General features: G+C 41.0%; 2 protein-coding genes across 2 annotated transcripts; both read right to left on the bottom strand.

The window, feature by feature from the left end:
- Nucleotides 1-7,478: 7,478 nt before the first annotated feature.
- LOC124281658 (tubulin alpha chain, testis-specific-like) lies at nt 7,479-21,704 on the bottom strand. The gene is made up of 3 exons (XM_046717596.1): nt 21,573-21,704; nt 10,281-10,503; nt 7,479-9,041 (listed from the first exon to the last, which is right to left on the bottom strand). The coding sequence occupies exons 1-3, from the start codon at nt 21,573-21,575 to the stop codon at nt 7,912-7,914; spliced, it is 1,356 nt and encodes a 451-aa protein (XP_046573552.1). The 5' UTR covers nt 21,576-21,704; the 3' UTR covers nt 7,479-7,911.
- Nucleotides 21,705-29,474: 7,770 nt separating this feature from the next.
- Nucleotides 29,475-76,435, bottom strand: LOC124281657 (integrin beta-PS-like). The gene is made up of 23 exons (XM_046717595.1): nt 76,289-76,435; nt 54,159-54,234; nt 53,437-53,528; nt 51,042-51,152; nt 50,148-50,229; nt 49,279-49,419; nt 48,915-49,011; nt 48,639-48,732; nt 47,577-47,669; nt 46,646-46,729; nt 46,220-46,300; nt 45,192-45,377; nt 44,899-44,975; nt 44,391-44,442; nt 43,290-43,439; nt 41,857-42,002; nt 40,300-40,457; nt 38,812-38,921; nt 38,074-38,166; nt 34,161-34,290; nt 33,513-33,632; nt 31,161-31,327; nt 29,475-30,501 (listed from the first exon to the last, which is right to left on the bottom strand). Exons 2-23 carry the CDS (start codon nt 54,220-54,222, stop codon nt 30,406-30,408), a joined length of 2,424 nt encoding a protein of 807 aa, XP_046573551.1. The 5' UTR covers nt 54,223-54,234; nt 76,289-76,435; the 3' UTR covers nt 29,475-30,405.
- Nucleotides 76,436-101,502: the final 25,067 nt, after the last annotated feature.

The following is a 101,502-nucleotide window of genomic DNA, read 5'->3' as shown; positions in this document are numbered from 1 at the left end:
TGTGGCACACAGGTGCCTCAGACAACATTTGGAACAGCCTTTCTCCCAACAGATGCACCAACATTATGCGGACAAATTTTAAGTCCAGTATTCAATGTGTAGGTCAGAATTTTGAGTTCCAGGATGACCTCACATGTCCCCACAGAGCTTTTGTACCAGTTAAATGTCAGAGGCAGCAAGGTGTCACAGCACTGTCTTGGCCAGCCAAATCTCCACACATGTCCACAACTGAAAACCTCTAAGATGTTCTGGGAAGAAGGGTTTGCAATCTACCTCATGTGTTCCAAGAATTTGTTACTTATCCAATGTCAGTGAAAGTGTTCAACATAGCAGCAAGTCACGTGTTAGGACATATTCAAGGACTGTAACCAGATCCTTTATCCTTGATAATTCAAGGTAACTTGAATTGCACAACTAATAACCGTGGCTGAAGATGTGTAAAAATATTCCTGACCTAGATTTGGTAGTGAGGCATTCATATTTTATTCCATCCTGCCCATCAGATGCTGTCCATCTGTATCTATGTATATATACTCCTCACAAAAAATTAAGCAACAAGTATTTCAGTGTAATATCTTTATCAATCTCGATAGCGATTTTTGCCGACATGTTACTGAAAGGTAAATATTCAAAGAATACATAACCTTAAGGGGATGTCAAATTGTTTTATCTCATAACATTGACAAAATCACCCGAACACAACCACCCTCAGAAACAACATACAAAATGTGTGGCATGAATGTGCTCCACTCCTCACACATCCACCCTGATCGGTGTAAACCTACCTGTAATCATTCCTCTGGCACAACAAGCGGGTACTAACTTCAGTTTTATGGATGATAGTGCCCGTCCATGGATGATAATGCCCGAGAAAGAGTTTTTAACGATGTTGTTTAGATCAACAACATCACACATATGGACTGGCCTGCAAGGTCACTTGATCTTAATCCCATTGAACATGCTTGGGACATTATTGGAAGTCGTGTTTACGGTCTCCATGTTCACCCCCCAAACTTGAGCATGCGTTACAGAGAGAATGGCAGAACATTCCACAAAAGCAACTTTAAAGGCTCATTTGGTCAATGCAAAGACCTGTAGAAGCTTGCATTTGTGCTCATGGTGGTCATACGCGTTACTGAACACTGCTTCACTGTCCAAAGCTGACTTGAACCTTGTTGCCTTTGATGATTTGTAAGTCTATTATTGCTCAATACAATTTCATTTCATTTTGTTAATCGTGTGTACATATGTTTCACCTTTCTACTGCATCATTCAGTGATTTGCAATTTCAATAAATGAAAATGTAATGAGACTACAAATTTGTGTTGCTTAACGTTTTGTGAGGAGTATATGATCTGATGACACAGATCCGTCACTTTGTGTTACAGAACCTTTTTGAACATAGCAGAAGTAGCTGGAATCAAGTCTTTGTCAGGGTGGTCTTCAGAGCGAGCTGAATAAAAGTCAGTCTCAGGTGGTCAGACCAGATCAAAGTATTACATTGGTCGCTTAAAGTTAAACCGGGATCAGGTTGTCAGGCTCGCTGACTTGGTTGACACATGTCCTCGGTTCCCAATTGCGCAGATCGATGCTCATGTTGTTGATCACTGGATTGTCTGGTCCAGACTCGATTATTTACAGACCGCCACCACATAGCTGGAACATTGCCGAGTGCGGTGTAAAACTAAACTCACTCACTCACTTAAAGTTAAACACTTGTCCTCATTCTATGTGAATCGAATAAATGTCAGGCCTGGGTTGGTCCTCCTTACTGAAAATTTCTATCCAAAGGATGCCATGTTTAACTGATTAAACGTGCCATAAAGGATTAGTGAAGTAAGATCTATCAAGCTTCCTCACAGACCCACACTCAGGCATCCAGACTGCCTCAGCTAAACCTCACAGTGTTCAGAGAATCTGTGAGGAAAATAATCCCTTGCAACAAAGTTTGTCAGTTCTTGGATTCGTGATGCCGTCTTTGGGACCTCAATTCTAAAACTACCCGCAGCAACCCGGAACTGACAAACGTGGTGATTCTAGTTTCTCTTGTAATATAATCTGCCATTTGATTACCAAAGCTTACCTTGGCTTCAAGTTTGACTCTTCAACAATATGAACAATGTTATGTTTGCTTGTACTTTGCAGTTGCTACACTGAAAACACATGGCAGATAATCGCAAGTGATTTGCTCTTGATAGATCTACTTTCTAACCGAATGACCGAGTGTATGATAGACAGTTACGGGCTAGGGTGGCACCTGTAATCAGTCAATGAGCCTGCATACCCTATTGAACTCAGTCGCCAACAACGACATGCCAGAAACAATCAGGCACCATTTCACCACGGGGTGATTTTACCACTGGCTGTCATTACAAAGGTGCTTGTGTAGTCTTTTGCATTTTGATTGTTTACCGAAGGTCAGTTCAAATCAGAATCGTCACGGGCTGCATGTGAATAAAGGTTTCAGTTTGGTTACTGGCAAGGTGTTTTAAACAATTTTCCGATGTGTTATGAATAAATTCTATAATGTCATTGATCTCTTTTATTGTGCAAAAATGTATTTCAGAAGTAATGAAAGTCCTAACCAAACCCGTTTTACCATTGTTCATACTGTCTCAAACAAATATACGAAACTGCTTTCTGGAATCTTTGAATAGTATATGGTCCAATGACTTTTAAGAGTTCGTGTTTCTTTTTCTTATGGTTGAGTTAACTTTTATGGAGTCTGTTTCGCTTTATTTAGCAGAGCTGGGGCAACAGGCGTTTTCTCTTCCGCTTCCGCTCCGCTCATTGCCATGTTGGCAATAAAATTGCCCACAGAGCCGCAGAGGGTCATCTCACAAATTGTTTGGAAATTAGTCAAATCTCCATTCATGCCACTGTTGGGGTTGTACCCTCCGTTGATGCCGTTGTTGGGGTTGTAGCCGCCATTGATGCCGTTGTTGGGTTGTAGCCGCCATTGATGCCGTTGTTGGGGTTGTAGCCGCCGTTGATGCCGTTGTTGGGGTTGTAGCCGCCGTTGATGCCGTTGTTGGGGTTGTAGCCGCCGTTGATGCCGTTGTTGGGGTTGTAGCCGCCGTTGATGCCGTTGTTGGGGTTGTAGCCGCCGTTGATGCCGTTGTTGGGGTTGTAGCCGCCATTGATGCCGTTGTTGGGGTTGTAGCCACCGTTGTTGGGGTTGTAGCCACCGCTGATGCCGTTGTTGGGGTTGTAGCCGCCATTCATGGAGCCTCTGTTGTAAACCAGTCTCTGCACACACTCATTGACAGCATACTGGGAACATACCTGACGTCTTATTGGATGTTCTGAAAAAGTAGGTGGAAGAACCTTGTTCACGAAGAGACGTAACTAACATTTACCTACATGTAATATATATAAGAGCAGTCTAAGCTTACGAAGGTTCAATCCCTACAAAGTATTAAGAATCCCTAAGTGAAAAGCCCCTTGCCATGGTTTCTCGAACCTATGTAGTGTCGCTATGATAGAACGGCTTTACCTTTTCTCAATCGGATCTCCTCGATTAGATTCGATTTCAAGATATAGAAATCAGATATGCTCGTCTGAATGTTTCTCATCTAACTGGAAAGGTTTTGGCGGATGAGAAAGTTCACTTGAGACGGCCTCCTTTGGAGGCCTTCATGCAGTGATGTATCGTATTTGAGTAACGTATCTGCTTATGATGAAGCGGTGTTGTATATACAGGTAGATGGTCGCAGGAAAGAGTAATAAAATAAATAAAGATCCTCTGTTCTGAATGCTGAACGTCGATTGTAAACACAACTACGTATCTATTCTATTACCTTCATGAATTGATGCAGAAATAGCTGATAAATGTACCGAAATAACTGACTTGTGTTTCTCTACATGACCAGTAGCGGCTTTCTATGTAAAAGCCTATATGACCAAACGCACGCACATCTATAACTGTGGTATATCAACAACCAAAACGCTTTAGATTTGCCTGAAGTCACTGGGATACAAGATCTCCAGTTTGTGTTTGAGAGGCAGGTAAAAGTTCAGTCGAGTACTGCAGACATCACGGCTTGTTTCCTCGTGCAGTCCGATTTGACTTCAGTTTAAATCTCGTGTCATTTGAAAAAAAACAACCCCAAACATGGCCACTGTGTTTGTTCAAAATCTAGTGAGTGAGTCTAGTTTTACGCCGCACTCAGCAATATTCCAGCGTAAATAATCGAGTCTGGGCCAGACAATCCGGTGACCTACAGCATGAGCATCTACCTACTCAATTGAGATACAATGACATGTGTCAACCAAGTCAGCGAACCAGACCACCCGATCCCATTAGTCGCCTCTTACGACAAGCATAGGTTACTGAAGGATCTTCACGGGTATCGCGAGTAAACAAGACAACGTGAAGTTTATGGATACCAACTCCTTGTTTATTGCATCGGCTTTACGCTTCGAAGAAGATTCTTACAAGTTTGTGGAACTGGTCCGTCGTTTCGATGTAGATTCTAACACAGTTCTGAACTGTTTTATGATGGAGTCAGCTGGAGAACAGTTTAAGAACGGTGTCTGCAAGGGATCGTGGCTCATACAAAAACCAAGAAGTTATTATCCTTAAACATTTTCATAATACTTTAGCCTATGGTTGCGGATTGAGTCAGGGTATTTTCTTTACACTAGGATGGAGATTCAATACTCTGTATAGGGAAGGATGCTGTGGCACCGGGTGGTACTTACTGTAGGAGTCTGTAGGCAGGGCAGCAGCAACAGCAGCAGCAGCAGCGGCTAGGAGGATGACTGTGAGTGGAGAGTTCATAGTGGCAGTTCACACCCTCACTGAGTCCCTATGCTTTATATAGAGCACTCCATGCAGGTTGTGCAAGGTGTCGCGTCGATTTTATCTGACTTATATTGAAGTTGTAATGGCAGTGTGAGTGTATCGTGTCATCATCTTGTCGTCATCTTGTCATCATCTTGTCGTCTAGCCAGTCACCTCGGTGATATCAGATCCCATGTCACTCACTGTCATGTTTATCCTTCACATGTAAAACCTGTGTTTGATCATTGTGACAATAGGCGCCGTATATGGCCTTTTCGTTTAACGATTCTAAAAATTTCTTTAAACGTACCACAGACTCGGTTATATTGTGTTAGCAATGTCATTAAATCTAATGATTTAGTAAAACTGCTTCTGTAAGTAAACATCTGTTGATTGGGAGTGATGGGCGTACTTGCCAATACAGGCTGTCAGGTAGTTTAGTTCACAGCCGAGTGGCAGTGGGATAGCCCTGAGGGTTAAAGCGTTCAAAAGTGTTTTCACTGCATGTTTCCTTGCTGTGTTAGGCTGAATGGCATTCGAGACTAAATCAATTACAAACTGTATGCCGCCCCTGTCTAAACGATGCCGTTTAATGAGTTCTTCATCACGTAAGTCTTCAAAGCGGTTACTTCTTGGGCGGTAAATTCTTCTATTGGCATGTCTGGTGGCCATTTTTAAGTCAAAACTTAAGTTTTTATTTGGAACTTAAGTCATTTTTTAGACTTAAGTTCTTTTAAGAATACCGCCCCTGCAGGTTCAGTTCCCCACATAGGTACAATGTGTGAAGCCCATTTCTGGTGTACATCGCCGTGATATTGCTGGAATATTGCTAAAAGCGGCGTACAACTGTACTCACTAACTCACTTATCCGCCGAGGTGAAATAGCGTTCAGTGTTCTTTTACTTCACAGCAGCGTAAATTGTGTATACTGTGAAATCTTCATGCTTTTATGTAAATGCTATATGGCGGGATCCTGTTATATGGATGTGGCTGCCTGATAACTTCACTGGTCCCACTATGGCACCACAAGACCTGTATGAGATGTTACCTTACTCAGAAACGAAATGTCACACTGTTGTATTGTGAAGGTGTTCGCCGTGAGCATAGATAACCTGTCTGTTTCATGTTTCAGTTGAGCTCCTAGTATTGTGAAGGTGTTCACCTTGAGCTCCTAGTATTGTGAAGGTGTTCGCCGTGAGCATTGATAACCTGTCTGTTTCATGTTTCACTTGAGCTCCTAGTATTGTGAAGGTGTTCGCCGTTAGCATTGATAACCTGTCTGTTTCATGTTTCACTTGAGCTCTTAGTATTGTGAAGGTGTTCGCCGTTAGCATTGATAACCTGTCTGTTTCATGTTTCACTTGAGCTGCTAGTATTGTGAAGGTGTTCGCCGTTAGCATTGATAACCTGTCTGTTTCATGTTTCACTTGAGCTCCTAGTATTGTGAAGGTGTTCGCCGTTAGCATTGATAACCTGTCTGTTTCATGTTTCCCTTGAGCTCCTAGTATTGTGAAGGTGTTCGCCGTTAGCATTGATAACCTGTCTGTTTCATGTTTCACTTGAGCTCCTAGTATTGTGAAGGTGTTCGCCGTTAGCATTGATGTTTCATGTTTCACTTGAGCTCCTAGTATTGTGAAGGTGTTCGCCGTTAGCATTGATAACCTGTCTGTTTCATGATAACCGTTAGCATTGTCTGTTTCATGTTTCAGGTGTTCGCCGTTAGCATTGATTGAGCTCCTAGTATTGTGAAGGTGTTCGCCGTTAGCATTGATAACCTGTCTACCCTTGAGCTCCTAGTATTGTGAAGGTGTTCGCCGTTAGCATTGATAACCTGTCTGTTTCATGTTTCCCTTGAGCTCCTAGTATTGTGAAGGTGTTCGCCGTTAGCATTGATAACCTGTCTGTTTCATGTTTCACTTGAGCTCCTAGTAAGGTGTTCGCCCGTTAGCATTGATAAGTCTGCAGTCGTCTATCCAACGTCGTCTCAGAAGAGGCCCCGCAGGGTTGCGTCACTTCGACGTTGGAACCCGTGAACACTGGAAATCTAAGCCCTGTTCGCCACGATTATTTTTCTGGGCTTGTCAGCAACATATCACTACTTGTTGGGGTAAACCTATTACACCAGAATCAGTTCCGGGTTTCCTCCCACACCAAGCATCAAACACATGAGATATTTTTGGAATACTGTGAAAACGGCGTAAAACCCAACTCACTCACTTGGTCATACTTGTTTGTAGAGCGTAGTAATGATGATAAGTTGTTTGTATTGCTACAACACCATCGGAATAATGAACCAGCATGGACCACTAGGCACCGACCAAAATGGTGAGTAAATGGGCGCTGAAGCCACCTTGAATAATGCGTTAAACAACATTATTCTATCCGACGCCTTGGACTGAACCACCTCTGACCTCCTCCCCCACCCCCAATAACAAAAACGTTTAAGAAATTCCCCCCAACCCCCCTAATAAAAAAACAAAAAACAACAACAAACAAATACAAACAAAACAAAACAAAAAACAAACCAAAAAAAAATAAATAATAAAAAAATAAACTCACCAAAGACATACAAACAAACAAACCCAAACAAGAAAATACAAAAACAAACAACTCAAGCCCAACAATAAGAAACCCAACACAAACACACAAAATCCAACAAAAAGCAAGAGACTAAAGAACAAACCCCAACAAAAACAGATACAGGTTTTATTGTTGGCTTTACATTTTATTTTCTATTGTTAATTTGTAGCACTGAGCATTAAATGTACTGGTGGTCGAACACAGTAATCAACACATTATGGTGGACGATTATAGCGTTCCATGTAACATATAGTAACAACAAATACACTAGAGATTCTATGAGTTATTGCATAGATATCTTCAGTACTTAAAATGCTCTGTAATAGTTTGTGTTAAAGGAAAACAGCAACGAGATATAGCAATAAATATATGACACCTTTCTTTTGATGCGTGTTGTATACTAGATGTCAGGATGCACTAGCAGGCTATCCGGCATTAAAATTAGTAAAATTGGGGAGGTTGTTTTGCAGTTTCAGTGAATGGAACGCTAACAAGGACCCAACAAAGTTCAGTTTGGCACAGCAGAGATGCTAAAAGAAGGTCTGCTAATATTCCTCCTCTCCCTCCTCCTCCTCAGCTTCAACAGAGTCGACTCCAACCTCCTCGTAGTCCTTCTCCAGAGCAGCCAAGTCCTCACGGGCCTCGGAGAACTCTCCCTCCTCCATACCCTCACCCACGTACCAGTGGACGAAGGCACGCTTGGCGTACATCAGGTCGAACTTGTGGTCAAGACGAGCCCAGGCCTCTGCGATGGCGGTGGTGTTGCTCAACATACAGACAGCTCTCTGAACCTTGGCCAAATCCCCCCCTGGAACAGCTGTTGGGGGTTGGTAGTTAATGCCGACCTTGAACCCAGTGGGACACCAGTCGACGAACTGGATGGACCTCTTGGTCTTGATGGTGGCGATGGCGGCGTTGACGTCCTTGGGGACTACGTCTCCACGGAAGAGCAAACAGCAAGCCATGTACTTGCCGTGACGGGGGTCACACTTGACCATCTGGTTTGCAGGTTCGAAACAGGAATTTGTTATCTCAGCGACAGAGAGTTGCTCATGGTAGGCCTTTTCAGCGGACACGACCGGTGCGTATGTCACCAATGGGAAGTGGATGCGAGGGTAAGGGACAAGGTTAGTCTGAAATTCTGTGAGATCCACGTTCAAGGCGCCATCAAACCTGAGTGATGCTGTTATGGAACTGACGACTTGGCCGATGAGACGGTTGAGGTTTGTGTACGTGGGACGTTCAATGTCGAGGTTACGTCTGCAGATGTCGTAAATGGCTTCGTTGTCGACCATGAAGGCGCAGTCGGAGTGCTCCAGGGTGGTGTGGGTGGTCAAGATGGCGTTGTAGGGCTCTACGACGGCTGTTGACACCTGAGGGGCCGGGTAGATCGAGAACTCAAGCTTCGACTTCTTTCCGTAGTCGACGCTGAGACGTTCCATCAAGAGAGACGTGAAGCCGGAGCCGGTGCCGCCACCGAAGCTGTGGAAGATGAGGAAGCCCTGGAGTCCAGTGCACTGGTCAGACAACTTCCTGATACGGTCAAGGACGAGGTCGACGATCTCCTTGCCGATGGTGTAGTGGCCACGGGCGTAGTTGTTGGCGGCGTCCTCCTTGCCAGTGATGAGCTGCTCGGGGTGGAACAGCTGTCTGTAGATTCCTTGTCGGATCTCATCTGAAGAGACAACCAGAGGAGTTTTATTACAGAACTCTTTTCATGCTCATTGTCAGCTATCGTATTGATAAGTCATTTCTGTCAAATTACTAGAAATTGTAAATCTTTAAATTAAGTACAGTGTACCTTGTCAAAGACAACATCCTTATCTTTCTGTAAACTGTTCCTCGAGAAACCGTTGTACAATTTGAAATCTATCACAATAAATGCTCCTTGTCTAACATCTTGGTACTATGAAATACACAATGCCATTTTGTCCGACTTCCATTTTTGTGAGGGGCGGTGGGGTAGCCTAATGGTTAAAGCGTTGGCTCGTCACGCCGAAGACCCGGGTTCGAATCCCCACATGGGCACAATGTGTGAAGCCCATTTCTGGTGTCCCCCGCCGTGATGTTGCTGGAATATTGCTAAAAGCGGCGTAAAACCAAACTCAGTCAGTCAGTCAGTCCATTTTTGTGGAAGTCGCGGGTTAGGCTGACTTTGTGTGCTGGCGATTAGGTGCCTGACTCTGAGCGTGTGAGTTCGAATCCCGGATGGGGCTCAACTCAAAAAAGTACTAGAATTTGTACTTTACTAAGGAAGTGTAATCCCAAATATAACATATGTTACATCTTGGTACTATTTCTCGATTTCAACAGCAATCAGTGTATAATTTGTCATTTGTGTATCTAAGTACGTCTACTGGATTACTTGCAGGATGGGACATTGCGGCAACTGACATAGCATTAGACTTTGGGGACTATCAACCTTGGATGTCAGAAGAACATAACTCGACCAACATTGTACTAAAAGTATGTCCTCAAGAAGATATTTCACTATTCAGATGTCCTGATCATAATACTGACTGTGTTATGTGTTTGTTTGGCTAGCATTGTGGTTAAAGTGTTCGCTCGTAGCGCCGAAAGTCCTGGTTCGATTCCCCACATGGGTTCAATGTATGAAGCCATTTCTGGTGTCCCCAGCCGTGATATTGGTGGAATATTGCTAAAAGCGGCGTAAAACTCACTCACTCACTCTTTGGATAAGTAGTAGGGTGTTAGGGATCTATACTGTCCCGATGAGGGGTATAATAACTACACACACAGTTCTATGGAATCCTAGACGGGACATCCGTAAATAACGACATATCGTAAACCAACGCGACAATGCCCATTCCCGGATTCAACACATTTCATGCGCAGCAGTTACATAGAACTTGACTGTCGTCTTTGCGTTTTCATTTCGTTTCTGCTGCCTCACCTACGACTGTGGGTTCAAGGTCGACGAAGACAGCCCTGGGGACGTGTTTCCCTGCTCCAGTCTCGCTGAAGAAGGTGTTGAAGGAGTCGTCCGCACACCCTACGGCTTTGTCCGACGGCATGACCCCGTCTGGATGAATGCCATGTTCCAAACAGTACAGCTCCCAGCATGCATTGCCGATCTGGACACCAGCCTGGCCCACGTGGATAGAGATACACTCGCGCTGAAATCGAGACGCAGAGAAACATCACATCAATCATCATCATCACGATCATCATCATCATCATCATCATCATCATCATCATCATCATCATCATCATCATCATCATCATCATCATCATCAATGGACTAAATCAGTTATCTTGGATGCCAGTTATCTTGGATAGGTTCCTGAAGGACATTAATGCCCGTGATGCCCTCAAGGTGAGAGAATGTGTTCATTACCATTTCATCCTACCGGGTACCCATTCACTACTGAGTGAACAGCAGCATACACCGAAGAAAGTCCTCAGCAAAGGTTAGTTGGTTTGTTGTTTAACGCCGGCGGTCTGTACATAATCGAATCTGGACCAGACAATCAACATCATGAACATCGATCTACACAATTGGGATACGATGACTTGTGTCAAACTAGGTCAGCGAGCCTGACCACCCGATCCCGTTAGACGCCTAACGCGACCGGGTGGTCAGGCTCGCTGATTTGATTGCTGCATGTCATCGTATCCCAATTGTGGAGATCGGTGCTCATGATGTTAACCACTGCTGGACTCGATTATATAATTACCTCCGCCACAGACCTGGAATATCGAAGCGGTAAACGAACAAATTAAGCATGCTTTACATTAAATGCTTATTTGTTTTATCCAGATTCGTGTCGTTTTTGTCATAGTAAGGGAAGCAACTCTTGCTTGATCCTGGGTCTTGATTCAGTAGTCCGGACGATTCGCAATCCGGACGAATTTGCTGAGAAACGCAACCGTCCGGATTAACGAGGCTTCACTGTAATTATGTTTTTGGGCGGTGGGATAGCCTAGTGGTTAAAGCGTTCGCTCGTCATGCCGAAGACCCGGGTTCGATTTCCAACATGGGTACAATGTGTGAAGCCCATTTCTAGTGTCCCCCGCCGTGATATTGCTGGAATATTGCTAAAAGCGGCGTAAAACCGAACTCACTCACTCACTATTTATGTTTTCCAATATGTCTGCCATGGCGAAATACTGATCCCAACAACTTCCGGAGTGTTCAGCGATGGGAACAAGCATGAGAAGTTTCAGCTACTACGGGCCTGCCCTATGCGAGACGATGTTTACTAACGATTAAAGATTATTTGGTCAGTAGCCCTTCTGGCGGATACTATCCGAATACATGTAAACAGCAACTTTTCAAATATCAAAGACATATATAGTATCGTGGTATATTACGTATAGTATATTGGCACGAGCTACTCAAATCTGAGGCGAAGATAACATTACTGCAGCTACACAAGGAATGGTCGATACGAACCTTTCATGACTTCGCCTGCTTGTGTAACTGGCGCTCTGACACATCGGCAAGCCTCGCGTTCTGCCTCAATCAATTTCGTATGTATATAAATATCTTAACTTTGCCATAACTGTAGTTATCACTTACTCCTGTCTTAGTGTAGTTACAGTTTGCATCCTTAATTACTAGGGGTGGGTATTGCAGAGAATTTTCATATTGCAATATATTGCGATGCAACAAGGAAACAAGGAAAAAACCTTAACAGTCCAGTTAAATGTAATTTTCACCACGATCATTCCCACCACCCTTACCACAATTTCCACAATCATCAAGATTTCCGAGTGTTACGAAGTTTTCCAAATGCATGTCAAAATACCGGATTTCGATCAGCGTATCGCAATACGTATCGTTTTCATATGTGAACCGGTAAATACCGGTAAACCGGTTATATTGCGCAGCCCTATTAATTACTGTTGTCATACCTTCCCTCTGTCTAGACAGTTGTCACATCTTCCCTATGTCTATACTGTTGTCATACCTTCCCTCTGTCTATACTGTTGTCATACCTCACCTCTGTCTATACTGTTGTCATACCTTCCCTCTGTCTATATTGTTGTCATATCTTCCCTCTGTCTATACTGTTGTCATACCTTCCCTCTGACTATACTGTTGTCATACCTTCCCTCTGTCTATATACTGTTATCATATCTTCCCTCTGTCTATACTGTTGTCATACCTTCCCTCTGTCTATACTGTTGTCATACCTCCCCTCTGTCTATACTGTTGTCATATCTTCCCTCTGTCTATACTGTTGTCATACCTTCCCTCTGACTATACTGTTGTCATACCTTCCCTCTGTCTATATACTGTTATCATATCTTCCCTCTGTCTATACTGTTGTTATACCTTCCCTCTGTTCATACCTTCCCCTCTGTCTATACTGTTGTCATACCTTTCCTCTGTCTATACTGTTGTCATATCTTCCCTCTGTCTATACTGTTGTCATATCTTCCTCTGTCTATATACTGTTATCATATCTTCTGTCTCTGTCTATACTGTTGTCATATCATATCTTCCTCTGTCTATACTGTTGTCATATCTTCCTCTGTCTATACTGTTGTCATACCTTCCTCTGTCTATACTGTTGTCATATCTCCCTCTGTCTATACTCTGTCATACCTTCCCTCTGTCTATACTGTTGTCATACCTTCCCTGTATATACTGTTGTCATATCTTCCCTCTGTCTATACTACTGTTGTCATCCTTCCTCTGTCTATACTGTTGTCATACCTTCCCTCTGTCTATACTGTTGTCATATCTTCCCTCTGTCTATACTGTTGTCATATCTTCCTCTGTCTATCTGTTGTCATCTGTCATACCTTCCCTGTCCTCTGTCTTATACTGTTGTCATCATACCTTCCTCTGTCTATACTGTCTGTCATCATCTTCCCTCTGTCTATACTGTTGTCATACCTTCCCCTCTGTCTATTGTCATACCTTCCTCTGTCTATATACTGTTGTCATATCTTCCCTCTGTCTATACTGTTGTCCTTCCCTTCCCTCTGTCATATACTGTTGTCATACCTTCCCTCTGTCTATACTTCGTCTATACATATCATATCTTCCCTCTGTCTATACTGTTGTCATACCTTCCTCTGTCTATACTGTTGTCATACCTTCTGTCCTGTTGTCATATCTTCTGTCTATACTGTTGTCATATCTTTCTGTCTATACTGTTGTCTATCCCTCTGTCTATATTGTCATCATATCTTCCCTCCTGTCTATACTGTTGTCATATCTTCCTCTGTCTATATACTGTTGTCATACCTTTCCTCTGTCTATACTGTTGTCATACCTTCCTCTGTCTATACTGTTGTCATATCTTCCCTCTGTCTATACCTTGTGTCTATACTGTTGTCATACCTTCCCTCTGTCTATACTGTTGTCATACCTTCCTCTGTCTATACTGTTGTCATATCTTCCTCTGTCTATACTGTTGTCATCCTCTTCCCTCTGTCTATACTTCCTCTGTCATACCTCTTCCTCTGTCTATACTGTTGTCATATCTTCCTCTGTCTATACTGTTGTCATACCTTCCTCTCTGTCTATACTGTTGTCATATCTTCCTCTGTCTATACTGTTGTCATATCTCCCCTTGTCCTGTTGTCATATCTTCCCTCTGTCTACTACTGTTGTCATATCTTCCCTCTGTCTATACTGCTGTTGTCATATCTTCCCCTCTGTCTATATACTGTTGTCATATCTCCCTCTCTGTCTATACTGTTGTCATACCTTCCTCTGTCTATACTGTTGTCATACCTTCCCTCTGTCTACCTTCCTCTGTTGTCATACCTTCCCTCTGTCTATACTGTTGTCATATCTTCCTCTGTCTATACTGCTGTTATCATACCTTCCTGTTGTGTCTATACTGTTGTCATACCTCTCCCTCTGTCTATACTCGTTATATATCTGTCTGTCATATCTTCCCTCTGTCTATACTGTTGTTGTCATACCTTTCCTCTGTCTATACTGTTGTCATACCTTATCTTCCCTCTGTCTATACTGTTGTCATACCTTCCCTCTGTCTCTATACTGTTGTCATATCTTTCCTCTGTCTATACTGTTGTCATATCTTCCCTCTGTCTATACTGTTGTCATATCTTCCCCCTCTGTCTATACTGTTGTCATTTATTCCCTCTGTCTATACTGTTGTCATATCTTCCTCTGTTGTCTATACTTCTGTTGTCATATCTTCCCTCTGTCTATACTGTTGTCATACCTTCCCTCTGTCTATACTGTTGTCATATCTTCCCTCTGTCTATACTGTTGTCATATCTTCCCTCTGTCTATACTGTTGTCATACCTTCCTCTGTTACTGTTGTCATATCTTCCCCTCTGTCTATATACTGTTGTCATATCTTCCTCTCTGTCTATACTGTTGTCATATCTTCCCTCTGTCTATACTGTTGTCATATCTTCCCTCTGTCTATACTGTTGTCATATCTTCCCTCTGTCTATACTGTTGTCATATCTTCCCTCTGTCTATACTGTTGTCATATCTCCCCTCTGTCTATACTGTTGTCATACCTTCCCTCCGTCTATACTGTTGTCATACCTTCCCTCTGTCTATACTGTTGTCATACCTTCCCTCTGTCTATACTGTTGTCATACCTTCCCTCTGTCTATACTGTTGTCATATCTTCCCTCTGTTCATACTGTTGTCATACCTTCCCTCTGTCTATACTGCTGTCATACCTTCCCTCTGTCTATACTGCTCTGTTGTATACCTTCCCTCTGTCTATACTGCTGTCATACCTTCTCCTCTCGTCTGTCTATACTGTTGTCATATCTTCCCTCTGTCTATACTGTTGTCATATCTTCCCTCTGTCTATACTGTTGTCATATCTTCCCCTGTCTATACTGTTGTCATATCTTCCCTCTGTCTATACTGTTGTCATACCTTCCCTCTGTCTATACTGTTGTCATATCTTCCCTCTGTCCATACTGTTGTCATACCTTCCCTCTGTCTATACTGTTGTCATACCTTCCCTCTGTCTATACTGTTGTCATACCTTCCCTCTGTCTATACTGTTGTCATACCTTCCCTCTGTCTATACTGTCTGTCTATCTTCCTCTGTCTATACTGTTGTCATATCTTCCTCTGTCTATACTGTTGTCATACCTTTCCCTCTGTCTATATACCTGTCCCTCTCCTCTGTCTATACTGTTGTCATATCTTCCCTCTGTCTATACTGTTGTCATACCTTCCCTCTGTCTATACTGTCTGTCATACCTTCCCTCTGTCTATACTGTTGTCATATCTTCCCTCTGTCTATACTGTTGTCATATCTTCCCTCTGTCTATACTGTTGTCATATCTTCCCCCTCTGTCTATACTGTTGTCATACCTTCCCTCTGTCTATACTGTCTGTCATATCTTTCCTCCCTCTGTCTATACTGTTTTCATACCTTCCCTCCGTCTATACTGTTGTCAAACCTTCCCTCTGTCTATACTGTTGTCATACCTTCCCTTTGTCTATACTGCTGTCATACCTTCCCTCTGTCTATACTGTTGTCATATCTTCCCTCTGTTCATACTGTTGTCAAACCTTCCCTCTGTCCATACAGTTCTCATATCTTCCCTCCGTCCATACTGTTGTCATACCTTTCCTCTGTCTATACTGTTGTCATACCTTCCCTCTGTCTTATACTGTTGTCATATTGTACCTCTGTCTATTATGTAGTTATATTGTACCTTTGTCTATTATGTAGTTATATTCTACTTCTGTCTATTATGTAGGTATATTCTACCTCTGTCTATTGTAGTTATATTGTACCTCTGTTTAAATTGTAGTTATATCCTACCTTGGTCTATAATATAGTGATATTCTACGTTGGTCTATAATGTAGTTATATTCTACCTCTGTTTGTTATGTAGTTATGTTCTACCTCTGTTTATAATGTAGGTATATTCTACCTCTGTCTATAATGTAGTTATATTGTACCTCTGCCATTAGTGTTCATATCTTCTCTCTGTCTTTATTGTAGTTATATTGTACCTCTGTCTTTATTGTAGTTATATTGTACCTCTGGGTATAATGTAGTTATATTCTACCTCTTTTTATTATGTAGTTATATTGTACCTCTGTCTATAATGTAGTGATATAGTACCTCTGTCTATAATGTAGTTATATTGGATCTCTATCTATTATGTAGTTATATTGTACCTCTGTCTATTATGTAGTTATATTGACCTCTGTCTATTATGTAGTTATATTGTACCTGTGTCTATTATGTACAATGTAGTTATATTGTACCTCTGTGTATAATGTAGTTTACTTTGTTACCTTCCTATTTATCATGTAGTTATATTCTCTGTTATGTGTTTATCATGTAGTTATATTGTACCTCTGTCTATTATGTAGTTATATTGTACCTCTATCATTAGTGTTCATGTGTTTCTCTGTCTTTATTGTAGTTATATTGTACCTCTGTCTATAATGTAGTTATATTGTACCTCTGTCTATAATGTAGTCATATTCTACCTCTGTTTATTATGTAGTTATATTTTACCTCTGTCTATTATGTAGTTGTATTCTTCCTCTGTCTATAATGTAGTTATATTCTCTACCTCTGTTTATCATGTAGTTATATTCCCACCTTTTGTATAATGTAGTTATATTCCTACCTCTGTGTATTATGTAGTTATATTCTACCTCTGTCTATAATGTAGTGATATTGTACCTCTGTCTATAATGTAGTTATATTCTCACCTCTGTCTATTATGTTGTTTTATTGTACATCTGTCTATTATGTAGTTATATCCCACCTTGGTCTATTATATAGAAATATTCTACGTTGGTCTATAATGTCGTTATATTCTCACCTCTGTTTATTATGTAGTTATGTTCTACCTCTGTCTATAATGTAGGTATATTGTACCTCTGTCCATTAGTGTTCATATCTTCTCTCTGTCTTTATTGTAGTTATATTGTACCTCTGTCTTTATTGTAGTTATATTGTACCTCTGGGTATAATGTAGTTATATTCTACCTCTTTTTATTATGTAGTTATATTGTACCTCTGTCTATAATGTAGCGATATAGTACCTCTGTCTATAATGTAGTTATATTGGATCTCTATCTATTATGTAGTTATATTGTACCTCTGTCTATTATGTAGTTATATTGTACCTCTGTCTATAATGTAGTTATATTGGACCTCTATCTATTATGTAGTTATATTGTACCTGTGTCTATTATGTACAATGTAGTTATATTGTACCTCTGTGTATAATGTAGTTACTTTGTTACTCTATTTATCATGTAGTTATATTCTACATGTGTTTATTATGTAGTTATATTGTACCTCTGTCTATTATGTAGTTATATTGTACCTCTATCATTAGTGTTCATGTGTTCTCTCTGTCTTTATTGTAGTTATATTGTACCTCTGTCTATAATGTAGTTATATTGTACCTCTGTCTATAATGTAGTCATATTCTACCTCTGTTTATTATGTAGTTATATTTTACCTCTGTCTATTATGTAGTTGTATTCTTCCTCTGTCTATAATGTAGTTATATTCTACCTCTGTTTATCATGTAGTTATATTCTACCTTTTTGTATAATGTAGTTATATTCTACCTCTGTGTATTATGTAGTTATATTCTACCTCTGTCTATAATGTAGTGATATTGTACCTCTGTCTATAATGTAGTTATATTCTACCTCTGTCTATTATGTTGTTTTATTGTACATCTGTCTGTTATGTAGTTATATCCTACCTTGGTCTATTATATAGTAATATTCTACGTTGGTCTATAATGTCGTTATATTCTACCTCTGTTTATTATGTAGTTATGTTCTACCTCTGTCTAAAATGTAGGTATATTCTACCTCTGTCATTAGTGTTCATATCTTCTTTCTGTCTATATTGTAGTTATATTTTACCTCTGTTTATGACGTAGATATATTCTACCTCCGTCTAATATGTAGTTATATCCTACCTTGGTCTATAATGTAGTTATATTTTCTACGTTGGTCTATAATTTAGTTATATTATACCTCTGTCTATTATGTAGTTATATTGTACCTCTATCATTAGTGTTCATGTGTTCTCTCTGTCTTTATTGTAGTTATATTGTACCTCTGTCTATAATGTAGTTATATTGTACCTCTGTCTATAATGTAGTCATATTCTACCTCTGTTTATTATGTAGTTATATTTTACCTCTGTCTATTATGTAGTTGTATTCTTCCTCTGTCTATAATGTAGTTATATTCTACCTCTGTTTATCATGTAGTTATATTCTACCTTTTTGTATAATGTAGTTATATTCTACCTCTGTGTATTATGTAGTTATATTCTACCTTTGTCTATGATGTAGTTATATTCGACCTCTGTTTATCATGTAGTTATATTCTACCTCTGTCTATAATGTAGTTATATTCACCTCTGTAGTTATATTCCACCTCTGTCTATAATGTAGTTGTATTCTACCTCTGTCTATGATGTAGTTATATTCTACCTCTGTTTATCATGTAGTTATATTCTACCTCTGTCTATAATGTAGTTAAATTCTACCTCTGTGTATTATGTAGTTATATTCTACCTTTGTCTATGATGTAGTTATATTCTACCTCTGTTTATCATGTAGTTATGTTCTACCTCTGTCTCTTATGTAGTTATATTCTACCTTTGTCTATGATGTAGTTATATTCTACCTCTGTTTATCATGTAGTTGTATTCTACCTCTGTCTATAATGTAGTTATATTCTACCTCTGTCTATAATGTAGTTATGTTCTACCTCTGTTTATTATGTGGTTATATTCTACCTCTGTCTATAATGTACTTATATTCTACCTCTGTCTATCATGTTGTTTTATTGTACATCTGTCTTTTATGTAGTTATATCCTACCTTGGTCTATAATATAGTAATATTCTACGTTGGTCTATAATGTCGTTATATTTTACCTCTGTTTATTATGTAGTTATGTTCTACCTCTGTCTATAATGTAGTTATATTTTACCTCTGTCTATAATGTAGTTATATTGTATTTCTGCCATTAGTTTTCATATCTTCTATCTGTCTTTATTGTAGTTATATTGTACCTCTGTCTAATATGTAGTTATATTCTACCTCTGTGTAAAATGTAGTTATGTTCTACCTCTGTTTATTATGTAGTTATATTCTACCTTGGTCTATAATGTAGTTATATTCTACGTTGGTCTATAATGTCGTTATATTTTACCTCTGTTTATTATGTAGTTATGTTCTACCTCTGTCTATAATGTAGGTATATTCTACCTCTGTCTGTAATGTAGTTATATTGTATTTCTGCCATTAGTTTTCATATCTTCTATCTGTCTTTATTGTAGTTATATTGTACCTCTGTCTATGATGTAGTTATATTCTACCTCTGTTTATCACGTAGTTATATTCTTCCCAATGTCTATAATGTAGTTATATTCCACCTCTGTTTATCATGTAGTTATATTCTACCTCTGTCTATAATGTAGTTATATTCTACCTCTGTCTATAATGTAGTTATATTCTACCTCTGTCTATAATGTAGTTATATTCTACGTCTGTCTATAATGTAGTTGTATTCTTCCTCTGTCTATAATGTAGTTATATTCTACCTCTGTTTATCATGTAGTTATATTCTACTTCTGTGTATAATGTAGTTGTATTCTACCTCTGTGTATTATGTTGTTATATTCTACCTTTGTCTATGATGTAGTTATATTCTACCTCTGCTTATCATGTAGTTATATTCTACCTCTGTCTATCATGTAGTTATATTCTACCTCTTTCTATAATGTAGTTATATTCTACCTCTGTCTATTATGTAGTTATATTCTACCTCTGTCTATAATGTAGTTATATTCTACCTCTGTTTATTATGTAGTTATGTTCTACCTCTGTTTATCATGTAGTTATATTCTACCTTTGTCTATAATGTAGTTATATTCTACCTCTGTCTATGATGTAGTTATATTCTACCTCTGTCTATAATGTAGTTATATTCTACCTCTGTCTATAAATGTAGTTATATTCTACCTCTGTCTATACTGTTTCACACCATTCCTCTGTCTATACTGTAGTCATATCTTCTCTCAGTCATTACTGTTGTTATATCTTACCCCTGTGTATACTCTTGAACATTAAATCTTTTTTTCTGTCGTTCTGGAACACTGTACTTACGAATGATATTAATGTCTATTGACTCTTACTGCTGTGTACATGATGTGCCATGTTTTTATGTCTATTTGGTCGTAGGGTGTTTGTCTTTGATAATGTGATGTTATCGATGCACAAGTTACATACAGTCAAACACCGGTGTATCGAACGTTTATGGGTCGAACTTACGTTTGGCTCGAAGTAAAAGCTTGGTTTGGGGATATTCCTTAATTAGTCATCATTTTACTGTTGTGTCGAACGTTGGATTTCTCGAACTGTTCACATCCTTTATTGTGCTATTTCGGACTTAATGTGTCTGAAGGGGGCGTGTACGATGAGAAGTTGACACATTTTTAATGTATTACATACGTGTTTATTGAAGATGCATTGTGTCATATAGGCAGCTCGTGTCTGAAGGTGTGTGTAAGATGTTATTAATGTACAGTTGACACATATTAACGTATCACACATGTGTTTATTAAAGATGCAAGGTGCCATTTATTTGGCATGTGTCTAAAGGGGGATGAAGGTCCGTGAGTGTAGGATGTTATTAATGGACAGTTGACACATGTTAAATATGGTTTGTTGTTTAAGGCGGCACTCAGTAATATTCCAACTAAATTAAATGTATTTACACAGGTGTTTTTTGAAGATGTATTGTTTCATATAGGCAGCTCGTGTCAGAAGGGAGTGTGTATTGGGTGGGAGTATGGTTAAAGAGTTAACCAGGCTAGGGGTTACGGTTTATCTGTTGAGACGCGAAGAGGACAGTGTTATGATAAGCAAGACAGATAACCTTGCCAGACTAAACACACAAAGTGTACAGGCGGCACGTCAGTATGCATCTATCAGTGGAAGGACTTGGTGCCATTCAAACACCAGTGCTACCGAGACAACATCGCCCTCCAAATCTATCTGATAAGCGTTAACACCGACCAGTTCCCTTCATCCTGTTCCAAGGTGATATAAATCAACCAATTATTTCTGTCGGAGGCATCTAATGGCGGAGGTAGCTTTTGTTACTGGTGATACGACGGCGAAACCTTGCTGCAATTCCACCAAACAGGGGTAACTTCCCAAAATATTTACATGGTAAACTCTAACAGAACGCAATGGAACTTACCATCGTGAAGGAACTGCAGTGCTATGTTTCGGCAACACCTGAGATTCTTACTCACACAGACGGAATGGGAGTCTGAAGTGAGCGAATGGTACCGAGAACTTGGTGTCGGTGTATTTATACCCACACCGGACAGGCGATGTGCCCCACTCGCAGGCATTGGTTGTCTCCATGGAAACCAAATCAATTCCTGTTCGTCATAATGCCGTGGAATTCCGCTATTTTGGCTGCAGTGTGGTTACAGCGTGGCAGTACATTACGAGTAGACACGTGTTAACTGTAGATGTAGGTGGCTTCTCCTGCACAGCTACACAGCAACTGCGTCGTCACTTTCGGTGCATTTTGGATAGGGACGGTTACATAGCCGTGTGGTTAAAGCGCTCGCTCGTCTTGTCAGAGGTCGGGTTCGATTCTGTACATGTCAGTTAAGAGATTTACAAGTATCTTACGTGGTGATATTTCTGGAATATCGCTAGAGATGACATTAATGTTGATATTTCTGGAATATACGCTGACGTTAGTGTTACTCTCTCAGTGTCTCGTATTCATAATATCCTTTCACAATGACTGTGTAATATCTGCGGTAGGTATTATATTAAAAACAACAGTTTAGATGGTACACTTCGGTTGCTATATTTTAGGATTTTGAAAAATACGTTAGAATATTAAATACATACATTTCATATAAAAAAGACTAAAAAAGAAATCAGCATTAGAATATTTTTTAAATATATGTTAATATTTATTGCAGAAACAGACGCTTTTCATGTTTGCTTAAGTCCCAGCATGGAAAATCGTTTACAACAGAGAACTCCCCCTGCGATCCTTGTGTGTCAGAAACATGACCATTCTCAGATTTTTCCCAAGTCATTAAATATTCACATAATTTTGTGCTTTTCCCCAGACTATAAATGCAAACCCAACTCACTAACTCTGAACACTGATACCTCTATTTTAAAGGTACTGTTAATAGCTGTACAGATCTCTATGGAAGTGGAATATATGTATATTATAATAATAATAATAATTGTGAATTTATAATGCGCCTTTTCCATTTACAAGGCGCATGCTCAAAGCGCTAACACACAGTCGGATTATCATTACCCCGGATAACCCAAGTTGCCTGTGAGGCGCTAGAAGGTTAAATGTCACATGACCTATCCCACCGGGTACGCATTTTCTGCTGGGTGAACAGAAGTAAGTTTGAACCAACTCACTTGCCTAAGGTGAGACCACATGTATCACATGTGCTTCGTTGTGGGTCAGGACTGAAGTTCAGAAACTGTGAGAAGTCTGCTGAAACGGCATCAAGATTAACAATTTAGAATGTATATATATTACGTCATAAACACTGCATTTCCACTGTTTCGAATCCTCCGTGCGAGGACTGCCAGCTGCCCGGACCTAGTCCCTCTTTAATATGTTGCATATGGCAGGGATCAATAAACCTCCCATGGATGTAGTGAGGATTCTCCATCCTCATCCCAAGCACGGCTGCAACCTGCCTCTTTGACCTTCCCCATGTGGGAAGTGTTTGTCTGGTCGATATCACGTCCATGGAAGCATGCACTGCCAGCTGACCCACTCAAAAATAGACCTGATGTAGCTGTTTGGTTGTTTAACGCCCCACTCAGCAATATTCCAGCTATATGGCGGCGGTCTGTAAATAATCGAGTCCGGACTAGACAATCCAGTGATCAACAGCATTCACGCAGCTGGGACACGATAACCTGTTATTCGCCTCTTTGAACAAGCACGTGTTGCTGAAAAATGATTCTCACCCGGATCCTAAAGGGACATCAAAATACCAGTTTACACCCTCCTTATTACGTGTTCCCTGACACGTGACGGACATCAATATACCAGTTTACACCCTCCTTATTACGTGTTCCCTGACAAGTGACGGACATCAAAATACCAGTTTACACCCTCCTTATTACGTGTTCCCTGACACGTGACGGACATCAATATACCAGTTTACACCCTCCTTATTACGTGTTCCCTGACAAGTGACGGGCATCAATATACCAGTTTACACCCTCCTTATTACGTGTTTCCTGACAAGTGACGGACATCAATATACCAGTTTACACCCTCCTTATTACGTGTTCCCTGACAAGTGACGGACATCAATATACCAGTTTACACCCTCCTTATTACGTGTTCCCTGACAGGTGACGGACATCAATATACCAGTTTACACCCTCCTTATTACGTGTTTCCTGACAAGTGACGGACATCAATATACCAGTTTACACCCTTCTTATTACGTGTTTCCTGACAGGTGACGGGCATCAATATACCAGTTTACACCCTTCTTATTACGTGTTTCCTGACAAGTGACGGGCATCAATATACCAGTTTACACCCTTCTTATTACGTGTTTCCTGACAGGTGACGGACATCAATATACCAGTTTACACCCTCCTTATTACGTGTTCCTGACAAGTGACGGACATCAATATACCAGTTTACACCCTCCTTATTACGTGTTCCCTGACAAGTGACGGACATCAATTTACCAGTTTACACCCTCCTTACTACGTGTTTACACCCTCCTGATTACGTGTGACAGGTGACGGACATCAATATACCAGTTTACACCCTCCTTATTACGTGTTCCCTGACAAGTGACGGACATCAATATACCAGTTTACACCCTCCTTATTACGTGTTCCCTGACAGGTGACGGACATCAATATACCAGTTTACACCCTCCTTATTACGTGTTCCCTGACAGGTGACGGACATCAATATACCAGTTTACACCCTCCTTATTACGTGTTCCCTGACAGGTGACGGACATCAATATACCAGTTTACACCCTCCTTATTACGTGTTTCCTGACAGGTGACGGACATCAATATACCAGTTTACACCCTCCTTATTACGTGTTTCCTGACAGGTGACGGACATCAATATACCAGTTTACACCCTCCTTATTACGTGTTCCCTGACAAGTGACGGACATCAATATACCAGTTTTCCTTATTACGTGTTTCCTGACAGGTGACGGACATCAATATACCAGTTTACACCCTCCTTATTACGTGTTCCCTGACAAGTGACGGACATCAATATACCAGTTTACACCCTCCTTATTACGTGTTCCCTGACAAGTGACGGACATCAATATACCAGTTTACACCCTCCTTATTACGTGTTCCTTGACAAGTGACGGACATCAATATACCAGTTTACACCCTCCTTATTACGTGTTCCCTGACAAGTGACGGACATCAATATACCAGTTTACACCCTCCTTATTACGTGTTCCTGACACGGTGACGGACATCAATATACCAGTTTACACCCTCCTTAGTTTACTTGTACGTGTTCCCTGACAAGTGACGGACATCAATATACCAGTTTACACCCTCCTTATTACGTGTTCCCTGACAGGTGACGGACATCAATATACCAGTTTACACCCTCCTTATTACGTGTTCCCTGACAAGTGACGGACATCAATATACCAGTTTACACCCTCCTTATTACGTGTTCCCTGACAGGTGACGGACATCAATATACCAGTTTACACCCTCCTTATTACGTGTTTCCTGACAAGTGACGGACGTCGGTATACTAGTATAAATAAAGTGAAGGGCCGGAAAGGGCAGTTTTGAAGTGACGGACATAAATGCCAGTTCACTTCAAGAAACGGACCTCAATTTTAGTTTACCTGAAATGACAGCCATGCCTGTTTGCCCACTCTTCTTTGATATACGTTAGTGAGTATAGTTTTACGGCGCACTCAGCAATATTCCAGCTATATGGCGGCGGTCTGTAAATAATCGAGTCTTGACCAGACAAACCAGTGATCAACACCACGAGCATTGATCTACCCAGTTGATATGCGATGACATGTGTCAACCAAGCCAGCGAGCCTGACCACCCGATCCCGTTAGTCACCTCTTGCGACAAGCATGGACAAGATCAATTCTAACCCGGATCATCACGGGTTCATTGATACACACGTGTACAGAAAACAAAACAAAGCGTTGTGTAAAAGCTGCCTTTAATGGTATAAACATATGTTCATATACAGTATGTAAAACAAGTATTGATGCGTATATCTGCAGTATGGTCAGGCAGCACAGACCAAGGAGTGTAAATGCATGTAATTAATTAATCCTCCATGATGAAGTGATATATGAGGGAAGAGGCACACATACATCCATCCCATAACTGGGATCTATGATCACAAACATAAGTGTCAGTCAACCTATAGTAGACCGTCAAAAATATGTTTCCTCAGAACTTATTTTTACCATTCCTCATTCACATGACATTCATATTTCTGCTGAGTAGGAAGAAATCAAATACAGACTCTTCGGTAACATGGCGTAGAATTATTGTCAGGAAAGTAATATCTCGTAATAATTCAATAATATCTCGTTATGACTCAATAATATCTCGTAGCAACTCGTTAATATCCGTACAACCTTAACAATCACAAACAAACACTGGACCTGGTTTTGAAACAAAAAAACAGACTATGTCAATATATTGTTCATAAAGGTCAACACATTGGTGACATACCAAAACAGTACATTTGTTCAACATAGTCAATCTTTGAGGAAGGTTCACTAAACATTTCTTGTCACAAATATGCGTCATATGTAAACTATAAATAAATGAAATCTAATATTCAAAATTTGCATAACAAGTAAGCAACTGAGGTTCAACACCACCTTTAGCAGTGTTTAGTCATTACTCCCTATACCACTTGTATATCCCTTCATGATTTGACTGGAATATTGTGGCGTCTGACAACACTCACTCACCCATAAACATGTAAACACCATGACTATATACACAGAAATGATATATGGTATTATGCACCCTCTATATGATATTATGCTAACACAAGCTATTACCTAGAGGTGTTTCTAACGAGGAATGTGGATCTGAAGGCAAGCACCTTTTACATTCGCCACCACTCGGCCCTTTCCGTAACCTCGGTATTCGGCCATTCGTCACCACTCGGCCCTTTCCGTGATCTATTCGGTTTGTCCCGGAATAACACGAGTTGGTCACGAATAGCGACTCGTGCCCCTCGGGAAGGATAACTCTATCCCTGTTTGATTCAAATGTTTCTTTATATCACCGAAGCGCATATACGTTGTATTGCTAGGTTGTTGTTTTGGTGGGTTTTTTTTACTTATTTATTTTTAAGAATTAAACCTCTTTGATACAACTAAAAGAAGGAGAAAAACATATTTGTGAAAGACATATGCTATTGTAGTTATTACCAGCTGTTCACTTTAGATTTCCAATTATGTTAATTTTCTTAATAGGGTTTAATAATCAAAAATGGGAATTGTTTTATTGAATATACAAATAAAATAATATTTCTTCCACTACATTAAATCCAAGCAGATACTAAAAAAAAATGACTTTATATGTTTCTCAAACTGAACATTCGTGTATCCTTGCTGTCACACCCCTTGTGGAATTTTAAATGAATTCGCTGAAAAAAAAATATGAATGACCAAAAAACAGTCAGACTAAAATATCCCCAGAGCTGTGAAATATAAGCCCAATGTTAAAGATTAAGGTTGATCAGTTACATACAAGTACGATATTATTGTTTTGAAACTCGAAGCGACTATAATTACATTTCCTAAAATTGGTCGAAGCGCACGTACAATCTCCATAACAAGCCCGCAAGATCGTCAGAAATACACTCCGTTGGACCAATGAGAGCCGTTAAATGTCAACAAACGCACGTGTGTGTATTTATTTATTTGAATCTCTTACCGTCAATCGCATGATTCTTATTAAAAACTTCATAATACGCAGCAAAATCCTGTTAGCTACGTTCTTTATATTTTCAATATTACGATATATATTTTTCATGATTTTTTAAACAGTGACATAATGCGATAAACGATTTAAGTACTCTGGACGCACATAGCAAGCATCGAGAGGGGGGCGTGTCTTCTTGGAGGTTACGGAAAGGGGCGAGTGTTGACGAATGATTCGGCTTGTCCCGGAATAACACGATTGGGTCACGAATGCACGAACGAGGAATGGCAGGTGTCAGTGTCGCACCGACAGTGGAATCCGGCAGTGTAGAACAACTTAATGTGGCGTGCAGTCATATCCCGCTGGACAATACTGACTTGGTTTAAATATATATCCAGATATACGGTTGTTGTATTGGTGGAATTATAGATTGGTCTATGCGGGGTGCTAATTTGGAACCACACGGGTTGTATAATGCCTCATACAGGTCTAACGTCAGTGACAAGGAAGATATGATGGTATTTGGTACAGTGAGTGACGCAAGGTGGCCACGTGACAAGTGCAGTACGTGAGATCAGATATTAGCGTGACAAAAGTACAGTAAGCCGCTTGACAAGAACAGTAAGTGCAGAAGGTTACGCTTACCACTAACATCTGACTTACAAACATGGCCCTGTGTCTACCACTGAGGCTGACTTACAAACATGGCCGTGTCTACCACTGAGGCTGACTTACAAACATGGCCCTGTGTCTACCACTGAGGCTGACTTACAAACATGGCGGTGTCTACCACTGAGGCTGACTTACAAACATGGCGCTGTGTCTACCACTGAGGCTGACTTACAAACATAACCCTATCTGAGGCTGACTTTCAAACATAACCCTAACTGAGGCTGACCTTCAAGCATAACCCTAACTGAGGCTGACCTTCAAGCATAACCCTATCTGAGGCTGACTTTCAAACATAACCCTAACTGAGGCTGACTTACAAACATAACCCTATCTGAGGCTGACTTACAAACATAACCCTATCTGAGGCTGACTTACAAACATAACCCTAACTGAGGCTGACCTTCAAGCATAACCCTAACTGAGGCTGACCTTCAAGCATAACCCTATCTGAGGCTGACTTACAAACATAACCCTATCTGAGGCTGACGTAAAAAAGCGACGTAAAAAGAGTGAATGTGAACAGACAAATAAACACTGGTGAGCAGGTCACATGCGATGAAAGAGTAACTTTGGCAAAGTGTCAGTACACTTGTGATGTCTACACTATCTACAGTCTCCTAGTATACAGGTTGTATCACAGACACTACAGGCACCATACACGAGTAGGCTCAAACACATGCAAGTATATGCAATTCTTGATGACCAGTTACTCAATATACAAACTACGGTTGCTAGGTTACATCATAACAAAAACTAGGGGAATGTTTTGAATTCACGATTCGGGATACATTTGTAATATGATGTGTGTTGTGTGAGAGGCTGTGGTGTGGGTTGGATTGGGTAGGTTGGGTGTTTGTTTTACGTCGCACTCAGCAATATTCCAGCTATAGGGCGGCGATCTGTAAATAATCAAGACCAGACAACCCAGTGATCAACAGCATGAGCATCGATCTATGCAATTGGGATACGATGACATGTGTCAACCAAGTCAGCGAGCCTGACCACCCGATCCCGTTAGTCGCTTCTTACGACAAGCATGGGTTACCGAAGACCGAATCTAACCCGGATGTTCAGGGGTCGTCTGTGGTTTGAATTGATCGTGCCTTTTGTGTTGTGAGAATATGTTGTGTCGTTTGTTTGAGGTTATTCTGTGTTTTGAGAATCTGCGTCGTTTTGATTGGTATGTGAGGGACTGCTAGAGGAATTCCGGGTCAGAATCTGTTCCCAGTACAGTCGCCATGCTGATCACCTGTCTCCAAACCCCGATCACGCTCTCACTGGTGCTGACTCGACAATTTTCTGGCAACTTTGATTTAGCTGGAATATTACCCACTTCGATGTTGAAAAACATTCGTCACTCAAGTTAGTTGTGATGTTTGTGAGAAGTGAAGGGTTCTGTTGCGACACTTTGAGGGGTTCTGTTGCGTTGTACAAGAGGGTCCATTCCGGGCGGTGTTTGCTGTATAAATGTGATCTTATGTATGGTGTGTGTGTGTGTGTGTGTGTGTGTGTGTGTGTGTGTGTGTGTGTGTGAGCGGGGTGTGAGGGGTGTGTGGTGTGGTGGGTGGGGTAGAGCTATTGTTTTGTATGTAAGCGGTTTGTTGTTTTGTATGTTAGGGGCTCTGTTATATGGTATACAAGGGGTTCTGTTGATTTGTATGTTGGGGACTCTGTTCTTGTTCTTTTATGTGTAAAGAGCTCTGTTGTTTTGTATGTAAGGGTTTGTTGTTTTGTATGTGAGAGGCTTTGTTGTATGGTGTACAAGGAGCTCTGTTGATATGTATGTTAACGACTCTGTTGTTTTGTGTGTAAGGGCTCTGTTGTATGGTATGCAAGGGCCCCTGTTTATTGGTATGTAAGGGTTTCTATTTTCTGTCATTTCGGGTTTTTTTTGTAGGTATGAATGGGACTCTATTAGATTGTGTGAAAGTGGTTCTATCGTATGGTATGTAAGGGGTCCTATTGTATATATGTCGTGTACCACTGTGTGGTTATAAAGAGTTTGTGAGCGTAATGAAGAGGGTATTACTGTGTCAGTCAAATGGTTCCGAGCTGTCCCAGACGAAGTCTAGTGTGTTGGGTCAGAAACACCCGGATAGTTGCAGAGCTAGGAACCATTTGTCATACGAGTCAGCCACTCACCCCGGACTAATGCCTTACATAGAATAACCTTTGTGAGAAAACAATTAGTCCATCTAGATTGTAACTCGTCTCGGACTAACGGACTAACGGCCATGCATATCCCTGCACGTGTAGGGTATGATTGTCATTGCCACTCCGTCACAGCTTCCCCAGGGTGTGTAGCACCTTCTCCGTCAGCATCAACAACTACGTCACTGCTGACGACACAACGTAGCCAAGTCGTGTTTGTTCTGGGCTGTAAATACATTGTTCCCTTGGCTCCAGTGATCCTTTAATTTTGTTCCAGAAGTGTTTCCTTTTCTTTGAGTGCTTTGTATGTTGGGTTCTGGAAAGTTGACTTGGGGTCCCGGTAAATAGGATTACTCTCCTGCAAAAACATTTCAGAAAACCCAATTTTAACCATGTTGGAACACAAAACATCATGTTCTTACTAAATTAAGACTATTCGTGTCATAACTGCAATTAATGTAAGAAATAAGTGCCACTTGTGCCACATATCGAGCCCCATTCAACTAGTGTGTGAGTGAGGTTGTACCTCGCCTTTAGCAATGTCCCAGCAATACCCATGTGGAGATTCGAACCCGATTCTTCGCCGTTACGAGCAAACGCTTTAGCCACTGCCACTTCCCGTTCAGCTAGACGGGAGTGAGTGAGTTTAGTTTTATGCCGCACTCAGCAATATTCCTCAGTTAGACGGGAGGCTATACGATGGAGGATACCTTTATGTCTGGAGACACCGTGTGTACGTGCGCATTCCTTCTTAAAGTCCCTGAACAGGATTACTTTCCTTTCCACCCAGCCCTTTCTGCAATGCTTAGCTCTAAATGAACAAGTCTAGATTTCCACAAAATCCCATCTCACTGGGGCTCCTTTTCAATTTAAAAGGAATCATTTGTTTCGATCCAAATAACATATATTCAGAGACTAAGATTAGTCTAGCATGTGTGATGTGTGTTCTTGGAGGGAAGGGTGGGCGTGGCTTGTTACGATGCTATTGATTATATTTACATATATTACGCCACTTACAGACTCCCATTTGGCTTTCTTTGACACTTTCAGGAACTCCGCGTATTCCTTGGCTTCTCTTCTCCTTTTGATGAAGAGGATGAGGAGGATGATGAGGATGCCGATGATGAGGATGGCGAAAGGGATGCCCAGGGCGATGGCCATCACAGGAACCTCTTTGGGACACTCTGGAGAACCACAGACCAATATGTTAGTACCGGAGTAAAATTATGGTCACCAATACAATATGAGGAACACGACGTTTCGGAGCATATTCTTGGTCCTTCATCATTAAAGGCACAATTGCACACATTTTCGACAATATTTTGGCCTATATTATATATATTGGGGCATATGCACTCACTTTAGCTTCCTATTGATGCAATAAAAGACGTATTATCCCTTATGACTTGCGTGAGATCGATATTTGAAATGTAGAGGCGAAAAGCTTCCAGACATAGAACACTTGATGATTTTAAGGGTGGGGGCACCCATTTTGTTTTGAGGATGTAGGGGGGTCATCAATTTTGTACATGACAAAAACTTTAAATTATGCCTAATAATAATTGGGAGGGGTTATTGATTTTGTATATGATATACAAGGGGGTGTCAGTTACTTTGTACGTACATTTGTTCGTGTGTGTGTGTGTGGGGTCATTCACATTGTACATGCTTCTTGATAAAATCATCACACCCCATCACTCCCTTGCCATAAATTATGAACTGTCCCTTACCTCCTTGCCCTCCCAATGTCAGTTTGGATTTGCTAATGGCTTCTATTTGTCATCACCAACCACCACCATTTAACTACCACCTTTCCTTGTTGAGTGTCCACAGAAGTTGACGTCCATACATATCCTCATTCATGTGTATCACATCTCAATGCCACTCAAAGAGTTCATGCATACTATCCCCCCCAAAAAACGCATAGGTCTTTTGTATTTTTAAAAATCTATTCATTACCAATTGTGTTCAAACAATCGTCAAAATATGTAACAAATGTGTTGATAACATGATTTTACACTATTGCACAAGTGAAAAATCGACTTTACCTGAAAATGTTGATTTTGATGAGATTTCTTACAAAAATTAAAAAGGCATAGCCACAACGCAACAGAAATCGCCTTCCAGTTGAAATGCAAAGAGCATGCACTGTCTCGCTATAAAAACCCAGATTACTTTCGGCATTCGTTTTGAAAGTATTTCAAGGTTAAATCACTACGCCACGTCTTGACGCTGCGACACGGAACATCGCCATTGAAAGAATGCACGCTGGAGATTACCAATCTTCTGTTGCCAGGCGTCTGAATGTTAGTCTGAGCACGATATCACTGCTTGCAGCTCGTTACAATCAAACAGGTATAACAAATGACCGTCCCCGTACAGGCAGACCTCGAGTCACCACTGCAGCCCAAGATGGTACATCCGGGTACTACATTTGCGTGATCGAACTGCCACGGGTGACAGCACAGCAGCCAGGGTGTCTGGACTTCGGAGGATATCCGGTCAAACTGTACGGAACAGGTTGAGAGAGATTGGACTGAGAGCCAGGAGACCCGACGCTGGGACCATGCTACGTCGTCACCATCGCGCTCAACGTCTCCGTTATCTAAAAGTATCCACTTGGTTGTATAGACATTACCTTCTTCTAAACTGATGTACAAATTCATGCACTAAAGTCTATTTGTGGACGAGTTATACATACTTGAAAATACAACATTTTCGCAAAAGATGTCTGGGTTATGCGTTTCTTTTTTGGAATAGTATATTATAGTACACCATTACTGACAGAACAACCGTCAGAAGACATGACCTTCGTGACCACTCGTGTGATTCCGTGACATGGTTACGAAGATGTGCGAGTGGTTCCGAATGCACATATATATAGCTTACAACTGAACAACATAAATATGAATCCATGAAAAACTGTTGGGTAAAGAGAGAATGGTTGTTGTTTTTCATTATTTAAACAAAATGAATGGATAAGCAGGTCGAATCTTACGTTTATTATTTTGACTTCACAACCACTACAAATTACATCATGATTGTGTATTGTATACAATGTAAACAATACAGTATAGAGTGTGAATATTTAGTCTTTCTTGTAATTAGTCAGATCGGGTAACTTCAAGAAGACAATAGTAAATAACATAATATAAACCATTAAAAAAAACGGGAACCGAATGTAGCACGCAAATTAATTATATTTCGGATTGATTTGACATAGTATGTTTATGTGCTATGATAGGTTGGGAAGGCAATACACAGAACGTAATAATCCAATGAATATCATTAACCATCCGTCACAACTCGACACTTTCCGTAGCATGCATTCGGCCTGTGCGGGAATAATACGAAAGGAAGAACACTGACCTTTCTTCTCTTGAATCTTGAGCACAATCTCGTTCTGTTCATTATATTCATAGCTGTAGAGTATGAGGCACCCATCTTCACCACTAGACCGACACATCTTGATGCCGTCCTGGGGACGATCTGACAGATTGAACATGAGTTGTGTTGTCAGTGTACAAATTACAAACTCCGTAGGGATTCGGGGTATATATGTCGTAACAACTACCAGCCATACAACTCAAAGCCACTACCATCATAATTATTATAATTTAATCAGTCATTATATGATCACAGATATAGCTGGAATATTTCTGAGTGCGGCGTTAAACAAAACCACCAAAAAACACACACCCACCCCCAAAAATAAATAATAATATACAGATATAAATAAAAAATAATTAAATACACAAAACATAATAACCCCTCCCCTAGAAGAAAATAATCCCCAATACAAACAACAACCCCCCTCCCAAAAACAAAACCAAACCAAAACCAAACAAAAAAACCAAACAAAAACCCCCAAAAGACAAAAACAAAAAAAAACAAACAAACAGCTGTGTGTGTGCTGATTTAGTGTGTACTCTGGTGGGACAAGTGACAGGCTGTTCATGCATATATGTGGGTCGGCAAAAAGATAATTATTAGAGATTATTTAACAAAAGATCTCACCTTCAACTTTCTCCTGCTTTTCCCACTCCATGGTGCACTCTCGCGAACAGCTGACTGAGTCATACTCCCCCGTGCCGAACCCCAGACATTGGGCACACGACTTGTACTGACTGCATTTGGAGGGGCAAGTCTGTAATACATTAACTGTTGAATAAGTGGATGACTGACGACGTGGTCGTATCGCGTTTCCGCTGTTTAGGAATAACCTGTTATGAAATATTACACATTTCGATACGAACATACTTTTATAAATAATATAATTAATCGCAAAATAGGGTAACCAAGAATACTACAATGTGAATTGACTTCCAGGACTTCCAGGAATTTAAAGCACTACAATGTTAATGAATCTACATCACTACGATGTCAATAAGGGTACAACACTACAATGTAAATGGGTGTACAATACGACAATACAAATAGATGTACAACATAACAATCAAGACAAATTGAAATATCTCGCTAATGACGTCCTAACACTTTAAATGAAAGTACATCACTACAAAGTAAATAACTCACCAGCACACAAACAAATGGTTGACCAGGACTATAAAACATATGGTTGACCAGGACATAAAAACTCAACCAGCACTACCACAAAAAATGGTTGACCAGCACTACAAACCAAATGGTTGACCAGGACTACAAAACAAATGGTTGACCAGCAGTACGAAACAAATGGTTGACCAGGACTACAAAACAAATGGTTGACCAGGACTACAAAACAAATGGTTGACCAGGACTACAAAACAAATGGTTGACCAGCACTACAAAACAAATGGTTGACCAGCACTACGAAACAAATGGTTACCAAAACAAAATGGTTGACTGTACAGCACTACAATAAACAAATGGTTGACCAGGACTACAAAACAAATGGTTGACCAGGACTACAAAACAAATGGTTGACCAGCAGTACGAACCAAATGGTTGACCAGCACTACAAAACAAATGGTTGACCATCACTACGAAACAAATGGTTAACCAGGACTATAAAACAAATGATTGACCAGGTCTACAAAACAAACGGTTGACCAGGACTACAAAACAAATGGTTGACCTGGACTACAAAACAAATGGTTGACCAGCAGTACGAACCAAATGGTTGACCAGCACTACAAACAAATGGTTGACCAGGACTACAAAACAAATAGTTGACCAGCACTACAAAACAAATGGTTGACCAGCACTACAAGAACCAAATGGTTGACCAGCACTACAAACAAATGGTTGACCAGCACTACAAAACAAATGGTTGACCAGCACTACGAACCAAATGGTTGACCAGCACTACAAAACAAATGGTTGACCATCACTACGAAACAAATGGTTAACCAGGACTATAAAACAAATGATTGACCAGGTCTACAAAACAAACGGTTGACCAGGACTACAAAACAAATGGTTGACCTGGACTACAAAACAAATGGTTGACTTACTCATAAAACAAATGGTTGACCAGAGTACGAACCAGTTACGAACCAAATGGTTGACCAGCACTACGAAACAAATGGTTGACCATCACTACGAAAATAAATGTATTAACCAGGACTATAAAACAAAAATGCTGACCAGGTCTATAAAACAAACAAATGGTTGACCATCACTACGAAACAAATGGTTAACCAGGACTATAAAACAAACGATTGACCAGCACTACAAAACAAAATGGACTGACCATGGGACTACAAAACAAATGGTTGACTAGACTATAAAATGAAATGATTGACTACAAAAACAAATGGTGACCAGGACTACAAAACAAATGGCTGACCTGGACTACAAAACAAATGGTTGAATGACTACGACTAAACAAACGGTTGACCAGCACTACAAACAAATGGTTGACCTGGACTAGTTGACCAGCAGTAAAACAAATGATTGACCAGGTTCTACAAAACAAACGGTTGACCAGGACTACAAAACAAATGGTTGACCTGGACTACAAAACAAATGGTTGACCAGCAGTACGAACCAAATGGTTGACCAGCACTACAAAACAAATGGTTGACCATCACTACGAAACAAATGGTTAACCAGGACTATAAAACAAATGATTGACCAGGTCTACAAAACAAACGGTTGACCAGGACTACAAAACAAATGGTTGACCTGGACTACAAAACAAATGGTTGACCAGCAGTACGAACCAAATGGTTGACCAGCAGTACGAACCCAAATGGTTGACCAGCACTACAAACAAAATGGTTAACCAGGACTACCAGGTCTACAAACAAATGGTTGACCAGGACTATAAAACAAATGATTGACCAGGTCTACAAAACAAACGGTTGACCAGGCCTACAAACAAATGGTCGACCAGGACTATAAAACAAATGGTTGACCAAGACTACGAAGTAAATGAATGACCAGCACCATATTGTAATTAATTGACCAGCACTACAAAGTCAAAGACTGTACAGCACTACAAAGTAAGGGGCCGGGCAGCACTACAAAGTAAACAAGAAGACAAAGTTATCAATATCCCCCGCAATGGCAAAATACTCTTCATGATGATGTCTATGAGTTATGATTATGTCAAATATTTAGGTGTGTATATAGAAAAGTGGAAGGTAAGTATTGAAAGGTTTTAGAGTTCAGCTCCGGAAAAGAGCACAAACACCAACTTCAGGCTAAGTCAAACTTGTTGCCATGGAAAAGCCAAAAATATTTTATTCAGAATTCCAAAACTACCAAAAGGCACCAGTACACCACCAGATCTATCTATGTGCCAAGTTTGGTGAAGAAATAGTGAACGGTTTTAGAGTTCAGCTCCGGAAAAGAGCACAACCACCAATTTCAGGCTAAGTCAAACTTGTTGCCATGGAAACGCAAAAATTATTTTATCCAGAATTCCAAAACTACCAAAAGGCACCAGTACACTACTAGATCTATCTTCACCCATATGTACCTGCCCGCAGTCTCCGTTCCAACTCTCAGAATCTTCTTGTGATACCCTCCTACAAACTGAAATCTTTCGGACACCGCAGCTTCTCCTACACAGCACCGGCCCTCTGGAATGTTCTTCCATATGACATCAAAGACTCTGACAGTTTTGATAGTTTTAAAGCAAAACTGAAAACCCACCTTTTCTCAGTATGCTTCATAATCTTCACCCATCTTCATCTTTTTAGCGCTTTTGAACGGTTTTAGAGTTCAGCTCCGGAAAAGAGCACTACCACCAATTTCAGGCTAAGTCGAACTTGTTGCCATGGAAAAGCCAAAAATAATTTATTCAGAATTCCAAAACTACCAAAAGGCACCAGTACACCACTAGACCAATCTATGTGCCAAGTTTGGTAAAGAAATACTAAACGGTTTTAGAGTTCTGCTCCGGAAAAGACAAATGTGCACGGACGGACGCACGCACGGAGGGGGATAATGACTATACAACACTACAATGTAAATCACTGTACAGCACAACAGAGCAAATGACTGTACAGCACTACAAAGTAAATGATTGACCATAACTACAAAGTAAATGATTGACCAGCACTAGAAAGTAAATGACTGTACAGTACTACAATGTAAATGATTGACCAGCACTACAAAGTAAATGACTGTACAGCACTACATAGTAAATGACTGTACAGTACTAGAATGTAAATGATTGACCAGCACTACAAAGTAGATGCTTGACCATCACTACAAAGTAAATGATTGACCAGCACTACAAAGTAAATGATTGACCAGCACTACAAAGTAAATGATTGACCAGCACTACAAAGTAAATGACTGTACAGCACCTCAAAGTAAATGATTGACCAGCACTACAAAGTAAATGATTGACCAGCACTACAAAGTAAATGATTGACCAGCACTACAAAGTATATGACTGTACAGCACTACAAAGTAAATGATTGACCAGCACTACAAAGTAAATGACAGTACAGCACTATAAAATGAATGTTACCGGACAGTCCGAGCATGTAGGGCCGATGTACTTGGTTCCCTGTCGACACTCACATTTGCCGCATACACACTCGCCTTCACCGTTACAGATTTCCTGAAACCAGAGGCCATGGATACTTGCATTAATACGTGCAAATATATTGTTTTAAGCATTTGTTAAGCTGGGAACATTTTAAGACATATCAACGATGCTTATCCGTTGTTTACAATGTGTAAAACATGTAATCACAAGTCTGTATATGCTTGCAGTTTACCAGACTTGCCATCTGAAACATTTGCAACTTTGGATTTTAATAGTAGTAAGAAATGAGTAATTAAAATACTTTCAATATCATTTCCCTAGATAGAGGCAGTGTTTAAAATCAGATCAGAATTCTCCGGGCACTCGTAAAACACGCAATTGCTGAGAGCAAAAACACTATTTCAGTAAAGGTGTCGAAAATTCAGTAGATGTTGACAAAATGTGTAATATGAAGTCCAAAAGCTATAGCAAGGGAATCGTATAGTCACAAGTCATCTGCAGCTTTAACAACAAATTCTACAGTTTTGCCAATCAGTAAATCGGAGATTTTATAGCCTAATCAATAGCATTTTTTACCTTTTTGGAATCTGATTTTGTTCTGCAATTTTGTTTTTACTGTAAGTATGACTGTACATGTCAATGTATTGTCTACACAATCTTCAATCCAACACTGTAATGATTTATTAACATAAAATGCTTCAGCAGAATATAACCTACGCCATTCTCAGCTTCACATGTGTCGTTCCTCGTAGAGCAGCCACAGTTATCTCCCTTGTATCCAGTCAAGCACTGACACTCCCCACACTTACACACGCCACGTGTTGGGCCTGGAAGTGGAGGGGTGGTCATAAGTAATTAATTTTAGACAATAGCAATTTCATAAAGACGATGATACTCCTATTTATCATACAATATTTTCAGAATTATATTTAAACAAGCATTATTTTGAGATGCTCTTCTGGCGCTTGTCTTTCAATGCTCGTATAACACAAAGGAGCCCTTAAACTCCTTATCCTGAAACTGAATGTTAACGTGTTTGGGTTGGTGGGTTGATTTGTGATCAACATCATGAGCATCGATCTATGCAATGGGGATACGATGACATGTGTCAAGCAAGTCAGCGAGCCTGAAAACCCGATCCGTTGGTCGCCTCTTACGACAAGCATGGGCTGCTGAAGACCAATTCTAACGTGTTTGGGAGAGGATGTGTTTGGTGAGAGTGTGTGAGAGAGAGAGAGTGTGTGTGTGTGTGTGTGTGTGAGAGAGAGAGAGAGAGTGAGAGAGAGAGAGAGAGAGAGAGAGAGAGAGAGAGTGAGTTTAGTTTCAGAATTCTAATGAGAGATTAATTTCTGGTGTCCTAACCTGGCTGGGGATATCATCAAAGGCTTATATATATATATATAAAACAGAACATATAGAGAATATATACAGCTTGTTCTTTGCAACGTAACACTAGCCTGGTTTATTCTGATGGTTGTCTGGAGGGCATAGCATGTAAGCCAATATATCTAATTGTCCATGTCATCATTATTCTTCGTTATCATTACATGGTCACAGTTACATTTGCCTTTAGGTGTACAAACACACGTGGATTCCGGGTAGGACATGGTCTATAGTAATATACACAGACGTTTATTGGATCGGGTGGTCGGGTGGTCAGGTTCGGTGACATTGCTGTCCTGTTTTGTTTGTTTGTTATTGCTTAACGCCACTCTCAGCAATATTCCAGCTATATGTGCGGTGTGTAAATAATTGAGTCTGGACCAGACAATCCAGTGATCAACAGCATGAGCATCAACCTACGCAGTTGGGATACTATGACATGCGTCAACCAAGTCAGCGAGTCTGATCACCCGATCCCATTAGTCGCCTCATACATACATACATACATACATACATACATACATACATACATACATACATACATACATACATACATACATACATACATACATACATACATACATACATACATACATACATACATACATACAAACATTTGTATAGGGCGATTTCCAGTACAATTGCTCAAAGGCGCTTTGCATACTGATTGCATGTCAGCGCACCCCGATGACGTGGGTCGTTGTTCTTAATATTAATCATTGGTTTGTCTAGTCCAGACTCAATGATTGTCGTGAAAATGCTGAGGGCGACTTGTAACAAACAAACAAAAGAAAAAGTCGGTGACGATGTTACAAGACTTGCCTCCACACAGCTGAAGGTCGTAGTAGTCGCAGGCGTAGTCGTTGCACTCGCAGTATTTGCGGCTGTAGCGTCTGGCGGTGTTGATCCCGATGGTGTAGCAATCACACACTCCACACACACAGTCCCCGTGCCCCGAACAGACCACTGTGCTGTTGGGGCTGAAGAGAGTGGGTTGCAATCAGATGCCAGATCAAATCAGAAATGATGTGCACACAAACATGGAACTATTTTTTAACTTTTAAAATATAATCTATTAACCTAATGGACACATACCTAAAGGAATTAAATCTGCTAAATAAGAGCAAATAAGTCATGTTTAACAATTCATTACCAGTCTGGACGTTTCCATGTCAGTACGGTACTGCATGAGGTCCATGCGTAATTTGCAGTGGTGCCTATCACTGGTATAAGGGTATAATATAAGAACAGGCGTCTCTCACTGGTGTCTGGTAAGAGGTGACGTCTCTGACTGCTATATAATAAGGAGTGAGTTCTGACTTCTCACTGGTGTCTTATAATATCTGACTTCGTACTGGTATGTAATAAGGAGTGAGTTCTCTCACTGGTGTCTTATAATATCTGACGTCTAACTGGTATGTAATAAGGACTGACGTCTCTCTCTGGTCTGATAATATCTGACGTCTAACTGGTATGTAATAAGGACTGACGTCTCTCTCTGGTCTGATAATATCTCACGTCTAACTGGTATGTAATAAGGACTGACGTCTCTCTCTGGTCTGATAATATCTGACGTCTAACTGGTATGTAATAAGGACGTAAGGACTGATGTCTCTCTCTGGTCTGATATTATCTCACGTCTATCTGGTATAATACTGGTCTGATATTATCTCACGACTGGTATGTAATAAGGATTGTACTGGTCTGATATTATGGTATCTGGTTTGTAATAAGGACTGACGTCTCTCTCTCTGGTCTGATCTAACTGGTATGTAATAAGGACTGACGTCTGTATATCTGACGTCTAACTGGTATGTAATAAGGACTGACGTCTCTCTCTGGTCTGATAATATCTGACGTCTAACTGGTATGTAATAAGGACTGACGTCTCTCACTGGTCTGATAATATCTGACGTCTAACTGGTATGTAATAAGGACTGGTTCTCTCACTGGTCTGATAATATCTGACGTTTAACTGGTATGTAATAAGGAGAGACCTCTGTCATTGGCATTTGATCAGATCTTACGTGTTTTTTTTATGTAACAAGAGCTAAGGTGTCACTGATGTCGTTTTACTAGTGTTTGATAAGATCTGAGCCCTGTGGTTATAGTGTCCGCTCAACACGCTGAAGACCCGGGTTCGATTCTCTACATGGGTACAATGTGTGAGGTTAAATTCTGGTGTTCCTCGCCGTGATATTGTTGGAACATTGCTAAAAGCGGCGTAAAAACATACTCTCACTCACTCACTCAAGTTGGGTCGATGTCTGCTATAGAGGGCATACTCTCCTGGACAGTACATCAACACCTTAAGGGTAACACAGCAGCACATCTAGGACCTCAATAGATATATCATTCAAGGGGTCAGTGTGTACTTACTCTTTCTGGCACTCTGCAATGGACTCCTGACTGGTTAGCTGGTCCTCGTCGCACTCGCAAACACGCCCGTACCGGTTGGGGTTGCACGTGCACTGACCGCACTCAAATGTACCGTTACCCTCGCTACACAGGTCGCTGGCTGGTTGCTGTGAGGAAGATACGGAAGGGGTCAGTGAGAGGGGCAATTTGAACACCGCTTGTTTGTTTGTTTGTTTGTTTGTTTGAAAACTGAAAAAATGTAAACGTTTTTTGTGTGGTCGGTTTGTTAAACAGCGCTCTCAGCAATATTCCAGCTACATGGCGACGGACTGTGAATAATCGAGGCTGGACCAGACAATCCAGTGATCAATAGAATGAGCATCGATCTACGCAGATGGGATACGATGACATATGTCAGCGAGCCTTACCACCCGATCCCGTTAGTCGACAAGCAAGGATTACTGAATATCAATTCTAACCCGGATCATTACTGGTAGAACGCGCCTTTGAGTAGATGTAAGTTGGATGGCAATATTTCCAAAGTGACATCTATTAACGGGGCGAACCTGTGATTCAACAAACGATCAGTTGATCCTAGAGTGGATAAGGGAAGCAACTCTTCCAAAGTAAAATGCGACGTGTCTGTCACATAGAATATTTGCTGCGTACGTGACATGTACAACTTGTATGGCGCGTGTATTCACCACAAAGGACAAATTTTGTACACATATTGCAGAATGGTATATGATGATGTGTTGTACAAAATACTGTAAGTTGTGTGTGTAGAACAAAATGCTACCTCAAAAGTTCTATGGGTTTGTGTGCGACAAAACACCATATACTACTCGTAATCGTGAGTGAGTGAGTGAATTCTTTTTACGCCGCTTTCAGCAATGTTCCAGCAATATCACGGCGGGGGACACCAGAAATGGGCTTCATTGTACCCATGTGGGGAATCGAATCCGGAGTTTCGACGTGAAGAGCGAACTCTTTAACCTCTAGGCTTCCTTACAGCTCGAATACTCGTTATTTACAATGCTATTGGGTCACTGTGCTGCCAAATGCTATGTGTGATGTGTGAGCGACAAAATATGATAGGCTGTGTGTATAGACAAAATTGAATATATTGTGTGTATATGCTACACAATTTCTATATCCTGAGTGTAACACAACATATCATAATATATGCAGTTCCATGTGGCTATATATGTACTACAAAGTGCGTATAACGCCTGTGTGTCCTACAAAATGCTGTGTGTGTTATACAAATGATATATGCTGCGCGTGTCACCAATTGATGTATACTGTGTGTGCTACAAAAGATGTAAACAATCTGTGTACTACAACATGATATATGTGTGTGTTACAAAATGATATATGATGTGTGTGCCACCAAATGTTATATGAATGTGTGTGCCACCAAAAGATGTATAATCCGCAGGTTCTTAACTCACCTCTTGACCTGGCTTCTCGCAGTCACACTCGCACACAAGGTCAAGGTTAACCGTCAGCTTCTCGGACAGACCTACAGCAGCTATGTCAAACGTATGCGTCTTCTTCTTACACAGCTCGGGCGACACATTCACCTCCACCTCAAACACAACCTGAAACGTTGACAGCGAGACAAGCGTGACGACGACTACGATATTAACGACTTTTCAAATCCGACATACGACTCCCGTTATTGTTCAGCTGACCGGCCGCCATGCTGCTTTTTGACCACATTAGGGAAGGTGGTTCACTGTATTCCGAGTAGGATAACCGGTTTGGTAGTGAACTGTTGATATGATGTGAGACATTCTCCCGTAAACAACCCATCAACTGACATACACAGACATTTTCGGGGTAATAGAGTTTAGTCATTCACACAGAAGATTCGTTACAAAATGAATTGCGTGACCCGTTCACAGCCGTTGGCTGACATGCACAAATTGGCTGAACATTTCTATGTTGGCCAACTCGAACAGGACAATTAAAAGTGACTGAGTTTTAGTTTTACGCCGCTTTTAGCAATATTCCAGCAATATCACGGCAGGGGACACCAGAAATGGGCTTCACACATTGTACCCATGTGGGGACTCGAACCCGGGTCTTCGGCGTGACGAGCGAACGCTTTAACCACTAGGCTACCCCACCGTCCTTCAAGAACATTTGTTTCGCTTGCTGACTCATACACATGCTGAAACATCGCCCTCCGCCACTTTGATGGAGCTATTAATAGTAGTTAACGTGTTTAGGATATTAATTGGTTGGTTGGTTGCACTCAGCAATATTACAGCTATATGGCGGCGGTCTGAAAATAATCGTGTCTGGACCAGACAATCCAGTGAACAACAGCATGAGCATCGTTCTACGCAATTCGGATACGATGACATGTGTCAACCAAGTCAGAAAGCCTGACCGCCCGATCCCGTTACGATAAGCATGGGTAACTGAAGACCAATGCTAACCGAGATCTTCACGGCTCAGGATATTGATCATGTTAGACAGGAGATAAAATGGCCTTGATGTGCGAGGATGATGCTTAATGTGAATATACATAGAAATATACATACGGATTCCCCCAGTTCTAATCCCGTACACTCGTTTGTTATCCTGGTTTTGGTCCTGAAAGTATAAAATGTTCAAACAGCATTAATGCAATGATTCGTATGGCCAAGAAGATTGTTGAGTAAACAAATTAGAACGTCTTTTTCTTAAGTAACTGACCACCTCCGTAGTGTAGTGGTTAGAGCGTCCGCCCGGAGAGCGGAAGGTCGCGGGTTCGATCCCCGACCGCGTCATACCAAAAGACGTTAAATATGGTACTTGTTGGTCCCTGCCTGGCGCTCGGCATTAATGGGTACAACAAGGACTGGTCGGCTCGGAGTCAGTATAATGTGTCTGAGTGGGGTATTCATGCTTCACTGCGGCATGGTATCTCAGGGGGCTAGCACTATAAAACCAGCTTAAGTCTGGGCTAGCACAAGCAGCCGCACATACACATACACACGCATGCACGTCGTCATATGAGCAATATTCTCAAGCACGACGTTAAACCCAATTTCACCTTAAGGTACTTACCCGTTACATTTAGATTTGAATGTAACTTGTACATTTTCTGCATTTACTGGCTTGAACTCAATCTTTGACCTAAGTTGCTGAAAGAAACAAAAACAGATGTATAATCAATATTTTTCATTAACAATTCAAATCGATTCACGAATGTCTCACAGGGTATTCCGACAGTTTTACTGAAAAAAGAACTTTTCAGTCAGAAAATATTTACAGAAAACAATACTTTCAATATTGTAAGATAATTACAAAAGACATTACTGCATAAACACGTCGTAGGCCAGAAAGATAAAACAACTTACGTCGTAATTTTTCTGACAAGGGCCGATGATGTTTTTAGAGGCCTCTGCTAGAATGTCGATGGCTGAGCCCTCCAGATAGCCACTGAGTTTCTGGTGGACGTTGTACACGTTGTCCATGACGGCAAACACGACGTTGGTCCTGGTATCCTTCACCTTCTTAGCCAGCTGACTGACACTGGGGTAGTCCTGGAAGACGTACAGACATTATTAAGCTAGACCCCTTGTATACAAGTTTTTAATTAGAATTGATTTACCGTATTTCTGTTTGTAAAAGAAATGGGTGTCATAATCTTTCCATCAAAGAGTGATTCACTGTCGTGGCTATCATGGTAAAAACTAACTGTTTTCAAATGAGGCCTAAAAAAAGTGCTGTGGTTCCGATTACCCGACCGAACCTTGAATTCTGGTGCCGACCCTAATTTTTGTAAGCGGTTTAAATAAAATAAACTTTTAGATACCATTGTTTTTTCCCGGCATCGGCGGACATCGGGCATTCTGATAGAGAAAGTCGACATGTTGGCCGAAACTTTGATTGAATAAACAATTATACATTGATAAATGTGTTATTAGTTTGTACTTTACTTATAAAAAATAATGTTAAGAAAAAAAATCCTACCTACCTACCCTAAATTTTAAAGAGGTGTAATCGGAACCATAACAGTTTTTGTATCAGGCCTGACTGTTCGGGTATCAGATCATCAGTAACACGTCGCATATATAGAATCACGTATGGGGATACAAAACAAGGCCCTTGAATGGTCTGGTCTCTTGTTTGCTTGATACGACGTTTGTTTGTTTGTTTGTTGCTGAACGCCGCACTCGGCAATATTCAAACTATATGGCGGCGGTCTGCAAATAATCGAATCTGGACCAGCTAGTCCAGTGATCAACAGCATGAGCATCTATGCAATTGGGATACGAGGGATACGTTTGTTGGGCCAAGATCTGTATTTCTCATTATTACAACACATAAATCTCCTGGGTTGACTTTGATTCAGGGTGTGCAGGTTAGACAAATAATTACTTACAAGGACGGTGTCAAAACCTGAGTACTCCCCACTTCCGTCAAGGTGACAATCGCCGTCGTTGATGGCAACGGCTCCACCAAGCTGAAGCAAGACAAAGAAATATTTGAGAAGTGTCTACATTTACCAGGACTCAATCATGGTTAACTTGGGACAGAATGCTCGTTTTTTTTCAATCTTGTCCATTCGGCATATTCCACTGTGTTTTAACAAAATACCTCCGGACAGTCATTCGTGGCCACTCGCCCCTGGACAAAACTGAAAAAATAACGCATAATTATTTATGAAGAAAATATAAGGTTCCATGTTGTATGATATAGTGCTGTGAAACAAATCGGTTCGTTAGATGTGTTCGGATATTGCGTCTATATGAAGGGATGGGGGCCATGATATATGAGGCCGGTAATTTTACCAAGGCCGCATGTTTACCTTGCCATCGCCGGCCAGATGAAACCAGGAGTTGGAGCTGTACACAACCATACGTCGAGACCTCTTCCTCCATCCAATGGCGTCCTGTTGAAGACAAACACTGATCAGATTACTTGACAAAAAAGAGGGTGGGGAGGTGGATGGGCGATCAAGTGGGCATATAAGGGGTGGGCGGGAGGGAACGTAGGGATGCGGATGAGTGGACAGGCGGATGGGTAAGTGTTTGGGCGGGTATGGGTAAGTGTTTGGGCGGGTATGGGTGTGTGTCTGTGATTGGATTGGCGGATGGGTGGGCGGACGGGTCGGATGGGTAGGTGGACGGGTGGGTAGGTGGACGGATGGGTGGATGGTTACTCGATTGACTGCAAGTGAGTGAAATTGGTCACCGTGTGAACTTTTAAATCAGTACAGATATCGGCTTTAAGTTGGGGACAGTTGTATGTGTGTGAGTGAAATGGGTTCTACACAGCTATGAACAATTACATCTATAAATATCAGCTTAAAGGAGAACGACTGACTGAATGGGTCAAGTGAAGTGAGTTTAACGAAACTATGAACTAAATATGTCAGCAAAGAATAGCTTAAAATTAAAGAAAGTGCGAATGAGTGAGTGAAATAGATTTAACGAAAATATGCACAATTAAATCAGTAAATCTCAGTTTACTAAGAGAATGGGTGACTGAAAGAGTGAAGTCAGTTTAACGCAATTATAACCAATTTTATTAGTAACATTAACTTAGCATTAAGGAAACGTGCGAGTGATAGAGTGACAGATTGAGCATATATAATTAAATTTGGACACATGACCACAAAACTGAGGGAAATCCACTGAAAAAGAAAAATGGGTTTAAAGCAAGATTGAACGGTTAAATTTCGGCATATGACGTCAATATGGACAAAGGTACATGTTCACAGAAACAGCTGCACTTACGTCACATGCCAGCACCTGCATCATGCCGTCCATCCCCCCTTCAGGGTCGTCCAAACTCTGGGACATCATGCTAAGGGCTTCCCTCATCCGATCCTGTATACAAGGAACCGGCACATCACGGGCAAAGTTAAAAATACATTTCTCATCATCGTGTGAGTAGCTTCGTGATTTTCTCGTTTATAGGGTCGTTGTTTTTATCTGGTTTAAAATATTGAGGTTTGTTCCCGGAAAGACTTAATAGGCAGAGTGACAGAAAACATGAAGTTGTTCTTGTGAACAAAAGCTTCAAAATAGAAACATGTATTTTCAGTTTCACGGCATACTTTAATATGAGATACGATTTACTTAGATACTCGTTGTTATATTCAATGAAAACTCGTTAATCCAAACCCTGGGAACTCCGTCTACCAGTAGATTACTGTTGGGGACGTCTGCATATAAGTGGTATGTTGCTTATTGATCATAGGGACGTTTCCCCTATATTGGTATATGACGGGGTTTTCCAGTAATTAAAGGAGAAGACGAGTGAATTGCAATATTTTGCTTGGTGAAAGATAAAGTCATCAGAAACATATTCCCAAATTTTCAATGAAAAATTATGTATAATTATGTTTAGAAATGACACCAGGAACAGCTTTTACTGCTTCAGAATCCACGGACACTGTTAAGTTGTGAGGTAAAATCAAAGAGAAAGCCATCAGCAACAGGCACTTATGACGTCATGTCACGTGATACCCCACTGCTCATTAACTGTCGGGTGTTTCCGTAATAGGTGGAAATACGAGTACGTTTTGTTTTTTTTGGTGCTATTTTACAAACTTTTTGTTCAATTTTAATCACGGAATGTGACTTTTAGAATATCCTTTACAATATATCAAAAGTTTTGTTTTCGTTCGTATTCTCCTTTAAAAACCGACATAAATATATATGATATAATGTTGTAGCTACCCACTATATATCACACACCTTGCAAGCTTCACGTGCATTTGAAGAACACCTAATACACTTCTAGACTGCATAGCAATCACAACATGTACTTTTCTATTTAGAAACCCAACTTACCGCAAATATGGTCATGTTTTTCGTCAGTGCCATTTGGTTTTGGAAGTCGTGTGGTCGACGACATTGGACTCCAGATGGGCACCTGTCCTCCAGCCTGTAACAGTAGGATTCCATAAACACTGTGTACACCCCGACATATATAAATACAATTCTATGTTAGTAGATTTATTTTATGTTATCACAATGGTGGCAGAGCACATTATGGGGCAAGGCCTTACATCTTCGGTTAGTTTGAAGTTTAATCACCATGGTAGCAGAGAACATTAATGGACTTACATCTTCTGTGTCCAGGCGACATAGGGCATCGCCAGCTTGTCCACGAATGTCCCGAAGCCCAGACGGAAATCTTTTGTGATCTCAACCATGCTATTTTCTGAAACAAACATTTCCAAATGTCACAGAAATAAAGATGACCCGCAGGGTATCTATACCCATCTATATATACATATATACATATACTCGCTCAGACACTCGATTGCAGACATGCATAGGATCAAAAACACTCGATTACTAAACTCACTCACTCACTCGTGTAAACCTCCAGAGAAAGAGAGAGCGTGGCTGGGCACAGGTTACAGACAGTGTTGCACACACTGTATGTGTTGGCTATCCCGTGGCCAGCTACGTGGTGTATACTCACTCATGGCGATGCCGAGGTTGATGAGCCTGGTCTGAGCGTCCTTCTCCTTCACCATGGAGTGCGACATGTCCAGCAGGAAGTACAGGTCAACGGGGTAGTTCTCGGCCTGCCGGAACTGAACCTTGAACTTCACAGCCTCATCTGTAACATTCACCCTTAACTCACGACCACAGGCGTTACAGGTGATAAATGTATCGCTTTTGGAAATATCCCTAAACAATAAACAGTAATGCATTAACACAAACGTATATTTCCAACAATATTGAAGAAGCCAGTGATATTTTTTTGTTTATTTTCCTTTTTGCTTAGACCCGTGAAGATCTGGGTTAGAATTGATCTTCAGTAACCTATGCTTGTCGTAAGAGGCGACGAACGGGGTCGGGTGGTCAGGCTCGCTGACTTGGTTGATACATGTCATCGGTTCCCAATTGCGCAGATCGATGCTCATGCTGTTGCTCACTGGATTGTCTGGTCCAGACTCGATTATTTACAGATCGCCGCCATATAGCTTGAAAACTAAAGCGGCGTAAAACTAAACTTTCTCACTAATATATTTCTGAACAGGGCCCGGTATGAGCGCCACTGTGGTTCAAACACAGATTTCTCAGTCATAGAGATAAGGTCACTTCGTGCAAGTGGACCTCGGTGATATGACCGCATTTAAATGTTTTTATATTACTGTATAGGGGGTGGGTAGTCTAGTGGTAAAAGCGTTCGCCAGTCACGCCGAAAACCTGGGTTCGAATTCCCACATGGGTACAATGTGTGAAGCCTATTTCTGGTAATTAGCCGTGGTATTGCTGGAATATTGCTAAGAGGAGCGTAAAACTAAACTCATTCAAACAAACTGCTGTAAGAAATATACTCACTAGGCCTGACTCTCAGCCTGATGGCCTGGGGCTGTACTTGTACAGCTTCTTCTGTGCCGTCTCCTCCCTGCACTGACGCGTCCTGCAGCATACAACATCACCGCCAGTAGTACAATATGGCCACACAATAACATCAATGTTATTGTTTTTAACCCAAGTGACTGAAGCCCTTACTGCATCTACAGTGGCGAGGTGACTACATCTGCTGAGCTACAGTGACAACATCTCCTGGTGCATCTACAGTGACGTGGTAACAACGTCTACTGCTGTAGTAAGAAGCGAACAAAAGATTCAAGTTCATGAACACTTCTCGAACGTCGCAATAGCACTGCCTCTGAGCAGGCCCCTCTGGCGTAGGCATATCTTCACTACCATCTACACTATCATCACCGTCGTCGTCATCATCACCATCATCACCATCATCATCGTAATCGCGGGCGGTGGGGTAGCCTAGTGGTTAAAGCGTTCGGGTACAATGTGAGGCCCATTTCTGGTGTCCCCCGCCGTGATGTTGCTGGAATATTGCTAAAAGCGGCGTTAAACCATACTCACTCACTCATCGTAATTGTCACCATCACTGCTATCGTAATCAATGTAATCATCACCATAATTATCATCAGCTTCGTCATCTTCATTCTCATCATAACTGTTACTATTGTTATCAATGAATTGATGACAGTATTAAATCACGCACACTGCTGGCGGTGGGGTAGCCTGGTGGTTAAAGCGTTCGCTCGTCACGCCGAAGACCCCGGTTCGATTCCCCACATGGGTACAATGTGTGGAGTCCATTTCTGGTGTCCCCCTCCGTGATATTGCTGCAGTATTGGTAAAAGCGGCGTAAAACCATTCTCACTCCCTCACTTACTAACTCTCATTGGATTGAACTCTCACCTCTGTGACATTCAGCTGGTAGCTAGGAGCCTGGATGTCCTCTCTTTTGCAGGCTCCAGACGACACCAAGTGTTCCTCCAGGTCACAGCGGGATAAGGATTGGTCGAAAGTCTACGGTTGAATGGGTTAAGTTTAACAGCAACTCACCGTTGCTCAAAATATTCTTCTCGTCCAGGAAGCAAAGATAAATTGTATAACACGTAGGGTGAACTGTAGCTCTAACAGTGTCGAAGTCGTAACTAGAGTTGTAACTGTAGTCGTAACTGTAGTCGCAACTAGAGTAACTGTAGACGTAACTGGAGTCGTAACTGTAGTCGTAACTGTAGTCGTAACTGTAGTCGTAACTAGAGTTGTAACTGTAGTCGTAACTGTAGTCGTAACTGGAGTTGTAACTGTAGTCGTAACTGTAGTCGTAACTGGAGTTGTAACTGTAGTCGTAACTGTAGTCGTAACTGGAGTTGTAACTGTAGTCGTAACTGGAGTTGTAACTGTAGTCGTAACTGGAGTTGTAACTGTAGTCGTAACTGGAGTTGTAAACTGTAGTCGTAACTGTAACTGTAGTTGTAACTAACTGTAGTCGTCACGTATTGTAACTGTAAATGTAGACGTAACTGTAACTGTAGTCGTAACTGGAGTTGTAACTGTAGTCGTAACTGTAGTCGTAACTGGAGTTGTAACTGTAGTCGTAACTGGAATTGTAACTGTAGTCGTAACTGGAATTGTAACTGTAGTCGTATTGTAACTGTAGTCGTAACTGGAATTGTAACTGTAGTCGTAACTGTATACGTAGTCGTAACTGTATACGTAGTTAACTGGTAACTGTAGTGTAGTATACTGTAGTCGTAACTGGAATTGTAACTGTAGTCGTAACTGGAGTTGTAACTGTAGTCGTAACTGTAGTCGTACGTAGTCGTAACTGGAATTGTAACTGTAGTCGTAACTGGAATTGTAACTGTAGTCGTATTGTAACTGTAGTAGTAACTGGAATTGTAACTGTAGTAGGAACTGTATACGTAGTCGTAACTGGAATTGTAACTGTAGTCGTAACTGTAATTGTAACTGTAGTCGTATTGTAACTGTAGTCGTAACTGGAATTGTAACTGTAGTAGGAACTGTATACGTAGTCGTAACTGGACTTGTAACTGTAGTAGTAACTGTATGTAGTCGTAACTGAATTCGTAACTGTAGTCGTAACTGGAATTGTAACTGTAGTCGTCGTAACTGGAATTGTATACGTAGTCGTAACTGGAATTGTAACTGTAGTCGGAACTGTAATTGTGTAATTGTAACTCGTAACTGTAGTAGTAACTGTATGTAACTGTAACTGGAATTGTAACTGTAGTAGGAACTGTAGTCGTAACTGGTAACTGTAGTCGTAACTGTAGTAACTGTAGTCGTGTAACTGGAATTGTAACTGTAGTCGTAACTGGAATTGTAACTGTAGTCGTAACTGTAATTGTAACTGTAGTAGGAACTGTAAGTAAACTGTAGTAGTAACTGTAATTGTAACTGTAGTCGTAACTGTAATTGTAACTGTAGTAGGAACTGTATACGTAGTCGTAACTGTAATTGTAACTGCAGTAGGAACTGTATACGTAGTCGTAACTGGAATTGTAACTGTAGTCGTAACTGTAATTGTAACTGTAGTAGGAATTGTAACTGTAGTCGTAACTGTAATTGTAACTGTAGTAGTAACTGGAATTGTATACTGTAGTCGTAACTGGAATTGTAACCGTAGGAACTGTAACTGAAGTAGGTAACTGTATTGTAACTGTAGTCGTAACTGGAATTGTAACTGCAGTAGGAACTGTATACGTAGTCGTAACTGGAATTGTAACTGTAGTAGGAACTGTATACGTAGTCGTAACTGGAATTGTAACTGCAGTAGGAACTGTATACGTAGTCGTAACTGGAATTGTAACTGTAGTCGTGTTGTAACTGTAGTCGTAACTGGAATTGTAACTGTAGTCGTAACTGGGATTGTAACTGTAGTAGGAACTGTATATGAACTCTTGAAAATACGTTCAACTTAAAATTCCTTTGAGTCTAGGCACTCTTCTGTCAGCAAGCAATAACGAACTACAATGCCAGCAAACGAAAGCATATACTTGAAACTCAAAGTTAAAATATAAACAAACATTATCTAGAGCTTACTGGACCCATAATGCTCAAGCATAATTTTTAAATATCTCAAATGTACAAAATTGCTGAATATATCATATAATATCGAGCCAAATAATCTCTTCGTTGAAGTTGAGAAAATCTCCAAACTATAAGACCCGCAAAGATGGTCTGATAACATGTTTCAGGTTCTGCATGACAGACCGCCGTGATATTGCTGGAATACTGCTAAAAGCGGCGTAAAACCACACCCACTCACTCACTCTCTCCTCACCTCCGAGGCGCACCAGGCACACACAGATGATGTCCGGATACACTCCCCACAGGTAGCGGCGTTTGTGCAGGGGTTACTCTCCAGGCGGGACGCTGCACAAGTGTAAGGTACACATCACATTACAACATAAACACAATAGTAACCGCTTTACTACAAAAGCCTAATGCTGTCTGTCAGAGAAATTTCTCGTTGCTTCGATTATTTTGTCGGAGGTTGTGAGTATTTTCTCGTTAATTTAATTATTTTCTCGTTGCTTCGAGTACGAGACGTTTTTGAAAGAAACTTAAAGAAACGAGAAACTACCCGAAGCAATGAGAAATTAATCGAATCAACGTGAAGCGACGAGAAAATACTCGAGAAATGGTTACTGAATTTTTTTTATTACAAGTAGCAGCATTAGTCATTTCATTACATTTCATACTTATGCACTTATTTGTGAAACGATTTTTTCCTCTTCAGGCGATAACTCAAAATATATTTTCAGATACAGACTGGACTTAATTTTTATTTATATATTTATATTGTCTTCTGTTTCGGGTTAATCATTATTTAACCGAGATCGACAATGTTGGAAATGGAACGTGAAACATATCCGGTTTTGATGTAGTTGTAGGGTTTATGAGGATCTGAGCTGGTCATTTTTTAAAATTAGTTTCTGAGGAAGACATTATTTTGGGCAGTCTATGATAACGCTGCAGAATCGGTGACGGGGAGCGACGTACCTGTTTGTGGAGATGCCGGCTGAAGTAGGAGCGTTAGCAGCGCCATTAAAAGACAGGGCCACATCCTGGGTTGATTCTGCAAAACAAAATGTAAAATGATAATTTGCATTATCTATTATCTTAGGCATTGGAAACAACAGGTGCAGTGGTGGTAGTGAGTGAGTGAGTGAGTGAGTGAGTATGGTTTTACGCCGCTTTTAGCAATATTCCAGCAACATCACGGCAGGGGACACCAGAAATGGGCTTCACGCACTGTACCCATGTGGGGAATCGAACCAGGGTCTTCGGCGTGACGAGTGAACGCTTTAACCACTAGGATACCCCACTGCCGTCGTAGTAGTGTGGTAGTATAAGTAGTAGGTGTAGTAGCAGCAGCAGTAGTAGTAGTAGTAGCAGAAGAAGTAAAGTAGTAGACGTAGTGGCAGTAGACGTAGATGTAGACGTAGATGTAGACGTAGAAGTAGAAGTAGAAGTAGTTGCAGTAGACGTAGTAGTGTTGTAGTATAAGTAGTAGGTGTAGTAGCAGCAGCAGTAGTAGTAGCAGAAGTAAAGTAGTAGACGTAGTGGCAGTAGACGTAGATGTAGACGGTGTCGTGGTGGTGGATATTGCAGCAACAGCAACAGCAGTAGCAGTACTAGTAACAATTGTTTGATTGACATCCTAGAAGTTTTTTGAGATATATGAAAACGTACAGCTGTATGGACATCAACAGCTTCTAGATTATTGCACTGTGGATTCTTCCACCCTGTCAGGCAGGAATGTCGGCAACCAACTGATGACAGTTATATATACATGATATGTTGTGATAAGCAGCAAATTAACAATAACAAGAACAGGCATTGGATAATAAGTAGCACAATAGATAGCTTGTGGAAGCCAGATTGTGGAAGCCAGTACTGTATGAATAACAAATATCACACAGGTTGTGAAGCCAGATGTGACAGTAAGAACTGAACACTTGAAGTGAGCTGGTTGGACAGTGATTATCAATTAACAACGAGGGCAGAGGGAACGTAATGACCTCTACCTCGACCTCGACCTCGGACTTCTATGTAGGGTTTGGTTGTTTCGGTGGAGTACTCCTTTGTGCTTAAGAAACTATGGACTTTTTCAAACTGAATTTGATGCAAAGGGAATTTGTGCTGGTGTCTGTAAATAATGGAGTCTGGTCCAAACAATCCTGTGGTTGACCCTATAAGCATGGATCTACGCAATTGGGATATGATGACCTGTGTCAACAATTTCAGCGAGCCTTACCACCCGACCCCGTTAGTCGCCTCTTACAAGCATGGGTTACTGAAGACCAATTTCAACCCGGATCTCCACTGTTTGTTTCAAATACCAGCCGACATCAAAATGGGATCTATCCGGACATCGTCGTTTTTCTTCAAAGACATGAGTGTAAAATCGCCAATTGGTATACGATGACATTCATCACTAAATTCACCAGGCTTGACCACCTTATCCCGTCGATCGCCTCTTACGAAACGTTAATGTTATTGAAGACTAATTGTAAACCTGATCTTCACAGGTATTTTTACTAGTGGTTGAGAGGGCTAATTTTCTTCCTCATCTGGCTGTCGAAGCTTGCTGTTCTTCGCTGACGGTAACTACTCGGCCGGGAGTTTGCCCCCTGTACTGGACTGTCTAACAGTCCCTGAACCACACTGTGAATCTCCCACCACCCTGGCTTCTTTTCAATTTAAAAGGAATTACTTGTTTCTACCAAAATAATATATATTCAGAGGATAAGCGTTAGTCTATCACTGTAGGAGCCACCACAGTCACAATTAATTGTACGTTTTACGTTTTAGGGGACCAGTTGTTCGAGGGATGTTACCTGGTTGATCGGAGATTCTGCAAACAAGCACACACTGCCCACGTCACTATCTCCATCACAACACGAGTTTTGAAAAAAATGACATTTTTGTACTTGCAAAGCGCACAGCTTATACCCACCAAGTTCATATTAACCGTTTTAAACCGTCTCGATTATCATAATCGAGCTAAATGTTATCTGTTTTGAAAAATGAGCCAGTATGAGTCACTGTGGTAAATGTATTTGTATCTGTGTATCAGGTGTCGATGCAAGGTGTCGCCAGTGTGCCATATTGCATCATGAACAACGACAGCTTTGTTTTGTTGTAACTGACGACGCCGAGAACGAATGTCCCACTGTCCGTCTGACTTCACAGGGAGACGCTGGTGCATTTATACTGCATTTCATATCAATAATTCCCATTTTAATAATATTGATTTGTCAAATCTTAAACTGTAATTCATGATATAACCTTTCGTCTGACAGTTATTGATTTCACAATGTTCAAGATGTGGAAATGAAATAAATCATAAATATATTTATGGCGACTGGGGATAGAAGATAGAAGATACAGAGGGCCGATCTCCCGTTTAATATGCCGTGACCTTGTGTCAAGGTAACATGACCATCGCGTGCTACGTTTCAACGTTGTAATCTATGCACGTAATGTCAATATGTCGATTGATTTTGTCTCCTTTTAAAACAGAAAGCTGATGAAATAGAAAGATGAAGCAACTGTGTAGCAACAGCTTCAGTGGTATGGAAGCTAATTAATGCCACAAAACAAAAGAAATATCATCCGTGCAGATACTATTTTCTTTTTCAGAACGTGGTCCTAACGCGCTTCCATACAGCTGCCCTTTGGAAGAGTTGAAACATTTTCACAGGCTATTCCTGTCTCCTCCCCAGACAATGTACTTGGTGTGTACAGATGAAATGGCGATCACGATTTATTACATCAGTCAACACCATCAGCTAATACCACCAAATTATGCTCTTTGAAATAATTTATTGATAATCTTTACTTAGATTAAAGGCTTTTCTTAAAATAGAAAAGGTAAACTACTATCATTAGCACAGAAGACCATTTTTTCAGAGGGTGATATGCTTCCATACGTATACACTTGCCATTTAATAAGCGTTGAATTGTTTCTCCAGACTATTCCCCTCTCCTTCCTGTCAATGCACTGGTTATGTACATGTTGCTATCGTGATAGATATCCTCCGGCTATTCCGATCTCCTCCCCGGATACAACACAATACGTCGCTTTGTTATGTACATGGCGTGTTACAAGCGTGACGTGCGGTTACTTCCCATGCCGTGTCTACAGAAAGAAACAGATCCGTCACATGACGTCAAGCAGTGACCAATTCCAGTGCCAATTATCTAGATTGATAGAGACAAATGTGTCAGCTTCATGTTTAATCAATATGCAATTCCCAGTATGAAGTACAGAGAACGACATAGAAAACACACATAACTGATTGTTATTGAAGTTGCTTTATTTCGGGAATATGCACATGTGCCCGTATTACCCACGGGCACACGCGGTTGTATTAACATTATTCGCTGCACACACCTTCACTACATGCACCAGTTTCAATGGGTACTGGTTGACCAGCGTCCTGGGGCGCTGCAATTCCATTACAGAGTCATGTCCCTTAGTCATGACAGGATCCGGTGATCGAGGATCAGTTTCGCTCTTATAATGATCCTTGGTCATCGCCAACCTTTGGGTTTCACAAATGAGAGTGGAATCCATCCCATCTCCTTAAACGGTTGGTTGGTTTGTTATTCAACGTCGTACTCAGCAATATTCCAGCTACATGGCGGCGGTATGTAAATAATCGAGCCTGGACCAGACAATCCAGTGATCAACAGCATGAGCATTGATCTTCACATATGGGATACAGTGACATGTGTCTGCCATGACAGCGAGTCTGACCACCCGATCCCGTTAGTCGCCTCTTACGACAAGCATGGGTTACTGAATTCTGAACCGGTTCTTCGCGGATGGGGCAAGTGCTTTGAAGTATTCTTCATATAAAGTTCAGATGTGTACAGCGTGTCAATGAGGCAGTCTTGCCATGGGTTAACAGTCCTAACATCTTAATGTGCCAGTGTTGCTATGAAGTTGGTTCTGGCAAAGCAAAAATTTGTACCTGGTCATTTTCTAAATCATGTTTTTGTAACCTTAATGTATATTTTATAAAGCTAGTCATAGATATAATTTAAACTGTTTATTTGTTTGAACCTCCGCTCACATTAAGCTAACGCGCAGTGTTGTAACTGCACATACAATGTCAACGCCAGAAACTAACCAATCTAGATTATCATCTGAAACATATTCCATTGAACGTCAAAGGCAAGATAGTGGTTCAAGGTCTCGGGACGGATAACTGAAAGCCAGTGATGTCACCAGGTGTCGTCTAAACAGCAGCAATTCGATGTGCAGAATGAATTCCCTCAGGCCTGTCGGAATCCTGTGGTTGAGGGTTCGAATGCCGGTCTGCCTTAAATGTGGCTATATGTTTGGTAATCAGGCGTATTAATAACATCGAATGAATATTTTACAGAAGACGACTTTTCTCAGAATTGCTGACTTATTTCTGTGTTTTACTTACCATTTGTTGCACGATACACATTCGTGATATGAATGATGTATACTTGGCCTATGGCATTGTTACAAAATTAATATTCTTTACATTCATGCAACAATCGATGGATGAAGCATTTTGGTGAATATATCTCCGTCGTTCGTGTTTTGTCGACATCCGATACATATATATACGATGTATATAAGCAGGCATAGACTTGGTCACGGCCCCTGTCAGACATGTAATGAATAAACCATGTTGACTGGTGACCATCGGAATTATTTCAAGTGTTTTCCACACCAGCTATCGAATCACTGTTTATCATTCTTTGGATCATGGTGAGAAATATATCTGAGGGATTTTTGCTTACGTCATGCCAGTATTATTCCAAATATTTCACAGCGATTTGTAACTTAGGGAGACAAACCAGTGGCTAATAGCATGATAGACGAGCCACGTCATGGGGCATGTTAGTACTTATTCAATTAGGCAAAACATAGCGTTTTTAGGTATTTGTTTTGCATGGAAGAACATTTTGTCTAAGATACAAAAGAAGTAGGACATGTTTTGGGGTTCTAAGAGAGTGTGAAGATGTTGTGTTGGGTGAGGTGAGGTGAAATTGGGTTTTACGTCGTGCTTGAGAGTATTTCGCTCATATGACGACGTGCATGCGTGTGTATGTGTATGTGAGGCTGCTTGTACTAGCCCAGACTAAAGCTGGTTTTATAGTGCTAGCCCACTGAGATACCATGCCGTAGTGAAGACACATTATACTGACTCCGAGCCGACCAGTCCTTGTTGTACCCATCAATGCCGAGCGCCAGGCAGGGACCAACAAGTACCATATTTTAACGTCTTTTGGTATGACGCGGTCGGGGATCGAACCCGCGACCTTCCGCTCTCCGGGCGGACGCTCTAACCACTACACCACGGAGGCGGTTGTTGTGTTGGGGAAATAAAGGTCAGGTGAAATAGGATGTTGTGGGTTTATGCACTTATATAGCGAAATGGGTACATGGGAATGTTATACTGGTAGTACTTGTTCTGACTTCCCACATTTCTGGTGTCCCCCGCCGTGATATTGCTAAAAGCGGCGTAAAACCATACTCGCTCACTCACTCACCCACTCACATGTTTTGTTTGACAAGCTGTTACAATGCTTCCCCAGTCAGACCATGCCGCAGTGTAACAAGAATACCCTACTCTGACAAAGTAGCCGAGCCTGACTTTTGGAACGTGTTTGGTATGGCCCTGCCAGGGATTGAATCAAGACCTCCCTTTCTCCGGGCAGACACTCTATCCACTAGACCACCAAGGTGGTTTCTGTCATGGAACATTAACTGAACCTTGAACGGTAACACGTGGGTTGAAACAAATATGTAATAAGTTCGATTCTCCTTCCCAGAGGGGAGGTAGGGTAGCCTCGTTACGCCGAAGACCCGGTTTCCATTCCCCACATGGGTATAATATGTGAAGCCCATTTCTGGTGTCCCCCGCCGTGATATTGCTGGAATATTGATAAAACTAAGCCCACGCACTCACCCACTGTCTGAACGCAAGGCAATGCATCTTGTTTCATTAATAATTAAGATATCGTCGGCACCACCATGACTCATTTAGATCCATCAGAGTAAATCGGAATGCCATTTATAGATTCGGAGATTGTGGATATATTCTCTTTTCTGGGTTTCTGGTTTAACAAGGGGCTTACCTGGAAACCACACATGCATTCAGCATTCAACAATATTCCAGTATTATGACGACTGTCTGGGGGTTATCGAGTCTGGACCAGACAATCAGGTGATTGACGTCATGAGAATAGTTCTACATAATTGTGATACGACAAAATGCATCAAATTGAAGTCGGTCACCCTAACCACCCCCACTTACTCTCATTCGTAGACGAGAAGGTTTAGAACAATTTAACAACACCTGAATAGTCGGTCATGTCTATGTGTCAGCTTGATGTGGGAGAAAACCCCGAAGTCAATGCATGCAGGGGTGGAAATAACTTTAAAATTGCTTGTGTACTCCGGTACAGTGGCACATGTAAAATCACTTGCCCTGATAATGTTTCCTAAGCAACACGATGAACATTGGAAAGTCAACTGGACACCGGTACAGCGTGATATACAAATTTGCATGCCCGACAGAAAAAAACACTGGACTCGGGCGTCGGGCAATGGGTTATTTCCACCCCTGGCATGTCTACGACGTTAACTATTTTGGTGAAACTCACGTCTCACGTACACGTGTATGTTGCTGCCAAACCCAAAAAATCAAAATACAGGTGATTCCGCGCGATTCGATCCAGCATTATAAAATTCCGGACGCCGCAACTCCGCACAGCGAATAGCGATTCCTCCTACGACTGTACAGCCAAGTCTCTGACCGGGGCAGCAGTGCACGTGCTTTTAAACAGATCTCATCACTATTACTAATTGAAGTCCTCAGCAAACCAAACTCCAAAGCTCCAAACGTGCTTCTTGCCTGCTGGACGGCAGAGGTTCCGGATTTAGCGTTGTGTTGTGCGTTGTCAGGATATCAGCTGATATAAGGGACTTCCACCAGTATCCGGGATTAGGCTGCACGGAGTCCTGCATTCCAACAAAAGGGTTCTCGGTATCGGTGATATGGTATCAATCTCATTCTGAGTGAGTGAGTTTAGTTTTACGCCGCTTTTATCACTATCACGGCGCGGGACACCATAACTGGGCTTGACGAGCTAGGCTACCCTACCGCCTCTGGTCTCATTTTGAGGGTTTTTTATACACCCCCTTAAACAGTATTCCATCAATATCATGGGGAACACCAGAAACGGGCCTCAATCGTGGACCCAGGCATGTCAGGAATCGAACCAGGGTCTTCGGCGTGACGGGCGAGCGCTTTGGTTACTGGGCTACCCAACCACCCCTTAGCTTGTTTTAAGTATGTAAGTTACGAGAAGATTTCAGCGCAAGCGGGATCCGTTGTAGAAACACCAGCCGAGGGTCAAGCCGTAGACCATCATCCACCCGTCTACGTACACTCATTACGCACATGCTTCGGTTTCCTCTGTTTAATTGTTTGTTTTGTGCCGCTGGCCATGTGCTCTGCTTTACGCCTATAATTAAAGTAGATTTTATCTTCAAATTATCAGATCGCCATGCAGTTTTTTCACTTTTTTATCAGTTAGCGAGAAACTCGTCTCCAACCGTATTTGACAACATTATAAACTTTAGGCACGGGAAGATACGCTTGCATAAAATCCGGACAGTATCAACCTTCACTAAACACATTCGGATCCAACCGGCTAATTCCGTTTATTATATAATGCCTCTGTTATTGATGGAGTAACGGTAATGCATAATGTCAAATCGTCAGACCTCTTGAGTAAGGTCGTGGAACAAGACGGTCGAGTTTGTGTTGGTCCTTTATGGTCTACAGAAGCTGGTAAGCTTGGTAAGAAGCAGCTTTGAAATAAGGACAGCTACTGTTGCTGGTTTTGTTTAATAAGATCGTCACGTGAACTAGTGAAACTTGTAGCTGCTCTCAAAATGTTGATCGAGATATATGGGACGGGGCAGGCAGAGTATAGTATGAAAATTTAAAATTGTGAAACTGAAATCGACACCCGACAAAGACTGGTTGCCCAAAATGTCTTTCACTCTCCATGCTTCAAATTACCCCGATAATTATTAGAAACATTTTCTTACATTTCACGACCTAACGTTAAGGAATCGAAAGGTCGACAGAACAATCGTATGCATCATACAATTCCCAGAATAAACTTAAACACAAGGTAATTTTTATCAGATGCTGTGATTCATCTCAAACAAGTAATACGCATTATCCCACGCCCATGTGAAACGGACGAAATGCACACACCGACACAATTACAGCCACACTGTAAATTGGTCACAGACAGCCTTCTAAACTCCTTGCACGACAATAAATAAACAGGCAGTGCGTCCCATTATCTCGTGTGGGATGCTGAACTGTCGCCTTAACACGTCGCAGGTTATTGGGAGGAGGGGGAGAGGGAGGAGGGAGTGGAGAACTGAGATGCAGAGGGTGAGTAGGGACTGTATGGACATGATCAGGCTATTTGGAAATCATAATGGAAATCCGTCTCTCGATTTGGTACTCAAACATAAAAGCTCTGGTTCATGGACTACTGGGACTGAGTGAGTGAGTATGGTTTTACGCCGCTTTAAGCAGTATTCCAGCAATATCACGGCGGGGGACACCAGAAATGGGCGTCAAACACTGTACCCATGTGGGGAATCAAACCCGGATCTTCGGCGTGACGATCGAACGCTTTAACCACTAGGCTACCCCACCGCCCCTACTGGGAGTGATGAGGGTGGAGGCGGGGTTTTAACCACAAGGCTATATCCTCCCAAACCCCACCCACCCCCCCCGGCCCCAGGAACCAAACAAGAAAATCTCGGGGAACAAGGGTCTATGGTCGTTGTCAGTAACTGTTAGTACTCCTTTCTACATCATTCAGATAGTACCCTAATTAAGAGATAGTGCCTCAGATTCAGACAGGCCACTAATTAGTCAATTACAGCGAAAGTTTTCATTACGTCCGGGAATGGTACCGTTGTCAAAAGGGGATTTAGTGTTTTCAGTTAATACATATAATGTTATACACTGTAATGTGATACATATAATGTTATACACTGTAATGTGATACATATAATGTTATACACTGTAATGTGATACATATAATGTTCATTATTTGGCCTGCAGATGCATCTAGTATGTTGGTATTTAAACTTAATTCTACCGGTAATTGAAAGTTTGCTATATATTAATGATTCACATTCTGTTAATGTTACCTATTCTTACCCCCAACAGGACAGGTTCTGACAGCACTTTACTATTTGAAACACAATAGTTTTCCACACATATCGCACATTAAACACGTGTATCACACGCCAAGTATGGTACCGGCTAACGGTATTGTTGGCTTACCAATCTGAACAGAAAATTTGCGTGATAACCATAGTCTTCACCACAGACACGTGGTTTCATTTTTCTTCCTGATCTTCGGTTCAAGAGAGTGACAATAAGCAGAAAAGTGTGAATCTCAAGCCATAAGTTAAATACCACGAGTTGCATGTGGTCTGGTCTGTTCCGGTTATCACAACAACCCACACCTGTGACCGGTACTCGTCCGGACGTTAACCAGGTGTTGATGGAGGAATTACAAGAGACCTTTAGGGTTGTTTGGATTCACTCTTATTGCCTTTGAGCTTGCGTCTCGGAAACAATCAGGGTGTGGCCAGATGAACTATCAACTGCGGAGTTGAACAACTAAAAACATTAAAGAGAGTCTTAATTGCTCGCGGGCGACGTGACTCTGGTCGACGTTTAGTGAGGCTGCAAGATAACAGGTTACAAAATGTTTCTCGCAGGTCATATAGAAAATGCCGTGTGAACGAAACATTCCAGAGGACTTCTACTGCTGCTGCTACTACTCAACCGCTACAGATAATTGTTACGTGATACATGTAATACTGAGAGTGTCACAATGTGTAGAAATGTGTCAAGTTATAAGAATAGGTTGGCAGGTATTATGACCTTGACAATGCTAGTTGAATTCAAATAAAAAAAAATAAAACCCGATAACTGAAGATTTTTGTAGACCCCGAAACAATAGATTTCAGTTTTGTCTTGCTGGGAAGAAAGGTCTTCTACATTCCTTGAGGCACGAGCATGTCCTTTGGAAAGGGGAGACAATTCTTCACTTAACACCTTAACAACTGCAAATTATTCTCAGAACATTATTTAAACCAGACTTTGTACCAGACACCATCGGATATCACAAATCCCAGTGGAAAGTACACGTTCACCCGAACCGTTCATGACCTACAACGGGAAATATTTGAACAGTTCATGGCCTCCCGTCACAGCAGTAAGAGAAGTGGTATGTAGAAGGGGGAAGTAGTTTACTGGCTCACTGACAGATCATTTGCTCCATTCGGGTTAGAGAATGTCGCCATGCCAGCAAAAGATCAGGTCGTGAGAGCCGATTTAAAGGATCGGATGTTCGAGTCTGAGTCTTCGTAATTGTGTGTCATCTTACCCTGACAACGCGGGTCGTTTCTCATGACATGGTTTGTTTGGTCAGAGTCGATCATATACAGACCGCCGTCTTATGCCTGAACACTACATGCGGAGAGCGGCGTTACAGCAAGGGTAGCGAAACATCAGTATCCAGAATAGTAGATGACATAAACTGAGTGAGTGAGTATGGTTTTAAGCCGTTTTTAGTAGCGAAACATCAATATCCAGAATGGTAAATGACATACACTGAGTGAGTGAGTGAGTATGGTTTTACGCCGCTTTTCGTAGCGAAACATCAATATCCACAATGACAAATGAGTGAGTAAGTGAGTAAGTATGGTTTTACGCCGCTTTTAGCAATATTCCAGCAATATCACAGCGGGGGACACCAGACATGGACTTCACACCCTGTACCCATGTGGGAATCGAACCCGGGTCTTCGGCGTGACGAGCGAACGCTTTAACCACTAGGCTACCCCACCGCCTCTAACAGACACTGACAAGCATGCATGGGTATATATGGTAAATAGGAACATACTGTATCTGGTCACAGACAGTTGGCTGTACTCCTGAGTAAACCACCACGTCTCGCACCATGTAGTCGGTCTGCTGATACTAACGTAACTGGTAGTAGTGACTGACGTCTAAACAGTTCCGTGCTGTGAGTTATCATTCAAGATGTTACGACATTCAAGGTTTCATGTCTGTGAAGGAAGTTATGAAAGTGTCTGTGGTGAGGTTTCACTGTCTGTGAGTTCCCAAAATTAATGTTTCTGTGAGTTGACTGTGAGTTATGATCTCAATTCAAGTATTTAGATGCCAGTCTATGTGAGTTATGACATTCAAGGGATGACATGCAATGTCTGTGAGTTATGCCATCTGGTGAGTTATCAGGTTTCATGACATTCAAGGTTTCATGTCTGTGAGTTATGACATTCAAGGTTTCATGTCTGTGAGTTATGACATTCAAGGTTTCTGTGAGTTATGTCTGTGAGTTATACAAGGTTTCATGTCTGTTTCATGCATTCAAGGCCTCTGTCTGTGAGTTATGACATTATGAGGTATCCATCTCAAGGTTTCATGTCTGTGAGTTATGACATTCAAGGTTTCATGTCTGTGAGTTATTTCATGTCTGTGAGTTATGACATTCAAGGTTTCATGTCTGTGAGTTATGACATTCAAGGTTTCATGTCTGTGAGTTATGACATTCAAGGTTTCATGTCTGTGAGTTATGACATTCAAGGTTTCATGTCTGTGAGTTATGACATTCAAGGTCATGTCTGTGAGTTATGACATTCAAGGTTTCTGTCTGTGAGTTATGACATTCAAGGTTTCATGTGAGTTATGACATTCAAGGTTTCATGTCTGTGAGTTATGACATTCATCAAGGTTTCATGTCTGTGAGTTATGACATTCAAGGTTTCATGTCTGTGAGTTATGACATTCAAGGTTTCATCTGTATGTCTGTGAGTTATGACATTCAAGGTTTCATGTCTGTGAGTTATGACATTCAAGGTTTCATGTCTGTGAGTTATGACATTCAAGGTTTCATGTCTGTGAGTTATGACATTCAAGGTTTCATGTCTGTGAGTTATGACATTCAAGGTTTCATGTCTGTGAGTTATGACATTCAAGGTTTCATGTCTGTGAGTTATGACATTCAAGGTTTCATGTCTGTGAGTTATGACATTCAAGGTTTCATGTCTGTGAGTTATGACATTCAAGTTTCATGTCTGTGAGTTATGACATTCAAGGTTTCATGTCTGTGAGTTATGACATTCAAGGTTTCATGTCTGTGAGTTATGACATTCAAGGTTTCATGTCTGTGAGTTATGACATTCAAGGTTTCATGTCTGTGAGTTATGACATTCAAGGTTTCATGTCTGTGAGTTATGACATTCAAGGTTTCATGTCTGTGAGTTATGACATTCAAGGTTTCATGTCTGTGAGTTATGACATTCAAGGTTTCATGTCTGTGAGTTATGACATTCAAGGTTTCATGTCTGTGAGTTATGACATTCAAGGTCTGTGAGTTATGACATTCAAGGTTTCATGTCTGTGAGTTATGACATTCAAGGTTTCATGTCTGTGAGTTATGACATTCAAGGTTTCATGTCTGTGAGTTCAAGGTTTCATGTCTGTGAGTTATGACATTCATTCAATGACATTCAAGGTTTCATGTCTGTGAGTTATGACATTCAGGTTTCATGTGTCTGTGAGTTATGGTTTCATGTCTGTGAGTTATGACATTCAAGGTTTCATGTCTGTGAGTTATGACATTCAAGGTTTCATGTCTGTGAGTTATGACATTCAAGGTTTCATGTCTGTGAGTTATGACATTCAAGGTTTCATGTCTGTGAGTTATGAGTTTCAGGTTTCTGTGAGTTATGCCATGTCTGTGAGTTACGACATTTCAGGTTTCACGTCTGTGAGTTATGCCATTCAGGTTTCGTGTCTGTGAGTTATGCATCATGTCAAGGTTTCATGTCTGTGAGTTATGACATTCAAGGTTTCATGTCTGTGAGTTATGACATTCAAGGTTTCATGTCTGTGAGTTATGACATCCAAGGGTTTCTGTGAGTTATGACATTCAAGGTTTCATGTCTGTGAGTTATGACATTCAAGGTTTCATGTTGTGAGTTGAGTTATGACATTCAAGGTTTCATGTCTGTGAGTTATGACATTCAAGGTTTCAAGGTCTGTGAGTTATGACATTCAAGGTTTCATGTCTGTGAGTTATGACATTCAAGGTTTCATGTCTGTGAGTTATGACATCCAAGGTTTCATGTCTGTGAGTTATGACATTCAAGGTTTCATGTCTGTGAGTTATGACATTCAAGGTTTCATGTCTGTGAGTTATGACATTCAAGGTGTCCATGTGTCATGTGTACCACACCCATGTGTTATTATGTGTCGTGTATTGGAGCAATGCCATGTGCTCTTGCGATACGTCATGTCCATATGTTTGGAAAGTACGCCATCACGTCCCAGCGTATTGTGTCGGATGAAGCTTCATTGGATGGTGCTGTACAGTGTCGTGGGGAAGGGAGAACAATAGACAGATATACACGACCCAGGAGACAGGAGGAATGTGACGTCTCTCCAGGGAGGTCGGTAGACTAGTGCCCAGTCTTTGAACGTATATAATTTTGATAGAAACAAACAATTCCTTTAAAATTGAATAGGAGCCCCAGTGAGCAGGGAGATTCAGAACCTGAACCTGGGGAAATTTGGCTTTTAGGACTTTATGGCCAGACAGGTGGGGAAAACAATGTGGTTCGGGGCGAAAAACGACATACGCAAAAGACGAACTCTCACAGGAGAAAAAGTGAAAAGCGCCCTCATGTATAACCCTGTACTGCACAATGATGTCTATGGGCCAAGTCTCTCTCACAGTCCCTGAACCACATTATTTTCCATACTGCCTAGCCCTCCGTGCAATGCTAAATCTCGAAATGAAGCAAGTCTAGATTCCTTCAGGTTCTGAATTTCCCATCTGACTGGGTCTCCTTTCAGTTTAAATGGGTTTATTTGTTACTATTAAAATTATATATATTCAGAGACTAGGTGTTAGTCTATCTACGAGCCCTCTGACCTCAATTATCCGATGAAGCCCGTGAAACACCAGGGACTGGTATATATTACTGATACCAAGTCCCGAAATAAATCATTGTGACCGAGTGGACACGGCAATATCACTCACAGTTCCCCCTCGGTCACTTCACGGACTCCCCAGTGCTGCACACAATGGAGGCTGAAGCAGCATCGAGGTGGCGGGGGAGCCGGTGTTCCAGCAGATATTGAAATGCATGATATTGGAGCTAAGTGCTTCTGTTAAAGCCGTACTTCGATGCTGTTTGTCACGCACATGAGATACGTACACAGTGCAACCCGTGCTTAGATACAGAGCCTGGGCCCATTTCCACAAAGCGATTGGTGCACTAATACTGCCCTAGTCTTTAGGGAAGTGGGAGAGTTACGAATGTTACGACAGCTTTTAGCACTGTGATATGTGCCACGGGTTCAGTTTCACAAACTGCTGTCTGGGTTAGGACTTGCGTTTGTAATATATTACTACACTCGTCTTAGCTTAGCGCTAAGAGCGCTTTGTGGTCCCGTCGTCTTTGCTTAGTGCTAAGCTCACTTTGTGGACCCGGGTCTTTGCTTAGTGCTAAGCTCACGTTGTGGACCCGGGTCTTTGCTTAGCGATAAGATCGCTTTGTGGGCCCGTCGTCTTAACTTAGTGCTAAATTCGCTTTGTGAAGCCGGGTCTTGGGCTCAGTGGTGGGTCTCATGTATCTCCTACACAGACCACATGATAGCCGGGCCTGTTTGATCTGAGGGTGTCCGGGGATCATGATCTTGTCCACTGGATTCTCACTATGGACTGAGTGACGCCACAACAATGTAACCACGTTACTCACAATGACGTCACAGTGTGTACACAAGATTAGCCCAAGCCATCTTGTTCGAGAACTGCCCCCGGAAATATCAACTTAACGAGACTGTCAAGTGCCTTAAGGAAACTCACTCGGACTTGTTCCTCGTTGTAAATGCGTTGCGTTTTCTTCAATTTATGCATAGACATGTTACCTTGATTTTTGTCTGACAAATTTCATTAAGATCGAGTATGCCATATGCATATTTAAGAGAAAGAAACAGAAAAAAAACATCACTAAAATTTTGACCTTTTATATTTTACCAGGGTCCAAAGAAAAATGGACAATGGCGACCCCAATACCCCATCCCTTCACAGGTCTCCTGGCGAAATCTAAAAATCCCTCCCCAACTATGCCCGATACCTGTCCCATACGTTTCAGAGTTAACGGACCATGTGACCTATTACATGTTCCCATTAGATTGTGGGTTGGAATCCTATCCCACACCTTTCAGCTTTACGGTAACAAGTACAGCAATTCATTAACCGACAATGGCGAACACTGATCTTTATCCTCCTATAACGGTATTGACCCGACACAGTATGATACAGTATACCATTGGAACTGGATCTATAGATGGAATAAGGTATTTCTAAACACATTTCCGTGAAAGTATTTCTTCAAATAATTGTATTTTGTTAACAGAAACGTTCCTTCTCAGCTGTTTTTATACAGGAATCAACAAATTTAGACTAGATCAGAACTACTGGCTTTTACAGCTTGATCGTGGCTTTTAACGCATACATAATTTTGGGTAAAGTCCACAGACGTGGCAATAACTATTTATGTCTGTGTACTTATACATACTGGTGGAGTGCACGACCATCCACCCCCAAGCCCCTAAAACAAAACAAAACAAAAACAACAACAACAACAACAACAACAACAACAACAACAACAACAACAAAGAAAACCAAAGAACACTACAACCTCGGATCGGCACGTTGGCTATAATGTTCTGCAAATACTTTTAACGGGCGGCCAGTGCTATTAACCTGTCGCGATTACAGACACTTGACCGGGAAGGGCTGTATTTGCACTGCTCTTATCCCCTCGACTCTACTATCCTCGTCCAGGGCTGGGTCGTCCCGGATTACCCCGAGGGAAGATAACGTGAATGCATAATTAGCCGTCACTGACCACGTCAACTTCATCACATACCGAGAAGCCAAAGTAAACATCACCGAGTAGCACCCATACAATAGGGCGCGGCAATACTGTGGATATATGCCTCTGAGTGTGTCGGCCTGTGCGTGCGTGCGTGTGTGCGTGCGTGCGTGCGTGTCCGATTCTTTATAGGTGCAGTTGCAGAGCATAGGATAAATACGTCTCCATTTATATATTACATGTAGTGCATTAATGCCTCTGAGTGTCTCTGAGTGAATACATTCTTCTATTCTATACTGTTTGTGGCATTGTCTGTGATATTCTTACGGTGTGTGTAGGTGTGTGTGAGTGTGTGTGTCTATATGTGTGTGCATGTGAAATTGTGTGTGGATTTCACGTATCAACACTGTGTCTACACGTCAACGTTTGTTTACGTGTGTATGTTTAGCTTTTCCGATTCAATTTGTCGATATTTACCCGTGTGTGGATGCCCTGATTCATTACTGTGTCTATATATTTACCTGTGTGGATGCCCTGATTCATTACTGTGTCTATATATTTACCTGTGTGGATGTCCTGATTCATTATTCTGTCTATATATTTACCTGTGTGTGGGTGTTCTGATTCATTATTCTGTCTAAAAATAGTCTATATTTACCCGTGTCTATATATTTACCTGTGTGGATGTCCTGATTCATTACTGTGTCTATATATTTACCTGTGTGGATGTCCTGATTCATTATCCTGTCTATATATTTACCTGAGTGGATGCCCTGAATCATGTCTGTGTCTATATATTTACCTGTGTGGATGCCCTGAATCATTTCTGTGTCTATATATTTACCTGTGTGGATGTCCTGATTCATTATCCTGTCTATATATTTACCTGTGTGGATGTCCTGATTCATTATCCTGTCTATATATTTACCTGTGTGAATGTCCTGATACATTATTCTGTCTATATATTTACCTGTGTGGATGTCCTGATTCATTACTGTGTCTATATATTTACCTGTGTGGATGTCCTGATTCATTACTGTGTCTATATATTTACCTGTGTGGATGTCCTGATTGATTAGTTAGTCTATATATTTACCTGTGTGGATGTCCTGATTCATTACTGTGTCTATATATTTACCTGGGTGGATGTCCTGATTCATTATTCTGTCTATATATTTACCTGTGTGTGGATGTTCTGAGTCATTATTCTGTCTATATATTTACCTGTGTGGATGCCCTGATTCATTACTGTGTCTATATATTTACCTGTGTGGATGTCCTGATTCATTATTCTGTCTATATATTTACCTGTGTGTGGGTGTTCTGATTCATTATTCTGTCTAAAAATAGTATATATTTACCCGTGTCTATATATTTACCTGTGTGGATGTCCTGATTCATTATTCTGTCTAAAAATAGTCTATATTTACCCGTGTCTATATATTTACCTGTGTGGATGTCCTGATTCATTACTGTGTCTATATATTTACCTGTGTGGATGTCCTGATTCATTATCCTGTCTATATATTTACCTGTGTGGATGCCCTGAATCATGTCTGTGTCTATATATTTACCTGTGTGGATGCCCTGAATCATTTCTGTGTCTATATATTTACCTGTGTGGATGTCCTGATTCATTATCCTGTCTATATATTTACCTGTGTGGATGTCCTGATTGATTAGTCTGTCTATATATTTACCTGTGTGGATGTCCTGATTCATTATTCTGTCTATATATTTACCTGTGTGGATGTCCTGATTGATTAGTTGTCTATATATTTACCTGTGTGGATGTCCTGATTCATTATTGTGTCTATATATTTACCTGTGTGGATGTCCTGATGCATTAGTCAGTCTATATATTTACCTGTGTGGATGTCCTGATTCATTATTCTGTCTATATATTTACCTGTGTGGATGTCCTGATTCATTACTGTCTGTCTATATATTTACCTGTGTGGATGTCCTGATTCATTATTCTGTCTATATATTTACCTGTGTGTGGATGTCCTGATTCATTATTCTGTCTATATATTTACCTGTGTGGATGTCCTGATTCATTATTCTGTCTATATATTTACCTGTGTGGATGTCCTGATTCATTATTCTGTCTAATATATTTACCCGTGTCTATATATTTACCTGTGTGGATGTCCTGATTCATTACTGTGTCTATATATTTACCTGTGTGGATGTCCTGATTCATTATTCTGTCTATATATTTACCTGTGTGGATGTCCTGATTCATTACTCTGTCTATATATTTACCTGTGTGGATGTCCTGATTCATTAGTCAGTCTATATATTTACCTGTGTGGATGTCCTGATTCATTATTCTGTCTATTTATTTACCCGCGTGTGGATATCCAGATACATTAGTCTGTCTATATATTTACCTGTGTGGATGTCCTGATTCATTAGTCTGTCTGAGGTTTCTCTGATTCATTACTGTGTCTATATGGCTACCTGTATGGTCGTGTGCGTGTGTCTCCCACTCTAATAAAATCCATGTTGTACACAACACTGAAAACCCGTCCACACACAAAACGTTCGATCTGTCCAGTATCAATAACTAATGACACACTAAAGGAGAACCACAAGCCGTTGACTGCCATGTTGAACATGTAAGTGTATACGCTACTGATGTTGATCTGGACATGACATAAACCACGTATACTTACGCGTGTCTATTGAGACACTGATACAAGGTGAGTGATACGATCTGGTTGACCCCACTTTGACCTAACCTACCTGCAGTTCTACACGGAATGAGGATTATCGATCGCCTGCGGCTTTATCAGAGACGGTGAGATTCAGACAACTGGCACTAGTACAATCATCCCAGTAAGATACTGATGGACAGGTTACCCGGGTAACGTATCTTAACTACTGATGGACAGGTATGCCTAATTACTGATTGAGAATACCTTGCCTTAAGTACTGACGACAGGTTACTTGGATTGTCTTATTTACTGGACTACGAGGACACATAACGTGATCTTGTTGTAACTACAACTGCTGACAATGTCCTTCTATATTTGTCGTACAGTAGTAAAAGAAGCAAGGTGATTACTGCATACAATACCTTCGTGACGGCCGCCCGAAGCCAATCTACTGATACGTGTAACGTTGGCTGTCTAAACATAGCAGCTAGACCTCAGCCACCCATGTTAATCTCACATCTAACTGGTCGACGGTTTGTGATCAGTCAAGGAGGGGACGTCTGGGTGAGTGAGATGACGCTAATGTCAGAGAGACTCTCAAATGACGCTGACGTCAGAGAGACTCTGAATAACGCTGAGGTTTGTGAGACCCCGAATGTCGTTGACGTCAGATAGACTCTGAAATGACGCTGACGTCAGGGAGACTCTGAATGACGCTGACGTCAGATAGACTCTGAAATGACGCTGACGTCAGGGAGACTCTGAATGACGCCCTCAGAGAGACTTTGAATGGCGTTGACGGTAGAGACTCTGAAATGACGATGTCGTCTGAGAGACTGAATGAGAATGACGTCTGAAAAGTTAGAAGATGCTGAAAACCCACGATAGGCTGATAGGCGTTTAGAACCAGTCAATGACACACCCACAAATCACCATACACTGTGTCCTTCATTCAGCCCCTACATGTCAAAGGTTGCGCGGTCACATTTGCATACCACGTGCTAAATGACGATAAAACGTTTCAGCTATTATCGCAAGAATGGCTACACAACTTCTCTGTTTTTCTTTCGGTTCACATACGTGCCCTGTAGCCCGTTTCCTCTGTGCACGGAGAACATGCCACATACCACACGCGCCCAAGTAATCTCCTTGATAACCGACCGGGTTACGACACCAGGTCCGAGAGGGCACTGACCGGACTGTGATATAATAGCCGATTGTTGACACACGACATACAATAGCGGCTCTGACAAATCCCTCTTCAAACCAATGACACGCTTCGCTGCACATACATACCGATATGTTAGCCTTCTCGCTGGCATGCCACTGACAGTACAGTCAAAATTGTTTAAACCTCTCTGTAACCACAGACCATATCTATTATATGGGGACCATATCTATTATCTGGTCCCTGTTGTATCTTCAAAGGGACGTCGTACAAGAGGCCATATTTGCATGTCATATTCTTAGAGTAATGAATATTTAAAGAAATGTCATCGAGTGACTGTCTACCAGATGTTTTGATGACTGTGACAATGTTTACTTATGGCATACTTTCAAAAAAGAAGTGTGGCTGAATCAGGGCCCCGTTCCACAAAACGATCGTAGCGCTAAGGTGATCGTAACTCCCATGCTTTAACATAGACTTACGACTGTCGTAGCGCTACGATCGCTTTGAGGAACGGAGCCCAGGTGGCGGTTTTACGAACTCCTGGAGAGATGATCGTGAGCAATTAATTGACTTTTCATTTATCAACAACATAAACTGCCCGTATCCACACAGCATTACAAAATCAAAGGGTCTTACGTTTAAATACAAGAAAAAAGAGTTTCACTTTCCTCAGCATTAACCCTTTTGACACAATTAACCGTATCTCTACACTTGTGGTCCATATAATGAAAAGAAACGATGTCGAATTTTCACTCCATTGAAAGCATCTGATAATTAGCATAACAACTGCAAAGATCCTTCCATCATTTCTGAAATAATTATAACCCAAGGGCCATAAACTGTCTCATCATACTAGTTCATTCACGTCAAATCTGAGTGACACTTGCCTCAATGATATTAAGGTGCGTGTGTCGCGAACTCAGAGGCGGAGCAACCGTGCGTTAACTGTGTCACCAGTTTAACACCTCCCTATTAAAGTCACGAGATCGGAGACAGGAAGAAGGATAAACTTGGAACAATTTAAGGAATGAATGAAGCAGAAGACAAATATATGCAATGTCTTTCCTACACCGTGCGTTAACTGTGTCACCAGTTTAGCAATTGCATATTAAAGTCACGAGATAGAAGACGGGAAGAAGGAAAAACTTGGAACAGTTTAAAGATCAACAGAAACATCAGAAACATATATGCAATGTCCTCCCTACATTTCATATCGCAGTTGTATGGGCAGACGTACTGGATGCGACGACGCAATTCAAGCGTCAGTTCAACAGAAGGTGCACGTCGTACCCAGTCTGAGTTAATATACGCATATGAACACGGTGCAAGGTCAGGGGTAAACCAAGTATGTATGTCTGTCGACACAAACCTGCAAGACGTGTTCTAGGGTAAACACACGTTTGCGTGGGCTGTCATAGACGAACGTTAAGTCAATGTAACTTAACTATATTTTAAAAGATCCCAGCGGTGGTACAAGCGAAAAGTAATATACTACATGTTGAGATAACAATTCACCTGGACGACTGGTAGATATTTACTATTTGCATTAGACTGGTACTCTGAAAGTGTATAATTTTGATAAAATGAAACAAAATTTCAAATGAAGAGGAATCTCAGTGAGATGAGATATTCAGAAACTATACAACCTCACGTATTTCATATTAACATCGAGGGCCAGCGTTAGGGAAATAAATGTTTCGGGGACTGTACACGTGACACTGTGAGTCAGACAGTGACTGTGACTGTGACTGTGACTGTGAATGTATATCACCACACGCATATGCGGATACACGATTAATAAAACATCATACGCCAGTCATATGTACACCAGATGAAACTAATGTAGGTCACATGGATTGTGAATACCTGAATAAGATCAGCAATGACTGAGGCCGATATTTTGCCAACGCGGAAGGTGTTGCAAATTACTGTAGTTTTCAACGTCCTCTTTAAGCCGTTATAGCAATTCATATTTAAAGCATGTGAGGGCATATCGACCAGTGGTTCATCCTAAGATTCGTTAAGTCGCCTTGACGGCTTACCAGGTGAATTATTATGATGATTCCCATATCGGCAATATTTTAGCATGGAGCGACGGGTGTAAGGAGACACACGCTCACATAGTCAGGCCAGTTACCTGGGTTGTCCACAAGGCCAGCCTACTGTGTGTGTCTGTGATATGACTGCCCGAGTACAGGTAGATATTCGCAACACCTGTGGAATACGAAGCAGGCATTGAGTGAGATGTGCACCAGTCAGTGTATTGCGTTCTTACCTTGTATGCCACTCTCTGTTAACGGTAAAATCCAACAGCAAATTATACACAAATGTCAACAAGACAATCAGAATCCAGGATTTTGGTGATAGGTTTGTATAAACACATGTGCGTTGGTCGCGGAATAGAAGGACGCCTCGCTCTCAATGCTCCGGGAAATGGAGCGTAACGTAGTGCGCGGTGCATAGTTCGAGTAAAACTCGCGTTTCTGTTTAACGTGGTCGATATGTCACCAGACGTGGGGTGTTGATAATACAGATGTTACAAGCCAAGAAACGCTCAATTTTATATTGTTATTGTCTGCTTCAATGAAACCTGGCTCATTACTTAGGCTTAAGCACAAGTGTACGACGGCAGTGGCGCGTAAATGCTGGACAATGTTAAATCAACAATAGCGAAGACATTCCCTCTGAGAAGTTGCGTCCCTTTATCGTGCAGGATACGCTGTTAGTAGACTCGATAATTCGCCGCCATTTTTGTTGTTGTCATGACCAGCCGTTGCTTGTGGGTTTCACCAAAGTAGATATGTATAACGTTTACTACCGCAGCGATTATTAAAGAAAACAACCCATTCCTGACAGATTATTTGCTTGCGGAATTGCGTCCCTTTGCCGTGCGAGGATATGCTGGTTGTTGATTTAAATATCAGATTCATCCCATTTACAATCCTTAGGTTTGACATCACCACATTCTTGCTTTTAGCCTGTCTCATAGTCCCAAAACCACGTTATTTCCCTTCCACCCAGCTCTTTCTGCCAGCAAAATTATAGATGAGCAAGTCTAGATTTCCGGTCCTGAACATGATCTCAGAGCTCCTGTTCATCTAACATGTAGTTATTTGTTTGTATTAGAAATTTTGCACTAAGTCTCACCCAAGTGGTAAACGTCTTCTAAAAAGACATATTGAACATTTCTCCCACATGTGGCGGACACGTCCAGCGGCTTCGATCTCTGCTCACTCACGAACTCAGGCGACTCACTTGAACGTTAAAGACAATTTCAAGCGACCACAGGTCCGCAGTGAAGTCTGTTATCATTTAATAAGTGAAAGATCTCAGCCGACAGCTAAACTTCCCCACCAGTGACAAAATCCTAATCAAGGTAACTTAATATCCAAACGGCACACCATAAACTGTGTTGATTCTTGATATGGAAGGTGAAGGGGCCGTAAAACAATACGCTGTGCGTCCCTAGTCCAACTCGAAAGAAGCCATGCCCGCGCCCAAGGTAGAAGAATTCAGGAGGGGCATGGGTATAAAGTTTATGATTCAAGGGTCAGCTCTGTCACAGCGGCAATATAAGCGTCGCCATACGGGCTAAGACGAACGACATGTGGGTGGTGTGAAAGCCTAAAAGGTGCATGACAAAAACAACTCACACAATGCGATATGAGCAACAATGTACATTGAAAGCCCCTTGCGTTCAGAGACCTTAATGCAACTCCACGACAGTGCTGTTACAATTCACCCTGCAGTGAATAATGCCAGAAGACGGGAGTCCAGTCACCACTCCCTACATAACTGTTCCTACATAGCTGTTCCTACATAGCTGTTGTTGTTTGTTGTTTTACGCCCTGATTCACAGACAGATTGTACATTATTGCCTCGCCCAATTATACAAGTTATAGAATAATAAAATTTAAGTTTTTAAATCTAATTAATCAAATAAAAATTAAACCGAATTTTAGAATACATATATAAAAGCCCCTTGAGTTATGATTAAGTTAAATATACAACAGTTTTATACACATATATGATTACATACTGAGTACAATATTATTATTATAATAGGTGATAGTATATAAACATGGGGGACAGTGGGGTAGCCTTGTTGTTATAGAGTTCGCTCATCACGTCGAAGATCCGGGTTCGGATCCGGGTGTGGAGACTATTTCTGGTGTCCCCCGCTGTGGGACCCGTGAAGATCCGGGTTAGAACTGATCTTCAGTAACCCATGCTTGCAATTGTCGTAAGAGGCAGCTAACGGGATCGGGTGGTCAGGCTCGCTGACTTGGTTGACACATGTCATCGTATCCCCATTACGTAGATCGATGCTCATGCTATTGATCACTTGATTGTTTGGTCCAGACTCGATTATTTACATATAGCCGGAATATTGCTGAGTGCGGCGTTAAACAACAACCAACCAACATGGCTGGAATATTGCTAAAAGCGGCGTAAAACAAAAATCACTCACTCACTCATATAAACATCGACGGCTGGTGAATATTATGAATATGCTGCGTTAGATGAAAGAATGGTTGGGTTGAATCGAGTGAGTGAATCAGTGGGTGGTTGGGGTAGTACTTGAGTTGTTGAGTGGGTGGAAGGGTGGGCGGATAGACAGACGGGGCGATAGAGACGCTAAATTAAACTCTCAAACATGTGTACCGAATCAGTGCACCTGCACTCTCGGAAATTTTGCACATTATTATTCAGTATTATTATTCAGGTAATTCTGCCAGGTATGTTTCTTGTTGATTGGCAAACTCCCGTTGTACAAATGCACTACAGAAAAGACAAAAAACAAACACAAAACACACACACCCCCCCACCCCACCCCCCCCAAAAAAAGAAGAGAAAATAAGACAACAACAAAAACGATTTCGTTATAAATATAGTTTACTCTTTTATGTATATGCAGATTTACGAAAAAGGTACCTGGAGTTACGAATTACACTTTGGATATCTAGAATAATTATTGAAAGCATTACATGTCCACCTCAAAGTGAAAGTGTATCCGTTTTTTTTATACGGCTAATGCTTAAACTGCCATAGCCGGTGGCCAGTTTGAAATTAAAAAAGAATATGCCAGATTGTTTTTACAATCCACAGACTTTAGAAGCAGCACACACCTAATAATAATCAATGCAGTTTTCTGTGAATAAGAACTCGACACGTAAAGATAGAGCAGGCCATAATGACCACATAGATTCTGTATCTACTGCCCCGACATGAGGTCTAGCTGCCACAAACCTACGGGCAAACGCGCATTTTAAACCTGCTGGTGGGAATTGCAAAACACAGCCTTCCATTTGTGGGTGTTCTTCAACATATTGTGTGAAGTATATATGACAAGCGAGGGAAGTGAGTGAGCGAGTGAGTATGGTTTTACGCCGCTTTTAGCAATATTCCAGCAATATAACGCGGGGGACACTAACAATGGGGGGAATCGAACCCAGGTCTTCAGCGTGACGAGCGAACGCTTTAACCACTAGGCTACCCTACCGCCCGTCGAGGGAAGATAGTAGTACGTTGAAAGTAGTATCGGTTACAATGCTGACGGTTGAACGTATTCAATATGAAGGGAACATCCGTTAGATGCTGGCACTGACATATGGCGACGAGAAGCAAGGGATCAGATCATGTTGAAATATTATTTGTTGGTATAATGTTACCAATTTAATCATACATAAATCAGAATATATTATCATATACTTCACTGTACATATTCATAACAGAGGGAGATGCCTTTGTCCAATGGAATGTCGCCATTTGATCACATGCTAACCCGTTGAACGTAAGTAGATTATACATATTATATATGCCAAATGAAACCGTTGTAAGCAGGTTATAGAAACCATCACTCGTGAGGTTCATTATCAAGGTGCATGTAAACTAATAATTTAATATCACGCGTCCTTGTAACAATTTGACCATTTAATATTCTCTTCGTGTCTGAGATTGTTTTCTCTTTCTTTTTTTAAAGCAGAAACTGCTGAAAGGAATAATTCGCATTTGATGTAAAACGTGATATGTTCACTGCACGGGCTGAATATTGAATTTAACGGTCGGTCCTTGGGCCTTGTCGCCGGATATTTCCAGGTAACGCGTGCGCAGAGCATCCTGTGACAGATCGTTATGCTCGTGCCGGTGGAAGCAGATAGAGACTTTGACATGTCGTTAACACGTGGTGCCCACTCGGATTTATGAACCTAATCCTGTAAAGCAATACAAACTAATTCAAATATAAGCAGCAGTGGCGTTTTTAAGTAATACCATCTTTATCAATGTCACGAACATGGTGAAGAAGAGGAGTTGTCCGAGTAGGTCGTCCATTAGGCTCCATACTTTACCAAGGATCTCAATCCCTTCACACAGTTGATCTGGGGTGCTTTATCCCAGCTGATTATAATTTTAATTGTGTCTGAAATCAAACTGTCCACTGCTGAAATACAACTTGTAAAGCAATTGAAAAGATGCGAAAGCTCAGGGACATATAGCCATTGGGCTGCTGGTAGTCTGCATCACAGTCCGTGGAAAGAATCTCCCCTGCCAAGTTCTTTCTGCAATGTTAAAACCTCAAATGAAGAAAGTTTAGATTTTTTCTGAATCTCCCTTGTCATCGGGGTTCTTTTTCAATTTAAAAGGATTTGTTTGCTTGTATCAAACTTATATATATGCAGACATAAAGTGTTAGTGTCTAGGCTTCTGATCGAACCGCATCAAGTCTTGCCTTGAGTGTTGCACATGTGCGTTCTTATATTGGAGGTGTGTTACCTGAGATCAAATAACACCAATATTCACTTTATGTCTGCGGCTTAATTTGTACTGGAATTCTGCTCAGAAGCTTTAGCTCCACCTCCCCTTCGACCAACCCCCGTGAAGATCTGGGTTTGAAATGGTCTTCAGCAACACATGCTTGTCTACCGGAAGGCGACTGACGGGATCGGGAAGTTGACTTGAAATTGATGCATTTTGTCGTATGACAGTTATGTAGAGCTATTCTCGTTGCGCCAGTCACCTGATTGTCGGTCCAGACTCGATAACCCCCAGACAGTCGTCATAATACTGGAATATTGTTGAATGCTGAATGTCCATGTTGTTTCCTTGTTAAACCAGAAACCCAGAAAAGAGACTATATCCACAATCTCCGAATCTATAAATGGCATTCCGATTTACTCTGATGGATCTAAATGAGTCATGGTGGTGCCGACGATATCTTCATTATTAATGAAACAAGATGCATTGCCTTGCGTTCAGACAGTGGGTGAGTGAGTGAGTTTAGTTTTAGCAATATTCCAGCAATATCACGGCGGGAGACACCAGAAATGGGCTTCACACATTGTACCCATGTGGGGAATCGAACCCGGGTTTTCGGCGTGACGAGCGAACACTTTAACCACTAGGCTACCCCGCCGCCCACACGCTGTTGATGCCGTATTATTTCCAATGCGTTGCGTCTTATATAATAATATGCATGTTGAAATGAAAGTATGGATTGTTTCATGCATGTGCAAACCTGTGAAAGCTCACGAGAGTGCTGAACTTGTGTCTGTCGCTATACATGATATAATTATTTTTTCGTTTCCAAAACAAAAGAAGAGCTGGCTCATTTTCGGAGCTCAGCATGTTTCATAAATAATTGTATGTAAATCAAAATTCAGTAGCATAATTCGTGAGTGCTCAAAATAATGAATACAAACCTCAAGCCATGGAGAGCATTTTACATGAAACCAGTAAGGTACCTAGTTGTAACTAATTCGTCATATGAAGGTAAAGTGAACCTAATGAAGAATATAGTGTATTACTTCAAATTACAGGGATTATTTGGATTTCCATAATATAATTTAAACATTTTTAGCATCGTTTTTAGCGTCCATATTTTTGTCTGTGTTTACCATCTCCCGTCCGCCTGCCCTAAATTTTCATTCCGACGTGAAATGGTAAAATGTTTTCCTATCCTGGTTTTGGTAAAACCACGTTCTATGGATAGTCAACTTCTTTATTGCAATGATTGCGACGTTTGGGTATGGGCGTGGGCGTGGGCGTGGGGTGTGGGGTGTGGGTGTGGGCGTGGGCGTGGGCGTGGGCGTGGGCGTGGGCGTGGGCGTGGGCGTGGGCGTGGGCACTCACACCGTTATATCACTTGCTTGATAACGGAGTTGATTCCCACACCGAAACGTCGCACTCATTGCAATAAAGAAGTTGACTATCCTCAGAGCTTGGTTTTCCTTCATCTTTACAGCTTCAAAAATGCCTCACAAAGACGTTATCTGGGTTTTCCTCGCCACTGTGGAACTTAACGCCGCGATGTGAAAATAGCATCTTACCATTGCACCCTGATATAAATCAGGTTAGCTTGAACTTTCTTTATCTTAATTTATTCAAAAGATCTTTCCGAACAAAGCAGCTCAGTTACGTCATGAATTATGTAAAGGCTATCATCAAATGATCTTTTTAATATTTTAAAGCAAAATAACTACAGACACAGTGAAAATCATTTTTAAATGTATCATTTCGCCGGCATGCTGTCTTGATGGTTGAGGTTGATATGAGAAACACATATAAAATACAGAAGCTCTAAACACGACTGAAAACGGCTAGGTTTTTGTGCTCTCTGTGAATACATTGTTTGTTCCTTGAATTAACAATGGATACAGAAACTAATAAAAACGCCAATGCAGGGGTGGGGTATGGGTGGGTGTGGGATGGGCTTGTTTGGAAAATGTAACTGCAACAGAATCTAACGGAATGTATACGTAACATCGGCTGAAATGACAAAAGCATAACGGCAAAGAGATATTTATATTCATAACAGCTAAGTGTCACTGTGACTGTCTGGGGTTAGATAGCTGCTCCCATCCGTCAACAGTCCGCGTACACAACGTGGCCATGTCAACTGACACAGTTATAATGGGTTGGAAAAAGTAACTGTGATAATGTTGGTGAATCATTATATTGTGATTACTCTGTACACTCGTCTCTTATTGTGATTACTCAGTACACTCGTCTCTTATTGTGATTACTCAGTACACTCGTCTCTTACTGTGATTACTCAGTACACTCGTCTCTTATTGTGATTACTCAGTACACTCGTCTCTTATTGTGATTACTCAGTACACTCGTCTCTTATTGTGATTACTCAGTACACTCGTCTCTTATTGTGATTACTCAGTACACTCGTCTCTTATTGTGATTACCCAGTACACTCGTCTCTTATTGTGATTACTCTGTACACTCGTCTCTTAATGTGATTACTCAGTACACTCGTCTCTTATTGTGATTACTCAGTACACTCGTCTCTTATAGTGTGATTACTCAGTACACTCGTCTCTTATTGTGATTACTCCAGTACACTCGTCTCTTATTGTGATTACTCAGTACACTCGTCTCTTATTGTGATTACTCAGTACACTCGTCTCTTATTGTGATTACTCAGTACACTCGTCTCTTATTGTGATTACTCAGTACACTCGTCTCTTATTGTGATTACTCAGTACACTCGTCTCTTATTGTGATTACTCAGTACACTCGTCTCTTATTGTGATTACTCAGTACACTCGTCTCTTATTGTGATTACTCAGTACACTCGTCTCTTATTGTGATTTCTCTGTACACTCGTCTCTTATTGTGATTACTCAGTACACTCGTCTCTTATTGTGATTACTCAGTACACTCGTCTCTTTTATTGTGATTACTCAGTACACTCGTCTCTTATTGTGATTACTCAGTACACTACACTCGTCTCTTATTGTGATTACTCTCTCATTGTGATTACTCAGTACACTCGTCTCTTATTGTGATTACTCTGTACACTCGTCTCTTATTGTGATTTCTCTGTACACTCGTCTCTCTTATTGTGATTACTCAGTACACTCGTCTCTTATTGTGATTACTCAGTACACTCGTCTCTTATTGTGATTACTCTGTACACTCGTCTCTTATTGTGATTACCCAGTACACTCGTCTCTTATTGTGATTACTCAGTACACTCGTCTCTTATTGTGATTACTCAGTACACTCGTCTCTTATTGTGATTACTCAGTACACTCGTCTCTTATTGTGATTACTCAGTACACTCGTCTCTTATTGTGATTTGATTACTCAGTACACTCGTCTCTTATTGTGATTACTCACTACACTCGTCTCTTATTGTGATTACTCAGTACACTCGTCTCTTATTGTGATTACTCAGTACACTCGTCTCTTATTGTGATTACTCAGTACACTCGTCTCTTATTGTGATTACTCAGTACACTCGTCTCTTATTGTGATTACTCAGTACACTCGTCTCTTATTGTGATTACTCAGTACACTCGTCTCTTATTGTGATTACTCAGTACACTCGTCTCTTATTGTGATTACTCAGTACACTCGTCTCTTATTGTGATTACTCAGTACACTCGTCTCTTATTGTGATTACTCACTACACTCGTCTCTTATTGTGATTACTCAGTACACACTCGTCTCTTATTGTGATTACTCAGTACACTCGTCTCTTATTGTGATTACTCAGTACACTCGTCTCTTATTGTGATTACTCAGTACACTCGTCTCTTATTGTGATTACTCAAGTACACTCGTCTATTATTGTGATTACTCAGTACACTCGTCTATTATTGTGATTACTCAGTACACTCGTCTCTTATTGTGATTACTCAGTACACTCGTCTCTTATTGTGATTACTCAGTACACTCGTCTCTTATTGTGATTACTCAGTACACTCGTCTCTCTTATTGTGATTACTCAGTACACTCGTCTCTTATTGTGATTACTCACTACACTCGTCTCTTATTGTGATTACTCAGTACACTCGTCTCTTTATTGTGATTACTCAGTACACTCGTCTCTTATTGTGATTACTCAGTACACTCGTCTCTTATTGTGATTACTCAGTACACTCGTCTCTTATTGTGATTACTCAGTACACTCGTCTGTTATTGTGATTACTCAGTACACTCGTCTCCTTATTGTGATTACTCATTACACTCGTCTATTATTGTGATTACTCAGTACACCTCGTCTCTTATTGTGATTACTCAGTACACTCGTCTCTTATTGTGATTACACTCGTCTCTTATTGTGATTACTCAGTACACTCGTCTCTTATTGTGATTACTCAGTACACTCGTCTCTTATTGTGATTACTCAGTACACTCGTCTCTTATTGTGATTACTCTGTACACTCGTCTCTTATTGTGATTACTCACTACACTCGTCTCTTATTGTGATTACTCAGTACACTCGTCTCTTATTGTGATTACTCAGTACACTCGTCTCTTATTGTGATTACTCAGTACACTCGTCTCTTATTGTGATTACTCAGTACACTAGTCTCTTATTGTGATTACTCAGTACACTCGTCTCTTATTGTGATTACTCAGTACACTCGTCTCTTATTGTGATTACTCAGTACACTCGTCTCTTATTGTGATTACTCAGTACACTCGTCTCTTATTGTGATTACTCAGTACACTCGTCTCTTATTGTGATTACTCAGTACACTCGTCTCTTATTGTGATTACTCAGTACACTAGTCTCTTATTGTGATTACTCAGTACACTCGTCTCTTATTGTGATTACTCAGTACACTCGTCTCTTATTGTGATTACTCAGTACACTCGTCTTTTATTGTGATTACTCAGTACACTCGTCTGTTATTGTGATTACTCAGTACACTCGTCTCTTATTGTGATTACTCACTACACTCGTCACTTATTGTGATTACTCAATTACACTCGTCTCTTATTGTGATTACTCAGTACACTCTTCTGTGATTGTGTGATTACTCACTACACTCGTCTCTTAATGTGATTACTCAGTACACTCGTCTCTTATTGTGATTACTCAGTACACTCGTCTCTTATTGTGATTACTCAGTACACTCGTCTCTTATTGTGATTACTCAGTACACTCGTCTGTTATTGTGATTACTCAGTACACTCGTCTCTTATTGTGATTACTCAGTACACTCGTATACTTATTGTGATTACCCAATTCACTCGTCTAATTATTGTGATTACCCAGTACACTCGTCCCTTATTGTTATTACTCTGGACACTCATCCCTTATTGTGATTACTCAATGTGTTTGCATCTGCTATTGTTATTACTCTGGATATGCATCTGCTATTGTGATTACTCAATATGTGAATCTCATGTTGTGATTGCTCAATGTATTAATCTCTTTTTGCGATTACTCCGTCCATGCATCTCCTATTGTGATTACTCAATGTATGCATCTCTTTGTGATTACTCAATATCATTAGGCTACTCTTTGTTTACAACACAAATTAGAAAATATAAAACTTAATTTGATTATGTTCTATGGAATACTGTAAGGGACATTCACGCAATCTCGCATTCTCGCGATCTCGACCTTTGGAAACAAGCTAAAAATGCCAAAAAGTGCGAGAATGCGAGATCGCGAGATTTGGCAAAAATCTCGCGTTCTCGCGATCTCGCATTCTCGTGTTTTTGGTACATAGCACATTTTGTCAAAAGTCGAGATCGCGATGTACATAACAAGACAAACAAGAGGTTGTTTATTTAAGGGCAGTTAATTCATACAGAGAATAAGGGTGGTCTCCCTTTGACTACTTGTACAACGTACGCAATCTATAGCGCCTACTGGCAGGAGTACCTTAATTCACAACTGGATGACATGATATTTGAAAAATATTTAGTAGAAAGGTAAATATTCCATAACGAATGAAAATGGAAAACGATGCAATAAATATGCTTCGGTGTTGTGTAATATGTAAGATCGATCTAGGCTGTTAAGTTGGTTCCTCAAAGGTCCCTTTCTCGTTATCGGTTTCGCTGTCTGGGGGCGTTGCATGACTCCTGTCGAATTTGCGGAACATCCTACATGTATTGTATTGTTGTACGCTCAGGATTTCCTTCAAACATAGAACAAACAGATGACTGTTTCTATCTTCCCGTTTTGACATAGCGTCTTCTCGGTATAATGAACGTGTTTCTTGTCCTGCGACACAGCTTCCCTTTGGGAAGATACGGGATCGTTAAAGAGACAGTTTGCCGGAGATAGCTGAAGTTATCACAAATCTTGAAATGCAACATCAACATGCTGGTTCGATATTATTTTAAACTGCAACTTGCGGTAACTATATGCTATCTTAGGCCCGGTGAAATACCACAAGCAGTCCAAGTAAAAGGACTTTGGACAGTACGCCACTTATTTAGATATTCGTTTCAATATTGGTTTCAGGTGGAAGAACATTAAGTTAGGTTGTTTTCAAAACTGCAAGTGACACTCCACCATAGTTTGGCCCGCTTCACGACGCAGTCTTAGCACCAAGATAATCTCAGCTCCCATACGTCAACAATTCGATTCGATCCGATTGTTTATTCAGTAAAGACTTGGACTATATGCCCCTCGTCATCATTTTACACTGTATACAGGATAGAACATGGTTATCCATTGAAATATACATTAATTGTTTACATTTACAAAAGGATGCTGGACAAAACATTATGGTACTTACACGCATAACTTAATGTATTTACAGAATTTTACAATACTATCTTTGGATGGGTTTGTTAATAATTGATAAAAATCAACATACTTGGTTACTTCCAAAAATAAGGTTTAATAAGCTGTTTTCGATGTACAGTATGTTTTGGGCAAATTAAAACAAAATGGTATTCATCTTCAATTACATTTACATTATTTTCTTTACAGTAGAAACAGTATCTTTTCTCCCTATCAATATTTTCATAACGCCCAGTTTCAATTTTTAATTTATGACACGAAATTCGTAACATAGATAAATACCGAACAGTGTTTGGATGTAAAACATCTGAGTATAATTCATATCCAGATTCACATTTGATATTACTGTATAGCCATACTTTACTACTTGAAGTAATGTCATGATGCCATTGCTGAATAAAACAATCAATTAAACGTTGCTTAAAAAGACAACAAAACGTAGTAGCGTCAACACATCCCATCAGCTCAACATAGACAATCCTACTAAGATCTCTAAGATTGCTGGACAATCATTTGTAATCTCATTTAATTTGGAAACAAGTTGGAATCGGTATCGAAATGTTATGTGGAAAGTCGTCTCTTAAAACAATGGTTTAGAACGAAAGAATAGTTTAATGGTTTTAGCTGGTTCATGAGAAACATAACATTTACAACTAAAAAGAAAATAGATATCATACATCTCAGATGCCTACTGACCTGTTTCTGAAGGGATGTTTGTTTAATTTTTAAAATAAAAAAAATAATTCGTTCCTGTTTTTATAAAAAACCCATAATATCTTATTTTGCGCAAGAACTGAACGAAACTACTGCTTGTCGACGTTCAAATGGGATGCTGCCCCTGCCTTTTGAAGCATGTCATCATTTTGGAGCAGAATCAAATGTTGGGTCTCTTGTTCATTCACGTTGTAACTATGTGGGGAATCAAACCCGGGTCTTCGGCGTGACGAACGAATGGTTCAACCACTAGGCTACCCCACCCTGTTCATTCATAAACTAGCATATGACCTTTGACCTCCTAAGCCCTGGTCACTCCTCTTCAACTCATTATCAGAAGGGTGCGAAACCATCAAAACATCAAGTCCACAAAAACAAACGTCACAGGTTTTCATTCCCACACTATGTCACTTCCAAAAGTTTGTAACTGCAATTCTAATTTACATATCGGAAAATTGCGTAAATATTACATTTTGATTCCACCATGACCGAACCACACAATAACGCTTTGAACATTCCCCGCCTTCCTTCCCTCAGATCCGATAATGCAAACATTCGGGAAGTTCAGCTTCAATTCCGACTTAACACTGTTACAAGGAGAATATGATATTATTCACTGTAATCATTTCACGTAAATTGATTAGTGAAATGACATTTCCTATTCCCACTAGCAAACAAGTATACTAAACAACATTAGAAACGCACCACACCAAAATGCACCGACGATGTTCAGATATCACGGGCACATTTAAGTCTGACGGTGATATTTCGTATTATATGAGTTGTGCGTTTCTAATGTTGTTCAGTATAAATGGCTTTTACTGAACTGATATAGAGTGAGTGAGTGGGTGAGTGTGTGGGTGGGTGAGTCTGGTGAGTGAGTGGGTGAGGAAGTGAGTGAGTGAGAGTTAAACTTTAACGAAACCTCGGCAATATTTCAGCCATATAGTGACGAGAAAGGTTGTGCATAAACAAGTTGTTAAACAACCAGTCATCGAAGGACTGTAAAATAACTAGAGTAACATAGATGGTATCAAAACTAGCATGTAAATCTAAAACTTTTTATTTACGAAGACAATACAATATAAAACAGACAATAGGTCACCAACAACTGAAGGTAGATCACCGTACTAGGGAGCATGGGGACTTACAGTACATGATATTGAAACTCAGGAAGAAAAAGTGACGTATTTATCATTTTTATCATTTGTTAACCAATTATTCGTTTTTAACATTAAAAACATAAACGTACATTATACGTGACTTCTGGTGTTACCATACATGTTACTGGTGTACAGGAGCTCCTCCCCAAAAATGAAATATTGTCTATATTACGTATGACTGATTATATATGCGTCGAATTCTGTCTGAATAAATTACGTTTGTGACTATCTTGAACAAAGCACATGCAGGACTTAGTGCAACAACAACATCGTCTTCTCGTCAAATGCACACAGAACGACATCTAAGTATTTCTTCATATTTTAGATAGATCTAATTGATTTAAAAATTAATGTAATTAATGAATTTCAAGTGCTTCATAATAAGGGGAAATCTGTTTAGTTGCATTTACGTAATTATGTGAAGTTCGAATGACAGAGCTTAATGTGTCAGACACATGTTGTTCCATCCAAAGATCTTACTGCTATACATTTAATGACGTAATTATGTGAAAGTTCGAATGATAGAGCCAGGTATGTCAGACATATGTTGGTCCATCCAAGGATCTTTCTGTTATTCTTTTTATACAGCAATGTTCCACATTTGTCATTATTCATGAAAAAAATACCAGGGAATGGTTTTCCAATGGCGGATTGCGGTGTCAGCCTAGTGGTTAAAGCGTTCGCTTGTCACACCGAAAACCCTGGTTCGATTCCCCACATGAGTACAATGCTTGAAACCAATTTCTGGTGCCCCCGCGTTGATGTTGCATTGCTAAAAGACGCGTGAAACCATATTCTCTCGCTACTCAACAAAATGCCATTGGAGTAAGTTGGTTAGCCCCCTTTTCTTGCCCAATTTGATATTCGTTCTGGAGGGCTGGACTAAACATTTAAGTACTTTCTTGCAGTAAATTATGTGGATTTAGCAAAATAATGTGGTCACTATAATGTTAGGTTTTCCGAAAAAAGACCATCTTTGACATGTCTACACCGACATTGTTAGCCTCTTGAGTCCTTGATGTCTTCTCAAAATGATAATGTTATTCTTAATCTGTCATTATTTATCAAACATAGTATGAGACTAAGAAATGTACTGTTAAACAGTTTAAAACGCAAGAACGAAATTTCACAATAGCTTGTCATCTTGTTCTCTCCACTATTATATATTGTATACTGTGTATTATTTGCAAATGTATATTTGTATGTGGGCCGGGGGCCTTAAATACAATAAACTCTTTTGACTTTGACTTTTGACTTGACTTGAGTGTCTTGAATATTTGTCTCCGTCGCAAATCCGGTGAACGTAAGTGAACGTTATTCAGAGGTATTGTAGGGATTCGAAAATTGAAAAAAATAATATATGATATCAAGATGTTTTGATTGTAAGAGACCAATCACAAAGTGTTCTGACTCCTATTTTTATATTTTATGGGCACTTCTTATACATCCGTAGTGTTAAACCTGTGGCAAAATTATGTTGTTTCGTTTATTATCAAATAACGGAACCAGTACTGATGAAGGTCTTGAAATGTAGTATAGATAGTGTCAGTAAGTTCGCTCTTTATAGTGTATTAAAGTACATTTATGTGCTGAACTATTATTGTTAAAGTTCGAGGAGTGTAGTATAGATAGTGTCAGTAAGTTCGCTCTTTATAGTGTATTAAAGTACATTTATGTGGTGAACTATTATTGTTAAAGTTCGTATGTAGATAGTGTCAGTAAGTTCGCTTTATGTGCTGAACTATTATTGTTATAGTGTATAGTATAGATAAAGCAGTAAGTTACTTTATTTGTATTAAAGTACATTTATGTGCTGAACTGAAGTTATTATAGATAGTGTCAGTAAGTTCGCTCTTTATAGTGTAGTTACGATGTGCTGGAGTGTAAAGTTCGAGGGTGTATAGGTGTCAGTAAGTAAGCTCTTTATTCGCTCTTTATTGTTAGTGTAGTAAAGTACAGTTATGTGTAGTCCTGAACTATTATTGTTAAAGTTTATTGTGTCAAAGTTCGCTCTTTATCGAGGTTGTTACGGTTTTGGGATATCTGTCTCTTCAAACACAGACTGTCCATCAGTGGGTCCAGTAAACACTTTGATTTTCAGGTTATGTCGTATTATGTTAAAGTTAGGTTGTTGCAGTTATCTGTCTCTTCAAATCACAGACGTAGTGCAGCTATATACGGTGCAGCAACGGCCAGGCAGCATCACAGAGGCGATCGTCAGCCCACCTGCCTAGCCGCTGTCCGACGGTCCAGTCCCGTTACATTAAGAATTCATTGTATATATATATACTACTGACTGTCAGGCTGCCCTGTATCGTATTACGATACATGTATGGTCAACCTGCAGTGTCCAGCACCTCATCCACAATATTAAACTTCCGTGGCCAACCGGCCATACTCTAAGGTTTATTAAGGTTAACTAGACGCAGGCAGCTGACCTGTACCTGGATGTGCTGATGGTCATGATAATAAGCTGCTGGTATTTCATTTATATTGCCAGAACTGTGATTTCGATTTCGATAACACAACTTTAACTTAACTCAGAGAATATACAAACATGTCTATATTCCATGAAAAAAACAATATCCCGCCAAAGTGCGTACGATACTTGTCAACGTCGGCGCCTTTGCTCTTTAGCGAAGCATCTTATAATGCCTATCATAAATAATTTTTTCAAGGTCCAGTTTGGGGTTGGGGAGGCTGTAAAATCCCTTGTCGGATCTCAAACCACAGAAATTTCAGACGTTGGAGAAAGATTAAATGTTGCTTTTTCAGGATGATGAAAGTGTAAAATGTATAAATAGGCTAGGTGGTGATCACATATAATTCCAGCATTATTTTACTCAAAATAAACTACTCAAAAGAAAATATAGACTGCATGATTCCTTCATGTTACAATAGTTAATCTGTCATGGCTAACAACTTAACTACAGTATTATGAAAGAAACAACAACTCGTGTATCTTGCATATTTTATTCTTACCTGCTGCTGAATACACATAGAGACAATCACATAATTGAGACATATTTGGAAAACATGATTTTTGATGAATTATATTTTACAACTATCCCAGAATTTTTGTTGTCTGATGATATGCACCAATATGTATTGAAATATGAAATTTAGATGAAAATGACCCTGTGACAGATGAATTGTGCCATGATCTCATCCTGGAGAAAGGACACATAATGAGTCAGACACTCTGACGATTGCACACTTGAATACAATAGTATGTAAATATAATTGTAGAAAACATTATTTGAAAATCATGGTATTTACAAGCGAAAACAATCAAATCTAGGATATACTGATAAAAAGTAAACTATTATAACTAACAATTGAATCACTCAGATTTGTTATAAGAGAACTGTTTGCATTATTTGTATTAATCCTTTCAAAACTCTATATACGTATAGAAATATACTCTCCCAAAAGAAACGCATCATGAAAATAGCAATTTCATGTAGCAATGAATTAAAACGTGATTCATTTTAAAAAAGGTTTTGCTCTGTTTATGAGTCCTATGGCGTTTATGTTTTGAAACATCACACCAAAACGCACCATCTGTAAAATACCCGTATTTAACAGCATGATTTCCATTTCGGCGTGTACTGTCACAGAATACACAATTCACATGCAATGCACGTGAAAGTTGGGGATCAGATAGTCTCAATGATGGGTATAAAAGGTTGATCGCTGTCTGTCGATTATTCACTGTATTTGGAATATTGTTGACGAACGCAAAATGCCACGTCTAAGTGAAGCCAACCGTCATATCGCCATTGGTTTGCTTGAAGCTGGCTAGTCTCAACGTGCAGTTGCCCGACGCATGAATGTTCACCAAAGCATCATTTCACGGCTCTGGGAGAGATATCGCCGGCAGAACTTGGTAGCAGATGCCGCTCGAAGTGGGCGGCCTCGAGCGACCACTGCGGCGCAGGATCGCTACATCCGGGTACATCACCTGCGTCATCGAACAGCTACGGTGACCAGTACCGCTCGACAAATACCCGGATTGAGGAGGCTTTCTGCACAGACCGTCAGGAACAGGTTGAGAGAGGCTTGTTTACGTGCCAGAAGTCCTTATTTTGGCCCTGTGCTTCGACAACAACATCGTCGACATCGAGTTCAATGGTGCACTAACGTTCAGGCCTTGAACCTACCGAATTGGCGGAGAATCTGGTTCAGTGATGAATCACGATTTCTATTGGAACGACGCGATGGAAGAATGCGGGTGTACAGACGTCGACGTGAACGTTTCGCCGACGCTTGCGTTCCCCAGGTGGACAGATTCGGCCGGGGCAGTGTTATGATGTGGGGAGAAATCACCTGCCGTAGGAGAAGTGATTTGGTGATGATCCAGGGCAACCTGACAGCTCAACGGTACTGTGACGAAATCCTACGCCCACACCTCCTTCCAATCATTGATCGCCAGAGGGAGTTGTTTCAACAGGACAATGCCAGGCCCCACACAGCACGTCAAACTAGAGACTTCCTCCAGAACCACAACATCAATGTGCTCCCCTGGCCCTCAAGATCACCGGACATAAGCCCGATCGAACATCTGTGGGATGCCCTGGACAGACGGGTGCGACGCCGTAACCTCAGCCCCAGACACTTCAGGAACTCGCACAGGCACTACAGGCAGAGTGGGCTGCGATTGGGCAACACGAGATTCTGAGACTTATTCGTTCGATGCCGAGGCGATGCCGTGCAGTTCTGGATGCCCACGGTGGTCACACGAGGTATTGACTTCAGCGCCACCACACGTCTCCATGTGACACTCAAACTGACTTTCCTCGAGTTGGTGCCAAAGACGGATAAGTCTGCATTCACAGTGTGCAATTTCGTTATATTTCATTGACTCATAAAGCCTACAAGATGTTTCAAAATAAACATAAAAATACGGTTAAAATTCCTATATGCGTTTCCTTTTTGGGAGAGTATATATATGTAAATATAAAATCACTTGAGGTTGGAGAATGATATCTTCTTGTAAACACACATGGATTGAACATGGCCAGATACGTGTCTGTGATCAATTGCTGCAGCTCCCCCCATTTCTGTAACTTCCACGAAGACTCGCCCCTTTGCATAACCTCTAAGAAGGTATTCGCTATTCGTCACCATTTCTCCTTTCTTTAACTTCCAAGAAGACGTGCTCCCCCATTCGTCAAGACTCACTATGCATAACCTCTAAGAAGACTCCCCCTCCAATCTATTTCACCACACACCCCTTTAAGTAACCTCCAAAAAGATAAGTGTTGGGCTTGTCCAAGAATAACACGAGTTTGTCACGAATGATCTGTGATAAGTGGGTGCCTCTTACATATTTTCAAAGTTTCATGGACAGATAATTTGCATTCAACTAAACTTTTCAATCTTGGAGCAAGCCAGTGTTGGACAAAGAAAGGCTTTGTTAATACATGCATCATGTGAACAGCTTATGTCGGTGATTACTCTTATATTTAACATAATGAGAGGAATCATTCCCTTACCAGACAGTGATAAAATACGACTGTCACGCTACAAGAAGTGCATTCGATCAGTAGTAGGGGGAATGATAAGAAAAAACGGTATAGGTGCACCTTTGCTTAGAAGCTTCCATACGGGCTAATTCTGCTACCAGCCTAGTAAAAAATGAGTGTTTGCCCAAACCCTTCGACAAGACCACTTTCGGCTGCTCCCAATGCAGTGCACTCCCAATTAGAGCTATGTGGGTGCATGGATATAGAAACATGCCAGGAACCAAGCTCTCGCGCGAAGCCTATACCGAGATCCGATCTGGTCGTTTGTCCCTTCGGGAAGCGAAGAGGAAGTACCACATATTGCAAGCCCGATACACGCGAATCCGAGGTGGTATAGACCCCGAGCCCCAGACGACGACAACTCCCGACATGGCCAAAGTCTTCGAGGCCCTGCTGCAGAAGTGTCGCCCCATGTTGCTTTCCGACCGAGAGAAACAAATCCTGGAGCAATCGGGACACATCTTCTACGAGCGCTACCAGATCCCCCACCAGTTTCTCGAACTCTATTTGCTGTGCTTTCGTCCACTAGTAGAAGCTGGCAAAATAGTCGATTATGTCTACATCTACCCGCCCCACCAATTTCGACCCTCGGCGGGCAAACTCCAAATCATTCTCGCCGACGACTGCTATCTGGGCCCCAAGGACAGACACAACCGATGCACCGACTGCCTCGCCACTCTATCGGAACTGCCTGCTCTCTTCGGACCCGACAACTCAACATGCAAGTGCGGCGCCATCGACCACTGCGTCGACAGCAAGAAATGTGTTCTCTGGGAAAAGAAAGCGATAGACTACACACCCCAGGAGCGACTCCCACTCGAGGTTCCAGAAGAGATCGTGGTCGACAGCTGTTTCGCGAATGTAGAGAACCTATACGACAATGCCTGCGCTTTCTGGAGCATACGGTACGTACTACTCGCCAGCAAATTGGTGGACCATTGTCCGTGCAAGGAGAAAGAGTCTTGTATCTTCCGGCAGCTATCTGGGAAAGCAGAGGTGCCACAGGGACGGGGCAATATTTGGCATACCCCATTGCCCAACTATGGTGGACCCAAGGATATGGAAGTAGCACCCCCTCCGTGCAGCGAACACCGAAAAGACGCGAACGTCCCAGAAGGAGTCTACATATGCAAAAAGTTGCTGTAGCGAGATACGAAGGGAAGAACCGGCTGTTGCTGCTACTCGATTCGCCGACTCGGGAAACGATTGCAGTCTATGGCTACAAGATAAGAGAAACGATTTGGGCTGTCGGTGGAATAGAACGCCTACGGTTGATGCGGGAACCGTTTCTGTGCACGCTCGGCAAAATCTGCTACTCGCCTATATCGGAAAAGAAAGACGATAGAGAAGTCGAATTGCTGCTTCCAGACCTTGGGCGAGAATAGGTTCTATGGGTCCTTCCAGACACCGCAGGGCTAGGGAGAGTAGACCCTCCGACAGCTCGCCTAGTATTTTTGCAGATGCAGTCGCGGGCTGGGGGTTGCAAAGGACGAATGGAGTCGTACACTTGTCTAGGCCCGTTTTCGTATTCCAACTGCTTTTCGTGGAATTCGTGGTATGAAAAGTAGGGCGCACACCCCCGACGTGGGAAAAACAAACGCATGGTTCGTATACCCTACTACAATACTTTTTTTCCCCCAAAACGCTGCATTCCACACTCTACTCCATATGGAAGGGATCCCCACGTTTGGTCTTGGGTGTTTCTACCTTCTCGGTCGGTGTGTGGAGGGGGTGCACGAAGGGGGAAACTGGTTTGCTGTGCTTCCAGGTCTTGTAGACGACCTTCCAGAGAAACAGGGCGGCTATCGAAAGGTAGGCCAACCTTTGGGCTGTTTCTAGCATCTGCCGCACCTTCTGGATATCCAGACGGGTCTCTTCTTGTTCCTCCTCGACGCTTTCTATTTCCTCTTCCTCGTCGTCCTTGTCCAGCATCGACAAGATGTTGGCCGACAAATTCGTGGTTTGCTCCACACGAGCCGGCAACGTATTCGTGGTTTGCTCCACACGAGCCGACATCGCCGCAGTTGGCTCCACACGAGCCTCGAGCCTCCCAAGCGGGCGTAGAAGTCCTGGACGGTGGGCGCAGTAGACTCTGCAGCAGGCAATACGCTGCTGGTAGACGGCTCGCTGGCGGACAAAATGGCCGCAGTAAATACGCTGCCGGTAGACCATGCGCTAGCGGGCGAGATGGCCGCAGGCAATGTGTCTGTGCTGGGGGTCGACGCTTTCTCTCCAGTGGTGTTGGTAGACGGTTCCGTGGCCGTATTCCATATTTTGCGTAGTCGATTGGAACCGCGCAAAAATTGTCTATATGGGAAACTAGGGCACACTAGGTGCAGACTAGACAAACTGGGCACAATGAGACAGAACCTAGAAGTTTGCTTGTTCTGCTAAGCATTGCCAGTTTGTTAGTCTTCAACAAGACTAGGGACATTATTTCAACAAGACAATGCTCCACAGCTAGGATTGTGTCAGACTTCGTGGGAACCAATAACATCAACGTTTTGCCTTGGCCGTGTCGTTCCCCTGACCTCTCACCAATAGAGCATCTCTGGGACTTTCTGGGCAGGAAAATCAGAATGAGACTAAACCCTCCAGCAAACCTGAGACAACTGGAACAGGCCATTTATGAGGAATGGAGGAATATCCCAAATGCCTTCATCAGACGTCTCACAACGTCAATGAGACGTCGAGTACTTGCATGTATCAATGCAGAAGGACACACACCATACTAAGTAATGCACACCTAAACGTTGACAATGTGTTTTAATCTAGAGTTCACAGATATTGTTCAACACAACTGAAAACATGTTACTTTGCATTTTGATACGAGTGTCATTTAATTAAATGTTGCTTAAACATTACTTCATGTTTGACGTTGTAATAACCTCCGTATGTTTAGCAAGTGGCCTTACTATCAACATAAATAGATATGAAATCAATTTTTTGTCTGTGTTGATTTTTATTAAGATTTTTAGCACGGGCCACTTTCTTTTGGCCTTGAGTGTATCTCTGGATATTCATTTTGATGCTGAAAATGAACTAAATGTATAATTAAATAAATAGATAGATACATGAACAAATGAATAAATGGTGAATGAGTAAATGAAATACATACCTGCTGACTACTGGTTCCTGTGAAGATGTCTTCACATACATAGGGAGTATATACAAATTTTTACTCTGGTGAATATCCATATGGGACGCTGTGAATAGCATCATCTAATAAATACCGCATGTTGTCGACTGGTGTCAATGCCACTTTGCTTTGTCTCTCAGTGTACAAAGTGTTATTGTGTGATCGAATCAAGTAAAAGGAACAATTGTACCTCTTCTGGTCAAATAGTGATTGTTTATACATGTCATGTCTGAGAAATTTCTTGATAACAGATTTCTTAATGCCTTTGGCTGTCTTTTTTTCAATGACTTCTTTTGGTTTTTGCATCGGGAAAGAGTACTTTTTGCTTTTTAACTCTACAAACTCTAATATGATGCTCCCACCTGCTTCATCCTTCATTTTACCAGTCACCTTGCGATTTTTATCCGAATATATCCCTTTGGGGTCATCAGGTGTATAGTTGGAAGTGTCAAACAAATGTGAATTGAGTTTCATAAACGCATAAGTATCAAGTAAAGGTTCATGTGGAGGTGCATGTACATGCATGAACAAACTATCTGTGTCGGTCATCAAAAGGTAAAGTCTTTCGGGTCCATACTGTCTTTGCATGACATCATAATAGAAGGAGTAAATTTCTTATTTGGCTAGATCCAAGATGGTGAAGCCAACTGAAATTGGTTGATCTAAATGCAGGTTTAATTTCTCCAACTCTACAACAGTCACGTCTTCTGAAAAGATTTTAACCTGCTTGAAGTTACTTTTAGCTGCACATTTTCGAAGTTTGGGCCTCTGTGTCACCAACTGAACCGTTTAATGCTTTCGTTTATACATGCAGAACCGTCCAAACACACAATTGTTCATGAGTTCATAGCGATCTTTATCACAGTCATCCTTGGCATTTTTGCGGTTATTCAAATTAAGATCAATGTAAGGTTTCAACCATGACCCTTGACTAAACTTGAGCACTCTGTGTATTTTTGCACATATCAATCCATGTCTCAGATACAGCTGTAACGTTTTGAAGTGAACCACATAGTGTGAACGATCTTTCAGAGTAGTAAAGAGTTTTTTACCGGAAGATTTCTTTGAACGTTTACAGGATGATATTTTGGGTGGGTTAAAATGTGTTAACAGTTTCTTGTCAGCAGATGAAAACTCATCGTAGGGAATATCATCATGTGTAGGAGCCATTGGAAAGGCGGCATGAGCTTTGTGTAACTGTTTGGGGTACAACAAATCCACTTCAAGGATGTAACCTGTATCTCCTTCTGTATCTACAGTTGTCCAGTCAATGCTGCCATACTCCTCAGAACTGATGAACTGATAGTTTCCAATGGGGAGGGGTTGTAACATGACAGTTGCATATAGGGAGTTAACATCAAAGTAGAGAAGAAAAGAGGTGTCTATTATAGGAACAAAATCTGATAGGTGATGATTGTTAGCAACTGCATATTTCTTGCTAATCATAGACACTCCACCGCAAATGGAATTTACAATGAGATTGTAAGTATCTACATCAGTGAACAGATCAAGTTTGGTATCTGTGATTTTCATGGCAGCATCCACCCTGGCATTGAGTAATAATGACAAATATCAAGACCATAGTCTGTCAAACACCCTGTTCTGAATGTCTCTATGATGTCTGTTAATAGCAGCACATCAACACTCACATACAACCGCACAAAGTCACTCATGGTTTCACAGGCAAATTCCTTCCATAATTCATGAACAAAGACATAGTTTTCCTGGCTAATATTTTCATCAGACAAAGAACTGAAGAAGGATTCTTAGAAAGGTAAACATGTCTCATTCAATTTTTCCCAGTCATCCATGTATTCATAAGGAAAGGGAAGTTTGCTTGTTAACATGTTTCCATGATGGGGAAAGTGTTCTTTTAAAAAGACAAATGAATCTACACCTTTGTTCAATTGGTTTTGTGTCAGTGCATCTAATGAACTTTGCAGAAATTTATAACTATCCAAAAAGACCAAATTGTTATCCACTGTAAAAGACAGAAACTGTTCTGAATTGTGAGGGATGACTGTAATGTCTCTGTCGCCAAAGTGTTGTGCTACTTCCAGTATTAAGTGAGAATCATATCGCTCTGAGTTATGAAGCATGACAACCACTTTCTTGCGTAACTGAAATTCAGGTTACATTTATTATGCAAGATTTGTCGAAAACGTCCTGTCAGGTGGTCATGGTCTGACACTCGGTCAGTACCTAAAAGTTCTCCAGACAAACCACAATGGGTAGCATTGGCGATGGTTATCCATTGGTTTGATAGAATCCAACAAAGTCTGAATGATATCATATTCCCTTGCGTCCTTGCACCTTTTGGGCGCTGTCCCAATTGTCCTCCTTGCCTAATCATCAGCTGTTTGGAACCGATTTCGCAAGTGTGAAACTCGGATATTGCGGTTTTGTCGAGCTGTTATCACAGGTGGTGCACCAGGTCGCGGACAATCAGCAACACTTCCGGTAGCCCGAAAACGTTGTCTTAGTCGACTTACAGTGGATGGATGAACATTAAAGTGCCTGGCAATCATTACATCTGAAGCACCTTGGCTGACCATACCGATAACCTGATTCCTTTCGTCTTGTGTCAAGTGTGGCATTTTCTCAAAGTGATTGAGTTCCACAATTCCTTGTGCTTTTACAGGGCCTGGGTGCAGGTAATGCATGTGCACAACGTGTTTCATGAATGTGGTTGTGTTTACGAGAAATGTCAAAGGTTCAGTTTTAAGTATCAAAGTTCATGTGAGAGGAATGCTCCAGGACTCGAACTCGAAATCGGCCAGAATAACAGCCTTTTATCCCTACATCCTCTGTATCGCAGGAAAAAATCTTCAATAGAACGTTTGTAAGTTTCTGGACAACAAATACCAATTGCGTCTTTAATGGCTTACAGTATACTTTCAATAAAATGCTCAGCCGCCTGTTCTCCTACATAGGTTTGTACAGGCTGAGAGTACTGTTCCTCCGTGCACACCACTTTGTAAGCATAAGCACAGGGTACATGCTTATTAAGTCGTGAACTACCTTGGTTGCTTTCTGGAATGAGCAAGGACTTAAAATCAGCTACGATAACAAACTTGGCTCTTTCTGTTTTGCTTTGGGAACGTAAGCCAAACTGATACACAGCATCCTCTGGCTTTGGCATAACGACTCTTTGTGCCTTGACATAACAGTAGTCTTTATGCTTATCCAAGCATTGTTGTGATGTATAACACCAAAGACATTTGCGACAGATGAACCGAGAGCGGTTATTACGTTGCTTGTTTCTGACTAACCCACTTAAACTTGTAATGAGACAGTAATGTGTATTTGGTTTAACGTCTACGTCCATGTGTTCATGTTCTTCTAACCCTAAGATTCCTTCAAAATCATCAGATTCACTTTCTTGTGAAAGCAACAACAAATCAATCTTTCTGTTTGCATCTACATCTACCA

The sequence above is a fragment of the Haliotis rubra genome, unplaced genomic scaffold (assembly GCF_003918875.1).
Source record: "Haliotis rubra isolate DU_JTF1 unplaced genomic scaffold, ASM391887v1 Scf287, whole genome shotgun sequence".
NCBI classification, from domain to species: Eukaryota; Metazoa; Mollusca; class Gastropoda; order Lepetellida; family Haliotidae; genus Haliotis; species Haliotis rubra.
This window is presented reverse-complemented; position numbering and strand designations above follow the sequence as displayed.

Bases quoted from the DNA above. Each gene is read 5' to 3' on its own strand.
- LOC124281658 (XM_046717596.1), bottom strand. The intron at 9,042-10,280 runs GTGAGGCAGCAG...TTGTCTCTTCAG, and splicing joins CCTTGAACCCACAGTCGTAG to ATGAGATCCGACAAGGAATC.
- LOC124281657 (XM_046717595.1), bottom strand. From the start codon at position 54,222: ATGTGGCCCTGTCTTTTAATGGCGCTGCTAACGCTCCTACTTCAGCCG. The intron at 53,529-54,158 runs GTACGTCGCTCC...ACACTTGTGCAG, and splicing joins GCCGGCATCTCCACAAACAG to CGTCCCGCCTGGAGAGTAAC. The intron at 50,230-51,041 runs GTGAGAGTTCAA...TGTATGCTGCAG, and splicing joins ACCAGCTGAATGTCACAGAG to GACGCGTCAGTGCAGGGAGG.